The sequence below is a fragment of the Amphiura filiformis genome, chromosome 15, assembly GCF_039555335.1.
Source record: "Amphiura filiformis chromosome 15, Afil_fr2py, whole genome shotgun sequence".
Taxonomy (NCBI): Eukaryota; Metazoa; Echinodermata; class Ophiuroidea; order Amphilepidida; family Amphiuridae; genus Amphiura; species Amphiura filiformis.
This window is the reverse complement of record NC_092642.1, coordinates 45,425,898-45,546,784: the sequence shown is the minus strand read 5'-3', so window position 1 is coordinate 45,546,784 and position 120,887 is coordinate 45,425,898. Positions and strand designations below refer to the sequence as shown.

Here is a 120,887-nt window from a genome sequence, read left to right as displayed (position 1 = left end):
GAGTTTGACATCATCCCCACATTGCATTCATATTCACATCATCACTGTTCTACATGTCAAGGGATCAGTGCAGGAAGGCCTATCTGTAATAGCTGCCAGGTGTCATATTATGACATGTTATGAGTTTGACATCATCCCCACATTGCATCCATATTCACATCATAAGTAAATGTAACTGTTCTACATGTCAAGGGGTTAGTGCAGGAAAGCCTATCTGTAATAGCTGCCAGGTGTCATATTATGATGTTATGAGTTTGACATCATCCCCACATTGCATCCATATTCACATCATAAGTAAATGTAACTGTTCTACATGTCAAGGGGTTAGTGCAGGAAAGCCTATCTGTAATAGCTGCCAGGTGTCATATTATGATGTTATGAGTTTGACAGAATACTGAATACCGATTCATCTCTTTGTTTAGCTGTTAAAGGAGTATTTCGTGATCCTAGCATCCTCTTTTTATGACATTTTCAGTACATATCCACGAAAAAAGCATATTCCCAAAATTTCAGTTGATTCCGATTTTGCGTTTGCGAGTTATGCATGATTATGTGTATTACACTGCTCCATAGACAATACGTTGTAATTTCGTTCTGGTGCACCAGAACGAAATTCAAATTTCGCGATATCTTTGCTAAACGAATTAATCTGCAAGAAATATTTTGTACATAAACATTATGTAGCCAGAGTATTCCAGTGATATAAGAATCTCAACTTTTTTTTGTTAAAAGTAGGGTGTTGAGGCTGTGGATCAAGTAATGCCCTTATAAATTCATTTTGTGTATAAATTATCTTAAATGTCGCCCTCTCACTAGGAGAAGCCAAATGGCGCCGTTTTCCCAATTTTGGCGTCGAAAGGCGCCATATGGCGTCAAAAGGCGCCGTTTAGCGTCACTTGGAGTCACTGGATCCATTTTGGCGTCACTGGCGCCAACTTGGCGTCACTGGATCCATTTTGGCGTCACTTGCGCCAACTTGGCGTCACTGGATCCATTTTGGCGCCAGTGGCGCCGTTTCGGCATCATGAGATATTTTTGGCGTCATTGGCGCTGATTTGGCGTCGGGTTATTCTCCCACATGGTGTTAGTGGCGCTAAAGTGGTGATCTGGTGTCAAACCTGCATCAATGGCCAATTCTAACATTGCAATTAAATTGAATAATGAATATTTTATTATTGTGACATTGTCTACCATTAATTGGTGAATAGACATGATAAAATTGCATTAAAAAAAAAATTATGTGCATTTTGATTTCCTTTCTTAATTTTACCTGCATTCATTTATAAATAGGCCCATTAAATATCAATCCCGCTGCAGTAATTGTTTGTTTGTCCTTTTCTAACCTTACCCTAATTGTGAAAATCTGGAAAAGTTTTTTACTTTACAAAAGAATACCAACCCTAATTTTGGAAATTCCAAAAAGGTTTTTTTTCTGAATTTTTGATAAATGCTGAAAAGTTTTTAAACAGTTTCTTCACACTTTACACAATTCCCTACTATTGGGTCTAATAAAGAAATTTCAGTTACAAAGTCATCCAGTGGAATGGATTAAAATTCGCTGTACAATTCTTCAAACACTGCTTAATATGCATCTGTGTGAGCATTGAAATCATCAACAACCAGCCCCAGCAACCAGCATGCGTGCCATGTACCGTTGGATGTTGGTATTCGAATGCAACCCTAATGTTTTGGACTTGCAAAAAAAAAACACAGTCCTTGATTAGCGTACATGGAATGTAGGCTAAATTCCTGACCGTATCATCTGTATGTAATCACAAAATTACTAAAATAGTGATTCTGGACCTAAAAATATTTTCAATAATTTTTGGTAGTACATACTTAAGTACATGGTTCCACAAAATGCCTAATAATAGAACAAAAATGTACTACATGTGAAGGTTTCCATTAATATTGAGTTCCTCTTTCAGTTGAAGAACCATTTTGAACAAAAAAATTGCAAACAAAAAAACAACAACAAAAAAACCTAATGGTTTGCTGGTCGATATAGTAAAAATCTAAAATGAAGCACACATGACAGCTGGTAAATCCAAGTATTTATCCCCTTCTAATCTTCCTCGAATCTGATTTTTCTTTTCAATGAGCAGACCGTCGTCTATTTCAGTACATATTTTTTAACAATTAAGCCGTATTCAGTTTTGCATGGCAGGCATGTATGTGAATTTGCAACTTTCATTGACATATGATTAGATAGCGAACGTATGGGCCTTCTTTATGTACCGATATAGGCATTGACATGAATGGCGGTGTTTCACAATAGGGTCATGATGTCAAATTGTATTTGTAGGCAACATTCGGCTACCGAAAGTTACCTACGAATACTTAGTTATTTTGTTAATATCTCAGAAATAGTTAAATGTAGGCTATTGAAACTTGGTAGTATTAAAAAATACATTTGATATTGTAATTTCACTTGTGAATGTGGGGGGTCTGGGAACCCTTGGGAAGCTCTATGGATGTTTGAAGTAGGCCTATATACATAAAGTTATTGTAACATAAATGATATATTTAATCATTTTAGTCCAAATGGCAGGGAAGATGGGAGATCCGGGATGCTACAAACCACACAACCCAGTGTTCGCATGCGCAATACACAAAAACTTCAAGGGCTCTCGAGTCGTAGAGTTTAAATCTGGGTGTCATCAATTTGGACGGGTTCAAAATCAAATTGTAAAATTTATGTTAAAATGGTTCATGTATTGTGACACTTTTTAAAACGTTCAAATCAACAGCTGGTAATGCTAGTCAATCTTTGTAGAGCTGTCCACATCTTCAAATAAATGTGGGTATCATGGTGTTTGAGGTTTTGGCTGTTGAAAATATCTAGCAGTTTGTGTTGATTTTGCTCTAATATGTCACTAAAAAAACCTATATTTTTTTAAGTAAACATGGTACCAAAACCTACAAACACTGTAACACATGGTTGGTTTGGTTGCCAATTTTTCAGAATTGCTTGATTTGAGATATTGAACAGGCTGCGGGCATACCGGGAATGAAATATTGTTTGCCAAATAAAATTATTATTTATTTTTACACCCTGGCGCTCGAATATCTAAAAGAATTTGGGGGAGTGAGGGAAGAGACACAAAACATTGTCTCTGATTATATTTTGGCGATGTGTGTGTGATATCATTACCTTGGCATGATATTTTGAATTTTACCTTGGTGTGTGGGCATGAGAAAGTGCCTAAATTTGTGATACCCATGCTGAATGCATAAGAGAACCAAATAGGTGTCATTAAATACCAAAGGGGTTGCAAACTGAGCCTCTTGTACATTCCCAACTAATTGTTGATGTTCCCAGAACTTAAAAATCTATACATGGTTACTACATTTTGTCTTCCATCATGTGTGACAGCTGTGTCGGGAGGGGTTGAGGGACTCTGCCTTAGTTATTATGAAATTGAGGATGAACATTTCAATGATTTCAGTAATTATTGAAAACCCAAAATACATGCCTTTTACATGTGTGCAAATTTTTCCTTTATCCCAACTAACTGAAATAATGCATACACATAATTGCTTTCCTTTTTGTTCTACCAGTGAGTCTTTATCATTACTGATGAACACAAAATATTGTTTTTGATACAGGTATTATTGTAAAACTGTGTTTGCTGCCCCCCAAATGAACAACTGACATGGCAAATCCACAAGTTACATTCATATACTGCCATCTTCTGGTAAAGTAAACATTGCAACAAGTGTCCAGGTTTTAGAGATCAATTTCTATTGGTGTAAAGTTTTACTTTTCTTCCAACCAAGCCCCTGCTGTTTACATTATGAAACAAAGCAGCCTGTATTTTTATAAGCAGATGTTTCTGCATTGATTACAGGTAGAACCAAAGTATACTCAGATTCCACCATGTTTGTGTGTCACTCATGGTTGCAAAATATTGTATCTCTTGATTATTTTGCTATATGCCTGGCAAATTTTAATTCAATGTACATTGTTGTTTGCATCACTGTTTTTATCATTTTGTGTAAACCAAATATCAATTTTGAATGACTGGATTAAACTTATATTATTTAAAAGGAGAACATATTGATTTTAATAAACAAAAGATGTGAACTTAATTTGGCTTTTAAGAGTACAATGAGCATTTTAAAATATCTTGTTCAAATTTTTGTCGGCCAAAAGCAAGATTGCAAAATCAGAAACTGCAGAGAGTTTCACCATAGAAATGATACATTTTTAAATCTTCAATGTCAGCATTTTCCACCCAAAAATATTTTGTTCACACCTTTGGCTGTTAATTTTGGGAAGATTATGAACACTGCCTTAAGGGATCTGGAATGAGCGTTTTGAGCGTTTCGACAGTATTTTTTGTGGGACATGAGAGCACATCAGACCTATCGAATTGCATTCTGAATACGAAGCATGTCTTTCTGATATCAAATAATTTTCATTTTTTGAAAATCACGATATAATACAAATTTTATGACAAATTATAAAAAATTGATATTTTTCAAATTTTTGATATATAACAGTCCTGGAAGTAAATTTTATAAATCTAATGATATATTCTTAAAGTGTATGTAGATGGGAGGAAAAGCCGACGATCAATTAAAAATTTTGACCTTTTATATTGAAGATATGGATTTTTTTTCCAAAAAGCCGTAATTTTTTTTGGTGTTTTGGGGAAAAAAATCTATATCTTCAATACGAAAGGTCAAATTTTTCAATTGATCGTCCGCTTTTCATCCCACCTACATACACTTTAAGTATAAATCATCAGATTTATAAAGTTTACTTCAAGTACTGTTAAATATCAAAAATATCAATTTTAATGATTTGCCATAAAATGTATTACATTGCGTAATTAAAAAAATCAAAATTATTTGATATCAGAAGGACATTCTTCGTATTCAGAATGCAATTCGATAGGTCTGATGCATTAATGTTAGAAGAGGTTGCTAGAAAATTTTCAATTTCGGGTTATAATGGTATAAAACATGTTTAAAAGTTGCAGCAAAACATTTTAAGCGAGCCTGTGTTGTTAATAGCTAGGCCTACATTATGGCCAGGATTTATTTGCGGGGGCCGCAGATGGCGCAGAATTTCCAAAATGTGGACTTTCAAGTAGTTCTACTAAAGTGGGCTCACCAATTCCCTCTGAAAAGTGTCACCCAATGACCCCCCTTTTCATCAGCTTACACCCAATGATCCCCCGAAATGGCTTAGTACTTGTTTGTCTGGGGAGCCGTGTACGCCGCAGGTGCGTGACTTGCCACATACCGCGCGTGTTGGACACCGCTTGCATTTAACGCGTTGCTGTGACCTGACCCATAAGATCATTGACCTCAACGGCCTAGCAACTGACCATTTTTTTGTTATTTCTATAGTGATTGAATAGTTTTGCAAAAATGAACGTCAGATGGTTTAATGGCAATATGTACCTGATCAATGTACGAATAAATCAGAGCTGAAAATGAAAGCATCTCGGAGCCTGCTTCTGGACAAGATTTAGCAACTTTCTTTTATTTATATAGAAATTGACAAAAAAATGGGTGTAAATGGCCGTCCATGTAATCTGGCTTCTCTTTGAATTCTCCTAATAGCTTAAAATTAAAGAAGCGCTGTATATCAATACAGACAGGCCCTTTCAGTGATCCCAGCAAAAAAAAAAAAAAATTAAAATTGTTTATCAATTGCTTAAAAGTGAAGGATAAGCCATGTTCAGCCTTTGTATATAGAGAAACATGGACTGACTCTAAAGCTGTGTCCATGTTCAGCCTTTGTATGTACAAGAAACAAAGATACTCTAAAAACTGTGTCCATGTTCAGTCATGTTGAGTTATATATACATGTAGCTATTATGCAGACATGGATGGTCATGCAACTTTCCACCTCAGGTGACTATATCTAAGGTGGTCAGACATTACTCTGCCAAAATAACGACCGACTTTCATGTATGCACAGCCTGTGTGTCATGTACATGTACAGCATGCTTGTGTTTTAAAGCATCAAAAGATGCGGTATGACAATCAAAGTGTGATGTTAAACTTCGGGTGATAATGAAGAAAGGGATGGTGGTTCTGGCTGTACGTATGCAGTGTTATATATTCCATGTACTTGCGTCTAACAAAGACAGTCATGTTGCTTAAGTGGCATAGCGTGAGTCATCCTATAGGGGGAGGGCACCAACCATGATAGTTAGGGCACTGGCCTGATCGGCAGACACCATTTTTCTGCTTCTTTTCCTATGGATTTTCTAAGTTTTCAAATCGATTGGGGGGGGCATGTGCAGTCGTGTCAAAACAATATTAGCAATAGCAATAAACTACTTCTTTAGCTTGATGATTAATGAAAGTAATTTTACATGCAATAAATTCAGTTTGTAAATAATAGTACAACCACAGAGTAAGATTGCTTTCAGTTAGGCCTATGCAGGGGGGCTATGTCCTAAACGGATTTTAATTATAATCGTTGGATTTCTACGTAAACATTAACAGTATTGCACCCAAGGCATGTTGGACGACTTACCATTTTACCATTTCACAGGGCGTGTAAAAAGCACCTGTGTGCACTAAATGGGTGTGGTGTGTGCATTTGAGAGCCCAATGGCGTTGATTCATTGGGGCTAAGAAAGCTGCTAGCAATTGTAACGACTCTCATTAGTGGTACAGTCCCACAAATTAGCAGGTAAAATAAACTGATAATCAATTTAAGGCCAGAATAAGGTGAGACACATTTGTCCACGCCCGAATTTGAGATTTTTTGAAATCTATCAACACTAAGATGTACTCTTTCACTTGAAACTGATGAAATACAATATTGCGATTCGTGTCGCGTGACGCGGCGCAACACTGCACGTATGTTAGGGTGCATCTATAGCCCCCCTATTTTTAAAATGTTAACCCTGATTTTTGTCCATAGCATAAATGTGTTCCACTATCAAAATAAATACCTCACACAAAATTTCTTCGAAATCGGACCTCGTCCTATGGGGCCACCGGCTATCAGAATATTTATGATAAGCTATACTACAATTTCATATGGCAGCTATTTTGATTCATATACTTTGTGTGGTTTATTATAGCTGCCGTATTCTCAATACTGCTAAGTGCATCAATTTTTATATTATAGACCATTTCCAAAGCATTTGCATATATATTTTTTTGTAAATTGGCAGCTAAGTTTGCAGTCTTGATTGCTGTATCAGCTAATAGCTGCCTTACGTAAAAGTTTTACAATCCTAAAATGCTATTTTCAGCACTCCTATTACTTTCATTAAGAAGTTCAATGCTTCTTGAGGAGTCTGGTTTTAATCATCATTGTTAGATTTGCGCTTTCGGAGATTTGGTTCGTTCTTGCGGCTTAGTTCAACAACTTGTAGTGTATTTTGGTAGTGCTGTTCCATTCTTGCTGCATCCAAGAAGTCCGCGCTAAGCTTTACACCACGTTCTGCACAGTTGTTGATAACATTGATGGATCCAATGTTGGCAAAGGATTCTTGATATGCTGGAGAATTTGACCATGTATCAACATCTTCAGTGAGAAAGTCAGTGTTTATTTGCAGGATGTGGATAGTGAACCATGAGTCCTCATTAACCAAGTCTCCAAGAGATGTTGCAGCAGTGATGTTGGTTGGAAACTCAGGCTTTCCAAAGGATAACCCAATCCGCTTCTTAGGTGCTACGATGTCTACTGCAAGGAGTTTAACAGTGAGTGTCACTCATCTGTGGGCACTATATCATTAAACAGTGCAAGGGGCACCATCTCTCCTGTCAAGTACCATAGGTGATGCTTCAAAGCTTTAATTGCACTTGAAGAAATGGCTGGATTCACAGCCTCATACATGAGCAACTTGTGAAACAGATTGAAGTCATGCCATGGGGCATCAGCAGCTGAAGTGCAGGTCAACCACCACGAACTGTAGATCAGAGTGGCGAAGATAACAAATTCTCTCACTTTCAGCACTTGATAGGCGGCTGTTATGGTACCTTGTGGCAGCTGTGAAATCTGAACTTCAAGCAAACAGATCTTTACTGAGTAAAGTAGCTTTGCCATCCACCTGGCTTTGTGCAGCTACATGTTGCTTGAATTTAGCTGACATTACTGCATCATTGGGCTATTCCAGATGAAATCTACACTACCCCTGTGGAAGATTTTGGAAATATCTTCCACATGGGGAGTAAGTATTTCAATTGTAATTGGACAGAGTTAATCATTTTGAAACCCATATTCCCCCTGTATTATGGCTTTACATATCTTCCACAACAACAGTGAGTATATCAAATGGAAGTTACCCAATTCAGAACCCCGGGTTCAGAACCTGCACTTCCTCTGTGGAAGAATTTAGCTAAATCTTCCACAGGGGTAGTGTGGATTTTAAATGAAATAGCCCATTGCTTCCTAAGGTGTGGAATCCCTGATCAAGATCTTATTGGAAGGAGTGATAAAAAAGAAGACCAATGATTTACACAACATGCAGTATTACTTTGCTCTGATTGTCATTTATATGTTTATTGTTGACCTTTGACCTTATTTGGTTGACCTTTGCTGACATTGAACTCTATTGACCTTTGACCCTCATCTGAATATCCAAGAAACAAATCCCACAGCAGAGTATTAAAGTTAAGTTTCATATGGCCCTCTTCTTTCCATTTATACATTGTATGCATTATATAGGATATTAGTGTGTTTTTAGAGTGCAAAGTTCACTTTACTACACGTTTCAATGGACAAGCCCATTTTCGGACTTTAAGCCTCCGGTGGCCCCATAAGACGAACTCCGAATTAAATAAAATTTGGTAGGGATTAGTTTTGGGACAAGTGGAACATGCTAAGGCTATGGACAAAAATAATGCAAACTATGGGGGCTATAGATGCACCCTAACGTATGTCCAACACAGTCAAGGCGTATTCTGCATGTTGTTAATGCCAGCGAATGTGGTGTAAACAAAACAAAAATTTGCAGTCAAAATGCCACAGATTTTTAAAATTATTTTGAATTTTGGCGCTAAAAGCAGACATAGAATCGTTGGTGCAAAAAGATGCATAGTTAGACCATGCACCAGATACAGCTTTTACAAGCGTGAAAGTCTTACCGTTATATAAAATATAAGGACGTTTTGTGCATAATTTTGACTTCTTTTTTACTAAAACATTGATTTCTCAGAGTTCACTTTTGACAATATTGCACAATCTTTGTGACAAGATAACTTGAAAAATATACAAACAAAAGGTAAATTTTTGCACTATCGGTTAGAGCGCATCAAAATCTAGGGAAGGTTTTCTCATTTTTATGTATATTTGTTTTGTTTTAAACAAAAATATACACCATTATAATTTTTAGCTTAACCCTAACCGCCTAGGGGCTTTTTGGCGACGGGAAGGGAAAGAAGGAAAGAATAAAGAGAGAAAAGAAAGAAAGAAGTTGTTTGCTCTGGGTGGGATTCGAACCCGAGACCCCTCGCATGCCAAGCACTCGGGGCGGCGACACTTTGCCACGGGTCTTGGGCTTCGCTGGCCAGCGTAAACCGTGCCTATATATCACTTAGGCGATTGCATCATCACACCACGTGGGATGCATGCACTAACAGCTTATATATCAAGTAGTATTTTGTAGTATTCAGGAGGGTTAGGGTTAATAGAGTGACAAAATTGCTTTTTTCACATGTTTTTTGAATATTTCGAAAAAAGAGATGAATTTCAAAAAAATTAAAAAAACCTTCCCTAAGTTCATGTCTCTTCGCCATGAAAAGCTAACTGATTTTTTTTTACTGCGAACTGATTTTTTTTTAAGTTGTCCCAAAAAATTGGTGCAAAAAAGTGAAATTTTGTGATTTTTTTCAAAACTCGAGATTGACTCGAGATTGACTCATTTCCTTTCCAAAAATGTATAGTTTTGGACTTTGGACATACAATTCAGAAATAATGATGCTTGAAAAGGTCCATGTTCTCTCCCATTGCTCTGGCAGCAGTGGACTAGACTGCTGAATGCGGTTCCACATCGAAACCAATTTAAGGTAAATGAAAAAATGAATGAAAATAAAAGACCTAAAAAGACCCAATTTTGCCGGACTCGAGGAGGACTCGGCTCGACTCTAAGTCCTTACTCGAGTCCGAGTCCATGAATCAAGTCCTCCAGCACTGCTTTTAACCTCACACTACAGGTTCTACTATAATGGGGTTTCCAGTTATGGTTCCTCAAGTATTCCCACAGCATCAATTAGGCTAGTTGTGGTAAACCTCTTTGCCTTTCTGGATGAATGACACACTCCAATTTAGAGTACACCATTGGGAACCAAAAAATGAACTAAAATATTGACTTGTTCTTAAATGTGGCTATGACCTTTTTAGTCACACAGGTCTATTAATAAAACTTCAGATTTGTCAAGTAAACTCAACAAAGTTTCAGAAAATGAACTGAAATGAACTTTTCCCTTTCCTAGTGACAGGGTCTCTTTTGCTATTTTTTCATTTGCCACCACAATACATTCTCCTGTGTTTATTTCAGTAATATTTTAACTGGAAGTATTTTTTATTTTAAACTAATTTTGCCCAAAATCACAAACATAATGCATCTTTACCCCAAATTTTACATCAAGATATAAACATGCAATCAGGCCCGTACGCAGGATTTTTTTGGGGGGGTGCTGATTTTGAAAAAGTGGACTTTTTTCCAAAGGGGGGGCGATTTTGTGAAAAGTGGACTTTTCCCCCAAATTTGGACCTTTTTTGACAGAAATTAAATTTTTTGGCTCGCTACACTTGCAAATTCTTAAATTTTGGGACTTTTTGTTTACTTTTTACAAATTTGGGGAGGTGCGGTCGCACCCCCCCTGCGTACGGGCCTGCATGCAATATTTTATTTGTATTAAATCCACCTCACTTGAAATCTCTGCAGCCAATATATGAAGTCTGTTGTCGGTTTGATTTCAAATTTATAGCCATTTTAATATATATTGACAGTTTTTTAGTAAATATTTGTGCAAAATCATACAAGATCCATTTTTCAACCCAAATATCTCAACTCACATCTGTTTTCATTTTTCAGAAGGGACACTTTTTAGCCCTTTAAAAAAAATATTGGCTAAATATTAAAATTGGACTTTTATTGCCAGTTATAGGACTCTGGTATGATGTTTCAACAGTATTTTTGTGGGACATGAGAGCACATCGGAAATATCAAATTGAATTCTAAACATGAAGAATGTCCTTCTGATATCAAATATAAGCTTTGATTTTTTGAAATTCACAAATACAAATTTTATGACAAAGTATTAAAATTTGATATTTTCAAACATTTTCTCCCAAAAGATCTATTTTTTGTGTGTGTTTGGGGGAAAATCCATATCTTCAATACGAAAGGTCACAATTTTTAATTGATTGTCAGCTTTTCATCCCAGCTACATACACTTTAAGTACATCATTATCATCAATTTTTAATCATTTGCCATCAAATGTGTATTATATCCCGAATTTCTAAAAAAATCTAAATTATTTGATATCAGAAGGATATTCTTTATTTATTCAGAATGCAATTTACTCTCATGTCCCACAAAAATACCGTCCAAACGCTCATACCCCACCCATTAAGTACAACCGGGGGCACTCAAGTTTCACAGTGTACACATGCGTGGCCAGAGACTTTTAAAACATAGCCTAAACAGGATTTGCCCTTTTGAGCAAAATACACGCCTAAACAGGAATTTGGCAGGGTTTTGCAACAAATTTTATTCCCTATAAACAGGACTGTAAACCTAAAAGATATACCCCTAGGCAGGATTTTATCTGAAATGAACCACCCTTACAGGTTTTTGATAACCCTTAATATAGTAAGTAGGCCTACATGTTTTTGTTTATAATTTCCTAATATTTATGTTTGGGTGATGGTCCTGATGCAAAACATGCGAGGGAAACACGCTTTATGAAATAGTGGGATCATTAAAATGACCCTAAATGCACCAACTAGAAGTTTTAAAAAAGACCCCTGTTTCTTGAAAACAGGTGTTTTTTACCCCCTAAACGGGATTCACACAATTTGTGTTCGTTCGCCAATTCTTCACAGTGTGCACTGAAACTTAAATGGCCCCCTGGGAGTACAACTAATGTATTATTATATAAGTTAACTTTTATTAAATATTTAACAATGTGACAATATATTAAGCCTAAATGTGAAAAATCAGGAATTAAAATACTTCAAGAAAATTCATGGTATGTACCTGATAACCTAATTTTTAAAATTGATTGTGTGAAACCGTCAAATTTGGCTATGTTTTTCATCAGGATATTGTTTCAACTTGAAGAACCTGATGAAAAACACCATCAAATTTGATTTTTTCCAGTGATCAATTTTAAAAAGCTGTAGATTATTGGGTACCATGAATTTGTTTGTTGAATTTTTAGATCGATCATTCCAATAATTACATGCAATGGGACAATTTGTTTCCAAATGTTGACGGGCAAAATAGCAATATTTGCGAGGAATTTGTGTTGAAACATTGTTGTAATTAATGCCAAGATGAACTAAGGATTTCAGAACTCTATAGGCCTAGCTTAGAAATACATTTTGAATTTATTATATTTGTTTCATTCTATCATTCTTGATTATTCTTAATATTTATTTAGTTTATCTATCTATACATTTATTTATAATATTTTTTTATTGTTTGTTTCTTGGTGTGTTTGTTGGTAGTGGTGTTTGTGTTGGGGTGTGTGTGTGCGAGGATATAGGGATATGGGAAGGGTCATGACTTATATTATAATATGTTTTTATTCAAAGTATAGCCTACTTATTCAAACAAGTTAATTTGTTTTTTGCTGGTGGCCTGAAAACCAAAACTAGATTTTGTTTACAAAATAAGTATTTCAAACTAAGAAAATTATAAGTTTGTGTAGCAAGAGGGTTATAATTTTGATTGATATTGCAATGTTGAAACTAATATTATAAATCTACACATTAATCGTTAATTCATTTTGCTTGCTGTATATCAAAAGTATATTTTAAAAGAAAATGTTTATGAATGGGTTACAGAAAACAATTTTTGTAAAATCAATGTAGCTAGAAATTCCAAAGGGTATAATGCTTATTTTCTTAGAAAGGAAACACTGTGGAAAGAATTATGATATTATCATTGTTTCGATGGAACTACATTTTTGAGTAGTATAGGAAGGAACAGCATACGGAAATATTTTACAAAGAAACTTATGTGCAATCCTCATTGGTGTAGGATTGGGCTATGATTTATTTGACAAAACAGGATAATATATTTTCAAATCCACAAAAACATTACTCATTAAATATGGATAAAGTTATGGTCATATTTTCACTTTCTGGAACAACCACAGTGTTAAAAATAAGACAATTTTCTGGGACAACCACAGTGATAAAAATAAGACAAAATTTCTATTGATATGTGTGTGTACGGGCCTGGCCTTCACCAACAGGCCCAAACCCAACTTCAGAATATTAGGTAATATTATGATTATTTTATTTTGTTTGTTGGAAAAATGAACAAAATTTTCAAGGGTTATTCAGGCCTTTAGAAGGTCTGAAAAGTTATTTCTAACATACACTACATTGGCTTAGGGAGATTTTCAATATGGGGGGAGGTGAAAGTTGAAAAAATTGGTGCCCCCTTCCTAGGCCTATGAACAACACACATGATTCTTCCAAAATCTGATTGCATATATATCTTTGTCTTCCATATTTTAATAAATTTCAATACTTTCATGTACATTTCTTTTTTTTTTTTGTAGAGATGATGATAAATATTTATTTAAAAACTGCCCAAAATAAACATGCAGTTTGCAGCTGTATGAATTTGAGTCTGAAAGGCATTCAAAACCTAATTTGAATATCTCTGCAAATAAGTTTATAGGCCACCATACTCTTGTTCAAATTTATTTTAAATTTCCTATACAATATGTATACTGTATCACAGTAGTAATAGTACTAGCAAGTTATGACTAGTAGTAGTAGAGCTAAAGATAGTTCAAATTTACCACTATTTATCATGATTGTCAAACAGGGCGAGCTAGGGGCAAGAGGTCAACATGCTTTGTAATGGCATTTGAATTCCAGCACTGCTATTAAAGGTGCACTGGTATATTATTAATATTAAACACATTCTAGTGTTTTACCCCATACATATAGCAGTGAATCAGGTGTTTAAAATATATGCCTTCTCTGTGTGCAATGTATTTAAATTATTTACATGAATAAAAGACTAGAGTAATCTAAAATAGCAACAATTAAGTGGCAAATTCAATCACATTCGCTTTCTAAGAAAACAGCCATTTTTAAGATCTGTGTAAAGGTTGTGTTCTTCATATATTAGTATCTCAATTTATACTTTAGCACTATACTTGGGCCTAAAAATATTGTTTGTAACATAAAAAAAATTAGGGTAGGTAGGTCGGGACTTTTTTTTAACTTAATAAAGCTGTAAATTGTGTTTAAGGCCTTTGAACTTTTTTCTTTCTTTTTTTACATTCAATTTTGCAAAAAAAACTCAGGGGTCGGGCCTAATTCTAGGGTCGGTCAGATTACGGCAATCAAACATTTTTTAGGCCTTACATAGACCTATATGTATGAATACAATAGCGTACATAGCCGTACAATACAATTTTGAATATGGACAGTTTTAAATTATAGTATGACTGAAGTTTCTGGTTAAGGAAATGTTATGTCAATTTGAAGTTGAACATAAACTATGAGTTTCTTATTTGCAAATGTGTTTTTTGTCTTGCATGATAATATTTATTAACAGTGTAGGCCTACAATAATCGCGAGGCCTACAATAATCGTGAGGTATATATTACTTCCCTGATGAGTAAAGGTCTGTATCTGTGGGCCTTGATGCCTTTTCATTTAGTGCTCCATCAATTGCACAATACATCTTTTTGATGTGGATAATATCTGGAATAGCCCAATACTGTGGCCCAGTACTGTGGCACAGTCCCTACTTAAACTTGGAAGTCAAACATTCCATGTAAACACAAGAGCTCACAAGCAAGCAAGCTGCTTTTCTGCCAAAATTGACCATACAATGGTCAAAATCTCAATCTCAACTTGTGCACTTTACAATGCTAAAAGAAAACAAAACTTCAAGCAACATTTTTGATATTTTCACACGTAACTAATTTTTTTACACACCCATTTCATTACCAAAAAAAAACAAGTCTCATTGAATGCTGTCATAAGCAGGGCCAGTCCTGGTTCCACATTGACCCAATTCTACTAGGGTATCGTGAATGGGCCCTTTCTATTTTTGCTTCACCCTATTTATCCAGGAGCTTTCAGGCAGGGGGGGGGCACTCAACTAAGATTTTGGTAGGGGTGTGCAAGATACAAGAACCGATTTTCAGGCAAAATAGGACTTTGTGAACTTAATTTCAACATGGGGGGTATTGTTAACTAAAATGCTGCCTATGACATTTTAAAGCAATTTTATCCGACGACCAACCTGCAGAAGCAAACATCTTTTTAGCTGAATTGCATCAACTTGATTTGCTCATCAATATTTGAAATTCAGAACAATGCAGCCTATTTCCAACTTCACCTATGCAATCGTACTAGTCAGGAATCAGAGAACATAAAAGCAGTTGTTCTTTGTGACCCAATTATGTAATCCTGCTAATCCCTTTGTTCAACACTAAATTGCTTATCTACAAACACATTCTGTACTATTACAAGCCCTCTTGAATGCCTTAAAATGTATAATACAAGAGTATAATTGTGCATAATATTTTAGCTGGCACTATCGTATACATATTGTTCACATTTGTTTATATGCTGTATCTGTTTTCATGATTGCACAAAAGTGATTTTCTGAAGATTTTCAGAAACATTGACCAAGCATTAGATTTTTACCAGTTTAACTTCTGGCATGTCTTGGGACTATCCAGTAGAAATTGGGGAGCTATTTTGGCACAGTATAGTACAGGGAGTAAACCTGAAATGTTGTTACCTTTTCATCAGGAGGAATAGAAGTAACATGCTCACTTGGCTTCTTAGTATATCAAAATCATATTAAATTTTATTATTGCAATGTTAGAATTGGCGAAGTATGCCGATTTGGCACCAGAACCACCATTTTGGCGCCACTGACTCCATATGTGATGTGAGAAAATACCCTGACATTCAAAATGGCGCCTAATGACGCCAAAATGGCGCCTAATGACGCCAAAATGGCGCCGATGACGCAAATAAAATCACTTGATGACAAAACAGCGCCACTGGCGCTAAAATGGATCCAATGACGCCAACATTTGGCGCCAGTGATGCCAAGTGGCGCCATTTGGCGCCTTTTGACTCCAATTGGCGCCTTTTGACGCCAATATTGGGAAAACGGCGCCATTTCACTTCTCCTAGTGTCTTTTGCTCACTTATCACATTGAATCACTGTTAAATAATTGATATGCTGCCCTCACTCAGACTCTCTATCGGCTGATTTCCTGTTCGTTATTTCAAGAGAATTCATGCGTAACATGAACTTAACAAAGAGAGAAATCGCTATTTGACATTCTGTCAAACTCATAATGATGTACATGTATATATAATATTATAATTCAGAAATTGGCAAGGGTCTGTAAAGGCGGCTGTTGCAGATAGGGTTTTCTTGTATAAGATCCTCAATGTATTAACAAAGAAATGAATCACTATTTGACAGTATGCCAAACTCATGATGTATGATGTATAATGATGTGTGTATAATATTGTAATGCAGACATTGGCAAATGTCTATAAGGCAGCTATTGCAGCTAGGGTTTTCTTGCACTAGATCCTCAATGTATAAACAAAGAAATGAATCGCTATTTGACATTCTGCCAAACTCATGATGTATGATGTATAATGATGTGTGTATAATATTGTAATGCAGGAATTGTCAAATGTCTTTAAGGCAGCTATTGCCGCTAGGGTTTTCTTGTACCAGATCCTCAATGTATTAAGAGAGCGCACCACCATTAAATGCGCCATTGAAATACACAGGGAAAGACGCACTTTTGGAACGCGCTCAGCAGTTCAAAAACGTAACTCAGCTATCAAGTTTGGTATCAAATTAAAGCTAATTATGTATAGAATATTATTCTTTTAACAGAATATATTGGTGACCATCTACTTTTTTTGCTATTTTGCCGCAAAGAAAAAGTGTGCAAATTTAACCGTAAAAGAATCACTCAATTTTCGAAACCGGACATTGTCCAAATTCGCGCCAAAACTCCATCTCTGAAATAAAACATTGGGACTTTTTCTCATATTTTGTCATGTAGACACTTGTCGGAAGCAAATGAGCTGACAATGGGCAAATTTTGACTATACGTTTTGAAAATAAAGCCGGAACAAGCTCAAATAAGCAGTGGACTATTTTACCCGAATTTCACTGGTACATAAATCGTGGAGTGATTTGGTGGTGCGCCCTCTTAACAAAGAAATGAATCGCTCTTTGACAGTATGCCAAACTCATGATGTATGATGTATTAAAAACCTCGCGTCGAGGTTTTGCCAAGTTTTAAAAATAACGGTTACTTAATGAAATAACGGTTAGTTCATGAAAAGAAGAAGTGAAATTTAGCAAAACGCGACGAGGTTTATTTGCCCGTAAGAGAGCTCTATTGTTCCGCTATTGTAGCCGCTATTGTATCCACTATTGTATTCTATTCATAAAAGCTACTGCAAGAATCGCGGCAATCCCTGATATTGCTGCTCTCTACCCCCGGCCTCTCGCATTTATTAACATTCAAAATGATCCGATACTCTTTCATTTATAGACTTATTCCCACCTTTTATATAATATTCAGAAATTGCAATTATGAAAACTACAAACTTTGAAAGTGAAAATATATTACCATCGAAAATATATCATACTTAAATTCTATAGAATCTATAGAGGCATTGCATGTGAAGTATCATCCCGTAAATATGGCAGACTACTCAAATGCATTCAACAAAAGCATGATTGCAATCTACCGTGACAGTTCGTCTCACACACATAACCCTGCACTACGATCAAATAGGTTGATGACAACATTTGATTGAATGGACTGTACTCCGCCATAACTACGGTGAAGGACACCGGTTCAAATTCTTTGTTTGGAGCCAATCAATAATTTCATGCAGGGCCTCTATAGATACCCAACCCAGAAGTGCCCATTTATTTTCTAATTTTTTGTAATCGTGCCCAAATATCCCCGCAAATATCTTATACACGGTTTTATTGATTCATTTTGGGCATTTCAAAAGTTAGAAGTCGTCAAAATGGCAACATCCATTGATAGCAATGGTTGAGTAAACATTGTCTAAACACTAGATAAAAAGACAGCTTTGTACTACAGAGAAGATGTGAGGAAAAGGAGATAGATCCAGCTATCCTCAAACAAAATATGTGTGCTGCCGCTCATTCAAAAGTAATCACACTATTCAGGTTTAACAATAAAATAAAGGGGTTTGAACCCATGATGGCAGGGAACCTCTATTATTATCGGAATTGCCTGTTACACATGAGCGCACATAAGGTCGTAGGCAATTGGTCGGACCTCATCTGCCCAGAACATATTGACCCAGGTCAGCATACCGCCATATCCTTCCCGACATGCTTAGTAGCCAAGTCCGTAGAAGAGTGGATCCACACACTATGTACACAAATATACATTTGGCCACATTTTATTATACGATTAATACTGAATTTATTAAACATGGTAACAAATATTCTCTAGCAAATCGGGTTATAGATGGAACTGGTAGGCATATTATAAATTCGGGATATTAAATATCTTCCTGACCAGCCAGATCTGCGCATGGTCAAAGACGAGTATCAGACCGACGCAAACTGGCTTAGTCTCCACATCAGCCAGTTTGGTTCCGCCCCTCCACAGGGAGCGTAACCTGTGTAGGAGACTCGGTCGGACCTGGTCGGACCTCATCTCTCCCCATCTATTGTGTCCTATAATCCCCGACATTGCCCTTTTATGAAGTCACATCGCCCTGATGATGGGTGTGATACACAACTTGCTGCTTAATAGTTTTAGGAAAAGGTCAATGTCTGTATATCATCATACTATGCATACCATGCATGCAGACCCTAACATCCAGTTATATTTCAAATAAAATATGACCAAGTTCCATGTCAAATTATAATTTCTGACGCTTGTTGACTCTTTTCAATACGATTTATGATAAAGACTATTTTCAATTATCAAAATATCTTTATTAGGTTTGCAGTTTAAAACCACTAATCGCGAAATGAGGATATCGAAATATACCATGCAGGGCTACAAAAACTGCTAACCGCAAAATATGGATATCCAACTAGTTTGCCCTCAAGCTGTAAAAACCACTCACATCCAACTAGTTTTTCGCAGGGCTACAAAGAACCACAAACCGCGAAATATGGATATCCAACAAGTTTACCGCAGGGCTACAAAGAACTGCTAACAGCGAAATACGGATCTCAAACTAGTTCACCCCCCGGAGCTTCAAAAAACCACTCATCGCTAAATATGGATATCCAACTAGTTTGCCCAAGAGGGCTACAAAGAACCATTAACGCTGAAATATGGATATCCAACTACTTACCGCATGCCTAAAAAGAACCACTTACCGCGCAATATCTTTTTACCTCAAAAAAAGAATTAATATCTACCAAAACACGTTTCAAAACGTAAAAGGGGCCAAGTTTAAAAATCTTTCCTGTGTGGCTTTTCACCCTTTTTAAACTTGGTCCCATTTATGAAAGTTTCTAAAGACCCATACGAAGTCATCTTTAGGCTACTTGTTTGTTTTCTTAGTTGTCAGTGTTCATTTTGTAGAGTAAATTAATTAATGTTCGTGCTTGATTGAAGTTTTTCCGTAAAAAGACGTTATAATGTATTTTGATTTAAGCAAAAGTAGCAAATACTCACTTTGTTAACTTCTTCATCGCCTTATGCGACCCTGCGCCTTATGTACAGATGTAGGGCCTATAATATGTAACAGGTTGACAGACAGTCAATTTGCTAAGTATATATAATACTCTACTACTCTTTATGAACACGCAATATAATGAAACATAAACCTTCAAATGTTTTTGATAATACATAGCCTACGCCATATTGCACCGCTTTCGAACAGTCTTAAACCTAATTGTTGCATGTAGAAATTAGGACTCATTCTTCATGTTATTACGGTACCACTTTACTGAATGGGACCAAGTTTAAAAAGGGTGAAAAGCCACACAGGAAAGATTTTTAAACTTGGCCCCTTTTACGCTTTTGAAACGTGTTTTGGTAGATAATGATGTGTGTATAATATTATAATGCAGAAATTGTCAAATGTCTATAAGGCAGCTATTGCCGCTAGAGTTTTCTTGCACCAGATCCTCAATGTATTAACAAAGAAATGAATCGCTATTTGACAGTCTGCCAAACTCATGATGTAGACACTTATCGGAAGCAAATGAGCTGACAATGGGCAAATTTTGACTATACGTTTTGAAAATAAAGCCGGAACAAGCTCAAATAAGCGGTGGACTATTTTAACCGAATTTCACTGGTACATAAATCGTGGAGTGATTTGGTGGTGCGCCCTCTTATAAACGTCAATAGTTATCAAAATCCAATTTTTTACTTTTTAAGGTAAACTAGAGACAGTTTCTAGTCATTTTGCAAGATTTCATCCCCTCTGCGACATTCCGTTCGGAAGAAATGATGTCCCAAAAATCAGCTCGGAGTCACCAAAAGACCCAAATTTCAACATGTTCATCAACAGGCGGAGTTTTACAGATGTTGGACAGAAAATTGAATGTTTGATGCCAAAAGATACTTTCTAATTTCAATTTTTTAATTGTGAAAAGTACAAAATGTGTGTTTTCATGTTTTGAATATCTTCAGTATAGTCCTATTTACATAATTATGTCAAAGTACCCCCCCCTTCTCTTTCCCTGTCTTCAAAACAAGGCCTACTGATATAAAAATAAAGCCGGAACAAGCTCAGATAAGCGGTGGACTATTTTACCCGAATTTCACTGGTACATAAATCGTGGAGTGATTTGGTGGTGCGCCCTCTTAACAAAGAAATGAATCGCTCTTTGACAGTATGCCAAACTCATGATGTATGATGTATAATGATGTGTGTATAATATTATAATGCAGAAATTGTCAAATGTCTATAAGGCAGCTATTGCCGCTAGGGTTTTCTTGCACCAGATCCTCAATGTATTAACAAACTCATGAGTCATGATGTATGTTGTATAATAATGTGTGTATAATAATGTAATGCAGAAATTAGTAAATGTCTAAGTTAGCTATTGCAATAGGGTTTTCTTGTACTAGATCCTTAATGTATTAACAAAGAGATGAATCGCTATTTGACATTCTGCCAAACTCATGATATATGATGTATAATTAGAGTTGGGCGACTAAGTCGCCAATAGTCGTTAGTCGTGACTATTACTGATAGTCGCGACTATGACTATTGAAAACCAAAAGTCGACTAATGCAAGTATATTTTTGTGTTAAAAAATTACTTTAAAAGTGCCAGTTATTCGCACCAAAACCAACCAAATACTAACATATAAACTGCGAAAAATGTGAAAAAATGTTAGTCATTGTCTTACCAATAGTAACACTAACCAACAAGTAATCATAATGTCCATAAATCATCATTAAATTGGTGTTATTGACTTGTTGTCGAACTACTTTCCCACAAGATAAAAGCCGTTAAAAACTCACAATTACTTAGAACTGTCAAACATCTCATTATGATTATAATTTATGCAGCGATAACAGGTGTAGCAGCGCCATAGCGAGCATGTACAGACCCAGGTTGGGTCTTTGTACCAACTACTGAAGGTATGAGATTATTTCAACTTTGGAAAGAAACAGCAAGAACTTCCGAGAAGTGTTTTCCAAAAGGGAAAATTTAGGAAAATATTATTAGATTAGAAGTACTTTTCACGTAATTTCAAAAAGCTATGCTTATTGTGGTAACAGAATATTTAGAAAGCAACAGGAAAATAAACAAATTAGCTGACAAACAGTCGTAATGTTGCAATGCCACCCCTGTAGCGACAAATGCAGTAGTCTAGATGAGGTCAGGTGACGAGGTCGGAGGTGAAAGTTAATCGTACATGCACGATGCAACACGCTCATGAGCATACCATGGAAAATATGCACTGCCGCATCGGCATGTTTACATATTTTCATGCACAGCAAAACATGGAAACGAACGAAGATCGCTATTGGAATATTGAAGGTTTGAGAAATTATATGAAGTTTCTTGTGCTGTTGCTGGAAAGTGGCAAGTGAATTTAATTGAACAGAAAAGTTACTATATTACAGCATTTTACAGTCAAATATTTGCATCGCAAACGTGCGATACAGTGTAGCAATTTGTATCGCAACAGGGCAGTGTGCGATGCCGGCAATCACGGGTCCTGTAATCATGCATTATAAATACTAAATTGCCACCAATCTTTCACCCGATTTTTCAGTCCAATTTTAACCACAGATAGTCGCGACTATAGTCGTAGTCGCGACTATTTGCTGTCGAATAGGAAAAAAGTGATAGTCGGCAGTCGCCCAACTCTATGTATAATGATGTGTGTATAATATTATAATGCAGGAATTGTCAAATGTCTATAAGGCAGCTATTGCAGCTAGGGTTTTCTTGCACCAGATCCTCAATGTATTAACAAAGAAATGAATCGCTATTTGACAGTCTGCCAAACTCATGATGTATGATGTATAATGATGTGTGTATAATAATGTAATGCAGGAATTGTCAAATGTCTAAAAGGCAGCTATTGCAGCTAGGGTTTTCTTGCACTAGATCCTCAATGTACTAACAAAGAAATGAATCGCCAATGCAGAAATTGGCAAATGTCTATAAGGCAGCTACAGTGTGGTCTTTATTAAAATCTTTCGGGGTCCAAGTATTTTCAGTGTATTAGGGTGAGCATAATTTTGGTTCTGTGTTACTGTGATCATTGTGTGTGAAGCGGGAACAAAATTTCAATTGTACGCTGTTTTAGACCAAAATTAAGGTCAACCTTTGTGTTCACCAAGCCAATTTTTTTTTTTACTCTATGGGTTCAACATTTGCCGGTTAAGGGGGGTTGACTTTTTTTGAGGGGGCTTGAAAAATCTCATTTGGTATTCGGGGGTTCAACCCCTAACCCCTGCAAAGACCACACTGGTTGATGTAAATATTAATGTAAATGTTTCCTATTGGGAACTATGTTTTGGTATTTATGATGACAAATACTCTACTTTTTTAATTTGACCCTATTATCAATTACAATATTTATTTGTAAATGCAGGGTTCAAGAAATACTCCATACCTTTAAAAACTAGGTCATTTTCATTGAAAAGGTTGAAAAGAACAAAAAATAGGAACATATGGTTATCATGTAAAGAAATAAAAACCTTTCTTCAGGTAAGATTGGTCATGAAAAGTGTTTTTGTAATATTCCGGCATATGCCCAGCAAACACAAAACGTTTTCGACATTATTCAAAAGGTATGTTTAAATGTCGGGTTATATAAAGAATATATAAAGGTATTAAACGTTATAACATTTTCATAACATTCAAAAATATTTTATGAAAACTTGCTGCAAAATGTTCTTACAAAATATAATGTTATCTAAGTGTTGCCAAAATATTTGGCAAAAATGTTTGCAAAACATATTTTACAATAACATTTTGACAATATTGTTGCTGTAGTGTTTTCATACAAAACTTTTTAAAACGTTTTCATGGCCTTTATAATACCTGACATTTAATGTTATTAAAACGTTTTTACCAAAACCCGAACCCAAAATATAACACGTTTAAAACGTTTTGTGTTTGCCTGGTGGCTCCCGCAACTTGTGTTGGTTTTTTTTAATGTTATATTCATGTAATGATAAGTAATGTAAAGTTGTTTACTTTTTTATAGTATTTTATTCGGAATCGCATTTTATGTGATGTTATTTTGTTTTACAACAAATAATAATAAAGACCCTCACGGGCTTTGAAAGATAAACAAAATCTTCTGTGTCTGTTAGTTGATACTACTAGTACTACGATATAATACTTTTTTAAAGTCCATTTTCTACAATTTCCTTTTACGCTCTTCCACTTTCCAAATGCAAAGTTAATACACCAGGCACAAAAAGAAACTCATCAGTTATATTCATCCTTGCTGTTCAATAACTTGATAATTTTGGATTATTCTGAAATATACATTTTGTTAATTGGACTTTGCTTTCTCATTTGACATCCTGTTCGTGAAAAACGAACAAGAATTGACCAAGATATGCGCCTCCAAAGCCTCAAACCCCAAAATCAAAAGTTGCATTTTCAACGATTTTCAATGGGAACGCATCGTTGTATTGCACACAAGCACCACGGGCCAATCAATAAAGCACACAGTGTAACAGGCACAATTGAATCGTTAAAATTGCAACTTTTCATTTTGGGGTTCGAGAGTTTGGAGGCGCATATCTTGGTCAATTCTTGCTCAATGTTCCCGAACAGGGTGTCAAATGAGAAAGAAAAGTCCAATTAACAAAATGTATATTTCAGAATAATCCAAAATTATCAAGTTATTAAACAGCAAGGATGAATATAACTGACGAGTTTCTTTTTGTGCCTGGTGTAGATAGCAATAAACTGTAGCCCTATGTACAGGGGAAAGAAGAATTACGCATCGCACACTAGCACATTTAAACATGAATTTACAAATGGAAACATACATGCATAGGCAGATATACCAGAGAAAAAACTCCGGACATACCTGCCTGTGCGGGGACTTGAACCCCAGACCTCTCGCTTGTCGGGCGAGCGCTCTAACCACTATGGTTTTTGATATCCATTTTATGGTACATTATAAGTACTGTGCCCAATCGCGAAGACCCACTTTGAGGTACATGCAGGGTTAGAGCTCCTGCCTTTTCCGATGTGCATTTGGTTTCCATTAAAGTCCAGTTTTCAGTTTTCTTCGGGTTCTTATGTTTTGGAGCCAAAATTTTTACACACTTCTATTCATTAAAACATAATAATTGCAAAACTTGCAAAATTTGGTCAAACACAATAATTGTCCAGTTTTATGAAATATTTTGAGAAATGAAAATTAAAACAAAAAACAAGGAAACATAAATATTTTAATAAAGTTTAAGTCCCATTCAAATACATGTAGTACATAATGGTGACAGTTTCAAAATGTCCTATTTTGTCTTTAATGCTCTTCACGCGGTGTCGACTGCAGACGACAAGTTTCAAAATTTTTAAAATTCAAAATTTCAGAAATGCAAATTTTCATTACCATATTTGGAATCAGCATGAAAAATGCAAGAAAATGCGTACAAACAAGCCTAGTCGAGTATTGGTTCAGTGGTTCTTTAGATAGCTCTTAATATTTTGAGAAAATATCTCAAAACTTGGATTTTTTATGTTGAAGGCTATGGCTAGCACGCAGAGCATTAATAGCAATATGATTGTTACGATTATTCGAATGAACAAATCGCTTGATTCATATTGCAAGATTCATTCATTGGATCAGCAATAAATTTCAAGAGAGAAACTTTAGATGCAAGAAAATGCGTACAAACAAGCCTAGTCGAGTATTGGTTCAGTGGTTCTTTAGATAGCTCTTAATATTTTGAGAAAATATCTCAAAACTTGGATTTTTTTATGTTGAAGGCTATGGCTAGCACGCAGAGCATTAATAGCAATATGATTGTTACGATTATTCGAATGAACAAATCGCTTGATTCATATTGCAAGATTCATTCATTGGATCAGCAATAAATTTCAAGAGAGAAACTTTAGAAGTGAAAGTCAATGCCTCTCTGTTTGAATTGAACTGAAAAAGAAAGAAAGAACTGAGAAAGAAAGATTTGAGAGAGAAAGGAAGAACTGAGAAAGAAAGAAAGAAAAGAAACGGAAAAAAGAAAGAACTGAGAAAGAAAGAAAGAACTGAGAAAGAAAGCAAAAACTGAGAGAGAAAGAACGGAGGAAAGAACTGAAAAAGAAAGAACGAAAAAAGATAGATAAAAAGAAAGAAAGAAAAGAAAAGAAAGAAGGAAAGAAAAGGAAAGAGAGAAAAAGACGACGAAAAGAAGGAGAGGGAGTAAGTTGAGTGCGATATTTCTTTATAAAATCAATGGAGATAGAGACAGATAGAGACTAATTAAACTAATTTAGACGTTTTGGAGGGAGATACACTATCATACAAGAACAATTCTACCCTGAACTCTGGAAAACGGAATTTGTATGCTGGGTATTAACGCTAGTCTAGAAGAAATATGCCTATACCTGTATAACTTTATTATTATATAAACTCACTACACACGTCCCCATGCCAAAATTGCCAGTATGCCTATAACGTTTATTCTCAGTAGGCTTTATACTGAATCCCAGGGTCTGAATTGCTGCAAAATATATCTTTCTTTCTTTCTCTCCTTTATTTTGATAAAAATCAGTTCGATTTTATTTTGGAACATGGATTGGGGCGGGGGTGGGGTCACTAAAAATGGATGACTGGGGTATGGTTTTGTCATACCAACAACTTGGAGTACAGCCTAGATTAATTATTAATTGTGCCATCATTTGTTTTATGTAAGAAAATAGCTCTCACAGTGTCGCTCTCACCGAAAGACCCTGGCCTGGTGTCACATCAGGGCCCAGGTGTTTCTCTGCATGGAAACAAACACACCTGTCACTTCCACAGGGACTGTCTTTTGGAATTTGCAGGAGAGCATTAAATGGCTCTTCTGGGAGCCTTCAAGGAGAGCTGTTGGGAATAAATATTTTGGTGCATGGGGGTATGGAAAATCTTGATTTCGGTTTGTCAAAACTTTTTGACCCCCTTTGTCTGTATGTCAAACTTTTAGAACCCTCCCCTCTTTATGGACCCAAAAACCCCCCCCCCTTTTGTATAGGCCTACACCCAAATTTTTGTACCCCCCCCGCACACATAATGAAGGTATAGTACCCGTTACTGCTCTTGTTTCCACTACGGTAGATAATGCTTTATTTTACTCTGGTATTTGCTTTCAAAACAGGTTTCAAAAGTTATTGTATCAGGCAGGGGCGTGGCCAGCTGCTGGCCATGCATAGGCGTAGATACATGGGGGGGGGGCTAAAGGGAATGTTCATAACACCTAGGGGAAGGGAAATTCCAGGTGGGGTGTTAAAAAGTTTTGAACTTCCAAAAAAGGAGGGGTCAAGAAAAGTTTTTGACGTGCAAAGGGGGGGATCAAGAAAGCTTTGACACCCATAGGCCTAAGGGGGGGGGGGGTCAAAGTTTTTGTTTTAGTTTTAAACATCAATTTCATGGGCCAAAATATTATAAAATACAAAATGATGAAATATGGTGTAGGCCTAAATGTAGAAAAATCAATAATGAGGAAAGCAAGTGCAATCACTCTCTAGGCCTACTGCTCTCCTTATAGGCCTAGACCTAGGAGAGTGATTTTTAGCTCTCGGACCATTATAGTAGAGTCAACTATAAAGGAGAGCTAAAAATCACTCTCCTATAAAGAGAGCAGTAGAGAGTGATTGCACTTGCTTTCCTCAAAAGGCATGCTTCCAAAGTCGTCCCCCCCCCCCGCTAATTTTGAATTATTGATTTTTTTTTTCCATTTATGTAATAGGCGACGGGCTCAATGTACAAACATTGCTTATAGAAAGCTCGTTGTCTGCAATCGGAAATGGCATTGTCAGTCGCAAAAACTCATTTAGGGTGTTTATCCCGTGTGTTTTCATCTCGTTTTACTGGATATTTGACGGGACGATTCAAGCAAAATGTTAGTGTAAGAAATGCGTCATACATGGATGTGGATGACGTTGTTACAGGCCTTACAGATGAACAAAAACAGGTAAGCTTAAAATAGTAGCAGAATTTGGAAGCCTGTATCATTTTATGTGTTCACTTCACTAAGCTTTTGCAATATGCGCGGAAAAATGTTTGCATTTTCGGGCAGAATTTCGGTAGAAAAGGGCTCCTTGCCCCTTTTCTTTTCCTTTGCCCTCCTGATTTTCCCTTTTATTTTTTGTCAGAGGGGCACTTTTTTCTTTCATTTTTTGTCAGGGGGCACTCTGCCCCCCCCACTGGCTACGCTACTGCCATAGGGTGGCTAGAGTGTTAATTATTTTCATTATAATAATGTCGCAAAATGTTAATATTGACAATAATTAATAACCTGTTTCACCTCTCCATATATTCATACATTGCTTACCTGTGTTTTCATATCATATTTTGTGGTGAAAAATGATTCATTTTTGGAGCAACGATTTCTTCGAACCGACGGCTATGTGTGTATGTGAATGCACATTAAACACATACACAGCACCTGTGTTGGAACTCCCGGTCGGAGCCGGGAGTTTCAATTATTGGAACTGCGTTAGACGTAATTATTTTTTCCCCGAGCCCAAGATGCGTTTCTAGCTCTATTGGCCCCATTACAGAAAAAAAATACACAGAATATATTTCCCAGTACAATGTATACATTTTCACATGAAAATAAATAATTTTAGATTCAAAGAAAAAGAAGAAGAAATTTTTTAAATCATTGCCGGGGTTGGGAATCGATCTCGGGACCCTCTGCGTGGGAGGCGAGACTCTTGACCATTACACCACGTAATCGCATCGGCACACTTTGGGAAATTTTCAGTATATATCGTAACATATCGTGCGTTATTCATACAAAAAATTCAAAAAAACAGTACTTACAATGAGGTTCATTGTCGAACCTGAATGGATTTAGACTGATAAAATAGTGCTTGATAACATGCATACACTTTTGGAATTATTTGAGACATTTTTGTGTTTATGTGTAAAACCAATGACGACGTCAAAATTCAGTCAATCTTGGCCGGCCCCCCCTTGGGTTTTACATGTGATCACTAACAAATAAACTATGTAAGTAGTATACAAATATGGAATGTTTACAATACAATGGAATGGTAAGAATATAAATTCGGTGAACATATTCAACTTGTTTGATCGAGAAATCTATTTATATACTCAGTCTCATACAAAGTTTCTTGTCATTTGATTAAAAAAAAACCCTTGCACTCCGTGCCAGTACAATAACATAACAACAAGTATATAATGCGGCTTTGCCTAGGGATTGCAAGGCGCAAGAGAAAAGAAAACCAAAAATTTTTTCGTTGCACTCACACACAGCTACCATGGCAACCCTGACTTATGCGTGCGTATAGCGAGCACAATGACCACCTTGACTCGCCAGTTGTAGGTGTGGGTGGCGCTTCTAAAATAAATATAGCTTAGGCCACAAAAAAAAGGTTTGTCTCAAAGCTCACGAGATATGTAAAAACAAATGCGAAATGCGATTTTTTTTTTTTTATTCCCGACTTTTTTTTCATGGTATTTTGAGAAAAAAGTCTGATTTTCGCCAATTTTTCTGGAAAAAACTATAAAAAAATTTTTTTTTTTTGAAATAAAAAAAATTTCCGCATTTGTTTTTTGTCAAATCGTGGGATTTTACAAACGCGCACGCAAGCTTTGAGACGAACCTTTTTTTTTTTGGCCTTATTTAATTATTTTGTTTTCATGGTGAATTGGTGATTTATTAAATTAAAAGGGCATTTCGTGATTTATATCACTGGAAACCTCTGGATACATAATGTTTATGTGCAAAAAATTTCTTGCAGATTAATTCGTTTAGCAACGCTTTGTCAGTGTAATACACATAATCATGCATAACTCACAAACACAAAATCGGAACAAGCTGAAATTTTGGGAATAAGGTTTTTCATGGATACATGTATCTACTGAAAAATGTCATAAGAAGAGGATGCTAGGATCACGAAATACTCCTTTTCAGTGGAAGAAAAGGAATTTATGAGTTATATAAAACAAATATATTGAATATTTTTATTTGTCGTTCGATGGAAAGAATATTTTCATTCGGTGAAATTCTGTTCTATTCAACTTGGCAAAGCCTTGAATGGAACAGTTCATATTTTACCTAATGAAAATATTCTTACCATTGAGCTCAGTCATAAACATTCAATATTTGTATACCGTACTTACTCTCCACGGCCACAAGAACACGATATTACTGTGCAATGTGTATGGATAGAGATAGAGTGTGGAACGATAACTACTTCAGTCATATAATCATCGCCAATTTTGAAACATATGTGACTCCTCGCCACAACTGAGCCCGGATGTCGCCAATCATCATTTTTGAGATATTCAACCAAAATATTCTGCTTGAAATTAGCTTTAAAATGATGTATATCATGTCTATAGTACTTGACATTTAAGTAGTGAAAAATCAATAAAACAGTCAATAAATCCTTTCTTTCCTATTGTTTATTGTTAAGTTCGATGGAGCATATCTCAATAGTGGCACTGGCGACATCCGGGCTCAGTTGTATGAGGAGTCACATATTAAAACAATTCATCTTGAAGTTTTTAATGTTACCAAAATTAATTTTGCTGACTTATCAGTATCTTCCGAGCAAAGTTTGTTAATTTATAAGAGATAACCATGCTAACAATTCGCCGATGTGTAGGGTTGTAGGTAGGATATTTTTAGTGCTGGGTGGCATTTGATGAAAATCATGCATATTTGGCAATTTGTTGTCAAAATTGACCAAATTCTTGACTAATTCAATAAAATTGTGCAATTTTGGACTCTGTGGGCTCCAGTTCCAAAATTACAGCCGAGTGGTGGGCTCCAACACCGAGCAGTGGGCTCTGCCGCCCACTGCAGCTACAACCCTGCCTACGTGTCATGAGAGCAACTTTTTTTGGCGCTGCGCTATACCCGTTATGATCGGCGTTGTTTATTTCCAAATTTCCATTGCTTTACACGGTGTCATGCTTTACTGATTTGAGATAATTTCACGTCCAAGCTCTATCCTTATATCCATCGTCGGTTATCAGTGGCCTGGATTGAGGATAGATTTCTCAATCAAATTCAGCTGCACTTCATTGAATGGAACAGTTCAATATTTCTGCTAATGAAAATATTCTTTCCATTGTACAAACAGGGTTGCCAACAATTTTCAACCTATAAATCTCTAGTCAAAAAGATGTCCAATTTTTTTCTTAACCATTGGTTTTTATGCCTGGGACAGGAAATTATCGGAAGTCGCGGGACTGGTTGCGGGAGCCAATGTTGAAAAATGGAGTCACCCATGAGAGTCCTTAGACAAGATCGTTAAGATCATTGGTGGGTAGAAAATGGGGGCCCTGCAGTGATCTGACTGTTCCTGCAAGTCTGGAGGGTAGAGAATGGGGGCCCCTGCTGTGACTGATCCTCGAGGGTAGAGAATTGGGGGCATGCTGTGATTTGCATGGGCTTTTGGCCCGAGGGCTCAACTGTTTTGAAATGTTTTCACAAATAGTAATGTTTGATGTGTTTTACATTACAGCTCCGAGAGACAGTATTTCGGTTTGCACAAGATGAATTAGCCCCACACGCAGCAGAAATAGATGCTAAGAACACTTTTGATGGACTAAGGGTGAGTAGGCAAACTATTCATTTACACTATTCAATATAGTCTTGTTCAAGACGCTCTCATATATTACCAGCCAACCTCCATGGGCAGCTACTGCATTTTTGTACGGATGCAGACTGCTATAATGAAAGACAAAGATAAAAAGACTAGTTTGCGTCTGACGTCATCTGTCAATCAAACTCGAGCACGGTTTGTTTACAATTGTCGTGATGATATGAGTTGCTGAATGCGGCGGTAAAACCAGGTGCCTTATTGTTAATTTTGCACCTACAAACATACAAACCATCTCAAAAGTTAGATCTTTATAGTAGGAAACTTTCTCTCGCGAAGGCACCATGTCAACATTGCCTTGAAAAGTTGCTTTTTGCCTTGTAAAAGTACATAATTTTAGCCATTTTTTGCTATTCCTTTCTCCGATCACCACCAGATAAATCGACCTTCCTTGTGCGCGCTATTAACCAATCTAGGATCATAGAAAATTTGATTGACAGTGACGTCAGATGCAAACTAGTCTTTTTATCTTTGTCTTTCATTATAGTGTTACATTTGTATGTTCTTTTTTGTTCAGAAAAGATGAGCTGGTTCTACCAAACGCTCAAATTGCAGCACATTCAACGAGGTATTATAAGAGCTGCTGTCAGTTAACAAACCTACGCTTACTCAAGCGTCTTGTTCCACCGGTCTAGCTCATTATGTAAATTAGTAAATATATTGATGAAATATATGCCGGTTGCACAGTGTGACAAAAACAAAAATAATTTATGTCATAATCTCAATATGTGATTGGATGGCGAATTATAAATATTAGCTAGCAGAATCTCATTAAATTCTCTAAAAATCTGGAGAATGACTGATAATTTTGAAACCGTCTATATTACAGGATTTTTGGAAGAAGATGGGTCATATGGGCTTCCTAGGTATTACAGCACCAGGTAAGTAGAGAATCTATGCATATACAGGACTATTCCATTTAAATTCCAAACTCCCCCTGTGGAAGATTAAAGAAACATCTTCCACAGAGGGAGCGGGGTATTTCAAATGGAATAGGTTAGGGTCATTCATTTTGAGACCTATACTCCCTCTGTATATGGAATTACTTATATGTTCCACAACTGGAGTGAGTATTTCAAATAGAAGTTGCCCAATTGCTTATTCTATTTGAAACCCATACTCCCTCTGTGGAAGACTTTTGTTTAAATCTTCCACATACAGGAGGATGGCAGATTGCAACTGGAATAACATTTACAGTTACAGTTTTGACAAAATACACAATCATATTTTCCTTGTTGCTAAAAATACTTCCTCCCTTTGGACTATTCCAGTTGAAATCCATAAACCCCCTATGGAAGACATGACTTCAATCTTCCACACAGTGAGTGTGAATTTCAAATGGGGTTATCTGAATGGGTGACTCCATTTATCTACACCCACTGTGTTGGAAATTAAGGTCATGTCTTCTATAAGGGGGTATATATATTTTAACTAGAATAACCCATTTGGAGAGATGGTCCCTGGACCTCACCTAGTCCCAAATGCTAAGATCATTCCTGGTGGATTTAAAAAGCAATTGGTAAAAAGATAGAACAAAATTACAATTTTGTATTCACAGATGGCAAAATTGTAAATTGTGTTCACTTCATAATCTATTCAAAGGGGTAGAATTGACCATTTTAATAGATCATATGAAGTGAATACAAATTAGGGGCTGCAATAATTATCTGACCCCCTTCGGTGGCCTTCCAAAAATGTTTGTCCCCCAGCCTGCCAAAAATTGCCCTCCCCCTTTTGCAGGTGTAAAATATTTGAGAACTGATTTTGCAAACCTTGTGGTTTCGATATATAATACAGTCATAGTTAGCAGAAAATTTGTATATTAAGTCTTATTAGAGCATTTTATTTAAAAGGTGGCCATAATGCAGGCCATAATGTGTGCCAAAAAGTGTTGCCCCCCCCCCTGACTTGCTAAGGATCTCTTTGTGTCTTTGTTCCCCCCTCTTTGGACCTGCCAAAATTGCTTCCCCCCTCACTTGGAACTAGTTTGGTTAGCCATTCAGTATACCAAGTTATCCCCCTAAGTGGCTTTTGTGTGGCATTTTTTTCATATTACATTAGCTGCTTGTTCACTGTTCACAAGGGGCAGTCTTTAGTGAGCAGCTTTTTTCAGAGCCATTGGTAGGCAAGGGGGGGCTAACGTGTCTCATATTTAGGTACTTTGCCTGAAGAAGTCAGAGTTACTCCTTACAAGCGTTTGACAGTTCTAAACTTGTCCGACAGCAAACCCGCTAAAAACTGATTTTTTTTCATGTATAGATTTTTTTGCCAGAAGATAATAAGAAAGATTTTAAATTTTAAATCTAGAAACAATTTTCTTGATTTCTTCCTTATAGAGCAATATGGTGGGACAGGAGGCAGTTACCTAGATAACATCATCATAATGGAGGAGTTATCTCGGGCTTCAGGTGGTATAGCTCTCAGCTACGGAGCCCATGCTAACCTATGCGTTAATCAGATTGTCAGGAATGGAAATGAGGAACAGAGAGAAAAATATTTGCCTAAGGTAGGATTTGGCTGTTCTAGTTGAAATCCATACACCCTATATTGAAGACATGACCTTAATCTCTCACACAGGGAGTGTAAATTTCAAATGGAGACATCCCAATTTGAAATTCACACTGTTTATGTGGAAAATTAATGTCATGGCTTCCATAGGGGGGTGTATGGAGTTCAAATAGAATAGCCCATCTGAGATTTGAGATTCTGTAAAATCTAATTTTAAGTGGATTGTAATTTTTAATTTTTTCAATTTTATTAGAAATTGCAAATGACATTTTGCAGCAGCTTAAGGAATCAGATGGCAACGTTTGCACAGTTACATGTCAAAAGTATCAATTTTGAATAATTTGTATTATATCGCAAATTTCACAAAAAAATAAAATTATTTGATATCAGAAGGACATTCTTTGTATTCAGAATGAAATTTGATATATCAGATGTGTTATCACGCCCCACAAAAATACTGTGCAAACGTTGTTATCCGAGCCCTTAATTGTGGCTATAATAAAGCAACAAAAAAAAAACCTGTTCTACAGTCCCGACAGACCCAGTGTTTTCGGTTTGGGGAGTTGAGTTTAATTAGTAATCTTTTGAACCTGCATCATTTATGTGCCATTGGTGCATATATTATTGGTGTAAAAAATGCATCTAACAGGCATGAGAATTTTCAGGCTTTTGCCCAAATTTACGCATTTTTATTATTTTTTTCAGCCTGTTTTTGGCCAAATTCACAGGCTTTTTCAGGCAGTTCTCAAAAAGGCCATTCTCATGCCTGATTTAAACCAGCTAAAGCAGGGTTGAACCGTTCAGGTTATAGTCATAAATTAAAGGCCTTTTGTTAGTGTCATAGAATAGATGTGCTTACTTAATCTGCTGGTTAGGCCGAAAGTTGTGAATTAAATACAAAATAAGACATTACATGAATCTGTAATTTCTTTACTTAAATGGAGAAAATAGCTACATGTATTTTAATGGTGCTTCCACTTTGTCATTACTGCTATTTTCCTTGTTTTTTGCCAGATTTTTCATTTCAAAAATGACAATTTTAATGACTTTTGCTGGGATCACTGAATATGCCTTTAATAAATGTTTATATTTACTTCTTGTTTGCTAGTTAATAAGTGGCGATTATATTGGTGCATTGGCTATGAGTGAGGCAGGTTCTGGGTCTGACGTCGTCTCAATGAAATTGAAAGCTGAACATAAAGGTGAGCTTATTTACTAAACATCAGCTAGCACATTATATCTCTACTAGATTTTGCAGTTCTCGGGTTGGGCGGTTCTCGTGATATCTCTAATTACCCAACAGCCGTTACCCATATACCTGACCTGACCTGACATTTTCAACTACTATGAGACGTCTCTTAATATGCTTAATGATCAAGACCCATCTTGACACTCCTAATCCAGTCTGTTTCGTAGCTGTTCTGTACCCATAATCTGGAAACCCATTGTTTGCTTCCTCTAAGCTCTGTGCCTGCTACCAAATTGGAGGACCCCGAAAATACCCCGAAAATAGTACCTGGATTTAGGCTGTTACTGAAGTAATGAAATCTATTGAGACTGTGAACGCAAAAAGGCCTAATATAAAAGGTTATAGACCTTACCATTTTTTTTTTTGGAAGACCCCGAAAATTCCCCGAAAATAGTCCTGTTCTGTTGAAATGCACCTGTTCCATATTGAACTATGCGTTGAAAATATTGGTCCGACGACTATGGCAATTTATATCGTACAGTTTTTCCACTTCTTCCTCTTTTCATGTGCCAATTTCTTTTCCCCGTATGGGCATTTTTGATACCCGTTATCACCCGTCCATGTACCTTTTTGTCCTCCTTTCTTTTTCCTTTCCGTATTATCATGTCCACTGACCTCTGGCACGTCAGTGCGTGCGTCTGCTTCGTTTACACGCATGATGGCGTAGTACATATTACGCATGCGGCGTAATGTGCATTACGAATGCAGGGCCGACGCACACAGACAGACATGGACAGACGGACACTCTCTGTGATTAGTATTATGATATGTAGAAAAAATTTAATTCAATTTAAAGTTATAATCAAATTTATAAATTTGATACAATCAGATCCAATCAGGCTAAAGGACTGAATTATTTCAACTTTAACTTGCAAAGTAACGCCAAATTGGTCTACCTTGTCAACTTTTTTTTAGCCTTATCGTATGGTATACTGTCTTGTAAGTTGAGAGTAACGCCATGTTGTATTTGAGACGAGACACACTATAATAAGTATTTGATTTGTGGTGCATTGTTTGTGATCACTGGGTATTGCTGGGTGACTCTGTGATGGCTTATCATGCGTTATTTTCTTTTAAGAGGAGGAGCTTTCATATAACCAGACTTGCTTATCATGATAAATATAATTCCAACTAGCCCTCCCGGGTAGCCCTAGACCCAGCCTAGGCTAACTCCCGGGCCTAGCTAGGCCTATCGTCATACTCGTAAAAGTTAACCGTGACATTGTCCCCATGGCCATAATGAACATGTTGAGTGTCGGAACACTACATCCAGGTTTTTGCAACTCGGACAAGTACCTTGCCATGCGCCAAGATGAGCTCCCACTCACACTTTTACGATTGACCTGGCAAAAACCGATTTACGGTATCTTAGGTGGTCTATTGATAATAATAAGCATTTTTGGGTCTGCCAGGTCGGCCCTTAACACCACAGTAACCAAGCATACAATGACTGAAATCCTTACAACCCTACCATACTTGCTTTCAAAATTATTAGTTTTATGACATTTTTATTTTATTATGTATTTTAATGTTTTTTGCTCTATTTTTGTGTTTGTATCTCAAGTGACCTTTTCAATAAATCCCATAATTCCTTGCGGTTAGACCCGGGACGCCATCAGTTGACGGCACACCAATGTGCACATCGTTTAGCGAACATCGTTACTGCACATTTCAAAGCCGTGAAGTGCACAGTAATGATGTGTCATCAGCATGACAACATCACAGGTCTAATCACTATGAAATTTTCACACTGAAAATCACACTGATATCTGTAATGAACACTGAAAATTTAACATAATGAACAGCACCACTGTAAATAACACTGAAATAGTTCTTTTGTTATTCAGTATGCAAATAACCATTGTCTAACCACACTGAAAAATAGACTGAAACTCCTCTGAAAATCATTGGCCAGTCATTAATCCCACTGAAATTGATTTAATCCTACTGAAATGAATTTAATCACACTGAAATGAGCTGGGCTGTTCTATTGTTATGGAAATTAATGCCCTGGATCATTGCTCATTATAGCAGACAATAGCCACTTGATATACCACTGAAAAATACACTGAAATACCACTGAAAACAATTTCAGTCTAACAATTTCTTTTGTTCTGATGATTTTCAGTGTTACCCTGTCATTTTCAGTGTGATTTTCAGTGTAAAAATTTCATAGTGAATTACAAAGAATTATGGGATTTACCAAATAGGTCAATTTCACAATCGCCACCTTTCACCTGATTGGATCAGATCACAAATTAAAAACACATTTTTGAACTCCATTGAACCCCCATAAGCTAAAAACCTGGTTGATGCATTTAAGGTGGATCAGATGGCAAGAGCCATATTTTCCCAGTTGTAACTATAAAACTAAAAAACAGTGTTGTACATCATAATATTAATACATTGATCTTACAGGAATTGAATTAAGGAAGCCAATAATTGCATAATTCCATAGATCTTGTGGTTCTCAAGTTAAGGGTAATGATATATATCAAAACTTTCACATCAAAACAAAAGTTTTGTGCATTTTCCCATCAGGAGAACACCACTAGGTCATGCTTCCCTCCAACCCACCTTAAGATCAAATTAAGAATGGCCAATTTGATTCAAATGCAGTACAGCAATGCTAATTTGAAAAGGGCCTTAAAATTAAGGGCCTGAATTCCTTGCATCCTTTTTTGCTTCCACTCAAGGTATCAATTATATCACTAGCTACAATCCACAAAATAAAGGTTGGCACACTTTGCCTGTCTTTTGGTATATCTCTGCCCCCGCTCCCCCAATTCAATGTTGGACCAAGCCATGTTGTCAACAGGTCCGTGAGACTCTCCAACATTGAAAGATGGGGAGTGGGGAAGGGTGAGATATAGGGGGGAGTCTGTACTTCACATATATTGCATGCATGTTTCACTCGCCTCCCCAATTTTAATAGGGCACGCATTTCCATTGTTTAGTGCAAGTGTGCCAACTATTTTTTCCTGGATTGTAGTCCCAATCACTAGACAAAATTCTGCTGCAAGCTGCTCCGGGGTGATCCATGCAGCAGTGATAGTAGAGGTTCTAGAACATAGACAGTCTACATCATGTAAATTTCAAGTCATCATATGTTATTTGCTTGTGTAATTTTGTTTGTATTTCACTAGGTGATTATTACCTCCTAAATGGAACAAAATTTTGGATAACAAATGGACCAGATGCAGATGTACTTGTTGTGTATGCAAAGACAGACTTCAATGCTAAAGGGGCACATTCAATAACTACATTCCTAATTGAAAAGGTACAGAATATTAATGTTGTGTATGCAAAGACGGACTTCAATGCTAAAGGCACATTCAATAACTACATTCCTAATTGAAAAGGTACAGAATATTAATGTTGTGTATGCAAAGACAGACTTCAATGCTAAAGGGGCCCATTCAATAACTACATTCCTAATTGAAAAGGTACAGAATATTAATGTTGTGTATGCAAAGACGGACTTCAACGCTAAAGGGCACATTCAATAACTACATTCCTAATTGAAAAGGTACAGAATATTAATGTTGTGTATGCAAAGACAGACTTCAATGCTAAAGGGGCACATTCAATAACTACATTCCTAATTGAGAAGGTACAGAATATTAATGTTGTGTATGCAAAGACAGACTTCAGTGCTAAAGGGGCACATTCAATAACTACATTCCTAATTGAAAAGGTACAGAATATTAATGTTGTGTATGCAAAGACAGACTTCAATGCTAAAGGGGCACATTCAATAACTACATTCCTAATTGAAAAGGTACAGAATATTAATGTTGTGTATGCAAAGACGGACTTCAATGCTAAAGGGGCACATTCAATAACTACATTCCTAATTGAAAAGGTACAGAATATTAATGTTGTGTATGCAAAGACAGACTTCAATGCTAAAGGGGCACATTCAATAACTACATTCCTAATTGAAAAGGTATAGAATATTAATGGTGTGTATGCAAAGACGGACTTCAATGCTAAAGGGGCACATTCAATAACTACATTCCTAATTGAAAAGGTACAGAATATTAATGTTGTGTATGCAAAGACGGACTTCAACGCTAAAGGGGCACATTCAATAACTACATTCCTAATTGAAAAGGTACAGAATATTAATGTTGTGTATGCAAAGACAGACTTCAATGCTAAAGGGGCACATTCAATAACTACATTCCTAATTGAAAAGGTACAGAATATTAATGTTGTGTATGCAAAGACGGACTTCAATGCTAAAGGGGCACATTCAATAACTACATTCCTAATTGAAAAGGTACAGAATATTAATGTTGTGTATGCAAAGACGGACTTCAATGCTAAAGGGGCACATTCAATAACTACATTCCTAATTGAAAAGGTATAGAATATTAATGTTGCGGCACACACTTGGGGTGACATCAAAACCTGACCAATAGTACCCTGGCATAATTGGCGGTTTTGTCAGCATCCTATTCTTCTAAGGAAAGAAAGCCAGTTCTGCCAGGGCACCTCATGATTGACTGAGTTTTGAAGACATCCCTTACACTATATGTACATTGTACACTGTACATTGTACAGCCATGCATCCACATGATGGAATTTGTAATGCATAACTTATTATCCACCAAGTGGATAGGCTTGTAGTGCAATACACCTGGGGTCCATTTCACTATACTTTACAAAGCTTTGTTTATCTCGAAATCGTTCATAACTTATGACGAGTCGTAAGTTCCATTTCGCTAAACTTACTTACGAACGGTACCCTTGGTAAGTAATAAGGATTTACTACAGGGACCCTTCGTAAAGTTACGTCTAGTATTAGGTATTCCTAACTTTATGAACGGTTACTTGAAAAGTTTAGTGAAATGGACCCCAGCAACTGAATAAACTGTTATTCAGTAATACCTTTCTGCCTTGCTATAAGCTTTATACCCAATCCTGTCACCATCATTCTCTTCTGAATACAACCAGTGAAGTGTGTCCAATAAGTGTCAAAGGATACGCAATTAGTGCAGTACTGCAAGACACCTGCTACTGAATAAACTGTTATTCAGTAATACCTTTCTGCCCCGCTATAAGCTTCCCCAATCACCATCATTCTATTCTGAATATGAATATAGGTCCGTTCATACTACCACTGCATTTGCGATGCGTTGCTTTGCGATGCGTTGCGTTGCCGTACTGCATCGTACTGAAAACTACTGCATTGCGATATCGCAATGAAGTTAAATACATTTTAACTTGGAAATGCGATGAGTTGCGTTGAGTTGCGGCAAAAAGTAAGTGATATATCGGCATCGCAAAGCAACGCATCGCAAATGCGGTGGTAGTATGAACGAACCTTATGACTACCACATTCTTTGTGATATCACAGCCATCACTTCTCAATGTCATTGTGAGTTAGGAAATAAATTGTCTACCCAATCACTTGATATTATGCTGAAGGCCAGGGGGTACTCATGTTGGGTTTGGGTAGGGATGTGCCACCGAGAAATTATAGGTGGACTCATTCATATACCTATATTCCAAGCAATTTAGACCCATCGCAATACCAAAAGTCAAAAAATTTTTACAATTTTTCACCAAATTGTTGTCAAATTTGTAAAATTTTTGCTACAGCAAGGCAAAATTGGGCTATTTTGAGGAAAAATTTAAAAATTTTAAAACAATGACCCAGTCACAAAATTGACCTTAAAAAAGGGGTCATTTATATTCCAATTTAGCTGAAAATGTTTGCAGCCCATCCCTGTATGGTCAATTGTTTTGAGTACCCTCTCCCCAGGACTAAATGGTGTACTATACAAGGAGATGCAAAAACAAGTATGCCTGTTATACAGTAATCATTACTTATTTTGTGTAATGTATCTATTTCAGGGTATGGAAGGATTTAGTACAAGTCCTAAGCTTGATAAACTTGGCATGAGAGGTTCTAATACTTGTGAGTTGGTATTTGAAGACTGCAAAGTACCAGGTAAGAACCAATAGTATATAATTCTTATAAATTTTGCCTTAACCCCATGGTCACTTTCTTGCAGAGCCTCTGATTGGTTAATCAAATTAGAGCTTTTAGTACATTCAAATAACCTGACAAGCTTTTTATGTTTTGACTTCAAATTTGTTTGTTTTTTCCAGCCTCTCATATCATGGGTGGTACTAATAAAGGTGTGTATGTCTTGATGAGTGGATTGGATTTAGAGAGACTTGTATTAGCTGCTGGACCATTAGGGTAAGAAATGTGTCAAAACTTATGTCAAAATTTATGAGGCTATCCATACACCCCCTATAGAAGACACGACCTTAATCTCACAGGGGGTATAGATTTCAAATAGAGTCACCCATTCAGGTAACCCAATTTGAAATACACACTCCCTGTGTAAAAGGTTGTGTACACTGTACACCATTACTGTCAGACACCTACTGGTCATACAAGGAATAAATCACAGCTCGTGTGGCATTTCTTATTGTGTAACCTAGCTCATATCAAAATTAAAGTTATCAGCTTATATTGTGTAACCTGGCTCATATCAAAATTAAATCAGAGTGCTTGTACATACTGTATACCACTCCTGTCAGACACCCTCTGATTCTTTTATACACAGCGCATCATACAGGGAATAGAGGCCGTCAGCCTTTCACCATCTTGTGGGTACAAATGATACGCGTGTTCATACGCCAGACACTACGCGCAGGGCGCAGCTTGCCACGCAGCTGTTTTCACGCATCGACGCAGTGATTTTGCTGTTCACACATGGAGATAGAACGACGATCGCAGCGTGTACCCACAAGATGGCGGCATATGACGTCACGCTGACGGCCTCTATAAAGCACGGCTCATGGGTGGTGTATATTATTGTGCAACCTAGCCCATATCAAAATTAAAGCCACCCTCTCTGATGATTCCTTTAAACACACAGGGAATAAAGCGCAGCTCATGTGTGGCATATCTACAATCCTGGTAAAGTATATGCTATACTTTGTCTGTCATTTGGTATATCTCTGCCCCTGCTCCCCAATTCAATGTTTAAACAAAGCCATGTCCACTTGTCAACAGGTCCATGAGACCCTCTGAAAGATGGAGAGTGGGGAATGGTGAGATACAGGGGAGAGTCTGTGCTTCACATTTTATCGCATGCATGTTTCACTCGCCTGATTTTGATATGGCACACATTTCAATTTTTTAGTTCAAGTGTGCCAACTATTTTTTCCAGGATTATAGCTCATATCAAAATCAAAGTTATCAGATCATTCTAACTTTTGCTTAAAAAGTTACCTTTTTCAGAGTCTTGGTTATAGCAGTGACGTAGCTTGCGACACCATTTCGGCGTCTTCATTCAGCGTAGTGTTTACAGTCCTCCGGTCACATGACCGTCCCACCAGATCATTGTAGATGGTGTCACAAGCTGCATCGCTGCTAACCAAGGTTAAAGACCACTAATAGGCCTGGGCGATACATTGAAATACGACGAGGAACTATTTGTTTTCATGGCATTCGAAAAAACTGCATTAAAATCGCTGAAATTGATCAAGTTATATAGCCAACAAAGTACTTTTTAGAGTTTGATGCTTCAAAATGGTACATTTTCTCTCATTATATGACATTTTTGTTGTAATAGTACCAAAATTCATCGCACGGCTTCGGTTTTTAGTAAACATTCGCCCTATCATATTGTAACTATCAGCTTCGAGGGCGCACTGTCATTTTAAGGTGTTTACGGTTCAGTGCGTTAAAACAAGATAAGTCTCAGGTCAACCTATGTTGAATTTTTGATCATTTGGCATCTAAATCATATAGTTTCACCTGATATTAGTGGCATTGAACTGTGAGAGTTCTGAATATGAGAAAATTCTACCCGAAATTAGGCATTTTCCCATTGAAACCCGTGTAATACATAATTAGTGGTATTTAACCGTAAGGCTCTGAAAAAGGTAACTTTTTAAGCAAATTTCAAGAATGACAGAGTCCAAGATCAGTATCCATGCTACTATTCTAACTTTTGTTTGTCTTCCCTACCTATTTAGACTGATGCAAGCAGCCTGTGATATAACCTTCCCATACCTCCATCAGAGAAAGCAATTTGGTCAGCCTATCGGTCACTTCCAGGTCAGTATTGTATCTGCGATGTGCAGGTGTTTGTGTGGGGATGGTGCTTATGATGGGGCGCATTTGCATCTGCATTCAAACTGGAGGTTCCATAATTATTATTTATTACACCTCGTACATATTCGTGAGAGAATGACACCAATTCATTGGTCAATCACAACTTGACACAACCTAAGTAGATTGACCTATCCCGTGTATGTTTCTTACAGGACGATAGTTTTTCCCCTATTCACGATATCATTATCCTTAGACACAAAAGTTTGTATCCCCCTTTCGTAAAGTGTTTTTGATTCGCAAAGGCAGGACTTGGCATTTTATATTGTATCATGGTCCTCCGTATGATAAAAATGGCAATTAGAAATTTATTATAGCAACAACAAAAATGGCAACATCCATGGAAAGAACATGCTTCGCTGTCCGAAGCAGATATTGTCGAATTAATTCAGTAAAAGGATGCTTGAAACATTCAATGTATGGTTCGTTAAGCTGTAAAGCTTGTGAAGCTGTTCAAGACATATTGCAAGGAGAAGGAAGTTGCGTGTGCAGAGCTAGAGGAGCTCTCGAATCCAAAGCTTAACTTTTAAGTTAAAGTTGGCATGAAAGAAACATGTAAGACCGTAACGTAAGTAGGCCTAGCGTCTAGTTTCTTATTAAATGTTATGAATTGGAGTCATTCTCTCATAAATATGTATGAGGTGTAATAAAACAAATACTACTTGGTATTTTGAGGGAAATAGGGTCACTATTTTTCCCTTGGTACTGGCTACAGGCCTACCACCCCTCACCCTTAGGGCTCATATTGAAATACCCTACCACGTTTTCATACAGAAAGAAGGCAGGATTCCCCTCGCTAAGCGCGCGCCTCAGGAAAGCTCGGTCATAAAACGGATGGATTATATGCATCAGTGATACATCCTGCCCAGGATTTTAACAAAAGAAGGCTAGCACAGGAAAGCTGCAGGATGGCGCACACCTTCCTGTGTAAGGGAATTTCAATATGAGCCATTAGGGTTCACGGTGATAGGCCTGTAGGCAGTACCTCAGGAAAAAATAGTTTCCCCTATTTCCTTTCAACCCATGTAGTATTGTATAATACACATGCCAGCTGTGGAGCCTGATTGCAATCGCAGCAGTGCCTTTAAGGGATGGGTTTATATGTGTGTAAATGGAGGAGAAATGGGAGGATTTTGGCATGTTTGCTGTGATTGTTTGCCTAGCAATATTGATCACAAGTACACAATTGATGGTGCATATCAAGGACCAAACTCTATAGTTTTATATTTGAGCACGATCACTTCTGTAAGGTCATGGGAAATTATGTAAATCGGCTTTTATATTTGATGTTGCATATCGGCTCACGCACTTTTTTTTGGTACCCAGTATTTCACAAAGTCCCTGTACTCTGATGACCCTATGACTTTTTGCTGGTATGTTGAGCACTTTAAACAATTAATTATAGTACTTGCCTCCTACTTTAGGAACATGCATATGCCTTGATGTATGTCGACCATGTCAACAACCCAGTGTAGTTTTACATGGTTGTAAAAGTCTATTTCCTTTCGCTATTTTGCCAATCATAATTCATAAATTGTCCAACTTTTTGACAAAAAGAGTTTTGCAACTATTCCGCCAGCAAGGAAACACAAATTTATGTGTATCCAGTGCGTCCTTTACGTTTGAATAGTTCAGTTTATTGTCAAGTTGTGCCTCTATACGCCATATTTACGGAATTGATGATACGAGCTGATACGGAATTTTTGAACCCAAATTTCTTGAAAATATACATTACCTTTTTAACTTCTCGCCACGAAATTGGATTCATAAGAAGGTCAAATTCAAGCCTTCCATTATGGCTGGTATCATCATCTCGATTGGTGTCTTGTGTTAGTATTATTCCATATTTTGCTGGTAGAAGTTCAATGAAACCCTCCATAATTCACGACTACTGTCTCTTGTGTTATAAACTCGATGTGTTTACTATATTGTCGCTCGGGTCGCGACTAATCGCAGGGACCATTCTATCATTAGCTATTCTATACACTTTTCAATAGCCTTATTGGGATGTGTGGGATTTTTAAAAGCCGAGCCATGAACAAAATATAATGCGAGCACCCGTGGTTGCATCAACTTTATAGGTGACGGTATGTGCCTGTCAATATATGCCCCTCTTTTGAAGCCGACTATACCCGATGACCAGGCACCTTCAGTTTTCAAAATATTATACCCAATGACCCCTTTTTCATTTTGATTGTACATAATGACCCTTTTTTTAATAAAAAAAAACCCAACGTTTTGTACTGATATGCGCCTACTTCGCGACGCTTGTAGGCACATATACCCATCAATTCTAAAGTTGAGTGCCCCGGGGCGCGCGCATACTGCGGGCCAATGAACAATGAGATCGTGGCTTTTCTGATATCGCTTTGAGGAACTGTTGAAGTATAAAACAGCCAACGAGTAGGTGTGTCCAAATTGCACATCTTGAATTGAGACCGAGACATGCTGTTATTTCAATTGTTATACCGTTCCAGTTGGTTTATTACCTACCATTGCCTACGAGATGCAGTTCTAAGGTGACAGAGGGACAGGTCTGCAATTCGATTCCACAACCATTCATACCTTTCATCTGTTTTATTGTATTATCGTATGCGAATTGCTCCGTGGTACCTTACGGGTACCTGAATTTTATTTGAATGAAGATGACTCTGTCATGCTCGGCGTCATATTGCATAATTTCTATACAGTATATGCAATAAACCAACCAGAACAGTATAACAATTGAAATAATAGGCAGTTCTAAGATAGGTTAAGAAGAATATACGTCACAATTCTGTATTATTATTCAAGGTTGTAACGTGTGTCTATGCTGTCATGTAGGCCTACCTGGCAACAGACACGCCCCCGGTACAAACAGATGAAATTTGTAGAAAAGCGTGATTATGACAAAAAACATTTAAAAATGATACTTTGAGGTATTGTTTTTTTAATTTTTGTATGGCAGATCATACATACACATGTGCTGAGGTCAAAAAGGTAAACATTTTGTTTTTGACCCCTGACTCACCTGTCATTCCAAACAACCCCTTAAGCTTGTTTTTTGGAGGTACCTGTTTTTTTTCTGATTGCTGCTTCAGCTGTGTCTGAAAACTGGAGACATTATAACATGGCACATTAGTTTAACTACCCTGATCTTCAGTTAATGATTCTTCGCATGTTTTCTTTTCCTTGACAGTTGATGCAAGGCAAGATGGCCGACATGTACACCAGATTGAGTGCTTGCCGTTCCTATGTTTACAATGTTGCCAGGGCAGCTGATCAGGGGCATTGTAGCAATAAAGATTGTGCAGCTGTAATTCTGTATGCAGCAGAGAACGCAACACAAGTGGCATTAGATGCTATACAGTGCCTTGGTAAGTCACTAGATAATATGTGACCATCCGCCACAAATGGGCTCAGTAGTCGGAAAACGTGATTTTGAGCTACAGTGCAAAATATCCAAAAATGTCAGATTTTGAGAAAAATGAGATTTTCACAGATTTATACTTCTCTTACACAGTTGCAAAGTTACACAGCTATTCAAAAACTAAAAATAATAAACAATTAACATTTTATGGAGCTGGTTTCAATAGAAATAATAGAATTTTGATAACTTAAAGTGCCGTTTTCTTTTCTCAGTGTTGCACTCTGTTGTAAGGCAAATTTTGAAGAAATGTAACATCATTTCAAGATATCTTACAAGGTTGGTTGAAATGTCATTTTGTAGCTTCAGGTATGACCTTCCTAAATCTGTAAAAATCTCAACTTGATGAAGCACCGACTTCTGGGCTCATTTGTGGTGGACGGTCACATTTGTGACCTGTCATATCGAAAGGAACAATAAGGTCAGCATTCAATATTACATGTTGTATACCTCATATATAGATTCCTGTCATCTGATTGGTTGAAAGTGCAGTCATTGAATTAACTATGCCCGCAAAATGAACTATGGACCGGTCCATGGAAATGAACTATGGACCGGTCACGTGCGTCCCGATCAAACTGCATAATCGCAACATCCACGTATCCATTCGGTATATAAAACAAATATTGACTGCTTTATATTTGTGACATGGTTAAGATTATATGCCCGCGGTGATCTCAAAACCATGCTATGACCCTCGGCTGGGCCTCAGGTCATAGCATGGTTTTGAGATCACCTTGGACCTATAATCTTAACCATGCCCCTCATAGCAGTCAATATTTGTATACTATGAGCCATTGATGTTGGACAAAGGTCAAAAATCTCAAACGAGGTTGATTTTCTGACTTCTGGATAGATGTTACCTTTGAAGCTTATTTGATCAACTGCATAACGTCCCATTGCAAAAAAAAAAAAATCCAAAAACATGTTACCATTGAAGTATTAAATCTCCTCTCCATTCTGGTCTTTAAATCCATGCAAAGTCATCAAAATTGGCCTTATTTCCTGTTAAATTTCAAAATGTAACGATGTATCATGTATGGCATATGGAGGTAATAGAATCCCACAGAAAATTCCAGTTGTTGTTTATGACAATTTTTATCTGAACTATATTGATTAATTGATTGATTGATTGGTTGGTTGGTTGGTTGGTTGGTTGGTTTGATTTGATTTGATTTGATTTGATTTGATTTGATTGATTGATTGATTGATTGATTGATTGATTGATTGATTGATTGATTGGTTTGATTGATTAATTGAATTGATTGATTGATGATAATCGATCAATCAATTGATGAATCAGTTGGTTGATTGAAGATTGATTGATAGCTTCATTGATTGATTATCCATTTGATTGTGTCGACAGGTGGTAATGGTTACATCAATGACTACCCAACAGGACGTATACTCAGGGACGCTAAGCTTTACGAGATCGGAGCCGGAACCAGTGAAGTCAGGAGATTGGTTATTGGGAGGTCACTTAATGCACAGTTCAAAGAATGAGAGTAATACTTCCAGGCCTCAAAATAACTTTCCCTAACTTATTTCACCAGATTGTATCGTACTTTTGAATGTCCATGTGCTACGCCATTTAAAAGTGGGAGTATGCTGTACCTGAGATTTTGAAAGCTTGTGAAAAAATTTCGGCTGGCTTCGCTCATCCAAATTTGACAGCAATTGGACTCTAGTGGCTATTCTTGATGGAATATTCACCCTCAGAGTTGGAAGATTTCCCTGAATTGTCTGTCAAAATGGCATACATTTTGTTTACAAAATGTTGTTTTTATTAGAAGAGGGGGTCTGTCCTTGTTTAGAATGATAGAATACTTATCCTTGAAATTGTTTTTATTGCGTACTTACACCCCACTTCAGGTAACCCCATATGAAATTCACACTCTAGTGTGGGAGATTAAGGTCTTGTCTTCCAAAGGGGGTGTATGGATTTCAACTGGAATTCAGCATCGAAGCGGTTACGTAATTCTCTTGGTTACCGGATCACGCTATTTTGGTATGCCTTCGAGTGCCAAATGCTTTGTGTGGTGATCGTTTTGATCGTGGTTCATTACTCAAGTGCATGATCCCGTTGACATAGTAATATTACGTAACTTTGATACTGAGTAGCCCATTGTGACCTCATGCATGTGCTGTATATAGTGTGTTGTGTTATTTGCCTACACAACCAAATTCCTATTGCTGCCACTTCCAGAGGTACCTGCTGCCCAGCTACTTCATTGGTACTTAAGTGTTCCTGTGTGGGTACTCTAGAGTATACATCAGATATTGCCAAGATAGTACACGTACACTGGTACTGGATTGTTACTGCACTGGTACTCAGGAGTAGCCACAAAGTATCTTGGCAACAGTGTACCTGTAGGAATCTGGTAGTGTATTTATGACTAATAGTGAGTTTATTTGTGCATATTTTGCTTAAAATTCCATTAATCCACTCTGCAGCTTACATGCAATAACAGATAAACTTATAACTTTGATAGGGTGGTAAAAGTTTTGAGCACCTGTTGTGCTGTATAAAGTTTATTGTCAGTTTATTTGCAGCTTGTTTGCATATTTTGCCTGAAATTCCTTTAAACTGCAACTTATACACAATGACAGATGACAACTTCTAAGTTGGTAGGGTGATCGAGTAAGATGACCTCTTGTGCTGTATAGTTTTGTGTCTTTTATCTACTTACTAACAATCTTAATTATAGTACATGTAATTGAAATTTATTTTTTTGCAGGGTTGCATCACTCACAACCTATTGGGATTTGCTTAATTTTCCCCTCATGAAAATCTCAAATCATCTTAACAATTACCCACATATAGGACCTATAAAGTTCAACATTTTTTGTGAACATTTTCAAGTGGCATCCAAGTATTTTAAGAGAATTGTACAGACAGGTAGGTATTTCATTCAAGAATGCCGCACTCAGGATTTTAACATATTTTAAATATTTATTACTTATTATTATTAAATTTCCAGCAAAACAAATATTGATGGTTTAACCTCAGTGGTTTAACCTTTACTCAGGATATAACTGAATACATACAGCAGCCATTCATTTTTTTTTAAATTTATGTAAGTGAAAAAAAAAATCCCTAAACTTGGAGGACCTGCTTGTATTAGTGTGGTATTTTATTGGGACAATTTCCTGTATGCAAATATTTTAAAATGAATTTAAAATGTGTACATGTCCTCCCAGACAGAAGCAAAATTAAAAACAGGCCAACCTCGTTTATCTGCCCCATGATGAGAACAAGCTTTTGTTGAGGATCCATGAAAAATCTGGATTAGTGAATTATTTGCATGATGAAATGCTTAAATTGGGACAAAAAAGCTTACTTAATATGGAGTAAAACACTGAAAGATGGAAGTACTTTGAGTGTTGTCAGGGAATAAATAAAGAGTGGGAAGTGACACTTGAGATAGAAAGTAATACAACAAGGGAAGCCACCATTACCTTGCCATCGCATAGGCCTGGAACACTACCGCGATTTCTACCGCCTGCATCGCGCCCGTGCTCCGCGTTCAAGTCATGAAAATTACCCGTAAAATCGTGGCTTGCTGCATCCACGGTTAGACTTTTCAAGTCTGCTACAGTGCATTTTTTCAAATGTTGAACAGCTTTTTTAATACAATTTTTTAGCGCATCCGTGAACTTTATTTATCAAATACATTAAATCAACCAACAATCCCGCTATCCGGGCCAAGATTTATAAAAGAAAAATACTGTTTCAATCACGAAAATTAACCTAATTTCGCGCATACACGTAAGACTTGGCGATAGTTTATTCAGATATCGTTGTCAAGCTCGAGGTGATTGACCCCGAATGATTGACAATTGGAAACGCGTACTGTTACGCGTAGTCATGGTGCTAGGTGCGTTCGGGGGTGCAGCACCCCCTTTTTCCAAGATGGCGGCGCCCATGCTGGTACCAAATTTGTGGTTCGCGGCAGCTTCTGTACAGCATACCGTAGCGTGCATATTTGGCCAAATTTGGAGAATCGGCGAATCACTGTCAAACCCTTGGTGTTGTATACAACATAGATACATCCTTAAATGCTTCAGAGCATGAAATAAGGTGTCAAAGCATTAAGGGAAGGGGTATGAACGTTTGGACAGTATTTATTGTGGGACATTAGAGCACATCAGACATATCAAATTGCATTCTGAATACGAAGAATGGCCTTCTGATATCAAATAATTTTGATTTTTTGAAATTCGCAATGTAATACACATTTTATGCCAAATCATTAAAAATTGATATTTTTGATATTTAACAGTACTCGAAGTAAACTTTATAAATCTGATGATTTCTACCTAGAGTGTATGTAGGTGGGATGAAAAGCCCGACGATCAATTGAAAATTTTGACCTTTCAGTATTGAAGATATGGATTTTTTCCCAAAACACAAAAAAAAAAATTAGGTCTTTTTGGGAAAAAATCCATATCTTCAATATGAAAGGTCAAAATTTTCAATTGATCGTCGGCTTTTCCTCCCAGCTACATACACTTTAAGACTATATCATTAAATTTATAAAATTTACTTCGAGGACTGTTATCTCCAAAATGTGAAAAATATCAAATTTTAATAATTTGTCATAAAATTTGTATTATATCGTGAATTTATTTGATATCAGAAAGACATTCTTTGTATTCTGAATGCAATTCGATAGGTCTGATGTGCTCTCATGTCCCACAAAAAATGCTGTCGAAACGCTCATTCCAGTTCCCTTAAGAAACATGTTTTCCTATGAAGATCACATGGCTGGAGAACTGTATAAAAGAGATCCAAACAAGGGAGGATGTACTTTTAGTGAATATATTGATCATGATGATCTTAAAGGAGTATTTCGTACAATATTTCGTGATTTATTGTACACAAGGATGTAGCTAGAGGTTTCCAATAGTATACAAATCTCAACTTTTGTTTAGAAAAGTGGGGGATGATGCTGTGGATCACAAAATGCCCTTTTAAATGGTTTGAAAATGAATGCAAGAAAATCATATGTGGAATGGCTGTCTCATATTTTGATATTTGCATCCATATTTGAATCCAAAACCTGACAAATGTGTTGATCCTCAAGTTGTTCCTGGCAGTCAACATTAATAGGTAAATTTTCACGGGAAAATTTTCTGGACACGTGACCAATGCGTATCAATGTGAGTGTTACCTTGAGCCTGATCTCTGACCCCCGGCGGTGATCTCGCTATTCAAGTCTTAGTAATTTTGAATTGGAATAGTATTTTTGACCGCAATTTTGATAGAAATTTGTGCATTGCAAATTTATTGAATATTATGTTATCTTAATTTTTTCACAATATCATCAAAACATAATTTCAAAAATATCTATCTACGGAAAAAAATATTTATCTACGGAAACTCTTACCATAACATTATTAACTTGCAACAAATAACTTATTTTGCCTCAAAGGACGAATTCTTCCTATTCAAATACATTGGAAGAACACCCACTGTGCTCGGGGTCGCATTCCATAATGCTAATATGTCTGCGCCCATGGGTGTCACGTGTCCAGAAAATTTTCCCGTGAAAATGTACCTATTAATTCTGACTGCCTGGAAGCATCTCAAGTCCTGCAACCCTTAGACTTGATACTTGAAAGACAAAAGGCGGCTATTGCACTTTTTGCACTCAAATGACAAATTCAATTTAGTAAAAGTAACACAAACTGCCAGCAAAAACAGCAACAGACACAGACTTGGTTTGTTTTTAATTTATTTATTGAAATAGCATTTTCAGTATTCAAAATTATGTTCTCTATTTATATAAAAAGTGTTCTACATACATTTATATAAAATGTACAAAAACCATGATTGTATTTCCATGTAAGATTGACAGTGTAAATTATTGTATTTCACAACAAGGTCACAGGTTATTGTGGTAAGATATATGGAAATGTTAATAAATATCTATATTATTTTACTTATATTATCTTTGGTTTGTCTTATTTGCTTAAGATTTTTGGAAAAAAAGTTTTAAAAATTCATTTAACCCCATGGGCACTACATCACTCTAAGAAGTATTTTGATTGGTTACATAGTGAGCTATATGATCTGTTGGGCCAATCAGAGAGATGGAAAGAATGTCAGGTGATTATGGTGAAAAGTACTAAGATTATATAGAAGCTCTGTTTTGATTGGTTATTTGGAGGAGTATAGCATGTAATTAACCAATCAGAGTCACTGTAAAAAGACAGCTAGAACCCATGGGGTTAAAGAGCCTTTGCATCTGGCATTAAATGGGCTAATCTATTGGATATCCACACCCCCACTGAAGGAAGATTTAGGAATTACAACCAAATTCTACAGCTTCAATAATTCCAGAACCCAGCAACTTTTATCCACACAAAATTGGGAAGGTTTGAAAGATTTTTGAATTTTCTCATTTTAGGCCAAATTGTGTGCATTTCAACATAAAACTGGAGAGGGTTGCCAGCTTGATTTAAACTCAAGATTTATCATTTTTTCGGTTGCTCTCTGAAGGCAACCAAACATTTATTTTGGCCAACAGGGTCACCAGTGGCTGTATTACCATCTACAAAATCAGATATTTTTTCAAGCATTTTTTATGTCCAATTTTAATTGTGAGCACAATTGTAGAGCTAAATTTCAGCTAAATTTATACTTTCAATGCCTATCAATAATTATAGGTTAATAACTGTATAATTCATTACTGAGAGTGAAATTGTATAAAAAATGGATGGTGTACAAAGATGTTGATGCATCTAATATCAACATTTCAGCACAAGTGCATTATCGTACTTGCACAAAAGTAGAACATTTCATTAATCAAAAATGTTGCAAGTTAGAATTAGGGATAATATTATGCTAAGATCAGAAGTTATGTAAACTATATATGGATAGGGTTAGTGCTAGATCTATGATTAAATTACATGATTAGTCCATATATGCACCACTTCTGATGAAAGTATAGCCCATATAAAATAAATACATAAAATTTCAGCAACTTACAGTTATTGACATCTTCCAATTGCTGATTTCAAACAAAATTAATAATGTAAACAATTAGTGTATCTACTTCTACCGTACCTAAGCTACTGCTATAAATATAATTAATATAGGGGTGTATAACAAAAAGTAGCTAAAATTGCATTTTTGTGCTGCTTACACTGTGTTAGCCATGATCTTAACAATGAGATCACAGCATAACTACAAAACATTTAAGGAACCGCTCACAAACACTTGTTAGGGGCCTGATGCAAACAAATTTCATCACAAACATTTTTGGGCCCCCCTTTACAGACCTCAAAAATGTCAGGGCCCCCTCCCCCTTTTTGACATGAAAATTATGGGTCAACCCCATAGAAAAGCATATAAACTCAAGAAAATGTGTGGTCATTTTTTTCAGGGCCCCCTTAGGAGGGTCAAAAATTTTCAGGGCCCCCTTTTTGCATCAGGCCCCCCTAACAAGTGTTTGTGAACAGTCCCTAATTTGATCATTAATATATATTAATATTGAAACATTTTTTGATTGTACAAACAATTGCAGTCAACCAGTACTATACCATGTCACTCTGATGTGGCAGCGACGTTTCTTAAGATTTTGAATTCAAATACGGGAACTTACATTTTTTTGTCTGAAACCATCAGACTTCATCAGGCAACTGACCCGCTGGGCTGGTCATGTGACCCCTAGGCTGGTCATGTGATGCTGTTTCGTGCACGCATCTTGAAATGTGTGCACGTGTACGCCAGCGCTTTGGGTGAATGTTAGCGATTTGAACCTGCGCCCAATGAAATACACACTGATAACATCACTGCCACATCAAATTGGTATTCTACTGGACTTCTTTTATAAGTGGCAATATTCAAGGTCAACAAACATTTGCCAGCAGACAGCTGAATCTAGATTTGGCTTTTGGTAAATTCATGTTTATGCATACATTATTAGAGAACAAGGGATCAATGCTGTACATAATAGAGGGCAGTATATCAATTTTAACCGAGATCAGATGATAATGGCATAGTAATATAAGTAATCAAAAGAGGGCGGCATACAGGGTTAGCTAATGGCGCATCGCAGTACAGTCAATGATGATAACCATTAAAATATTGATATATACTGCCCTCTATATAGGTAAAGTAACGATCCCTTGTTCTCCAATTCAAAAATAATGCATACATATAAACATGAACTTACCAAAAGCGAATGTCTGCCAAATTCACAACATAAATGTGACCCGCTCTGTGACGAAACCCGCCATAAGTCGCACTCAGCCATTTCGAGATATGGCAGGTCAAAGTTGGAAAAGGAGTGAAAAACCTTGCAGATTTTGTTTTTCAGTTTCTATCAAGTTATTTTTCGATTCCTTAGTATGTTTATTTATTAACCTACCATTGAAAACAAAAGATTCTTTTACATTTAAAGCACCCAAAACTAGCATTTTCTGAGCCAAACCTAGTCCTTAACATGTCATTTTACTTGCATTTGCCTTTTCTTCATGTGTCACTTCCCCCTTCGCGTTGAAAGACCATAGAATGCGGACCGCATGTCCCAGAAACATAATTTTGGTATCAAATGAAAGCTGAAGACCTATATACTAAATGATGACATCAAAAAGTCAATTTTCAAAATTAGTGACTTATGTCTGGTTTTGAGGGAGCGGGACACAAATCTGCCTCCTTTTCAGACAACTGCATCATTTTGCTGCGACTGAACATAGATAAAGATACATCTTTGTGCTGCTAATCCGTCGACATAACAACAATTGTTTAAGGGACCAACAATTTTCTCTTGTCGCAGTAACATTAATTTGTGAAGTAGGTGTGAACACTCCCTTTTCATTATAATGGGCGATCCCATTCTGCATACTGTTCTACCAATCATGAAAAATTACATATTTTTTACAACGTTTATATTTTTTTTTACATCAATACCACATATTACATAAGGCACAATTTCACAACAATAATATCAAATATTTTTATACTACATCTAACACAAATATACACGATATTAAAAACCAACTTCCTTGGGAATTAAATCTGCATGATTGGAAGCCTAAATGGATGAGTTCATAGCATGTTGGGGAATTGTGATTTTTCATAGACGAGCAAAACTTGGGTTTTAAGTTTTAAATGGTGTTAGGCAAAATGTGGTGATAAACTTAAATATAATAACCGACAGTCACATAATCGACTACCAAGTCGTTCAGCAGGGCAAGATCCCTGAAACCAGATCCAAACAGGGCTCATTAATATTAATCTTCATTCTTTCCGATTTGAACTTAAACTATTTTTTCATAGGAGGCAGTCCTCAGCCCCCACCCCCTCGACTGGTTGACATACAGACCCTGTTGCCATGCTCACAGCATTGGACTGCATTAAAAACACCTTACACTGTGGGGTAGAAATATAAACAACAGAATACGGTCATAATTTTGAGAGTCTTAGCTGCAATAGCTGCCACATTGCCATTTGACAACATTAAATATTATGACACTTGGCAGCTATTACACATGGGCCCTATCTGCAATAGCTGCCATATAGACATTTGATAATTTCTGCATTCTATGTTGTACATATCTATAATATGACACATGGCAGCTATTATGTATGGGGCCTTCTTACACTAACCCCTTGACTTGTTGTTCATGGCTTTGTATATCACACAAAGAAATATGTATCTGTCTTAAAAATGGGGCTACCTGAATGGGAGATTCAATTTGAAATCTACACCCCCTGTGTGGTAGATTAAGGTCATGTCTTCCATATTGGGTGTATGGATTTCAACTGGAATATCTCATTCATTACAGGTACATAAACAAATGCAAGTACTATTTTCGAAATCATCCAAATATCTTAATCCAAATTATCGGACAAAGTTCTTTGGTGATCAATAGGGCAAAAAAATTAATTGTTTGCTTGTCCATCACTTTCGGATGTTGGGTCGGACAGTCGGGAAAAGGTGTTTTTTTCATGTACCAAAAGTATGTGATGTACTGTTTGTAAAACACTCACTGACCACAGAATTTCCACCAAAGATAAATTCAAGGTAACCCCTACTTTATTTGACACCTACGTGTCTGGCAGACTTAAAATACTGCATTTTTAAGTTCAAAAATGTTTTACTTGTGTCGATGCTGAGAATAATAATACAAAATATTGAAACCCTCAAACATTTACGACTGGACAGAAGAAACATGCAGGAAATGGTTTTTGAAAATTGTAAAAAAACTTTCTACGGTCGGCACTGCCAAGACGGTCGGTCGGACGAGGACAAGCAAACAACTTTTTTTTGGCCTAGTGTTTGTATGTCTCCTAAGCATACTGACCTGCATGTACATATACATACAAATTTATAGACTATACATTAATTCACATTATATTATACGTAAGGGTGGCTTTAAAACCCAACCACTGTTCAACTGCCAATGCTCTGGTGGAAGTAATGGCAATTCTCCTGATTCACAATGCAATGTGCCAACAGCAGTTGCTCTTGCCAGTCCAATTTTTTACCTCCAGGGTTGACATAGCTGTTAAAAACCACCATTGGATTTTCATCCAAGTAGAAAACAGTTCCACAAAAAAATGTCACATTTCAGTGGCGTTCCGTGGCCGCTCCTACCCCGGGGCTGGAGAAAAGGTGCAATTTTGCCACCCCCTAATTTTTTTTTTGGTGGTTTGAAAAAGTGAAGAGAGAATAAAAAAGGATAATAAGCGCTAGAAACCTAAATAAATAAAGTTATTGAAACGAATATGACAAATTTCCGTGGTAGGGTGCTGGTGGTCAAACAGTGGTTGGATTTTGATACTATCCCATACAAAAGAAAAATCACAATGACATCGAACAATTACATTTATATTATGAAAATAACAAATTTCAAATAACTAAACAATCAGACTCTTGACTTACCATTGTGCGTATTTTTAAATCAAAAGTATCATAAATGACATTTGTGTCATAAATCATTTGAAAAAAGGAAGAATTAGGCACTATTGTTTAACTTTACAGTGATTTGATATTAACAACACACTTTTGTAACTGATCTCTTTATCAATTTAAATAAGAGTGTTAAGTGCACTAAATAGGAGCTGTAAATAAATATATTTTGATTGTACAATCTATAGATAAAAAATGCTTTACACTTTAAGTATTTTAAAAGATATCTCTTTTCCAAACCATGTACCCCAATTCAGCTGCTTTCACTATGATCAATATATTTGTAGCATTCAGGCTACATGTAAAATTATTAGGGCTATGTTTTACAAGTTGAAACATTTTATTCACCAATATAGGCAAATAACATGGGCAAATGATATAATCAAATGCAGGCAGGGTTAGAGGGTGTTTAGAGTTTTAACCCCATGAGAACTACCTACCGATTGGCCAAAAAGAAGTTTTCATTATCAACTGGACCAATCAACAATATTGTTAGAATAATTTCACCATGCAAAAAAATTAGGGTGAATTATTTGCAAGCTCTATTCTGATTGGTGATATAAGTGAAGATTTCATGTAATTGACCAAAATTGATCAGAGGCAATGTTAGAGCGGAAGGTAGTGCACAGGGGGTTAAGGTGTGTGTTTTACCTCTAAAACAGTTACTTTCCATGTCATCTTTCTTCCATTAGGCTTTCAATGATTCCTGTTATTGACTAAAATCTGATGAAGGAATTCACTTTTTTCACATGAGTCCTAAAATGTTTTGTTTATTTCTTCATTACCATATTCCAATGACAAAACAGATCAAGTGCAATAGATCAAAGTGCAGCGAAAATGTACTATACTGTGTCTTGTCTCAAGTTTTGAGAGTAACGCTATGTTGGATTTGAGTGGCAGATTCCAAAGCGGTGCTTTTACGCCGTGGGACGGACAAATAGCCTTTCTACGCATGTGTATATGCCCCGCAGCATTAGGTTAGTGCGCACGCAATTTGAATCTGACACTGCAAAATCTAACATGGCATTACTCTCAATTTGAGACAAAAAAAGACTATTTTCAATTTCATCATATTAAACTGGCCCACAACTTTATCAGAGTTCACCACTAAAACACCATCTCAAAAACTTTTCACACTTATCAATGCAAAAAATAGAGGCACTATTATAGTTTTGAGAGTAATGCCATGTTGGATTTTGCAGTGGCAGATTTGAATTGCGCGTACTGGGCCTATCCTCGCACTGATTCGATTCTGCCACAGCAAAATCCAACATGGTGTGTTACTCTCAACTTGAAATGAGACACACTTACAATATTGCTTCATCTCCAGCTTTATCAGCCGATGCACTGTATGCCTAAACATTATTATATTGACCCATTGCATTTGAAATCCATATACACCCCCTATGGAAGACTACCCTTAATCTGCCCCACACAGGGAGTGTGAATTTCAAATGAGGTTACCGGAATGGGTGTGTCTATTTGAAATAGTGGGAGATTAGGACAGGCCTTCCACAGAGGGGTGAATGGATTTCAACTGGAATAGCCCATTTCAATCAGTTAGGGATGACATCAAAACCCAACCACTGGTAGACTGCTGGCTCCCTAACAGAACTTCACAGTTTAACCATGTTCTATCGTTCTGAAACCAGTCTCAATCGCTTCCTTCTGCCAGGGTGCTGACGGTCAACTGGTAATTGGGTTTTGAAGGCATCTCTTCATGAGAACCTTGTTTCAATAGTTTCAAACTATACATGCAAAGGTTGCGTGTACAAATTGTGATGGTGGTATAATTGAAAGACATACCTATACAAATATATGCAATTATTTAATTCCCAGATCAGATGACAACAACAGGCTATTCCAGTTGAAATCCATACACCCCCTATGGAAAACATGACCTTAATCTCCCACACAGGGAGTGTGAATTTCAATTGAGGTTACCTGAATGGGTGACTCCATTTGAAATCTACACCCCCTGTGTAGGAGATTAAGGTCATGTCTTCCACAGGGGGTGTATGTTTATTAACTGGAATAGCCAAATATCCTGTGCTATTTGACATATCAGACACCAGTGATTGACCCTCTGCACAGGTTCTCCCTGTAAAAGCACGCACAAAATTACATTTTTTTTTTTTTTTCGATACTGTCATTTTTTGCACACACTATTACACGGTAATTAAAGCATGCATGTGAGTAAAAGCAGAGGTCAACACAACAAATCACACATACACCTTGCAAGGAAAACCTCCTTTTGAGATGACTGTGCAAATGGTCAATGCTCTAAGCACTGTTTAAAGTGGAACAAATGAAAAATCTGAAAACGGATGCTTTTGAAATGAATGAAATAGGTAGCATCAATCGCTTAAGCTTTGTTCAACAAATAATTGGCAAAAATCATTACACATAGGTGCCGAGCTCTGGAACTGGGGGAGTAGCAGGGCTCAGCCCCCCCCCCCTAATAATTTGGGTGTGGGGACTCGAACACCCTTCAGCCCCCAATAATTCCATGTGAAGTAAAACAAACTGTGATCAAAAAATTGCCGTTTTTGACCTATTTTTGCCAAATTTTTAAGGATGATCCCTCCTTGGCAACCCCCCAGACAAGGTCACCACCAATTTTTTTTTTTTTGTCAGCCACCCAGAAAATCTTCCGGAGCCACTGTTACATTTCAAAAAAAGTTACTCTTTCTTTACTACTTATAAGATCTAATGAACCTACAAATCTATGATTTCTACCACCATCCTGAATCTTCTTCCTCTTCTTTTCCAAACATCTCGTGACAATTCGGCGAGTTCTCATCCATCAATTTGAAGGATAAATCTTTTATTTTGGTTTGTCTCACTGCTTTAGCTTCATATTTGTTCACAGATCTTGTGAGCTGTTCATACACATTAACATGGTTTCTGTAACATAAGGGTAAAGATATTGACAATGTTAATGTTAGTTTCATGCTCTGCGTGCTAGCCATAGGCTTCAACATAAAAAGTCCAAGTTTTGAGATATTTTCTCAAAATGTCAAGAGCTATCTTAAGAACCACTGAACCAATACTAGGCTTGTTTGTACTCATTTTAATACATTTTTCATGCTGATTTCAAATATGGTCATGAAAATTTATAATTCTGAAATTTTTTAATTAAAAAAAAAATGTTGAAACTTATGAGAGAGTTAACACGCAATGGCTTTGCATAGCGGTATATCGACCACTTTTGGGAGTAGGTAATCGCTTTTAAAAAATGATGCTTCACTCATCAAATTTGCACTTTTCTGTCAGCGTGCAATAATCAGAGATGCCAGTCAGTGTTGTCAAAAAATCCTGAAATGGCAAAAAAATTCCTGAAAAATGTATTTTGCCCATACATTTGTTACAGGATCATCTGAGTAAACTTTCCTGAAATCAGGAAATTTCCTGAAGACTAGCAACACTGAATAATGAGAGCCAATCAGAATATGCCAGGAGTAGCTTTGCATAGCGGTATATCGATCACTTTTGCATAGCGATATATCGATCACTTTTAAAAAGTAATAGGAAATCGAATTTAAAAAGTGATGCTTCACTCATCAAATTTGCACTTTTCTGTCAGCGAGCAATAGTGAGAGCCAATCAGAACAAACATTAGAAATGCCAGGAGTGTATTAATTGCGTACTCTGCGTACTATGGGTAGTGCCTTCAGGCACATTCACATTGATTAAGTGCTCATGTGCAACACGCTGGCGCCACAGGGACTGAAACCCACAACCTTGAGCTACCTCGCAATTACGAGTCAAAGTCTTAGGTCCTGCATGTTAGCTGCACCCTGTACATACCTGTATTTAAGTGGTTCTTGCATCATTTGTAAACAAAACATTGGTGGTAGAGTTGAGAACTGTACATCAGTTATAAAATTGATGACACCAGACGCCTCGGCATGGAAATCCAATCCTGTTCTTAAGAATGGGGTTACTACCTTGGTTGAGCCTTTAATAGCCACAGCACCACTGTAATAATTGGGAGAAAAGTGGACAATGGTCATTTGTGATGTGATCAGGGTTCGAATTCGGGTGTATCGCATAGCAGTTTGCTCCTTATTTTGAAGCAACTGCTACCCAATTTTGCATTTGTGTAGCACTTTTTATAGTGCTTTAGTATATATGGAAGTATCCTGATTATGATGAATTAGCAAAAAACTGCTACGCAAAATATTTAAATGAATTCGAACCCTGGATGTGATCAAGCTAAATGGGTTTAATATCGATGAAAATCAAAATTTAGTTTTCGGTGTCATTACATGAGCCATTCACAGAGTCTGCATTTTGCTGAAAATCCCATCATAATCAGACTTATGGTTCCAGAGATATGGCCATTTTAAAGTTGCACAGAACAATAAATTACAAAGGAAGTTGAATACTATTATGGCTCAATGAGAATTTAACAGAACCTATTTTGTGTCCCTCTCATAAAATATGCAACTTCCCAGTAAACACAAAACGTTTTACACTTTTACAGAAAACGTTTAAATGTCAGATTATACGAAGGGCAAATAAAGGGCATAAAACAACTTTCCAGTAAACACAAAACGTTTTATACGCTGGCGAAGTTACGTAATAATCGGATTAACTACCATAGCAATAGGTCAAAACAATTTTTGAATATACCACGCTGCAATGATACGGTCACGCGGTACCTCTGCATTGAACCATATCATGCTGATCACTTGCACCTGTAAGATTAGTATCTTTGAAAAGACCAGTATTGTATTCAATCTATGATTGCAGACATACACAGGTGATTAGTTCAACCTGCTTGTAGTGCAGCGCAATATGTTGTTTTGACCTATTGCTATGGTAGTTAATCCGATTAATTACATAACTTCGCCAGCGTATAGAAAACATTTAATGTCAAGTTATATGAAGAGCAAATAAAGGGTATAACACATTTCAATAGCATTATAAAACATTTTTGAAAACTTGCTTCAAAACATGTTTATTTTTAAATAAACATGTTTATTACTTAAAAGTGTTGACAAAATAATTTGCACAAATGCTTGCCAAAAAAATATTTTACAATAAAATTTTGACATTTTTAAAATGTTGTAGTATTTTTTCATATAAAACTTTTTGAAAATATGTTCATCACCTTTATATAAATATGCGAGTTTAATTGTTATTATTAAAATGTTTTCATCAAAACCAAAACATGTTTGTAACCTGTTTATAATGATTTAAAAACATTTCTTGATTTCTTGACAGCTCTTGAGAGGGGGATGTTCTTTTCAGCTACTTTTTAACAATTTTTGGCTGCGTGTCCCCCCCCCCCCACATTTCAAGCCGGATTGGCACTAATGTATGTAGCTGGGATGAAAAGCCAACGATCAATTGAAAATTTTGACCTTTCTTATCTTATTGAAGATATGGATTTTTCCCCCAAACACCAAAAATATTAGGTCTTTTTGGAAAAAAATCCATATCTTCAATACGAAAGGTCAAAATTTTCAATTGATCGCCAGCTATTCTTTCCAGCTACATACACTTTAAGTACATATCATTAGATTTAGTAAGTTTACTTCGAGGACTGTTAAATATCAAAAATATCAATTTTTAATCATTTGCCATAAAATGTGTAATATATTGCAAATTTCAAAACATCAAATTATTTGATATCAGAAGGACATTGTTTGTATTCAGAATACAATTCGATATGTCTGATGTGCTCTCTTGTCCCACAAAAAATACTGTAAAATAAATACATTAAAAGTAATCAATAGCTTACCTATTATATACTATTGTAGTAGATGTTCTATCCCATAAACTAAAGTCTAGACTCCCACCCAGATCAACTGATGCACCACCATGCAAGGTAAAATCTACATCAAAACCTGATTGGAGACTAATTTTCTGAAAAAAAAAATATATTTAACAATTATGCATTTCAAGGTTTGATATGTAATGAATGCTTATTTTGAAATTCCAACATTTGAATTTGAGGCGTTAAGAGTAAGAATGCACTATCTACAATAGCTGCCCTATTGACATTTGACAATATCTGCATTCTATTATTGTACATATCTAAATATATGACACCTGGCAGCTATTTTAGATAGGGCCTTCTTGCACCAAGCCCTCTGAATTCCACCTACTTGTACAAAACCCTTGATATTGAGGTGTCCTATCTACAATAGCTGCCTTAAAGACATTTGACAATGTCTGCATTCTATATTGTACACATATCTAAACATTGTGACACCAGGTACCTATTGCATATGGAGCCTTCTTGCAATAAAATTTGGTTCACCTCAAGTTTGGTAGTGACGTCAATGCTCTTCTTTCGCGGTTGCGTCGCAAGCGCGCTGACAATCCACCCCTGTGCGCGTGTGTACACTCAGGGCGTTTAACATTACGCCCGCGATTCGATACTGCGGCAAGCGAAATAAGCACCTACGTCACTACCGAACTTGAGATGAACCAAATTATAGCTCCTCCAATTCTACCTACCTGTACATGATCATGAAGCAGCATGATTCCTTGTAAAGCTGGATATGAAGACCCTGACGCTGAACCAAGATTCCACGCCATACTCATCAAATCACTTGTACCTGCAACCATGTTGAGTGGTCTAAGCTGCATGTCAAGAAGCTGTACGCCTAACCCAGCTCCAGCTTCGTCATCACCACCAGTTTCCTCGCCAAAGAAGTATTCAAGACCTTTAGAGTAACCAGCAACCTAACGGAAAATAAGATATTACCAGTTAGCCTAGGTGATTAAGAATAATTGACTTAAAATAATCGACTGGATGTATGGAGAGTGTCCTAGGCATAGTGGGTGATCTTCCTGTACATTTGAATGGCAAGCATGAACAGATTTTGCAACAAAACATTGACTTTGGTTGCAATTTGATTTACACTGTTTACACTACTCTATTTGACATGTACATGTCTGACAGACTTAAAACACTGCATTTTTAAGCCCAACATTGTTTTACTTGTGTAGATGCTGAGGATGATAATACGAAATATCGGAACCCTTAGTCAGGTACAACCGGACACATTAAGCAAGCAGGAAATGGTATTTTACAATGTCTCTTTTATATCATCACTTTTCATCAGTTATTCCGACGAAAAGTTCATGACATATTTTGGGATAACCTTTTTTTATTCAACAAATAATTCTACAGTCGGGACTACTGAGATGGTCAGTTGGACAAGCTAACACCTTTTTGTTTTTGTTGGCCTTACTTGTAAACCATCACATATCAAGATACTTTACCTTCATTGACCCCTATTACTGACCTCTGGTATTGACCCCAAACCCTGGCCCAACCCTCAACAGGATTATTATCATCAGTCTTACCTGTAATACCATCATAGATTCACCAGCGGCATGCATCAACACATCAAAGTTACTCTGTCTCAGTAGCCCAGCACCAGTGAATAGGATATTGATATCAAAGTCTACCATAGCATTCATCAGTCTTACCTGTAATACCATCATAGATTCACCAGCTGCATGCATCAACACATCAAAGTTACTCTGTCTCAGTAACCCAGCACCATGCATCAACACATCAAAGTTACTCTGTCTCAGTAACCATCAAAGTTAGCACCAGTGAAGTGAATAGGATATTGATATCATAGTCTACCATAGCATTCATCAATCTTACCTGTAATACCATCATAGATTCACCAGCGGCATGCATCAACACATCAAAGTTACTCTGTCTCAGTAACCCAGCACCAGTGAATAGGATATTGATATCATAGTCTACCATAGCATTCATCAGTCTTACCTGTAATACCATCATAGATTCACCAGCGGCATGCATCAACACATCAAAGTTACTCTGTCTCAGTAGCCCAGCACCAGTGAATAGGATATTGATATCAAAGTCTACCATAGCATTCATCAGTCTTACCTGTAATACCATCATAGATTCACCAGCGGCATGCATCAACACATCAAAGTTACTCTGTCTCAGTAACCCAGCACCAGTGAATAGGATATTGATATCAAAGTCTACCATAGCATTCATCAATCTTACCTGTAATACCATCATAGATTCACCAGCGGCATGCATCAACACATCAAAGTTACTCTGTCTCAGTAACCCAGCACCGGTGAATAGGATATTGATATCATAGTCTACCATAGCATTCATCAATCTTACCTGTAATACCATCATAGATTCACCAGCGGCATGCATCAACACATCAAAGTTACTCTGTCTCAGTAACCCAGCACCGGTGAATAGGATATTGATATCAAAGTCTACCATAGCATTCACAGTGTCTGTAATTAATTACAAGATATATAAGGCACTATGATAACAAAAGTTATATTCATTTTACATGATCTATAAATTTATTTTACTTTTAAGGTATTCTGCATAGAGATTTGCCATTTTATGAGATAATATTGATAGCTTTCATGAGAAAAAAATCAAACACAGTTAAAAATTTAACCCTCTCCACATGCATGATACATGTGTCGACTGCAGACAAGTTCCAAATTTAAAAAAAGTACCAGTCCCCACAGTCAGGTTAGTGATACAGCTACCTGTTATCACGTTCAACTCTGTTCAACAGAAGCATATCATCCAAGCAGCAAAGTTCATTTCCCATTGAAAAATGTTATCCGACGGATCTGCAGTCGACCATTTTGCAATATAATTCTATTAACCTACACACCAGCTTATTCCACAGAAAAAAATTTAAAAGGTTGATCTCAACAAATTTATTGATATAGGCTGCATTTACGAAATGGCATGCTAGTTCAAATCCTGTGTTTGAAGTCAATCAATAAAATCTTGCAGGGTCTGTATTGTGGTTTGGGTCATAACCACGTTTCTAAAGTGGCATCAAATCTTTTGCATGATTCAAACCAGTGTTGACAACTTCAAAATCCACAAATTTAGGGCAAATATTGCAGTTTGATGTAAATCTTATGGAATAATGTTTCTAAGGTAAGAAAAATATAAACCTATGGACCTGTCCTGTAGGCAAGTAAAAACAGCTGTTATTTTACCAAAGCAGATTGACTTAAACAGAATTTTTGAAGAAAAAAATATTGTAGTCAAAAAATTGTTTTCAAAAATTTAAATATTTTTTTCTAGATTTGTCAAGCTCTCATTAATTTCTAAGGTTTATTTATAATAAATTTCGGATTTATATAGCGCCTTTTTCCAGCTAGATCTTGAAGGATTCAAAGCACTGTAATTTCGCTGCCATGGTGAATCATCACAATCAGATCGCATCATCTAGGCCAGTTGCAGCCGAACCTCAGGTGCAGACCTATCCGCACTTAGATTGTAACATCCACCAATTATCTGTGCAGCTCCCCAAATTCCATTGGGTGAAGGAAGTTTTTTGATAACCAAACAACTAATCACCAATTTTCTTGAAAGCAGGAGGAAACCGGAGATCCCGGAGAAAACCTGCGAGAGCGAGCATGGAATCGGGATAAACCAAGTGCACATGAGTCCTTGGGCCGCACCAGAGCTTGAACCCGGGACCTCAGTGGTGCAAAGCGAGGGAACTACCGCTGCGTTAACTCGCCCTCCCTATTTAGCCTCTCCCAGAGAAAAAAAACATCCTGACTGTTAATCCCAACTTGGAAAGTCTGTCTGCCATAGAACTGGGTTGTTAAGCTTCCTACTAACCTGCCAGTATATTCTTGTATGCTGTTGAGAAACCATCTTGACCCAAATTGTAATAGTTGCCCACTGCTTGGTTACGTAATGCCCTACGGACGGTTTCACTGAAACAACAGCAAAAAAATAAATAAATAAATAAATCATGCATCAATTATATTCTTGTAATACTAATGACATTCAAAAAGTTAAGAAGAATATACTACATGCTCATAATCAGTACACAGCTCTTTAACCCCAATAGGCTTCTACATGGATAGAATGACCTTTGTGTGTGCTGGTTACAAAAACTCACAATCCACAAAAAAACTCCTGGTTTTTAAAAGCCTTTTGTCCTGGGCGAGCTGGGTCAACCTCCCCCTGTTGGTATAAACCTGCTAGAAAACACCTTATGAATAAAATCGGACCACCCATCTGAAATGAAATGAAATGAAATGATATATGTTGAAAAGGAGCCAAGTTTTATTCCATTTGGTTTGAAAGAACATGACCCGATCTTCAAACTTGGGAATCATGTTACTTGTTGTTAAAGGAGGATTTCGTGATCCTAGCATCCTCTTTTTATGACATTTTTCAGTAGATATCCACGAAAAAAGCATCTTTCCAAAATTTCAGCTGATACCGATTTTGTGTTTGCGAGTTATGCATGATTATGTGTATTACACTGCCCCATAGACAATGTGTTGTAATTTCGTTCTGGTATACCAGAACGAAATTCAAATTTGACAATATTTTTGCTAAACGAATTAATCTGCCCAAGAAATGTTTGGTACATAAACAGTATGTAGCCAGAGGTATTCAGTGGTATAAATATCTCAACTTTTTTTTGAGAAAAGTGGGGGGATGAGGCTGTGGATCACGAAATGCCCTTTTAATAGAAACACATCGTGTTCTCTACCTTGAGGGATGTAGCCAGTCTTTTACTGTGAAGGGGCAAAGCCAAATTTTTGTCCCCGTTAGATGATTTTTGGTCCCATTGTGGGGGGAAAAGCCAAATTTTTGTCCCATTTTATCATTTTTCCCCATTTTCGGTTATTTTAATGACACCTTACTCTGCCATCCCCATCCCCCTGGAAAAGGTCTGTGGGAGGCAATTTAGCCTGCCACATCAAAATGCAACATAGGGACTACCTATAAATTAATAGAATAATGTTATATTAAAGGTCATGAACTATAAATCCTGGGCATTTCAAGAGGATCCAATGTTGAGAAGCAGACTTGTCGATAAACACCAAAAACTGACGAGTATCAATAATTTTGATACGGGGTGATACGGCCTGTACAAAAATCTGCATTTTGATTGGATAAAGTGGGAGAGGCCTGTGAGGCTGTCAATCGAGTCACACACCTCCAATTCTTTGAGGCACAACATCTTTTTTGGTCCTATAGCACTGTCGGTGCCCGAAGAGGTACTGATGACTCCTTTTATCGTACCCTATACATTTGTACAGTGCATTCTTTTTTTATTCAAATGAATGGCAATATTACTATGCAACTGTTAATTATTATGCTTGTTAAAATGTATTACATCTCCAGGGAGTGATGTTAAGAGTCATCGGTACCTAACCGGGCACCGATAGTTCTATAGGACCAAATTGGATGTGGTGCCTTAATTTTATATCTTTTTTTCCTTTCACTCACCCTGCCTGTGAATCTTTTTCCGTCATCTGTAACACTTTTGAGATGACATATTTAGCCAACTCCAGTCTTGCCTGGTGTGGTATAGACAACACAACATTGACTACATCCTGTTCAGATGGGTTCTTGCCTAGTATAGAGGTCACTGCTAATTTCTGTACTACAATTGACACTGGTCTACGGCTTTGATGGTACAATGTATTGAGTACTCTGTTGACCTGTAGGAGAAATTCAGAACAATTTCGGGTATATTTATTAAAATTTCTCAAATAGCAACCAAAATGGCTGACTTACATTACATTAAATAATAATAAGATATTAAATATAATACATAAAAAGATCATTATTGCAGGAAAATTATTGATACACACAACATGGGAAATGGCAAGCTACATTGCATGATACAAATCCAATGAAGTATGGACATAAAAAAGTTTGTCTCACGTGCATTAGATTTCTGATGGTGAAAATGTTAAAAAATATAATTTTACTTCACAATTTTTATTTTATTTTCAAAAAATGAAGACAAATTGTCATTGGCAAAACATAATCCTGGTATCCAAAATTTAATATGTAAATGAGTTGAAGAAGGTTATGCGAACATGTACAGTGATCCGCATCTACTAATCTATACTAGAAAATCTTTGGCTCTGGCTAAGGAGTTTTGTCCTACATCAAAATGGTCTATAGTTATGTAAATGTCTTTTGTCTTATACAGAACCATTCAAATTAGGTCTGAAGAACCACCAAATGATATGATACTTACTTGTGATGTGAAATATTCAGGTTTAAATTTTTCCAGAGCTTCTAGCCCTACTTCAATCACAGTCATATCTTCTTCAGAATCTAATAAATCTATGATGGCTGCTATACTTGCAGGATGTACAGAACCATTCAAATTAGGTCAGAAGAACCAACCAAATGATGTGATACTTATTTGTGATGTGAAATATTCAGGTTTAAATTTTCCAAAGCCTCTAGCCCTACTTCAATCACAGTCATATCTTCTTCAGCATCTAATAAACCCGTGATGGCTGCTACACTTGCAGGATGTACAGAACCATTCAAATTAGGTCTGAAGAACCACCAAATGATATGATACTTACTTGCGATGTGAAATATTCAGGTTTAAATTTTTCCAGAGCTTCTAGCCCTACTTCAATCACAGTCATATCTTCTTCAGCATCTAATAAATCCGTGATGGCTGCTACACTTGCAGGATGTACAGAACCATTCAAATTAGGTCTGAAGAACCACCAAATGATGTGATACTTACTTGTGATGTGAAATATTCAGGTTTAAATTTTTCCAGAGCTTCTAGCCCTACTTCAATCACAGTCATATCTTCTTCAGCATCTAATAAACCCGTGATGGCTGCTACACTTGCAGGATGTACAGAACCATTCAAATTAGGTCTGAAGAACCACCAAATGATGTGATACTTACTTGTGATGTGAAATATTCAGGTTTAAATTTTTCCAGAGCTTCTAGCCCTACTTCAATCACAGTCATAGTCATATCTTCTTCAGCATCTAATAAATCCGTGATGGCTGCTACACTTGCAGGATGTACAGAACCATTCAAATTAGGTCAGAAAAACAACCCAAATGATGTGATACTTACTTGCGATGTGAAATATTCAGGTTTAAATTTTTCCAAAGCTTCTAGCCCTACTTTAATCACAGTCATATCTTCTTCAGCATCTAATAAACCCGGGATGGCTGCTACACTTGCAGGATTCAAATTAGGTCAGAAAAACCACCCAAATGATGTGATACTTACTTGCGATGTGAAATATTCAGGTTTAAATTTTTCCAAAGCTTCTAGCCCTACTTCAATCACAGTCATATCTTCTTCAGCATCTAATAAACCCGTGATGGCTGCTATACTTGCAGGATGTACAGAACCATTCAAATTAGGTCAGAAGAACCACCAAATGATGTGATACTTACTTGCGAAGTGAAATATTCAGGTTTAAATTTTTCCAAAGCTTCTAGCCCTACTTCAATCACATTCATATCGTCTTCAGCATCTAATAAACCTGTGATGGCTGCTATACTTGCAGGATGTACAGAACCATTCAAATTAGGTCAAAAAAACGACCCAAATGATGTGATACTTACTTGCGATGTGAAATATTCAGGTTTAAATTTTTCCAAAGCTTCTAGCCCTACTTTAATCACAGTCATATCTTCTTCAGAATCTAATAAACCTGTGATGGCTGCTATACTTGCAGGATGTACAGAACCATTCAAATTAGGTCACAAAAACCACCCAAATGATATGATACTTACTTGTGCTGTGAAATATTCAGGTTTAAATTTTTCCAGAGCTTCTAGCCCTACTTCAATCACAGTCATGTCTTCTTCAGCATCTAATAAACCCGTGATGGCTGCTATACTTGCAGGATGTACAGAACCATTCAAATTAGGTCACAAAAACCACCCAAATGATGTGATACTTACTTGTGATGTGAAATATTCAGGTTTAAATTTTTCCAAAGCTTCTAGCCCTACTTCAATGCTGGGTCATTGGGTCGCTTGCTGCGAGGTTTGAGTGATCTCATGCTCCGCCTGTTTGCGTTTATTTTTGGTGTTTGTACTGTGTGTTGCTCTGTGAATTTTGGATATATGGTTTGCCATGGCGTTCTCATTCTCCTGGTCATCTTTTATGGTTCTAGCACGATACCATCTCTTGGTTCTGGCAGTGTTATTTTCTTCGCGATGCATACCTATATTGCATACGCCATTATACATACCAGACCAACAAGCTGAACCAAGGCCGAGTAATTCGACATCCATCATTGATCGTGAGCAACGAATATCGTACAATCGTGATCTATTGATCGCTATTCAACCTGCACGCTTGACTAAAGATTTGGCTTCCAAACTTCGATCGTTAGAAATTGGCACTGGCCTACCACGTAAACGTTACCAACGCAAAAATGGTAAGCCTATGAAAATTAATCGTGATCATCTGAAATGGATGTGTTTTAATACTCAATCATGTCGCGAAGTGGCTACTGACATTTCTGAAATTATCCTCGATAATGACCTAGACATCTTAATGTTAACTGAAACGTGGCTATACGCTGAAGGTGATGAGGCATATGAAAGTACAATGACCCCACATGGTTACAAGTCTTACTCTTTCCCATGTTGCGGGAAAAGAGGAGGTGGAATTGCTTTCATCATTAGATCCAACTTATCCAGATATGTCAAATTTACTCCGTTGAACTACTCTTCCTTTGAAAGTGTTGAAATGAAGTTATGTGTCAACCAACTTTCAGTTACATGCATTTGTTTATATAGAATCCATCATACCAAGAAGAATAATGTAACTTTTAATGGTTTCATGTGCGACTTTGTCGATATGCTTTCCTCGTACGCGGATTCAAACAGTGATTTGTCATTCATTGGCGACTTTAACCTGCACTTCGACGAGCCTGATGAATCTTGTGTGAAACGCGTTAATGCCGTGTTATCCGACTTTCAACTCTTGCAACTTGTAGATAAACCTACCCATATTAAAAATCATATTCTCGATTGGGCTGTAGTACGGAATGAGAGATCTCTTATAACTTTTAATGATGTTCGTATTTACAAAGGGATATCGGATCATTTTGCTATTTTAGGACAGATTATCATCTTAAGACCTGCTCCTGCTAAACGTGTTGTGACCTCGCGAAATCTGAGGGCAATTGATACAGATCAACTGAAAGCGGACTTGTCTGTGCTGTCCCTTAGCATGAATAACTTGACTGTCGATAGTCTTCTTGATACCTATAATGATACCCTCAGACAGACACTCGATCAGCATGCTCCGTTGAACACTCGCAGTGTTAAGGACCGACCATCCGCCCCCTGGCTCACCACAGAAGTCAGGAATGCGCGACGTAGACGACGAAGTGCTGAACGACTCTGGCGCAAGACAAAACTGTCTGTTCATGAAGAGGAGTATATTAATGCAAGGAACGATACTATCAAGCATGTTACTGCCGCGAAGAAAGACTACTATGCAAGTAAAATAGACTCTGTCGGTTTTTCCACCAAACAACTTTTCAATGTGTCAAGTGAGCTTCTGGGCAAATCAAAATCTCGTGCCCTTCCATCTAATGTTCATGTAGAAGAATTGCCAGACAAGTTTTGCCAATTCTTCTCTGACAAAATAACAGGTCTAAGAGAGGAATTAGATTCTCGGCATTGTCAGCCTCCATACTTTGCTATTTATGATGGTCCAGTGTTTGATAATTTTTCTCTGGTTTGTGAAGAGGATATTGTTGCTATGATGAAGGATATGCCCAATAAAACCTGCATCCTGGACCCACTACCAACTGATCTTGTCAAACAATGTGCTGAGAGTCTGGTTCCTCTCATCACTCGCATCATTAACGAGTCTCTTCTATCAGGTGTTGTTCCATCTAAACTTAAAGAGGCTGTTGTTGTTTCAATTCTTAAAAAACATGGACTTGACTGTAATAACCTGAAGAACTTCAGACCGGTATCCAATCTTCCGTTTATCTCAAAACTTCTGGAAAGAGTGGTTCTTCGTCAATTGCAGCAACACCTTTTTGACAATAACCTCTTAGAAATAAATCAATCTGCGTATAGAAAGGGTCATAGTGTTGAAACCGCAGTACTGAGTGTCATGGACAGCCTGCTCACAAACTCTGATGAGAAACTTGTCTCACTCGTTGCCCTCCTTGACCTCAGTGCTGCGTTTGATACGCTTGACCACTCAATTCTTCTCAGACGCCTTGAAATCACTTTTGGTATACATGGCAATGTTCTCAAATGGTTTCATTCATACGTGTCACAACGATTCCAATCTGTCATTGTTAATGGCTCTACTTCAAATCCGTGCCCACTTTTTGTGCGGGGTTCCACAGGGCTCTGTATTGGGGCCAGTTTTGTTTACTTTATATTCCCAATCCCTTTCAGATGTTATCAATCTTCACAATTGCTCTTTCCATAAGTATGCTGATGATACCATTGTTTTTCAAAGTGGTCCACCTGAGAAGTTTGAGGTAACTAAGATCGCAATTCAGGAATGTATCAGTGACATTTTATGTTGGATGGACAGCAATAAGCTAATGCTAAACACAGATAAGACCGAGGTTATGATTGTGGGCACCACTTCTCGTGTTAAGCAGGTTGCTAGTAATTCCATCACAATTTTGAATTCTGATATCAAAATACAGGAGTCTGTTAAGTATCTTGGGGTGAGATTGGATCAAACGCTATCCATGTCCAGTCACATTAGTGAAGTTTGCCGTTCATCATTTTTGTCTTTAAGACGTATTGGGTGTATTCGGCCTTATCTGTCTGATAGAGCTACATCATGTCTTGTCAATTCAATTATTACATCCCGTCTTGACTTCTGTAACCCGTCCTTGACTGGTATCACCACTGACCAACTTAACAGACTTCAAAGAATACAAAATTGCGCTGCCCGTTTAATCATGAAGAAAGGGAAGTATGGGCATGTCCCCCCGTCAGATATGAGCTGCACTGGCTGCCTTTAGAATTTCGGATTCAGTATAAGTTAGCTGTTCTTGCTTTTCGGCATTTTGAAGATACGTTACCAACTTATCTGTCTGCTGCGCTCTGCACGCATACAAACCAGCTCGATCACTTCGATCTTCTACTGAAAGATTATTAAAATCTCCCGTGTTAATCTGAAATCGGCTGGTGAACGGTCCTTTCATTTCGCTGCTCGCTGTTTGGAATTCGCTTCCAAATAGCCTCCGAATACTACATTCGCTTACTCAATTCAAAAAGCAACTTAAAACTCATCTTTTTCTTCGTGCTTTTCCGGATTCACATATGTAACTTGTTTGTCTTTTTTTTTTTTGCGCCTTGAGTTCTTTTGAAGATTGTGCGCCTACTAAGAACCCTCCATTATTATTATTATTATTACTTCAATCACAGTCATATCTTCTTCAGCATCTAATAAACCCGTGATGGCTGCTATACTTGCAGGATGTACAGAACCATTCAAATTAGGTCAGAAGAACCACCAAATGATGTGATACTTACTTGTGATGTGAAATATTCAGGTTTAAATTTTTCCAAAGCTTCTAGCCCTACTTCAATCACAGTCATATCTTCTTCAGCATCTAATAAACCCGTGATGGCTGCTACACTTGCAGGATGTACAGAACCATTCAAATTAGGTCAGAAGAACCAACCAAATGATGTGATACTTATTTGTGATGTGAAATATTCAGGTTTAAATTTTTCCAAAGCTTCTAGCCCTACTTCAATCACAGTCATATCTTCTTCAGCATCTAATAAACCCGTGATGGCTGCTACACTTGCAGGATGTACAGAACTATTCAAATTAGGTCTGAAGAACCACCAAATGATGTGATACTTACTTGTGACGTGAAATATTCAGGTTTAAATTTTTCCAGAGCCTCTAGCCCTACTTCAATCACAGTCACATCTTCTTCAGCATCTAATAAATCAGTGATGGCTGCTACACTTGCAGGATGTACAGAACCATTCAAATTAGGTCTGAAGAACCACCAAATGATGTGATACTTACTTGTGACGTGAAATATTCAGGTTTAAATTTTTCCAAAGCTTCTAGCCCTACTTCAATCACAGTCATATCTTCTTCAGCATCTAATAAACCCGTGATGGCTGCTACACTTGCAGGATGTACAGAACCATTCAAATTAGGTCAGAAGAACCACCAAATGATGTGATACTTACTTGTGACGTGAAATATTCAGGTTTAAATTTTTCCAGAGCCTCTAGCCCTACTTCAATCACAGTCATATCTTCTTCAGCATCTAATAAACCCGTGATGGCTGCTATACTTGCAGGTTGTACAGCATTCTTTAAAGCTTGCAAACACAAGATCCTTGTCTCTGCACTTTCTGATTTCAAGCCATCGTAGAACCAACTAAGTGCATCTTGTACGCTCTATTAATGGAAAGAAATAAAAAAAAATTGACAAACTAAATTTGTAAATTCTATACATGCTAAGCTTCCTGACATTCTGAGTTGGAAAATGAAGAAGCTTTAAAATAATGCTTTACGGAATACGAGGTATAATTTTTTTGATTGGTGTAATTGAGTGACCCTGACAAAGCGTAGATTTCTATTTTTTCTCCTTATGGCCATATTTCTGAAATTTCCGGGAGATTTATATCCCTGGTGGGAATGTTTTGATTCTAGCAAACAAAATAAACAGAAAACCATATCATACATACCTGTGTTTGACATTTATCCTCTGTAGCACAGTTTGTGTTAATCATCATACCTAGTGTGAGGGCAAGGGTCATCTTCACATTCTCATTGGCTGTACCATCATCCTTAAGCAATTCCTGCGAAACAAGAATGTAATACAACAAAGGCATAATTCAGTCATTCAGTTGGAGGAAATAAGTGACATGTTTTGATGCAAATTTTGCGAATATCGTAAGTGCAGTTGATACAAGAAATTTTCTTGCACACAAATATTTTTCTTCCTGTAAGCCTTTACGGAAACATACAAATGCATGAAAATTTCATGTCACAGTTCTCTTCTTGACTTCCAATGTCACGGGGGAAATTTTTCTCCAAAAATCTGGAGAAGGTGCAGATTCTTCAGCAAATTATATTGTGAATATTTAAAGAGGAAGCCCCACTTGGCCAGTTCACCACAGAAGAACGGACTTACACCTGTTACTTTGATGACAGACAGAACAGAATGTACATGAATAAATTTCTACCTTGACTAATTCCCTAAGAAACTTGAACCATAAGCAGGGTTTCCTCTTTAAGCAATTTTTGCACATTTTTTTCCACAATTGGGCAAATTTACCATAATATTTAAACCAACATTTTTGATAAAATGGGCTTAATTTTGGGTCTCTTTAGCTTCAAATTTGGGGTACGTATATGGTTTCAAATCCAAGCTGTTCATCCCTACCCAAACCAAAGTGCGAGACCCCAGGGGGCCACTTGTATTTCCATTGGGATAGTATGGAACTTTCAAAACAGACCCTAAACAATGATTTTTTTTTGGGGGGGGGGGGTTCATACCCGAGCTTCCATAATACCCTAAACACATATTTTGGTCACATTTACTACTCTAAACCAGCAGAAAATGGTCATTATTTGACAATTTTTTGATGTTTCATGTTTGAGGCCTTACAAACATACAATTTGTATCTGGTTTATGTCAGATTTTTTAATGTTTTTTACACCCTAAATGACATACTTTTGATGTTTCATGTTCAAGGTACTGTCAAACATACCCTTTTTCTACTTTTGACACCCCTAAATGCGAGTACTGTAAAAGTTGAAATATTCGCTGTACATTAATTTTCGTGCTTTTCGTGCGTAACACAGCTACCGCGAAAATAAAAACATGCGAATATGTTCTTTTAATGCTTAGGTCTATGTAAGAAAACTCAAAATCGCCAAAGTGCGAAAAATTAGAAGCGCGAAAGTTACAACTTTTACAGTACATCACTTGCCTGGGAGACCAACTTACCAGGGTCGCATTTTAAGGAGTTTGCGCATCCAAGGACTCCTTATTTTTTTATTTTGGCCATTTTGGACTCCTTAAATCACAAGTTGAAAGTGACCAAAGGGTCTGATAAAAACTGTATGGACTCCTTAGTTTTGTAATGCATGGAGGCGTAAATTAGTATAAGAGTCGTCGATCAAGTAAAAAATTAAAAGATCAGTAAATTTTCCAAATCACCATATAATAATTTCACTGGAATATTTGACAAGTTCCAAAGTTTAGAATTTGGACAAGTCGACTCCATAAATTCTCATTGGACCCCTTAAATGTTGGTTTTGCAGGTACAAAAGGGTCCTGAAAAATTAAATTGGACCCGTAGATTTTTTGTGCTCACGCTACCCCTGCAACTTACCCATAGGAAAGTAAATACATCTTGAGATGGATGATTACTGTATGCAACGACAACCAAGAATCTCTCCAATGTTCTTTCCAATTCTTCATTCTTGAAGTCTAATATACTCATGGCCGCATCAAATGCTGCTTGTGTTTGGGTGGCTCCAGCTACATCCAACAGCTGAGGTCTGAAATAAATTGATTGAGACATGTCTAGGATAATAACAATGGAATAGCCTATATCCACAGGTATTCAGGCAAGGGATAAATCAATGCATTTTTGCAATTACGCCGCAAGGGTGCCGACAAACCGTCCTTGTACATGTGTGTGCATGACAATGCTCTGTGTGATTAACTGAACACACATGATTCAATACTGGTCTTGCGCCATGAGTTGGGACCCTTTTCGGTAACATATGAAAATTTTGAAAATTACAATGGCTTTCATCTTGCAGCTAAGTAACATCTTACTTGATGAGGCTTGTTTTCTTGCGCATTTTGACACCATTTTAATGAAAATCGGCCAAGAAATGAGCTGGTGCTGGCCAAAATACCATTTTCTGGAAGGGGGGATCTCAAAAAATATATATTTGTAATAAAATGATGTTAATTTCTTATTTTAAAGCTTTTTATTTCATTTTGGTGTCTATTTATATGTATTTGGGGTCTGTTAATGCAGAAATTGTGTTTTCAGGACACATGGACCTTCCTGTTTCTTTAAAAATAACTTTTAAAAGTGTGAAAATGGCTCCATAGCCACCGGCTCCCTAGCCACCACCGCAATCACCAATTTTATTTATTGCTATGGAAAGAGTATAGATTAGCCTTAAAAATGACACCAAATTTATTATTGTATGACAAGTATTATGGAAAATATGACATCATAAACTCTAAATGACTAGTTAGTATGATACAACCATTGTGGGTTATTCCAATTCAAATCCATACCCCCTATGGAAGAAATGACCTAATCTCCCACACAGGGGGTGTATATTTCAAATGGAATCACCCATTTAGATAACCCCATTTGAAATTCGCACTCCCTGTGTGGAAGATTAAGGAGACATCTTCCATAGTGGGTGTAAGGATTTCAACTTAAATAACCCATTATGCAATAACTTACAATATATCACCATTAGCATCATCATTGAGTATTTCTTGAATAGTTTCTTGACTTGATCCTCTGAATGCTTCTAAGACTTGAAGATAAGCTGAAGCTGATTTCATCTTGGACAGATTCTCGAAGGTCAATGCATCTCTTACACCAGCTACTACCTCTGCAGCCTGCAAGAAATAAACATACATACTTTATAACTCCAGATGTTGAATGTAGACAACTTCATAATTCTACATTTTCATGACCATATTTGGAACTGGCATGAAAAAGCATTATGAGGAGCAGTGGCGTAGCAAAGGGGCACATGCCCTGAGCACCATCTTAGACGGCGCCGATTTTGTACCCCTCCAAACGATAAAAATTCAAATATTTTGCGCATTCCAGCATATATACTCATTTGAAAGATCAATTTAAGAACAAAATTCACTGAACTTCATTATAACCAAAATTACTAAGTGGTATTGTGCAAATTTTGGCGATAGCAAGTTTATGGTACAAATGGGCACAAAAAAAATTGCTATATTGAAGTTAAACTGATGAATGAAAGATGGTGCAAAAGTGGAATAAATTTGCATGAAACACACAAAAATGAGGTTAATTTGGTCAGAAACCCACATTACAGGTGTCAACATTGGCGGGAATGTTTGATCTATGCCTATGAAAATGTCACACCATAACGGCTCAAAATGACACTGCTAATATAGTTAAATTCTCATGAAAAAAATAGATTTCTTTTTGACATGGGGAAGATGGGGTTGGATTTTTTTTAAAGTATAGTGAATAGAGCACCTTTTGGCGACAGAATAAGTTCATGGTACAAATGCAAGCAAAAAAATTGCTATTTTGAAGCCGAACTGATGAAATATGGTACAAAAGTGGAATAAATGCACGCTTTGTGCATTTGGGGCTAAAATGGGCAAATATGAGATTAATTTGGTCAGAAACCCATATTCAGGCGTCAACCCTGGGGGGATGATTGTATGGACCATCCCCCACTGGCAAAATATTAGGGGGGATTTATCCCCCCATCCCACCTGGGATCTACGCCTATGCTCTGTACCACTGGTCAAGAACAGTGAACTGTGCATTATTATACAGGGTGACATCAAGGTAATCATTCATGGGAGTCACCTTTTTGTACCATTGCCCTGCAGCTGCCATAAGAAATACTTACTTAGAGCTTCCAGAAAGGATAAGGAAAGATATTTTTATTGCGGCTTCATCTGCTTTATTTATATGAGATCACCTTTTGTCAGTGCATCTGTGCATGTTTAAGGTCCAGTTCATTACCTATTCATATAGTCACCTTTTTGTCTGAGCATGACAGACTCTTATACACTGTCCAGCTCTTACACAATGTCCCGCTTTCACACTGTCCTCAGTTTTGCGATCGGAGTGGCGCCCCTCTAATATTGCATTCTCACTCAGACTAAACCCATCTTAAAGTCATAATGTACGATCATATGATATCAAATTGATTAATTTTATTCAAACCTTGATTTTTTTGCATATTTGTTATTGTTTACCCATGTCCCAACTTGCACCTAAATGGAATCAGCCAAATTTGTTGTGTTTGTAGGTCAACAGAGCAAAGTTCAATATAAAGTCATAATTTTTTATTATGACTTTATGTTCTCCTATAGAACTGCATGTTAAATGGCCAAAATAACCAGTGGGATTTCTTTCACTTTACATTGTTATTTCAGTTTAAAATGGACATACAGCAACCCTTCCAAGCAGTTATTACTAATATTATTTCAACATTCTGAATAAAGAATAACAACATCAAAATTTGACGGAAATTGTACATTATGGCTATTTCTACAAGTATGCCGTCACTCCCCAAGAATATGGTCAAAAATTAAGATAGATGTTAATCAATAAGTCGCCACTGTGTGTTACTTACAGATTTACATTCCTCTGTACATTGCTGCTCTACTGGGTCATTTTCAAGATCTTCATTGATGAATTCTCCCCCTGCTGATGCTACAGCACCCTCTACTGAGTCACCTTGGATTGTCTTAGCACCATCCTCAGAACTCACAAATGTTAGACTTTGGCTGTGTAAAACAAAGGGTACAAATTTGTATAATAATTTAATTTGATATGTCAGAAAAAAATGCAATATTGAATTATTGCTCGTAGGGCTCAACCAATTATTTGATTGGATATCGTGTCGGCCCGATATTTGTAATATCGGTATCGGATCGGATATAGGTAAAAAAAAAATTGTTTTGATTTTTTTTTTTGATACATGGGTATGGAATCCCTTTGGAGACTAGAAGAGGTGAATTTGATATCCCTAACAGGACTAGAAGAGGCTTTTAGAATATTGAATAGGATATCCCTGGAGATAGAGAGATTTTTTTGATTTGATACCCCTTGTGGGAGTCTCAAGACTAGCGCTAGTATTGCTTTTTTCGGATCAAGCATGGGCCCGGAGCATGGGTACCTGGCCAGAATTCAAACCTCCTGGAAAGTTCATACCTCTCCCAGTTCTGAATACATTGGTTTATTCCAGTTGAAATCCATACCCCCCACCCCCACCCCTATGGAAGACATGACCATACTCTTCCAGCCACCCGAATGAGAGACTCCATTTGAAATCTGATTAAGATCATGTCTTCCACAGGGGGTGTATGGATTTCAAGCGGAATAGCCCATTCCTTCCCATGTTAGCTAGACCAACCTTGACTTGACTGCAGATGATAAATCATGTCTAATGTTCACATATGTCCTGTAATTCTCAGTACTCGTTGCTGATTGGATAATGCTCTTGTCATCAGACAATTCAAATGTAGTCTGTGAATCTGATTGGATGGTGACTCCGATGATTGCTTTATGATGCGAGAATTCTTCACTTGATGCTGGTTTACGGCAGCTAGATAAATCCTTTGTCTTCCTGATAATGTTGTCTTGATTTGTATAGGAAACAGTGCATTCACCAGACCCATCCACCTGAGAAAAACAAGCAGAAATCACCAAAAAACAATGTTAAAACAAACAAGAATTGTCTTTAAAAAAGACTATGTTCATGGAACAGGTGTATTTGTTTAACTTTCAATTTCATATCATAACTTACTCTGCACTGATTTGACAATGACGAGTGATTTGAGGCATAATGATACCTAAATCCTAAATGCACAGGCACAATGCCTCAGCACACTTTACAAGTTGTCGCTGACCACTACGGCCCATTTAATTCCATAAACCATTAAACAACACAGGGGACTTGCAGACTGTGCAATAATTATGAGCCTGGAGGGGTAAAATTGGGAGGGGGGCAAAGATTTTTTGGCCTGCCGAGAGGGGGGAAGCAATTTTGACCGGCTGGGGTGGGAGCAATTTTGGCACACATTTAAGGCGCCATTTAAATAACACTCTAAAAATGCTTAGGAACAGTAAATGTTCAAATATGCAAAGTTTCCAGCTCGCTATGCTCGCATCATAATATCCATATAAAATCCATGTCCTAAACAAATTACCCTCCTTTTTCACATTTTTTCAAACTTGACTGGTTCATATTCTCATTATCATCTCACTTGAGTATCACATATTTACCTCTGTAGCTTTCCCATCTGACGTCTGAACCTGAAGTAAACTGGCAACACCTTTCTTCACATTCAGCGATGATGTTGTGTCAGCAGACGACGCAAATAAATTGGATACCTTCCCAGAATTCCAATGGGCAAAGATGGGATGTGATGATACCGCTTGTAATATCGGTGACTGAGATAGGTAGGTATTCTCGTTATCTTCTCGTTTGGTGGCATTGAACAGTCGCGTATCATGTAACTAAAATGAGACAACAAATAAGAACAATGCAATATATAAAGAACAATATTTTTGTGGTATAAAATTTCTGTGGTTTGAAAAGAACCATAATTTTCACAAAATTTACATATTTCTTTAAGGCCTATTGACACTTTGCACGGTAATATCAAAATGAGGTTCTACCCGCAAAGTGTGTGTTGTGTGTGCGTACGCCTGTTCAATGCATGCTTTAACTACAGTGTACGGTTTGCAAAAGCCTTCTAGCACATTGCTAGAAAAGCGCAAGAAATCAAAATGTACTTTTTACACATGCACTTGCAAGGATAACCTCGTTTTGATAGCAAAATGGCGGCTCCGTGCAAAGGGCTATTGGGAAAGACAAATATTTGCAAGCATGACAATTTTGTGAATCCATGCCACTCAAGAAATTGATGAAATTCTTATGTGCGCAATAATTTTATGCTTTACAGTAATTTTATTCCACTGGCAATCATCAATCAGGAATAATTTGTTGAAGTTGCAGATTTTCCAAATACAGTCCTGTTTAAGAGAAATCTTCATTGTGGCCCAAAGAAGACCTTGACGCAGCATTCTAAAATTGATTTTTGGAACCTATATATTTGAGACAAATTTAACAGAAAATACATGATTTGAGATATAGGCTATTTGACTATAAAAAAATCGACATTTTTAGCCTAATTTTTCTATCACAGACAAAGCAGCCATTTTGTCAATTTATGGGGTGCATTGTAATATAAAACATCTTTTCCCCATAAATCTCAGCACAGTTTTTCAATACTTACTGTAATTTGTAATAATATATCCTGATCATTCTGTGTATTCTGCCATACTACTGCTACATCTGCCTGCGTTGACAAGTGAACTCCTACAGCACCCAGCATGCTTTCTTGTCCTTCACTGATTTCAAGTTGAGTTGCATAATTATATCTGTAGGTCTTACCTAATTCATAATTCAAGGCGAAGACTGCAAAAACAAAAACAAAGTGAGTCAGTACAAATTAAAGACGTAAGTTGCGGTATATCAATTAAAATACCTGGTATTATTTAGGCATCATTTAATTTGCAAATATGTTCAATAATATTCATAAATATGCAAATAACTTTACACAAAACTACATGTATATACCACATACGGTCACTGCACTCTATCATCCTACAAAGTTGGAAGTGAATTAGTTTATTTTGTGTAGGCTACAAAATGGATTAATGGAATTCAGGCAAAATATGCAAATAAGCTCATTAATATTCATCAATATTGAAACACCTAAGCACAAAATTATACAGCACAAGAGGTGATTATACTCTATTCATTGTACCAAGTTAATCAGTTATTGCAGCTGGAATTTCAGGCAAAATATGCAAATTAGCTCATTAATATTCATAAATATGCAAAAAACTTCATGCAAAACTATACAGCACATAGGGTCACCATACTCTATCAACCTAAAGTTTGATTAAAAAAAATACTGATATAATATTGGATGGCTGAGCATGATACCATAACATATCGGATGAGTCGTAAAAATATTGGACGAGCCAACGGCGAGTTCGATATTTGTATGATGAATCCGATATGTTATGGTATCATGCGAAATAAGCCATCCAATATTATCATTATTAGGCTTTCTTAACTCCTAATAACCCTGAAAACATAATAATGAAGTTAATCGGTTAGGGGATGTGCAATAATTATGAGCCCCGCCCGGGGAAAAATTTCAAAATGCCAAAAATAGCTTGCCCCCCTGTACATGCCAAATTTTTGGATCCCAATTTGCAAACTTTAAATGGTTGATATATGTTGCGAGCGCAACGAGCAGGAAAATTTGCATATTAAAGCGTTTCTGTACTGTTTTCCTAGGCCGTTTTAGAGTGTTTTATTGAAAAGGCACCCTATGCCAAAAATTGCTTTCCCCCCTTTTGGCTCGCAAAAATTTCTTTCCCCCACCCCATTACACCCTCCCCATGGCTCATAATTATTGCACAGCCCCTTATTGCATGAAGGCTGCAGTGTGTAATGATTTTTCTTAAATGTAAAAGTAAGTTTGCCCAATGTGTAAAAGACTGACCAAATGCTATCAATTTTGGAAACCTGTATAATAAATTGTATCATCTTTGAGCTTTGCATGAGAAAAGGTATATAGCACCTTTACCATCTTTACAAAAAACAGGTTACTCAAAATGATGTGGCATGGAATACATTCCTTTCATTGGCTACAAGTTTTCAAAATCCATGATATGCATCAAATATAGAGTACTTGAAAGTCAAATATCTGAAAAAAATTATTTTACTTATGTAACAAATCTCTGCAGGAAACTATTTGTCAAAAGTACACAAAGTTACCACATGTAAGGAAGGTCACAGTCTACAGCAATGATATCATTGTCTAAGTCAATAACACACAGATAAGGCAAGTCAATGTGTTTAACCATGGCTGATACCAAACTGATAAATTTACAAGGTAAGTCCACGTGGAGTTCGCATATTGAGACACAACAAGCATGTGTTCATGTGTACAGTGGCGGAACCAGGAATTTTTTCGGGGGGGGGGGGGTGCATGGGGGAGAGCGTATTTCAGGGAGGAATCAACAAATTTTGCGCAAAATTGCCGCAAAAAGTGGAATTTACGTAATTTGGGGGGTTTTGCCTCAAAAGTGAACAATATTGGGGGGAATTCCCCCAAATATTTGCCCCCCCCCCTAGCGCCGCCACTGTATGTGTGATGCGATCAAGCAAATTCAGTTTTCAAGTTCATTATAATGTGCCATACCCGGCCCCAACTCAACACATAAGTTGGTAACCATGATGAGAGTTACCAAATCTTTGAGACCCCCTCTGCAATGATTTTGAATTAAATTTACCCTTTTTCATGCAAAATCAAGGACAAAATTTGGCTCAAAACAACCCTCTTTTTGTGGTTTCAATGACTAGAATTTCAAATACCCCCTTTTCAATGACACTAAATATTGACATGAAATTACCGGATTTTCCCAAGTACCCCTAGCTTTTATCCAAATTTTGAAGACAGTGTAAATTAAATATCTCCTTATTTGTTAATTTCATGGTCAAATTTCACGAACAGTGAAAATTAAATACCCCATATTTTGCCAATTTTGCAGTCCTCGCTACTGGTAAAAAAATACCCCTTTTCTGGGCTATTTGGTAAATCTCATGGTTACCAACTTTTGTGTTGAGTTGGGGGCCTTTTATTTTGATGAAAACCCCATCTCATTTGGACTTGCGGTTCTAGAGATATGGTCATTTGTGACTTTTTTTTTCATTTGTGACACGATCTGGTCCATGGGGGGCCAAAGGAGGCATTTTTGAAAATTGATTTCTGTAATTATTACATCATACATACAATAGGCTATCATTTACTGAAAACTCCAAAGGTCTAGCATACTTGGTTCTAAAGTTATGACGTTTTTTGATGTCTATTTTCTTATGTATTTTATTGTTTTTTACTCCATATTTTTACCTTTATCTCAGTTTCAAATTTGCGCCTTTGGCCCCCATGGACCAGATCGTGGCACATTTTAGTGTTCCTCAGTACAAAACAATACAAAGAAAATTGAGCACTATTATTGGCTATATCTCAAAATCAATATTAGCGATAATCGACTCATCAGCTTGATCTCATCACATAAATAATTAATCTCTCGAATATAGGTATTCGTCTCAGGTTAACAGGTAAACAACCTTTGCTTTTTATACCTATGCGCCATATATTATTATACAATGTACCTGGACGTAACAGCAACTGAAAGGTCTATCCCCCATTATGCTTTGCGGTACCATAATAGAACTGCACGTTTGCAGAAAATGTACACAAAAACCCTCTGTTCAACTTTCAATTACTGACTTAAATCAAGGGTGCACTTGTCTTGTATAAATGTTGTATATCACCTGCTTACAAAAAAAAAAAATAATGAAAATGGTCTTTTTTTCAGGACTGGGTGCAATACCTGAGTATCTCACATGTGGTATCAAAAACAGTGAAAAGGGTATTTGTACGTTTAAAATTGACAGATGTTTCTTGAAATGGGTAGCCAAACTCGGCACCAAGATGCCGACAAAAATCAATTGTAGCTAGGATACTTTTAGTGCTGGGTCGTATTTGATGAAAATCTTGTATATTTGGCAATTTGTTGTCAAAATTGACAGAATTCTTGACCACCAGTAATTCAATAAAATTGTGCAATTTTGGACTCTGAGTGGTGGGCTCCAGTGCTAAAATTACAGCTTTGGGTGGGCTCTAAAACTGAGCGGTGGGCTCTGCCGCTTACCACCACGCGCAGCTACAACCCTGCAAGTAGGTGTGTTCACTGCGACTCATAAGCAGTAAAAATAAAATACTTGCTTAGGGTAGGAAAGCAACCGTGTAGTACTTGCCCGGAGGGTACTTAGTACAAATGACCATACAGGGACGTGCCGCTAATATGGGTAGCATTTTCAGCCTTTTGGTATATGAATGGGTCCTTTTTTCAAAGTTTTTTTCGAAAAAAAGTCCAATTTGGCCTCAATCTAGCTAAAATTTCGAAATTGTCCAAGAAAATGGGCTAAATTTGGATGAAAATTTTGAATTTTGGTATATCAATGGCTCCAAATTTCTTATTTATTTTTTATGGGTCCACTTTCAATTATCAGCAGCACACCCCTACCAAAAATCAAACTTGAGTAACACCCCTTCCCCCCCCGGAGTACTTGTTTCGAGTCCATTTTACATCAATGAAAACTACTTGCTTTGGGTGCTTTTTGAAAATCCTTGTATGTGGGTGATATACAAATTGAAATGCAAGTGCCCCCTCCCCAGCCAAACAGCACAACTTTTTACTACGGTACCATACTAACCTTGATTAAATGTTACACCCAACAGCACAGCAATTACTCCAAAAATTTGGGCTTCCATTTTGATTGTACACAATTAATTCTGAAAAGTAAACAAAAACAACTTTATATAAGATCTTTTCATATTATTAGTGAATAGTGATACTTTTTTTTTTTGAGAAATGAGCTGATCAAAGGAATTTTTTTTGTTGAGAAATGAGCTGAAATGAATATTTATTTTCATCTGATAGTATTACAAACAAGTTGTGATTGTCGAATACCAGTATCTAGCATAATGATGTGAACCATTGGTTTTACATGGTCTTAAGTTTAATTACAAGTTACTACATGTTCCCAGGTATATGGCAAGAACATCATCAACTGTGGACGACCCGGTATTCAATGTGGCAACAGCCAAAAGCGTAAACAAAACAGACAATGTGATGGCAACACTGCCTGGCCGTGGACGCAATGATTTTTCCCCAAGCCAAGGTGCGTTTTGGCCCTGTTACAGAAAAAAAAATGCCCAAAATATATTTCCCAGCGAATTGTATACATTTTCACATGCAAATAAATAATTTTAGATTCAAATAAAAAAGAAGAAGAAAATTTTTTATTTATCGTCAGGGGTGGGAATCGATCTCGGGACCCTTCGGCGTGAAAGGCGAGATCGCTACCACTACACCACGCGATTCGCATTTGTTTACATGGGGAAATTTTCAGTACCCGGTATATATAATAACATATCGTGCATTATTCATACAAAAATTAAACAAAAACAGTATTTTACAATGAGGTTCACTGTCGAACCTCAACGGATTTAGACTGATAAAATAATGCTTGATAACATACATACACTTTTGGAATTATTTGAGACATTTTCGTGTTTACGTGTTAAACCAATGACGACGTCAAAATTCAGTCGATCTTGGCCGGCCCCCCCCTGATAAGTCCAGTGTCTTATTCCCTATTCCACAAAAATACAGCACTAACGGTTACTCAGTTACTGTGTGGATATAGATAGAACAAATACATTAAAACAATTCTTTGCGGAATTTAATGTTACGAAATTTATTTTGATGACACGGTTGTGGTCATTTATTAAATTTTCTAACAATACATTGTATAATGTTCAATTCTAGACCTTTACAATACCAACAGGTATCACACAGTAATAATAAATATATAGACATATTTTTAGAATTTGAGACATAGATTTTTGTTTCTGAATATTATCACTTTATTCATCTTTTTGTGGTAATTTTATTCTAGTATAAACTGTATATTTGTGTGCAAATTGAGGGTGCTACTGTAAAAGTCAATATTTTCGCGATTTTGAAGATTTTGTCAATTGCGCGAGAATTAAATTTCACGGTTTTGAAATTGATACAATAGCAACCTAATGCAAAAGGTTATTTTCGCGAGTTTTTATTTTCGCGATTTTATGTACACTCGCGAAATTCGCGAAAATAAAAACTTCGCGAAAATTTCTACTTTTACAGTATTTACATATATTTTGAATTTAATTTAGCCAAATATTCAAGCTATTCCTTACATAAGTTTGCTATAAATTTTTAATGCTAACAATTCACTGATGTGTCATTTTGAGCAACTTTTTCTGGCGCTATACATTTGTACCCGTCGTGATCGGCTTTATTAACTTTAAAATTTCCATTGCTTTACATGGTGTCATGCTTCTTTAGACATGTTAGAGCAAGCACTATATCCTCATAGTCATATCCATTGTCGGTTTATATGTACATGCATGCAGTGGTCTGGATTGAGGAATGAGGATAGACTTGGTGATCAAGTTTATCACATTGCTGTTTTATAAATGTTTCCTCAACAATAAACAATATACATACCCGACACCTAATTTGATCACACTCCCAATAAACAAGGGTGAAGAATTAATGATCTGGACAATATGATGCAATCAGTGCAATACACACAGTTCAAATTCAACCTACAGCTAGCTCGTTATCAGGGATTTGACAACAGTTTATCCCAGGGTCATTATAAGTTACGCATCTACTATGCTTTGTTGAATGTGGAAGTTCATAGTACAATGTACAGCATATCCATTGTATGGCCTCCCTTTATCTCGATCATTGCACTGATTCAGCTTCCAGCCTAGTGCAAACAAATGTTACCGTACAGTTTTACACACATGCGAGAAAGGAAAGCACACGCTGCAATACCTCGTCAACATGATCGTGTGATTTAACGATTTAACACAAGATCTTTCACAAAGCGCAAATTATTATAGAACTAGAAGAATAAAATAATGCAGTTTCTTACCTTTTTCTTTGAGAATTTGAGCTTCTTGACAAAGAGGAAGGGCTCAATGTCGCAATTGCACTGCGCTGTTGAGAAAGTACGTAAACATTGATCAGCTGGTCTAGGGTCATTGTATGTAAATTTCGTCACCACCAGGGCCATTTAATCAGCGTTTCTAGACATCGCAACATATACCTACACAAGGAAATATATCCATTATATTTCATTTTTACCACATTCGAACATAATAAACATATTCAAATAAATTAGAAGTATTTGTGTACATAATAATATGGTCATAATTTTGTTAGTTTCTTCACTTTTGTGGCAAAATACGCGTCTCTATTAGGATTGCGCTAAAAACACCAATTCCGCGAAATTCAATTATAGAGGTCAATTATATGCATATTCATAAGTGTACTGTTACTGGGGATAAGTTCATGCATGAACTGTTGGACAATAAAATTATAAAATTGGAGCCAGAGTTGGAGCCAAGGCCTAGTTTTCTATTAAAGTTATCCTGACAAAGAGCAAAAATATCTAATCATCATATGGTCCATACACTCAACCCCCCCAATGTTGACGCCTGTATATGGGTTTCTAACCAAAACTAACCCCATATTTGCCGGGCATATTTGGTCATTAGCGCGAATCAATACCATAAACTTTATGTTGTCAGCAAAAAGTGCTGGATTCACAGCACTTCAAGAAATTTTCTCCAACCCCAATGTCAAAAAGAAATCTATGCCACTGTTAACGATGTATATTTTTGGTTTCTTTTTTAGGACATGAAGGGGGGGGATCAAAAAAATTTTAGACCATAAAAAGGGGGATCAAAAAAAATCCACCGTTTTTTATGGGTTATAAAATCTAAAAAAATTTGACATCCAAGGTTCCAACTTTTCCACCCCCCCCCCCCAAAGTATTTATGAACACTCCCTAACCATACAGGGACATGCTGCAAACATGGGTAGCATTTTCAGCCTTTTAAACCAGGGACTCCTTTTTCTAAGCCAATGTTGGTATATAGATAGGCCCTTTTTTCTAAATTTTCTCAATTTATTCAGGAAATAGCCTTCCCAATTTTGCCTCAATTTGGTATATCGATGGGTCTATATTTCTTGACAAATATAAGTTGATTATATAACAACCCAAAATCTTAGCCTATTCAACACATAAACCCCCCCCCTTTAATTCCAACCCTGACCTTACCCCTAAACCTTCAGACAAATGGGCTGTTCAGGGCCTATACCTTCTGGGGGCTCTGGGCCAAGCAAATTTTACCCATGCACATATTTTGGGGGGCTTTAGCGCCAGCCCCGGGGTCAAAGCAGGCGGCCAAAACGAAGGCGTAAGGGAAGAAGAAGGGCAGCAAAAAGAGGCGGCGGAAGAAGAATGGGCGGCAGAAAGAATTAGTAAAGAAAAAATGGCGGAAAATGTGAAAAAATTGTACTATACAGCAAAATGTGTTTCTTTTGAGGTGGTATCGCCTATAAACCCTTAATAGGGACAGCGGTTAATTATTTGTATGTGATTTATCTTAAATTTTGGGGGCTCTAATTCATGCTGCTAAAATGTATAGAAAGGGGATGCTTGAGTGGAGTTGTATTGAAAAAAGTTGATATAAATAGGGGCAGCAAGTATAAATTGGTGAATGGTTCTCTATTTAGCCAGAAATAAGCCTGTGTTTAGATATTTATAGCAAATAATACTAAAGTCAAGCTGGTTTCAAAAATTTATTTTCAAATCCATCTTCTTTGTATGAGAGTACAAAATCACTATAAGCAAAAAAAAATAAATCAAAAACTTAGGTAGTAATACCCTAAAAGTAAGCCGATTTATGGGAGGTCTGAATCCAGTAATATGATATATTAAGGAATCCGATATTAACATTTGCACAGTATTTTTTCATTTTGTGGGAGCTGAGAGTACTTCAGACATATCGAATTGCATTATGAATACGAGTAATGTCCTCGATATCAAATAATTTTTTGAAATTTGCGATATAATACAAATTGTATGATAAATAATATTATTAAAATTTTGATATTTAACAATCCTATAAGTAAACTTTCTAAATCTAATGGTATGCGCTTTTAGTGTATGTAGCTGGGATGAAAAGCCGACGATCAATTGAAAATTTTGACCTTTTCATATAGAAGATATACATTTTTTTTCTTCAAAATGGTGTTTTTTGGGAAAAAATCCATATCTTCAATACAAAAGGTCAAAATTTTTAATTGATCGTCGGCTTTTCATCCCAGCTACATACACTACATATCATTAGATTTGTAAAGTTTACTTTGAGGACTTTCAAATATAAAAAATATCAATTTTCAATCATTTGCCATGAAATGTGTATTATATTGCAAATGTAAAAAAAAATCCAAATTATTTGATATCTGAAGGACATTCTTCGTATTCAGAATGCAATTCGATGTCTGATGTGGTCTCATGTCCCAAAAAAATACTGTGCAAATGTTGCTACGAGAGCCCTTAAAAGCATCATGTTTGGTCATATAGCTCTATTGGTGCCCCCGATATGTACCGATGGCTAGATCGTACCCTGGAGATGTAATATATTGGGATATTCAAATCCATACACCCCTATGGAAGACATGACCTTAATCTCCCACACTAGGGGTCTGGGGCGGACATTTGTGACCATCCACCACGAAGTGGTAGTAAAGTCGGCCCTAGATCATTTTCTGTTTATTGCAGATTCTGAAAGAATGCACTTTCAGCTTCAAAATGACACCTCAACCAGCTATATCGGACATCTGGAAGTGAAGTTACGGTTCATCGAAGGTCAAATTCTTTATATATTTTACATAGAAATCCATATACTGTTTTTGATTGTATCTCAAAATGGAAAATGCCGACTTTACGACCAGTTTGTGGTGGATGGGCACATTTTATAAATGAATTTAGAAGAGCAGCAACGACACCACTTGCATTACATTCCAGATGTTAAATCGACATCATATGCAAAATTTGAGGAAAAATGAACGAGTCCGTTTTATTTTAGGGCCATTTTTCTATAACTGGTCTTACATGTAGCCCTATGGAGAGAGTGCCCGTTGAGGGCGCTATAACCCCCATTTTAGGAACAAAAATATGATTTTTTTTAAACTGACTGGTGCTAATTTTCTAAAATTTTCAGAGTATGTAGTATGAACATGTAGAAATATAATCAAGTAGTTGCCCTACCTGATCTTCTCCGAAAAAATAAAAAGTCCTATACCTCAATGAAACCTAGGTGTACGTGTACATTTCAAATTGAGTCACACAATCTAGGTAACCGTAACCAATCAGGCATGGGACTACGCATTTATGAAAAAGTCTGGAAAAGCGTGTAAAATTGGACAAAAACACCTGAAAATGGGCTGAAAATAAATAAAACTGCGGGAATTTTGACATCAAAAAAGACTGGTTCCAGTGTTTCCACTGGAAAATCCCATGCCTGCCAATTGAAATTCACAATCCCTGTGTGATGTCTTCCATATATGGATTTCAGCTAAAATATCCAGGGGTGTGAGAGGCCACAGACCAAAAAAGAAAGAAAAGGAAAATGACTAAAAAACAGTGTAAAATCAGGGTAAAAATGCCTAATATGGACTGAAAATAAAAGAAAATATGTAAATTTTGGCAACAAACAAAGAGCAAATCAGCTGAAAATAGGAACTCTCACACCCCTGTTATTAATCCTATTGTATCAAGCATATTAATAATTAACATATGCAATGTGCTACCATGTTTTTAAACATTTTTCACTGTGGAAAAAAGGTAAAAAAATAAAAGCATTGTGCAAATGTTCAGGGTATGTTATCTATCGGGCCATCCACAGCATCAAGACTTTCAAAAGAAGTTGCCTCATTTATTTTGACCCCTGGTTGCAGGGTGGTGTTGTACATTCTTTAATTGTGACATGATCTGGTCCATGGGGGCATCAAAAAACTTCATAACTTTAGCACCAAGTATGCTAGACCTTTGATGTTTTCAGTAAATGATAGCCTATTGTACGTATACTGTAATAATTACAGTAACTCAATTTTCAAAAAAGCCTCCTTTGACCCCCATGGACCAGATCGTGTCACATTTGTTCTGGACAGAGCGCCGTCCTCATTTTATTTCTTTATAAACCAGGCCTATCCACCCATCCTATGTCATGTGATCAAGCAAAATGTTCAAAGTTTTCAAGTTCATTATGATGTGCAATTTAATTTTCAAAGCTTTATTTTGATGAAAACTACATCACAATTGGCCTAACTGTTCCACAGATAATGATCAATACAAAGGAAATCTCTAAACCAATGACTCATTGGGCTATTCCAGTTGAAATCCATACACCCCATATGGAAGGCATAACCTTCATATTCCACAGAGGGAGTGTAAATTTCAAATGGGGTTACCTGAATAGGTGATTCCATTTGAAATCTACACATCCTGTGTGGAAGATGAAGGTCAGGTCTTCCATAGGAGGCATGGGTATTATAAATCCTGGGGGACAGGGGAGATGTGTCTCCCACCTTTTGGCAAAATGACCCATTTTTTTGTCACTTCAAGACAGATTGATGCTAATGATAGAGGGTTTATGGATTTCAACTGGAATAGCCTGTTCATCTTGATCATATCATATATGCTTTCACTATAATATTTTGCAGAATTCCTTTTACTAATTAAGCACCAGATGCATATTTGTTCGATCTTTGGATCAACCTTCGATGCTTGTTGTTAATGAACTAACAACTAATTATCAGAATTAATGCTAAATTTATACTTACCAATATCAATACATGCAAAGATTTATATATTATCACAATAAATAATGGCCAATTATTTGATTTCATAAATAATAAGAATCGACCAAGCATCGATGTTCGGTCGACTCGAAAGATTAAACAAATTTGTTTCCACTGCCCAAGCATACTGCTGACCGTCCAGCGTGTATTATTTTCCACTAGGTCCTATGCACATTGCACACAATTGTCGTCACATGCGTATATGCAATGGTTAATGCATAAAAGGAATCTTACAACAGATTATACTCTGGTCTCATCTTTGAATATAAACAATCTAGAAACACTAAACATCACTAGTCATTTAACCCAGTGAGCACTACCTGCCGATCTAACATTGCCTCTGATTGGTCAATTACATGATATCTTCACTTTGATCACCAATCAGAATGGAGCTATGCAAATAATTCAACCCAAATTTGTTTGTGTGGTGAAATTATACTAACAATGTTGCTGATTGGTCCAATTGATAATGAAAACTTCTTTTTGGCCAATCGGCAGGGAGTTCTCATGGGGTTAAACATTGTCCATGATTTAAACAGTCTGGTACACAGACTGAACAATTCTGTGATATCATACGAGTTGTGCTAACTGTATACATTTTACAATCACTGAGAAATCTCCTCTTGCACTTCCAACAATTGCTCTTCCTCCCCACCTTCATCAATTTCAGGTCCATCTTCGCTACTTCTAATATCTATTGTCACAATTTCCATTTCATCGCTCGGCTGTGACAATGTATTGGACGTTATCATGACTGGAATGGGCTTCTTTCTTGGCCTTCCCCGTCCTCTTTTAGGACCGCCTGCCCTGGCCTTCTTTGCTTTCTTTGCCTTGCCTTGATTTTCTCTATAACGATCTTCCAGCGGTTTGTTATCTTTACGTCTAGCACTGCTATCAGACATGTAAACTCGTGCATAAGGATCAGTGGTATCTTCACAGGTCTCCTCTTTTCGTTTGCGACCCCTTTTCTTTTGAGGTTTGTTTAATAGGCCTGTGGTGGGCCATGATATAGTCGGTGCTTGAGAGTCTCCAGAAGCATTAGATGTCGCAGCCGCCGCTGCAGCTGCTGCTGCAGCTGCCACATCCTCTGCCTTTAGAGGAGCATCCCCCCTTTTCGAAAGTAACTCATTCCACAGCTCACTATGAAGATTGTTCAAGACTCCAAGCATTGCTTGCAATGTTCTCGGACAATTACAGATATGCGTTACGTCGATGAGTAATTTGAGTTTGTCGCGGCATTGATACCGCAGTCGATTCAACTGAGGTTTGTTCGCCTGTTCGGATGTTGTGCTTTCGGTAGTTCCATCTTCGATGCCTCCGACTGCTTGAATCGCCATGGCGACTTCATCTTTTGGTTTGCCAGATTTGATCCCTTTTGCTCGATACACTTGGTTGCGAATGTCATTCTTTTTGGGATAGAATCTTCTCCACGTCTGAGGTGGAGGCTCAGAACCTTTAAACAGTTCATCTGTCACAAAGGTATTCAGATGTTCTTCAATGTCCCCCGGTTTCTCAATTCCTTGTGCTACCAACTCATGAATCTTTGCAATGATTCTTTCATCTAGTGAATCCTTAGAAAGAGCTTCCTCTCCTTCTGGGTGACCTGCATGTATGCTTGGAGACGGAAGACAAACATAGAAACGCTCTTCATATGGAAGCCTCACACAATCCATGAAATCCTCTTTCAATGACGACGCAGCTTGCCTTCGATTGGTTACATCATCCGTATCTATCTGATGTCGTGGAAATCGTACGATGTGACGGATGCTAATCATTGCCGGGCATCCCACTTTCTTGGACGGCGTTTTCATCTGCCGCCGTTTCCTGTCATCTTCTATGCCGGAAAGAGACAACCGGACTCTCTCTTCCTGCGCTCGTATCTTGTAATTCTTATTATTGTCCGGACCAAAGATGCAACTCATAACACGACTTCCCATGATTATGAACGGTGTGCCATCGTACTTCAGTTCCACACCTTTTGTATCTCGGATATCCTCCCACCAGATGCGACATTTCTTATCGAACCTCACCACGCCAAAAAGCTTTCCGCTGCATCGCGTTTTAACAAATTTTGTGATGGTGGATATTTCGTAAGCTGTGATGAGCCGGTGGACTTCTTCCAGAGATTCGACGTAGCCTTCGTACGGTGTGTAATTCTCAACAAATATGTGCTCCCATCCAGTAGATATTGGTTCTGTGAGGGGAAGTCAGTGAACAATTAATAGTCATACTAGAGGTTCGTAAAAATTGCTCATGCTGGACATCACGGCATAGCTATTCGCTGTCAAAGTAACATAATAAATCGGATTAACTACCATAGCAATAGATGAATACAATTTTGACTACATCGCTCTGCACAACAAGCTGGTTGCAATCATCACCTGTATATGTCTACAATCATAGATTGAATACAATACCGCTCTTTTCAAAGATACTTATCTTACAGGTGCGAGTGATCAGAGTGATATGGTTCAATTCATAGGTACCGTGTGAACGTTGTAGTGCAGAGCGATCTATTAAAAAATTGTATTCATCTATTGCTGTGGTAGTTAATCCGATTATTACGTTACTTGGACAGCGAAAAGAATACTGCACAAGCCAAAATTATCACCTAGTTTTATTTTTACGCATTTCGTGGTTTGACAAATTTAACATCCTGTGAATGTACACAATTATGAAGCTTATATACTAAGCTTAATTACTACGAAATCTACAACCGTGAAATCATGACCTTGCTGTTAGTAAAACTCACAACTGTGAATAGGCAAAAGAATTGGCTCATACAGTACCCTCAACACTCCATGTTTTATGGTTAGGGTTAGTGTTAGAAAATGAATTCGGTTAATAACTTTGCATCAGTTTTATGTTGGACATTGTGAAAAATCAAAACATTTTGCTTTGAACCTTGAAATGTTCCTATTTATGTTTAGATTTTTGACAATGCCCTCCAAATAATTGATGCGCAGTTATTATCCTATAATTAATTAATTAACCATGCGATAACTTAGTTTAAAAGGTATTGCAAAGGATTTTGTGAATAACAGAAACAAGTTCAAAATTCTTCTAAACAAATCCAAAATTTGATGTTACATACCTTGATCAACAAACACAAGTTAGCACTTGAATGACCAATCCCTGCCCCTCGACCGCTGCCTTCTGATGGAGCTGACGGGGGGCCAAAACACTCAACAGAGACGAAGGGAACTACTTTCTTTTGCACATATATGAATAAGTCCTAAGACAAACAGCGCCACCAATATCAGCTCCTTCAGGAGGCAGCTGTCAAGGTGCAGGGATTGGTCATTCATCATACATTGTTTGTATGTATGTACATGTGCCTTTAAAGGTTATACAGTAAAACTAGTGTACAAATTAAGTGGTAATCCGGTAGTCCTGACACCCAGATTTGCCGACGGATAACCAGAAATTCACTGCAGGTTATCCGTCGGACACCCACCCTTTTTTCACCTTTATGCAGTATAAAAATGATTTAGTCTCAAGATTTTATTAAGCTTACGAAAAATCACATTGCTGTCCAGTTCTGTCTAGTCTTCGTACTCCTCAAAGCTTTGAAGTTTCAAACCACCACATCCCCACATAATTAGTTAGGGCTTGAGTGTGCGCTGTGTGGCCTTCTTTCAGTCCAAACTAGTACTGTGGCTTTGTGGGCGCAATAGCGGCACCTGTGATGATGATGAGGCTTTGACATCAGCCAAAAACTTAGATTTTAGAATCTTATGACACTGGATTTTGAATTGATTTGTGTCTTTTCTTTTATTTTGAGTACTTAAGTTATTAGTAGTTATGATATTTTATTAAATCCCAATTTTGGCGGATATACGGATAACCAAAAACTCGGATGACCAGATTTCATGACCTGGTCATCCGCCGGATAACCTGATTTTTTTTTCTTAATTTGTACACTGAGTAAAACTGAACTGAACTGAACTGAAATGTCATACCTGTGGGATACGATGCTGGCACCGGCGCTGCCGAGTTCACCGTCTCCGTGCTAGTGCGTTCAGCTTGTACCATCACTGCCGGCTGACCGGATGATATGTGAACCACCTGCTGCAAGGTCTCGGTGGCAGGCACCACGACATGGTCACCTGAAGAGGAAGTAAGGCCCATATGGACAGATTGGATCTGCACTGGTTGTAAGGTCTCTGCTGGCTGGATGTGGACAGGGATGGTGGCATCTGTGCCTTGGATGTGGACTGTTTCCCCATCAAAGTGTACTGTTTGAATCGTCTCACCAGCCTGAAATTGTAAATATGAAATGTCAGAATTTGAAAAAGTTGATTATACCAACTTATAGTTTCCTAACAAAATTGAAAATCTCAATACCCAGTAAATTAACATATTATAATGGCCATGGGTATTTCCTGTTCCAGGAAAACACGAACCAAATTGAACACACTATCTCCTTGTCTTTGGTATTAATGGGCTGTTCCAATTGAAATATATAACCCCTATGGAAGACATGACCCTAATCTTCCATACTGGGGGTGTGTATGTGTATTTCAAATGGAGTCAGATAAAATCAGGTAAAATTTAAAATTCACACTCACTGTGTGGAAAATTTAGGTCATGTCTTCCATAGGGGATGTATGGATTTCAACTGGAATAAGGCCAAGTAAAAAAAATATATTAGTTTCTCATCCTAAGTTTTTCAAAAAGGAGGATGAGGGCACTTTTTTTTGCCTTTTCCAAAACAAAAGTTTTTCCCCCAAAGACGATAGATCTAATGTCGTTTCGGCAAGACTTCCTTCCATATATATGTCAAGAACAAACTAGCTGCAGACAAGACTAGAAAAGGTACTGACAGTGTCTTTTGTTGGTAATAAAAACCCTTTTTTTTGATGCGGCAGCAAAAAACAATGCGGGCGGGGACGAGAAACATTTTTTTTACTTGGCCTAACAGGCCCAATATTCTTTCAGTAACGCATCTATTTAACAAAGTACCGTACTCATCTACAAATGTTAGGTCACAAATACAGGGTGTCCTAAAAAAAAAGGCCCCACATTGCGCCTCTTTTCTCCTATTTCTGAAAAGTTGATCAAATATATTTTGGTATGTAAAAAACCTACAATCGTTAGCTTTAATAAACCAAAACAATTATTTCAATCGGCTCCTAACTTTTGAAGATATGTCCTTTTAAAGAAATGTATCCGTTTTTCACTCTGTCCACGGTGGAGGTTTGGCTACTTCAAAGATTGAAAAGTGCATATACCATGCATGAATATAAAACATTCCTCGATGATAACTTTATAAAATAACAACTTTATTTAAGGGAATGGGCTTTACCGGTGGGCTTATGGGTTATGTGTCATTAATTTGGGCGAAATTGATGTGGGATGGGACTTCTTTTGCTATACTTGCAATTACTTATGTTTTTCTCGTTTCTTGCTTTCTTTTTATTGACAACATAAGTCATTTCTCTTTTTGGAATAAAAGGTAGCCCTGAAAAGGGCTGTTTAGTTTGTCTTTGGTTCTTTTGAAGTGACTTTACTGTGCTGCTCTGCCCTCTACCTGGTTGCCTCCGTAGCGAATATAGGTTTCAGCCCTAGTTCTCATTGCATTAATTGCGTTGCGTACCATCCTTTAGGCCTTGTGCGCCGGATACTTGCGAATGCAGCAGTAATACGGGGTTGCGAAGATGCATGTTTGAAGCTAGCTGGTGATCCTCGCTTATAGTGAATGCTTTCCCAAGACTAATGCTATTATCTATCCATGTCATTATCCGTGTGTTTCGTTTAAATCTTTGATGTAGCCAAACCTCATCCGTGGACAGAGTGAAAAACGGGTACATTTCTTAAAGAGGGTATATCTTCAAAAATTGTGAGCCGATTGAAATAATTGTTTTGGTTTATTAAAGCTAACGATTTAGGGTTTCTCTACATACCAAAATATATTTGATCAACGTTTCATAAATAGGAGAAAAAGAGGGCGCAATGTGGGGCCTCTTTTTTTTGGGACACCCTGTATCTAAATGATAAAGCTATATTTACTCCCCAACAAAAGAAATATAAACAGTACAATCGCAACACATCTAAGTATTTGGAATTCTTTCCTGTTTGGAATATAATGGGATTTGCTAGTATACCAATGGTAAAAATGTTTTAAAAAAGCTCCAAAGCCAGGCTATTTGCTTCAAATTAAAAATATTTATTCCATATTTATTCCATTTTAAATCAACATTGCTAGTAGCGACATCGATACTCGTTAATGGTTTTATAATGAAGGGTCAGGAGAAGGGCACCGACAGCAACTTCATCAGAGGGCACGACAAGTGACTGCCATTAGTAGAAAAAGACATATTTTGAGGGCAGTACGGCAGGCAGGATGAGCACCGATGGCATTCGCTGTCAGTGCTGACTGCTGACAGTTAATTTGAGGGCTGTATATTGCTAGATAGCAGCAGACCTTCATTTATTTATGAGGAGCTCGATTGCACCAGAGCTCCTACAGTCCTCCTTAACAACATTCCAGGAGTATGATTTACTGAGCTCCTCACTACTTGAATCCCTAGATGTTTTAATACTGATATTAAAAGATTGAGCTCCTTATTGAGCACCTTGATAAACCCAGGAGAGTGATTAACAGAGCTCCAGCAATTTTCAAAAATGAAGGCCTGGAGCAGTGTTACCAACCTCAAGTTGTACTGTTTGTATGGTCTCTCCAGGTTGTAATTCAGCCTCTTGGATCTGTACTTGTTGTATGGTTGCTTCCACATCTTCTGAAGACTGGGATGTTGGCACTTGGATGTAACCCTGTTGTGCTGCTGCGTGTGCTAGCTGGTAACTCACTGTGGTTGGAACTTCATGGCCATCCTCAGTGGTAGCAATGATGACAGTCTCTTGACCCTGGAAGACAAAATGGTAACAATGACAGAGTTGAGATACACTCTTCAATTTCAGAGAAGACATCTTACCCATCCCAGAATCCTATGCAACATAATACATCCCCTCATTTCATCAAATGACACTCCTATTGCTTTGTACAGGCTCCCCTTTGTTTTCATTTTGAGAATTAGGAATCAGGCCTACACAGGAGCGGGCACTTACCGATATCGGTACAAGAACCTGATGGGGTTGTAACTCTGTGGCTTCACCCTCCACCTGGATTTCTGTCATCTGACCTTCCAGGCAGATCCTCGATTGGAATCATAGGAGCAGGCACTTACCGATATCGGTACAAGAACCTGATGAGGTTGTAACTCTGTGGCTTCACCCTCCACCTGGATTTCTGTCATCTGACCTTCCAGGCAGAACCTCGATTGGAATCAGGCCTACACAGGAGCGGGCACTTACCGATATCGGTACAAGAACCTGATGAGGTTGTAACTCTGTAGCTTCACCCTCCACCTGGATTTCTGTCATCTGACCTTCCAGGCAGAACCTCGATTGGAATCAGGCCTACACAGGAGCGGGCACTTACCGATATCGGTACAAGAACCTGATGAGGTTGTAACTCTGTAGCTTCACCCTCCACCTGGATTTCTGTCATCTGACCTTCCAGGCAGAACCTTGATTGGAATCAGGCCTATAGGAGCGGGCACTTACCGATATTGGTACAAGAACCTGATGAGGTTGTAACTCTGTAGCTTCACCCTCCACCTGAATGTCTGTCATCTGACCTTCCAGGCAGAACCTCGATTGGAATCAGGCCTACACAGGAGCGGGCACTTACCGATATCGGTACAAGAACCTGATGAGGTTGTAACTCTGTAGCTTCACCCTCTACCTGGATTTCTGTCATCTGACCTTCCAGGCAGAACCTCGATTGGAATCAGGCCTACACAGGAGCGGGCACTTACCGATATCGGTACAAGAACCTGATGAGGTTGTAACTCTGTTGCTTCACCTTCCACCTGGATTTCTGTCATCTGACCTTCCAGGCAGAACCTCGATTGGAATCAGGCTTATAGGAGCGGGCACTTACCAATATTGGTACAAGAACCTGATGAGGTTGTAACTCTGTGGCTTCACCCTCCACCTGGATTTCTGTCATCTGACCTTCCAGGCAGAACCTCGATTGGAATCAGGCCTACACAGGAGCGGGCACTTACCGATATCGGTACAAGAACCTGATGAGGTTGTAACTCTGTTGCTTCACCTTCCACCTGGATTTCTGTCATCTGACCTTCCAGGCAGAACCTCGATTGGAATCAGGCCTATAGGAGCGGCACTTACCGATATCGGTACAAGAACCTGATGAGGTTGTAACTCTGTGGCTTCACCCTCCACCTGGATTTCTGTCATCTGACCTTCCAGGCAGAACCTCGATTGGAATCAGGCCTACACAGGAGCAGGCACTTACCGATATCAGTACAAGAACCTGATGAGGTTGTAACTCTGTAGCTTCACCCTCCACCTGGATTTCTGTCATCTGACCTTCCAGGCAGAACCTCGATTGGAATCAGGCCTACACAGGAGCGGGCACTTACCGATATCGGTACAAGAACCTGATGAGGTTGTAACTCTGTAGCTTCACCCTCCACCTGGATTTCTGTCATCTGACCTTCCAGGCAGAACCTCGATTGGAATCAGGCCTATATAGGAGCGGGCACTTACCGATATTGGTACAAGAACCTGATGAGGTTGTAACTCTGTAGCTTCACCCTCCACCTGGATTTCTGTCATCTGACCTTCCAGGCAGAACCTCGATTGGAATCAGGCCTACACAGGAGCGGGCACTTACCGATATCAGTACAAGAACCTGATGAGGTTGTAACTCTGTAGCTTCACCCTCCACCTGGATTTCTGTCATCTGACCTTCCAGGCAGAACCTCGATTGGAATCAGGCCTATATAGGAGCGGCACTTACCGATATCGGTACAAGAACCTGATGAGGTTGTAACTCTGTGGCTTCACCCTCCACCTGGATTTCTGTCATCTGTTCTTCTTCATCCATTGTTACTTCACTTTGTGCTTGCAATCTTAAAAGGGCTTGAAACTAGCAGCAACTAGGCTTGTGTCTATTCACCCCCTGTATGGGAAAACATAATAATTAGAATAAGGCTGAACAAAAATGTTTCATACGTTCGGGTAACCAATCCAATGTTCCAAAAAGCATGCCTTGACATTTTACAGCAGACATGCCAACTTTGAAATCCAGTTTTCCGTACTACTACTCAGATGACCAAAAAACATATTTTGCAATCCAAAGCAATTAAAACTCACAATTCTTACAGCGTGCAGTGTATTCATCCTTAAAACACTGTATTCCTTCCGGGTTTCTTCCCCATCTTTGGAATGGCGTTATATTTGGTGTCACACACAGCTGGAAAATGAATCACACTGCGCAACTACGTTTGTGCTTTGTTCCCAGCGTGAATACTGGTACCCTAACCCTTCCCAATGGACTCAGCTCAATTATTCTACATATATCGGTGATGGTGAAAGCTGCATAAAACCAGCATGATAGAAAAAACAACAATGCTGCCAAATGCTTTTGAAACAAGCATGCCATTTGGTTGGCATGGCCAAATTTATGCATTTTTTACAAATAGCCACCAATCAAATGACAGCTACATTACTTTATATGGGTCAAATGATGTCAGTTCAGTCGGTAGTCTATTTATGCTGCAGCCATTTATCTTTATGAGGAAACTATTTATTATTTTGGTCAAAATTATTGAATTCCATATTTTCAGGGGGGGGGGCACACTACTGTATTTATCATGTTTTACCATATAAAATATAGTGCTTCCATACCAAACCAGTTTTCTCCCTGATGTGGCAGTGCAAGACTCATTCAAATATTCATTCCATCTACTAAAGTAGAATTTGGCCCGAGTAGAATTTATTGATATAGATGAAATAAAGCTGGCACCTGATGTAGAAAAATTCAAGATGACAATATTGGTTGCTTTGGACACAAAAATTTGGCAAACCGCGCCCATTTCAAAATTGAAATGCTTTCCTGCTACCCACATGACCAAGACTTGTAATGAGATCAGATAGTCCAAAAGAGCAATGATGTGTATAGTACAACACGGCAGCAGGAGCATTGAGGCTAGCTCGAGATACTCTAGCTAAAATACAGGTTTACATTTACTATCTTACATTATCTTGCTGTATTTCAGCTAGAGCTCCAAACGACAAGCTTCCGGGTTTTTTTGGAGAACAATACTGTTACGTAAGATGAAGAAGAAACCCGCCTCGGAGCCCGCCCTACTCATTATTTCATTGTACTTATTGCAATTTGCCTCCACATATTACGTAATCAACACAAAGCTTTTGTGAGGATTAGTGAGTGGATAAGAAATTGACAGTGGAGGATACGAAGGACACGCCGATTGTTAGTTGTCAATCATGAATTGCGCATAGCGTATTAATATTTTACTGCATGGCATTCCGCAAACACCAAGACAAATTATGCCGTATTTTTCCAAAGATCATCTCATATGAAGTAAGCTGAATGCGATCTGTACTTTTGTAACATTCCGATCGCTTTTGATCACCTATTATCGGCGAATTTGCTTGAAAACACGTGAGTTCATGTTGTGTAAACATAATTTATAGACACAAATGAAATTACGATGCAATACAATGCAATTTGAATGCGCATCAGATCTATAGAAATAACGTTGCCCGGTTTTATGCAGAATTAGACCCTGTCTGATTGAGGCAGCTGTTTCCTGTTCACATCTATGATCTATGTGGCCTCTTTTATGTGTGTGAATGTGTACGCCAGGGCTAGTGCTTTGATCACATGCTAGTGATCTGAAGCTCTGCTGCTTGACTCACAGTGACTTTCTGCTCATTGTGAATGTGATTGTGAGACTAATCTGAGACTGAGGGCCGATGACACACATTCGATTTGTGTAGGATAATCATAATGTACACAATATGTTCCCACTGTAGCACAATAGACACCCATATATGAAGGATGCGACGGTGTGATGTTTCTAGGGGTGTGATTTTCGGGTAATCTTGTGCCCGGGTACCAAGCGCATTTTTCAGGCGGGTAACTTGGTACCAAAAAAAAAAAAAAAAAAACCTCAATGCATTTTTAAATCATTAAAATAGAGTATGACATGAAAACTATGTATCAATTTTCATATTAAAAACACAAAACAATTGTGCAAAATTCAAATTTTTTTTTTAGGTCAACCATGAATGATCCTATTGTCTGTCCAATTAACTTAGACACCCAGTTTTTGTTACTTATTTGAAAAAATATCCACTTTCAAAGAAAGTCATGAAAGAAAAGTGTTAACATTCGCTGGGATTTTTGTGTTTCCAAAGCATTGAGTGAGAGTTTACCAGAAATTCTATTGAAATTGGAAGGTTTTTCTCAACACTTTAAAAATAATCTGGTAGAAGTTGGGTACCACTATTTTGGAAGGTCTCATTATACAGATTTGTAGGTATTGTGATTTTGGATAGTGAATGGATGAATAGTAAATTAATTATACTCCTCACCAAAAACATTTTATAAAAATTAAAAATATAATTCAGTTCATAAAATGCAGACAGTGTTTCTAATTGGCATATTTATTCTTAGTGTATTAACTCAGTGATCCCAGCTGTCCCTCAACCAATTACAACAATTCGGCGCGGTATTTGAATCTTGTTCTGTGCATGCTTTTGGATTGGCCCAATTCCAAGAAAATACAAATTGTATGCCCTATGAATGTTCTGATGTTATTGGTGAGGAGTAAATTTCACAATACACTCCAGACGCATAGTAACTTGCCCTATCATTTGTTATAATGCACCAACTGAAATTATTGATTGGCTCCAAACAAAGGATTTGAACCGGTGTCCTTCACCGAAATCATGACACAGTGCAGTCCATTCAATCAAATATTGTCATCAACCTATTTGATCGTAGTGTATTTGTTATGCGTGTGAGACGACCTCTCGCGGTAGATTGCAAACATGCTTTTGTTGAATGCATTTGAGAAGACCGCCATTATCGTGAATTAGTAAAAGGTTCAAAGAAAAAAGGGTGGCATCACTGATCAATATGCATGATTACAATGTTCAAATGCCCCTTACTGTAAATAGATTATGCCATCAAAAGTTTCAAGTCATTAGGAATATTCGGCTGGACCCAGATATCTTGCTGTAAATCGGTCAAAATTGAATAAAAGTAGACAAGGAAGAATATTTTTTCATCGCTTTACTAATAATTTCTGTTAGGTCTGACCGTGTTTCATGACTTTTTGCCAAAGTAAAAACTTTTCGAAATATATCCTAAAAACCGGGTGTCTAAGTTATTTGGACAGACAATAGCATTTAGGTCTAGGTCCAGAGACACTACAAAACCGAAAAAAACCTTTTCTCTTCTTTTTAAATTTCGGGTACCCGGGCAGGGAATTTCCTGCCCGGGTAATGGTAATAGGATTATCGGGCGGGACTCAAATTCCCGGGACTCACTCACACCCTTAGATGTTTCTCACTAGTACAGGAAGTGAGGGAACCCATACCGTAGTAGCTCTGCACAACGGTATGGGATAAAGTGTTTACAAAAAGCTAGTGCAACGCAATTGCATGATTTCAATTAGAGTTTGTACTAAAAAGTACAAGGCTCCTGTTGCATGTTTGTCATAATATTAATAACACAGATTCTTGTACTTCTTGCCTATGCTTGTAATACTCCATTATTTAGCCAGAATAAATAAAAATTTATTAGCACATGATCCAAATCGGTGCACCCAAACTGACTGAGATGGCACTTCAGTGCAAACTTAAATAGGGCAGCACCAATGAAAATGTCACCGATAAATGATGTGTCTGTTTTGCCCGTTTTTTTAAGCTTGTGTTACGAACAAGTTTCTCACCAGATCACTCAAACATTTTGTGTCAAACTCCCGGGTCAAACTGCAACTTGTGCAACTGCCAAGTGCAAGGAAGGCACTCCAAAACTCAAACCATCTTCAGACAGTATAATAGTATACCATAACCATGTTTACTCTGGTTCTGTTCTGGTCATGCAGTCATGAGTAGTTAAGCATTAGTCTTGTGTGCATGCGTCGGAGTGTCTCTGTGTTTCTGGTCCTTTTTTACATCTTCCGAGGTCTTCAAAACACCCGAAGAACAGATTTTCCTTTAGTCATTGAACTCTGGATATCCCCCCGACCATTCTTCTGGGATATTTTTGCTCTGGTTCTGGAGAAATATTACATCAATTTTTTCCCGCTATGAGCGATTGATCACTGGAAGCCATCTTTGTGTTTACGTGACGTAGTTTGACTGTCAACATGGTGTCCATCGACGGTATGGAGTAGTTGTCGCCGAGTCGGTGCAGTGTGGAACAGATACTGGTTTGTGTCGGGTGTCCTTCCCTATGGTATTTGGCTAAAAGCCATAGGGGGGCACCTGGCACTACCAGTCCAGACCTACCTGCAACCGACTCAAAGACGCACTCGTCGTTCAAACCAAAATACCTACATCCAGCCCGGCATCCAGCCTCAAGCCCGGACAGAAAACTTCAAATATTTGAAATTGTATGTTCCAAGAACAATCAAGGATTGGAACAACCCGGGAACGACCTGCCACCGGAAATATCATCAATCGTAGAACCAGAGCCATTTTAAAAAGAAGCACTCCACACCCATTTCCACATTAAGGACTTCAAACAAAGACTAATCATGCTAATTAAATCTTCTGCATGCACACTCATCCCTGTTCGTCAGCTTCCCTAAGGCTGTGCAATAATTATGTGTACCCCCGGAGTGGTGAATTCTCAAAGTGGTCTGCCAAAAATCGCTTGCCCCCCCTTTTCGATGTGCCAAAAAGCTTTGCCCCCCCCTTTGACGTGCCAAAAACCTTTGCCCCCCCTTTCAACGTGCCAAAAATCTTTGCCCCCCTTTACACACTAAGATTTTGGGGTACCCTAATTTATAACCGTAAATTTTCTTATCATATAATGCGAGCGTAGCGTGCAGGAAATTTTGCATATTTGAACATGTTCCTAATCATGTTTTCCTACACCCTTTTAGGGCGTATTATCGAAACGATGCCCCAAAAAAGCAAAATATCTGTGCCAAAAATTGCTTGTCCCCCCCCTTCGACCCCCCCTTTCGCCTTGCCAAAAATGCTTTCCCCCCCTTTGGCCTGCCAAAAATCTTCCCCTATAATTCACCACCCGTGGTACACATAATTATTGTAGGTATGCTAGGTGAATTCAAATTTGCCATCAAACTGCATCATTTTATATATCAAATTAAAGCCCTTGAGTAAACAAAGCCAAAACTAAAAACCCTTTTTTCATAGCACTTTCCGTAGCAAAGTTACATCTTGTCAAAGATTGACTTTCATCAAAAAGATTCAGCTAGCAAAATTCCCCAAAGCGGCATTTCGGGCAGTCATAGACTTTAAGCATCATATTTCGAGGCGTGGAAAGACACCAAATTGGTGTCGTATGACCTTTGACATTCTTTTGTGGCGAGTGACATGGTCTTTCAATTCACGCAGAGTGTCCTTGACAGGCGTGACTATGCTTCAGTGGTCATGAAAGAATTCAAAAGATAACCTCTGCCCCAATAATCCCGAGCTATTGTCTGAAACTGCACCTCGGAAGATGTATGGTAAGAACTCAGTCCTCAAATGATAGTCATATAACGAGCAAAAGATAAGTGACTGACTATCATTGAGGACTGAGTTCGCAGATCTAATTTCGGGGTGTTTCTAGATCTTAGTCTCATTATGATAGCAGCTTTTTTAATGGAAAAACTGCTATCAAAATCCTCTAAAATTCCATGTGCGATTGTCTTATCACCATAAAAATCATATATTTGGGTCAAGTGAAGTATAGAAAACATATTTATGTAGGTTTCCTTCTTGCCAGTTGTTTTAAATTTCTATGGCTATGCAAATAAATATGCATTGACATTGTCGGCGAATTTGGCTGACTAGCAAATGTGTTAACTAAGGTATGTTTGCCTTAGTTCCAGTAACTGTAACTCGTCGTACCTAGGTCAGTAGATGTCATTATGTTTATCATAAAGACTGAAGTCTTGCTGGCAGGACTACGTTTGCCTGCCATACCTAATTATTGCACCACCCCTAAGTCTAAGAGGATTGCAGAAGAAGAAGCATTGGATTGGAATAAGTTATACCAGATCAATCTGTTTCTGCGGAATATTTCAAGAGAATTAATATTAGAGTCCTCCCAACAGGCAACCAGGTATACCATGTATACCGGTACCAAGTAAGGAAGCTTACAAACACATTGAACAGTTTGTTTACGTTCGTGACATTTTCGTGTCGTGTACTTCGCGGCCCATTTTTGTAAGACTGACGCTTGCAAAATAAATCATTATTCACCACCATACATCTACAAAAACTGAACTGCCATGGCTGTATTCATGTACTATAAATATTCTAGAATATGGTACAAATGTGATTGTTAGAACAGTTTTACATATTATTATGAATTTTCTTCAAATTGTAATACGTAAATTTACTTACATACATTACACGGTAAAAATGGCGGCGAAAGATCGCAACGAATGGAGATCCTGCGAAATCATTTTACACAAGGCGCGGATCCATTGCTAATTGGTTTGCAGAACAGGTGCATCGGCTGCTAGGTATAGGGATTCTAGTACTATTATTCAAAATAAATTTTAAACCTGGGTTTTTTTTTTATATGAAGTGGCTGATTTTGAACAAAGTGGGACTATTTACGTTTATTTATCAAAGAAAAAGAATTAAAATCGTCTACAGCGGATATGTTTTTAAATTTTAATATAGGGGTCTATCTCTTGAAATCGAAAAATCAACAGTGCCTACTATTTGATCAACATTAGGCCTATGCTATTAGTTTATAATATCTAATTATAAGAATTCAATGAACCATGATGAGGTGTGTGTTTTTCACTATTTTTAAATAGTCATTTTATTTGAAATTAATGTATAGATACATAAATGATAGTAAATTCGTTTGCCGTAATAGTCTTCCAGTTCCCAGCAAATGCAGATATCGATATGCCGCAAATGTCAACATTTGTGAAAACAAACTGAAATGGGCCTAGCCTACCTATAGTAATGGTAAGGGAGTGATCGTTATTTACGACAGGGGGAATGGGCGTTTTGAGGGGGAATCCGAATTTTTTTGGGTCTTGAGGGGGAACGTGAAATTTTTCGTTGAACCAAGAGGGGGGAATGTTAAGTTTTAAATGGAGAAATTCGGGAAAACAAGGGGGAATCCGAAAATTTTGAGCGGACGCGCGGGGGAACGCGAAATTTTTGTCGATATTTTTTTCCAAAACGCCCATTCCCCCCCTGCCGTAAATAACGATCGGTCCCTAATCGGTATAAGATTTTTAAATGTTCAAAGTGAAATAATACACAATATTTTTCTTGAATGAATGCTTATCATGTTCTGAGTATTTTTGAGTGACTGCTCTAAGTTAATCATGATAAAACTGAATCATTTAAAACCATCTTGTGATAGGCCTATAATAATATCATCACTGATTATAGGCCTACTTTCATGTTATTTTTCTTCTACCTTAAAAAGTTCACAGTTCAGAGAAAATCACGAAAGGTCCATTTCCTTAGCAGATAAGAAGAAGATCCGTTTAGTGGGGTAAGTCCATTAAGGGGGTAAAGTCCACTTTTTATATCAATATTTAAATAGGCGGAGCCCGTTAGCTTTGGACATTTTTGATTAAAATTATTTTATTGATTTTTCACGCGGGTAAGTCGGGTGGAAAATAAAGAAAATAATTAAATATCCAAAGCTAACGCTAAACAGGGCGCCTCCGCCTCATGAGTCGACTGATTTCTTCTTCTCTAAAAAACTATTTTGGAAATTCGGCCAAATAAAACGCTTGAATGCCATGTAGGCGTAGGCCTACTAATTATAGTTGCCTACCCAGTTCCCTGATTTGAGGGGGGGAAACAAAACAAAACAAAAAACGGCATTCTTACCCCCAAGCTGGGTCAAGGGTCCCCTTTGCAGGCCCGCAGCTCTGCTCCGGCAGTTCGGAATGAGCCCGGGAATGAGCCTCAACAATTAGTAGCCAGGGAATGTAATGATGAAAGTACCCCCTCTCCCCCACAGGTATAATTATGGCAACTTGGCAAGGCAAATATTTGATCAACTTAGTTTTTCTCGGTACATAAACTTAGTTTTTCAATCTGAAAAACCTTATTTCAGATAAACTTAGTTTTTTTTGAAAACTACGGTACTAAGTTCATCTGATTGGCCTAAACTTAATTTTATGAGATAAACTTAGTTTTCTGAGATAAACTTAGGCTAAATATTTTTTTAGTAAAACTAAGTTAGCCTGAGAAAAACTAAGTTTATAAAAGATTTTTTTTCTTCTTTTTTGTGGCAACTTTTGATTTTATTTTTTAATATAAATTACAGCTTGACCTTTCTTATTTCAATGACTGTTCATTGTTACTTGTATAAAGAATATGCAAAGACAAAATCAAACAAAAAAGTTTTTAATTATGAGAAAAAGTTTTGCTTAGATTTATAGCTAAATATCAACTGATAAACTTTAGTAGACCTACTGAAATTTGGCAAAAATAAATGATAGGCGTAGGCCTAAATGTGTTGGGCTAGGTATATTGGGTGCATGGATCTTTTGCTCAAGAAGAGGACAATCAATGTTTGGTAGGCCTACACTGAAAGGGGGGACACTCAGGTATATATTGTATGATATACCACATTTTCTCAATGATGATCAGGAAATATAATGTAATAGGCCTACTACCTCTTTCAATGGTCTTTGTTGAAAATCTCTTTTGTTTGGCAGGGGCGTTTTCGGTTTTTTTAAAAGCCTGGTCGCCAGAAAAAAAAAGCAAGTCCCACTTTTAATTTCTAGACTTTTTATGAACCAAAAACTATAGTGAACTATTTTGTGTGAACCAAAAACTAACTTGTCTATAGGTATTGGAGGCGCTATTCCGTAGATTTCCAAACATTTTTCCCATCACACAAGCTCGCAGTTTTGCTCATCGATGCATGCATGACGTCAAAAAAAAAATCTGCCAATGCAACCCGCTGTGAAGCGACCTCCCTCGTCGGGTTGACTCTGCATCACGCACGGCATAGCAAAAACCCTTGGCCAGCCTACAAACTGCGCAGCTCCAACGGCCTGGCCCTTCGCTAGATACTCGCATTGATTATAATCCTTATTACCAAAATGGCGACGAGCAGAGGACTTTACAAGGCATATATCTTTAGGAATTTCTCGATGTTATCAACCTTATTGGGAATATTATGGAGTACAGTATCAGGTAGGGGAATTTATATTATTTGATTTTGTGGCAGGTTAAATTTCGCTGCAGAAATTGATGTGGATTATTGAGGAAAGCGGAGAGAATAGTGATGGATGTTTTTCCTGCAATACTGTGTTATGACAGTTGATCATATCATCAGCATTCCGTGTATTGGCTGTATTCAATTGCCTGATGACCAACTATCTGGAACACACGGACTTCACACCCTGGTCTGATTTTTAAAATGACATTTATTTCGTTACAAGAAAATGTAAAGAGTTGGAAGTTTTGCAGATAAAAAAGTGGTGTTTTTCCATTGCATATTAAAATAATGAAATTGCCAATTTTGTTTTGGTATGTGGTTTTTGGTTCCATGACCATCCCCATCATGCTCCCATGGTCACCACTTCAGTGACTCAGTGTTGGACAATTTTACTCTTTTAGAAGGGCAAATTATAAATTTATTGTGTGCAAAATAGGAAATAGTGTAAGATGACATTATAAGCCTACATTAGGCTCAAAACTAAATACCGGGGTACTGTACATACCAGCATGACCAGGGCCGTGTGATGCCCGATTTGCCCCTATTTTCTAAAATATCGCCTGCATAAAGGCGTTTTATTTTCTGAAGAAAATTAATAGAGGTACTGTTAGTGATGTGCACCTGTAACATTATATAAGGTCGTAAATTGAATGTGCGCATAGCATACATTAGTTCCAGTAACTGTAACTCGTCGTACCTACAGGTCCGTAGCGTAGATGTCATTATGTTTATGATAAAGACTGAAGTCTTGCTGGCAGGACTAAGCATACATACGATACTATCAGTCATACCTAGAAAGGATAAAATTCAAATTGAGAAAATATTCTAGGTACAATGTATGACTTGTAGTGTACTAGTAATAATATCATCGTGCAACATGGTGTCAGAAGTGGGATATAATTTAAAGTGACATATTGATAATTTATATAAACTCGGATTTATTCATAAGCAAGGCTTCTGCAAGAATCTGATTCTCCTGTAAAGATTTGCGAGAATCTAGCGTATACACACGTACTAGCTCAACAATCATGACGAGAATCGCAGAATCGCATTCTACAGATTCTTGTAAAATTATGAACGTGTTGCCAGTATCCAGATGGATTCTCGAAAGATGGAACAAATTTCGAATGTACATGATGATGTATGTTGAATAGTATGCATCAATTACGACCTTACAGGATACATGGAAGCATAGACCGTGACACCTCTGGAATAGCGAGCGAAGCAAGCACCGAGCGTTCAGAACAGAGCCTGTGCTAGGAAGCATATGATCGCTACAATTATACCCTAAAAGAATATCAATTTTGAGCTGTATTGTGACTTTAAAAATTGTAAGGCTCATCCTACGATTATAGTCAATCTGAGGAATTTTCAGAGCCAAAACTGTGATTTGGGAAAAAATGCACCAATTTCCAGAAAGTGTAAACATTGTTCAGGAAAACATTGAAAAATTTCTTTTTGAGGTAATAAATACAACATGTATGTTATTTGAGTGCAAGTCTTCTATATATTATTATTTTGGTCTGTGACTGTACAGTAGATTCAAGTCAACTGTGGCCCGGAACTGCGAATACGCACCTTTTATTGTAACATAAACTGTGTTTTCACAATCCAGTTTGAGATTTTGTAGCACATTTACAGTCCAATTGTATGCTGTAGTAGTAGGGATGACCACTGTTAATACAGTTTCCACTAGAACGATTTTTCATTTACTGTGTGCGTGCACTCACACACGTATTGTCTATGGAGAAAGTGATCGATACAAGAAATCCCAGGCCTGTTAAATGGCGCACATACTTGTTTTGATCCAAATGTGGGCCTATATCAGGGTGTTTCAAGAAATTCCTGATTCCACCAGAAAACATTAACCAAACTTTTTCCTGTTTGGTCAGTAAATAGAGAGGACCTTCCTTCATGAAGAGATCAACTTTTTTAATGAAAAATTTAATGAGATGAGAACTACAACAGGTTGAAGTGACACCATTCCGTGCATCAGGTGTTCAAACGCAATTATCTCCGAATTTGTAGTGAATCAGACAAGCAAACTTACATACTCATAAAATTTAACTATTTTTGAAGACAAAATGTGCAGGATGTTAAGAAATTTAAGAATGCTTAAGCCTACCGCGGCCCATCTCAAATCTGTTACTTCCCCGTGCACTACTCACTACCTAGTCTGTGTTACAGACCGTGTACCTATATCCATAGGGGGGGAGAAACTACTGGGAACCACACACTCTCGGAAACCATAGTGGGCACATGCACACACAGTGTATTGCTCAATGTAGTAAAGATAACCTTTGAGTTGGAGCAAATTTCTCAAAATTGGTAGTGATTAATGTTACCAAACTTATGCCATGATGAAATATAATAATTTTTGAAGATAAAATGTGCTGACCTTAAAAGATTGAACAATGTTTAAGACTACCGCTATTCATTTGAAATAATGCACTTATTGTTCATCTCCTCTATGGAGATATTTTCCATGGCGGCCATCTATGATCATGCTTGAGGTTTCACCAAACAAACCATGCGTTTTGAGGTCTTATATTTTTTGTTGTATGTCAACAAAATCGATTAAATTTTCAGGATGATCTTATTTTCATGTTGTTATAAGCAAATATAATGTTCCAGATAACGCTAGTTAATAAATACATTAAGAAAAAGTACCTTAAAGTTGCACTTTCTGTTAGTATTCCTTTTGGACTTTAACTTTTTAACATGTTCTAGCAGCCCTATATAAAACCGTGACACTCGAAAGGCCATATCTCTGGAATGAAACGTCCGATTAAGATTATTTAAACGCCAAAATGTTTCTTTCATCAATTCCAAGCCAATAAGTTAGGTCTGAATCAATTTAAATGTACTTCAATTTTTAGTGGACATGCCTAGTAGTAGTAACACTATCCAAGAACTGGGGACATCATCGAGCCTGTACCTGTATAGGCCTACACACACAGTTCTCATTGTGGTGTGTCCTCTTTGCCTGTGGTCACAAGTACACCCCCACACACTGACATGCGCACCCCCACCTGCTGATGGCTTGATGCCTGCTTGCAGCCTTGGACATTGTGCATTGCCAGAGAACAATATTTAAACACCAAACCGAGGACCAAAATGGTGGATAATTCATGTGTATGTACATGTATAGATGAAAAACACCTACCAATGGAGGTCGCTATTTTGTATTTTAAATGCACAATTTGGCGGACATTATCATATCCCTCAATATGCATAACTGGACCTACAGTAATGCAGTCCTCAACAAACTAAATATGCAGGTGCTCGTTTGCAGCTGGGTCAACGGTTTGAATGCGAAAATTTTCTTATAGGCCTATGTGTCCTCAGTTGCAGATCACTGCAAAATATTGCGAAAACTTTCTTGTACATGTCCTCGGTTGGAGGTAAACATACACGCAAGTGCCGCACCGGTATCCTCAAATATTAGAAAAACCTGAACCAACTTGATCTGCTTGTCACTGGTGATAATATGCTAGTAGAATGATTAATGAGATTTGCTAATTGTAATTCTTAAGTGAATCGGTAATTATAAAAATGTGTGGTGATAAAGCAGACTTCCCCATTAACTTAATTGTATTGCAACCTTGAACTAATTCTGAATGATAACATAACCAAGCTGAAAGCTGTAATGTATGCAATTAGTTCTTTTTTTTTTCAAACTTTTTTTCCAACTAAAATGGAATCAGCCAAATTTGTTGTGTTTGTCAGGTCAACAGCCCTTTATTTTGACATAATGTCCTATTCAGACATGTCCCCCATAGAACCCCCTGTTAACAGCCAATTTCACTTTTGATTTTGGCTTTAAAATGGACAGAAACCTTTCCTGACAGTTATATTTTAGCATTTTGAGCACAAAGAATAATTAAAATTTGATGGAAATCATACATTTAATTAAATCAAATTAACGGCTTTAAAATAAAAAGATTTATCTAGATTTACAACTGATAAAATTTAAATTTACATTCACATGAACAACAATAATAACAACAAAATAATCTAGGTCATACAAAATGAATAAAATTATCACAATTTTTTTTTATTGCGCATAATTTGTACCATGATCATGGCTTAATACTGAGTACAGAAAAAGGAAAACAAAGGCCAGATCTATCTATGTAATTGCCCATATGAATAACAAATGCATATTGTTAATCGTACTGGACACTTCATTGTCATTTTCAATTCATTGGTGGACGTCCAAACTGATGTAAGCACTTGATGCATATCCATTTTGCAGTTAACCTCTTGTTTTAATGGTCTATTTTATTGGCATAAGCGCAGAGCTAAAAATATAACAATATCGTATACGGCCATTTGTTGTTTTTAAAATTGTCAATCTGTGGTGATAGTTACTTAGCTTACTGCGGGATGATAAATTGCCTGTCAGAAACGTTACAGAAGACTGCTGCTCAACCAAATGGTTACTATGTGCGACGTGCGGGTCTAACTACTAGTATCTAGATGTATGTGCAGTGTGCACATGTCTTGATACCGTTCTACTGTAGTGTATGTACCGGTATATAATTTGGTGTCTAGTCCGATTTGCTTGTTTGTTCAAGATTTCTTTTTTGGGGGGTCAAATGTATTGTATGTCTGATCAGTACATTGTACTTTTTAAAAGAAAAACCTTTCTTATTCAGTTTTTATGGAATTGTACAGATTGTAGCGTTATTGTTTATATTGGGATTTGGTCAACCTGTGTAAGGCCAAGTAAAAAATAAAACATGTTTCACGTCCGGGTTTTCGAAAAAAAGGAGGAAGAGGGGGCTTTTTATTTTCTATTTTTTATCGCAAAATTGGTGTAAATACCCATACTTAGAGCCGTTTTAGCGTACAATCTGTACATACAATAATGCCTGGAAAAAGGAGGAGGCCCTTTTTATTTGTTGTTCTGAGAGATACACCCCTCTAATGATCACAAAACCTTCCTAAAATGTTTCTTGTATCTTAACAAGGCTATAGAAAGCATCCCAACTTCCTAGACATATTTTTTGAAAAGTTATAACTGAATTTCAAAAATAAAAATTTATTGAGAAAACCTCAAAAAAGGAAGCGGGAGGGGACGTGAAACATGTTTATTTTTTTATTTGGCCTAACAGAACAAGCTGTTGTGTCTGTGACAGTAATAAATAAGTTTGGAATTAACTGTGCTGTTCTTCGCTTACTTGTGTCATCACATTGAGAAAAGCCTAGTTTATATACATATAGAACTTACCTTTTATTTAGGAGACGAAAAAGAAACCCTGCCGTTATACAGGCAGACGGACCTTTCAAAATGTTTGCAAATGACCTTAAAGAATCAAGAATGCCAAAATCTGTAAATATTTTGAAATACGCCTGTAGACATGTATTTTTAAATTTAAAAAAAAGAAGATGAAAAATGTCCTATACCAGAAAAAAATTTCCCCAATTTCTTAAGGTCGGTCAGGCCTGTAGAACAGGGTAATTTTTTGTTGCCAAAAGGCGTTTACACAGTTTTGGGAATTATAGACCTACATTTTAATGGGAACCAAAACAATTGAAAGCATTCAGATTATTTTTCCTTATTTCCTCAGTTCTGTGTTTTTTAAAAGGAAAAAAGTTTTTTTTTTAAATTGTGTCATTTTATTGATAAAATGTTCATTCCATGTACTGTCTACACCCACACATGAGTTCCTGACCTGCAATGATTGCATTTACAATTGAAACTGTGTGGTTTGCACAGAGTAAATAATTTGGTGTGTAATTTAGGACATGACCTTTGCCCTCCAGTATTGTTGTGGTTGATCCTAAATGAAGAATTTCTCCCTTGGGTTTATGATTTCATCAAATCTTGTTTCCAACTAGAATTCTTGATTGACTGTATGTTTATTTGCATATCAAACCATATGCCCTGATCAAACCTTCATCAGTCAGAGGCTGAATCACTATCCTAGGCATGGTCTGTTTCTTTTTTTAAATTTTGGGGTTTTTTTTCATAGTAAATAACGGTACCGGTATCTACTCTCAGTCATTTCTCTGATTCCACAAAGATGTCTTCAAAATCAAAGTAGAATCTGGGCAAGCTTGTTTAGTTACTAAAAAGTTATAAAATTAAACACATCTAGCTATATTATAGCGATATAAATTTGTAGGTGTGCATTAAGTCCGATTTATGATTGGAATTCAACAGCATTTGTCAATATCTTAACATTGGTTTGGTCAAAAGTTGATTGTCTTCCTATCGGATTTCCTCAAATTTTAGAAGGCCTGTTTTCAAGTGGCCCAAATGCGGACATGGTCCAAATAGGATATGGCCCAAGTGGGACACGACCCAAGTGGGATATGGCCCAAATGGGACATGGTCCAAGTGGGACATGGATCAAGTAGGACATGGATGGACCAAGTGGAACATGGACCAAATGGGATATGGACCAAGTGGGACATGGACCAAGTGGATCATGACCTAAGTAGGATTGGACTAAGTAGGATATGACCAAATGGGATTAGACCAATTGGGAACTGGACCAAGTTGGACTGGACTAAACTGGACCAAGTGGGATTAGACTAAGTTGGATTTGACCAAATGGGACTGGATTTGGACTGACTGGGAGTAAACATTTTCATAGCGAACAGTTTAATCCACTGCATTGCTCAGTACAGCTTTCCAAAAAGTGGGATATTTAAAGGAGGTGGAAGATCAATTTTATAGAATTATTGACTAAATTATGTGTAAATTAAGGACTTCCTATTATGATGAATTCCAATTTGTTTGTACAGAATGGGGAAGTTAACAAGTTGGATACATATTCTTGAGTGGTGGTCTTGTTTGACTTAGTTGATTTTTGAAAGCATATAACTTCTTTTTAGGTGAATCAGTTAATTGTAGGAAGATGTTCATGATCTAAATGAAATTCAGCAGTTGCACCTCTACTGGTTCAAAGAATGTTCAAGGGAAAATACCTAAGATGGATGATGATGTAAAATACCTGGGATGTTTTCTATTCTTGTGGATCAAATGTGATCAAATACGGTATTTACAATAATTAATGGACTTTCTGCTAGTGCAAATATTACCATGAAACTGTGTGGCTTTATCGTGGACCAGGTGTGCCTTTTATGACGCAAGTTATATTTAATTTTAATTACTCATTTCAGGGTCTGTTTGTGCACTGGGCTTTTTCAGTTTGATATTTTCTCTCTTATATTACTTATAATTTGAATTGGGCAGGCCAGTCCTGCATTGATTACCAAGCGTTGTAATGGATTTCTTTGTATAGGGTTGAATAGGGCTGTTATTATTAAAAGGGATTTTAGAATCCACAAGGGAAGTTAATGACTTGGAGTGGTTCTATGTAAACCATTGTATTTGCATTGGGATGTGCCGTTTATTGTGTGTGAAGGAGGGGATTACAATAGATGGAGGACAACAGGATTGATGTAAAAAGATGCTCAGGAGGAATTACACCAGATATTTTTTATTCCATTCTGAATATTTGATGCAAGAAGTATCTGAGACGAATAGTATATTCGTCTCAGACAAGTATTGTTGTAATAATATAGACTTACATCAGTGATGTAAATCTTCTGGAAATTATTATCAGAATTCAGGAAATTAGGCCCCCCAAAAAGAAGAACAATTCAGGAAATGTAAAAAAAATGTGCATTTCCGGAATTGAATGATGATAATTTGTCATAAAAAGAGCCAAGCAACTTTTTAGTAGGGGTGAAGTGAAACCCTGTAGCCTATTTCCCAGTACACATTAAATACAAAACCTGTTTTGAAAAAAAAACCTACCAGGCTCTAAAAAAATGTAGAGCCTGGTTAATATGATTTTGGTGTGGACCAGGAGCCAAAATTTTATGACCATTGGGTAAATGGCTCCTGGGTGCCTGCTTATTTTGAAGCCTGCCTACATTTATTCCCATACAACTTTCAAATCGAATTGGAGAAATCTCTTGACACAGGGAAATAGTTGTAGGGCCTACCCTCAAGATTGAATGGGCCCGGGGG

General features: G+C 37.3%; 3 protein-coding genes across 6 annotated transcripts; 1 reads left to right on the top strand and 2 right to left on the bottom strand.

The window, feature by feature from the left end:
* The first annotated feature begins 27,604 nt into the window (after positions 1-27,604).
* Positions 27,605-51,131, top strand: LOC140171723 (isovaleryl-CoA dehydrogenase, mitochondrial-like). The gene is made up of 11 exons (XM_072195032.1): positions 27,605-27,808; positions 31,341-31,430; positions 32,308-32,359; positions 33,815-33,984; positions 35,095-35,188; positions 38,382-38,515; positions 41,101-41,197; positions 41,359-41,452; positions 43,246-43,327; positions 46,560-46,737; positions 48,154-51,131. The coding sequence occupies exons 1-11, from the start codon at positions 27,641-27,643 to the stop codon at positions 48,288-48,290; spliced, it is 1,296 nt and encodes a 431-aa protein (XP_072051133.1). The 5' UTR covers positions 27,605-27,640; the 3' UTR covers positions 48,291-51,131.
* Positions 51,132-52,509: 1,378 nt separating this feature from the next.
* On the bottom strand, positions 52,510-89,987 carry LOC140170985 (microsomal triglyceride transfer protein large subunit-like). The gene is made up of 18 exons (XM_072194173.1): positions 89,873-89,987; positions 87,596-87,674; positions 83,529-83,710; positions 82,513-82,746; positions 81,641-81,909; positions 80,858-81,011; positions 78,958-79,118; positions 77,854-78,022; positions 76,198-76,311; positions 75,695-75,907; positions 68,979-69,193; positions 67,347-67,444; positions 65,331-65,977; positions 65,042-65,266; positions 64,187-64,414; positions 63,465-63,589; positions 61,523-61,693; positions 52,510-60,619 (listed from the first exon to the last, which is right to left on the bottom strand). The coding sequence occupies exons 2-18, from the start codon at positions 87,651-87,653 to the stop codon at positions 60,448-60,450; spliced, it is 3,435 nt and encodes a 1,144-aa protein (XP_072050274.1). The 5' UTR covers positions 87,654-87,674; positions 89,873-89,987; the 3' UTR covers positions 52,510-60,447.
* A 1,662-nt stretch (positions 89,988-91,649) lies between these two features.
* On the bottom strand, positions 91,650-110,156 carry LOC140171721 (uncharacterized). Of its 4 annotated transcripts, none has more exons than XM_072195028.1 (5): positions 110,083-110,156; positions 103,484-103,645; positions 101,308-101,520; positions 98,616-98,913; positions 91,650-96,847 (listed from the first exon to the last, which is right to left on the bottom strand). In XM_072195028.1, exons 2-5 carry the CDS (start codon positions 103,568-103,570, stop codon positions 95,259-95,261), a joined length of 2,187 nt encoding a protein of 728 aa, XP_072051129.1. In that variant the 5' UTR covers positions 103,571-103,645; positions 110,083-110,156; the 3' UTR covers positions 91,650-95,258. The 4 variants fall into 4 exon arrangements, with proteins under 4 accessions (XP_072051129.1, XP_072051130.1, XP_072051131.1 ...); XM_072195029.1 differs by lacking the exon at positions 110,083-110,156 and adding an exon at positions 109,731-109,827; XM_072195030.1 differs by lacking the exons at positions 103,484-103,645; positions 110,083-110,156 and adding an exon at positions 101,841-101,937.
* Positions 110,157-120,887: the final 10,731 nt, after the last annotated feature.

What these genes read in the sequence shown, in the direction of transcription:
- LOC140170985 (XM_072194173.1), bottom strand. Translation starts at nt 87,653, where the DNA reads ATGGAAGCCCAAATTTTTGGAGTAATTGCTGTGCTGTTGGGTGTAACA. An exon ending in ATATATTATTACAAATTACA is followed by an intron (nt 82,747 to 83,528) that starts GTAAGTATTGAA and finishes GTCTCATTTTAG; the next exon opens with TTACATGATACGCGACTGTT. An exon ending in ATGTATTTACTTTCCTATGG is followed by an intron (nt 76,312 to 77,853) that starts GTAAGTTGCAGG and finishes CTTGTTTCGCAG; the next exon opens with GAATTGCTTAAGGATGATGG.
- LOC140171723 (XM_072195032.1), top strand. Translation starts at nt 27,641, where the DNA reads ATGGCATTGTCAGTCGCAAAAACTCATTTAGGGTGTTTATCCCGTGTG. An exon ending in TTACAGATGAACAAAAACAG is followed by an intron (nt 27,809 to 31,340) that starts GTAAGCTTAAAA and finishes TTTACATTACAG; the next exon opens with CTCCGAGAGACAGTATTTCG. An exon ending in AGATGCTATACAGTGCCTTG is followed by an intron (nt 46,738 to 48,153) that starts GTAAGTCACTAG and finishes TTGTGTCGACAG; the next exon opens with GTGGTAATGGTTACATCAAT.
- LOC140171721 (XM_072195028.1), bottom strand. Translation starts at nt 103,570, where the DNA reads ATGGATGAAGAAGAACAGATGACAGAAATCCAGGTGGAGGGTGAAGCC. An exon ending in AGGTTCTTGTACCGATATCG is followed by an intron (nt 101,521 to 103,483) that starts GTAAGTGCCGCT and finishes TTTGTCTTCCAG; the next exon opens with GGTCAAGAGACTGTCATCAT. An exon ending in GCCAGCATCGTATCCCACAG is followed by an intron (nt 96,848 to 98,615) that starts GTATGACATTTC and finishes TTCCCCTCACAG; the next exon opens with AACCAATATCTACTGGATGG.